The 144179-nt window shown below is 36.8% G+C and overlaps 2 protein-coding genes across 2 annotated transcripts; one reads left to right on the forward strand and one right to left on the reverse strand.

Annotated features, from left to right (window-relative positions):
* The first annotated feature begins 18146 nt into the window (after positions 1 to 18146).
* On the forward strand, positions 18147 to 100129 carry LOC124231256 (multidrug resistance-associated protein 1-like). Its single transcript, XM_046647939.1, has 28 exons — positions 18147 to 18277; positions 23884 to 23945; positions 30222 to 30369; positions 31177 to 31319; positions 37184 to 37361; positions 47725 to 47979; positions 50017 to 50082; positions 53283 to 53420; positions 54806 to 54952; positions 56660 to 56744; positions 56840 to 56906; positions 57278 to 57404; positions 61478 to 61654; positions 64718 to 64885; positions 66335 to 66497; positions 69874 to 69949; positions 77125 to 77185; positions 77644 to 77863; positions 82538 to 82692; positions 84581 to 84736; positions 87835 to 88034; positions 89245 to 89371; positions 90721 to 90822; positions 93335 to 93478; positions 95906 to 96064; positions 97346 to 97512; positions 98487 to 98681; positions 99032 to 100129. Exons 1-28 carry the CDS (start codon positions 18206 to 18208, stop codon positions 99159 to 99161), a joined length of 3888 nt encoding a protein of 1295 aa, XP_046503895.1. The 5' UTR covers positions 18147 to 18205; the 3' UTR covers positions 99162 to 100129.
* A 5259-nt stretch (positions 100130 to 105388) lies between these two features.
* HSPA13 (heat shock protein family A (Hsp70) member 13) lies at positions 105389 to 115710 on the reverse strand. The gene is made up of 5 exons (XM_046648256.1): positions 115647 to 115710; positions 113775 to 114115; positions 111361 to 111574; positions 109610 to 109777; positions 105389 to 108642 (listed from the first exon to the last, which is right to left on the reverse strand). Exons 1-5 carry the CDS (start codon positions 115669 to 115671, stop codon positions 107975 to 107977), a joined length of 1416 nt encoding a protein of 471 aa, XP_046504212.1. The 5' UTR covers positions 115672 to 115710; the 3' UTR covers positions 105389 to 107974.
* Between the last annotated feature and the right edge of the window lie 28469 nt (positions 115711 to 144179).

The following is a 144179-nucleotide window of genomic DNA, read 5'->3' on the forward strand; positions in this document are numbered from 1 at the left end:
TCACCGCTTTTGACTTGGTTGAATGAAGTGACAGGAGATTAAGCTCAACAAAAGAGCAGGCCAAGCCGCGTAACCACAGCTGCCAGCCAGGCCTGGCCACTAGGTGGGGGTCTCGGGTCTTTCACCTTCTCTTTTGTATGTATCAAGAAGGACATTGAAAATGTTTTCTTACTGTACTTTTTCATACTTGGACGAGTGGATTGTCTTTAACAACAAGTAAGACTTAAAATACTAAATTTCATCATACCTTAAGAATAAATAACAGATCTAGAGTTTCTAAAAATTCTTCAGCGTCTGTAGTGACAAGTTTACTTTTTGTCTGAAAAATATAACAGTCAAACCACTAGTTCCTGCTCGCTTAGTTAATGTGTGCAAAGAACTTTTAAGGAGTGTCCTTAATGGTAGGTGACGTTTTCTAGGTCATGTTTATTTTAGATACCGTTTTGTTCAGTATTCCAAAGACTGTAGCCCTGTGTGTGTTTTATTAATCCTGGTGTTTTAGTCAAAGCCACACCCCCCCCCCCAATTGCTGCGATTTTTAAGCACTTGCGTATGTATTAAATTCAAGAGGCAGTGACTTTAAAAACTCAAAAGTCAGTAGCTACCAGACAAATTGATCATCTATTTTGGCTTGTTAGAATAGGGTTAATCATCTGATTGTATGGAATTTGAATGATTCGGTACAAGGAGGAAGGCTGCTCCTTCAGAACTGCACATTGATTTGCATGCTGGAGGAGGAAGCAGAGGAAAAGCTTAGGCCTTTTCTAGGTAAAAGACACATACTTTTCTTCTCTGTGCGCTTCTTTCAGTCCGTTCATCTTCATAGCACTTTCTAACACTTTGCATTTTGACCGTGGCTGTTTCTTAATAACTCGTGAGATCGAAGTTTGGCAGTTGTCTTGGGTTCATATTATTCACCTCTTAATGAAAAAAAGGAACTTAGAAAAAATTTGTAGAAAGTATTTTTCCCCTTCATCCTGAAGGATCCATTTCAATAACGGCTTGATTCCCCCCCCCCCCCCCCCCAGGTAGTAGGGGAGGAAGAGGGAAGAGTGGAGGTTTTGACTTTGCCTTACTTTTAGGGTGGAGGTATATTTGCATTCTCTTTGTAATCCTCCATTTTTGGCAGTGAAACTTCAGGAAGGAATGGCATCTTCTTTTTCTTAAAAAAACAAATAAAAAATAAAGGAGCACATAAAAATTCAAGTCTTAAGAAAACTAGTCCTCTCAAACCTCTTGCAAGATTTTTAGTGCTATTTACCTAGTATGCCTGGAAAAGCTTATCTCATAGAGGGTAAGTCACCTACCCAAGGGACTGCTAATTAGTAGAAGAGCAAGGAATCAAATACAAGTTCATTTGAATACAAACTATATAATTTTCCATTATAATTCTGTATGAAGTACTTGGAATAGTGCTTGCATGTTTTGAACTAGATAAGTTTGTCGTTGTTAGTGGTCTTGTCATGATCATTATTTTTCATATAGCTAGAGGAGAGATCCAGAATTGTGTGAAATAAATAAATCTATGTATAATAAACATCACCCTGGAAACAATGTATTTAATAGTATACTTTTTCAGGATGTTGCAAAAGTTCACCAGAGGCATTAAAGTAGTTAAACCTCTTGAACTAATAATTCTTGGTGATTCATTTGAAGGAAGTAATAAAAAGAAGGAGATAAAAATATTTCTGCACAAAGAGGTTTATGACTGGGTCTTGTGTGATACTAGAAATTTGAAAATAATCTAAAATTTGAAGAATCAGCCTTATTTCTTTAATCAAATTTTGCTACATTAGCACAATAGAATATTAGGTAGTTATTTTTCAATGATAATTATGGAGATAATGTAGGCAAAGAAAACCCTTTGTGAAATATAAAAAGGGAAGAACATAAATGTAATCCTGGTAAAATCATATGTAAATACAATAATGATGCTTAAAGAGAAAACTAGAGCATAGCAAATCACACAGAATTGCCATCATGGGGGAATGGACTTTAGGTGATTTTTTTTTCTTTGCACTTTTTAAAAATATTTTTTATATTTATTCAATTTATAAAACTGGGAGATAATACATTTCGGTAATTTGCTTAATATATTCATGAGCATAATTATTACTTCCAAATATGAACATAAGTATATTCAATATTTAAATTCAAAATAATGTGAGCTTGGAGGCTGGCCTGGTGGCATAGCAGTTGAGTTCACTTACTCCACTTTGGTGGCCTGGGGTTCGCCGGTTCAGATCCCCAGTATGGACCTATGCACCACCTGTCTAGCCATGCTGTGGCAGTGTCCCACATGTAAAGTAGAGGAAGAGGGGCATGGCTGTTAGCTCAGGGCTAATCTTCCTCAAAACAAAACAAAACACAAAAACAAAATAGTGTGAGCTTGAATTAGATTGTTTCAGCTATTATGAAGAGATAAATTTAACATATTAAATAATATATATTTTCACTTTCTCTTTCATTTCTTCCAAATTTGGAAAAAAAAAAATTTTTCTCTTTAATTCTTAAATTAACTTCCAATTAATAATTAATCATTGCTGGGAGACACCATGTCTAAATTTTCATAGGACTCTACTACAATTAAGCCTAGATAATCCCTTTGATAGTCTCTGAAGAATCTAAAGTTTTTCTGATTTTTCTTTGTTCATTAATGTGCCATTTTAAAAGCAAATTAATAAAACTCTTCCTACTATATCTCCTCCTTATCCCATAAATTCATCTTGTTAATGTTAATGGGAAGATAATGACTACATTCTTGTGTCATAACCACTGCCTCTTCTTTAATAGATAAAGATTGATGGTGAATCTAAGTAGGAGACTATTGGTCAAGGAGGGACAGGGAAAGAGGCAGAAATTGTACACAACCTGTTATGGCCTCTTTTTCAAGCTTTAAAATACACGGGATTTTATCATTTCTACTTCCAGGTACTTAAAAGACATTAGCCTTATTTTGAATTTTTTTTTTAATGAGAAATCTCCTTTGCACATCTCTATCCTTGACTGAATTCCACCATGCACTGTTCCCAATACTGTAATTCACTAGATCTAAGACGTCAATGACTGTAGACTTACCATTACTGCGTTGACCTCCAAGAAAAAGAAAAATATTACCAATTGAACTATGGAACGATGTTTTCTTATCCATTAGATATGTTATTTTATACTTATATACAGAACTCTTTTAGACTTTAGACAGAGGTTTTATTGTATTACTGTTGGGCCTACATAAAAATGATAAGTAGAAGCAAAATAAATCAATTAATACATTTCTAAATCTTCTTTACACTCAGATCCAACTTTAATGGATCTCTCTTCAAGTCAGAATTGTCGTGGTCCTCCCTGCCCACATGGTATCTTTCTCTGTGCCATGAAGAACCGTGGTGAGGTGGACGTTCTGAAACGCGCCCCCTGTTGTCCAGGGTTTCTTCCAAACTGCTGACGCCCGTTCTTCAAGTTTTCAAGCCACGTTTTCCTTGAACACTGCTAGATACCACATTCCTTGCTCCCCTTCTTCCTCAGGTATTTGCTTAAAGTCTCTTTTTCAGCAACTCCTTCCCTGACCACTAAATATAAAGTGCAATAACATCACCCATATTCCTTTCCCTCTTCCTCTCGTTATTTTCCCCATAGCACTTATTCCCGTCTGACATCAAAACGTTTCTTTTTTTATGTATTTATTGTCTGTTCCCCAAAACACACTAGACTCCAAGTTTTATGTGGGCAGGATTTTCTTTCCTCCTTTTTTTTTTTTTTTTTACCCAGCACTTCCTACCCCATAATAGACAGTCAATGAATAACCGATGAATGAATAAATGACTATTCACCTAAATTAGGAAAAATTCAGAGAATATTCCTAGTTCATAGGAATCGCCCTCCCTTTGAAGACAGGGTTTGCACACTGAGCAAACATATTTCTCTCTGGACGCTATTCTGTGATAACTCCACCCGTTTGTTGACACCATCTTTCCATGGCTGTGTTACTATTAATGTGCACACAAACTGCCACAGCTCTTGGGCTATGGGTGCACTGTTTCTTCCATTCTGAATCGCCTGATAGTAAAACTGCTTACCAGCCATATGGCTCTTTTCAAGTTATTTATTTTCTCAAGACTTCATGGGTTTGGTTGTGTGGACTCAATTAGATACTGAATGTAAATAACTTAGTACACCACCTGACACAGAATAAATGCACGATAAATATGCGCAATTACTACATTTTGATCGGAAGTCCTCAGGGCTCTGTTCTAGCATTCTACATGAGTGGACTCAAGAATATTCAAATCGATTTGAAATGCATTACGTACAGAACGTACAGAAAGAATCACAAACAGATACGTGGGATGTGGCTCCATAAATGTTCATTTAAATAAAATAAATGTGGACTTTATCCCGTATCGGTCTCCTTGGAAACCAAATAATGATTCAGATGATGGTAGGGAAATATAAGCAGCGAGCTGAAGAATCCAGTCCTACTGCAGGTATAGCAATACCTAGTTGTGTAGATTACGTTTTCAAGTAATTTACATCATAAAAAATATCCCAAAAAAACACAGAGAAATGTTTAGACTTCTGCCCATAGTATTCCTCTACCCGAAATAGTTTGCCTCCAGCTGTTTTCATGGCTGGCTACAGTTCATTCATTGTCTTATAACGTGTGAACCTTCACAAACTAATCTGGAAGGTGGTGCCTGTCTACACAAATTATTCTCTAATACTGCATCTTGTTCAGTTTCTTCATGGCACTGTACATTTTGCAGTTATATATTTTTTTCTGTATACTTGTTTCTTGTTGGTTTTTCCACTAGTGTTTAATTCAATGAGGACAGGAACAATTCATTACATTTCTAGCACCTACCAGAATGCCTAGCACACAGAGGTCATCAATTAATGCTTGTTAAATGCATTTATTAAATAAAGAACAGCATTCAGCAAAATGCAGTGGAGATTTGAAAAAAAAATTCTTTGGAAAATGTTTGACAATTTCTTTTTGCTAAATCATTGCCTACAACGTTGGGAATGCAACAAAAGTGATCACGGATAATTTGGATTACCCTTTGCTGGTGTAAAAATGAGCAGACTTTGTAGCTTCTCTCTCACATTTGCAAATCAGTGGTTATTTGAGGCAAAATGAAAGAGTATCAGATTGGTATAGCAGAAAAACAAACACAAAGAATCTTGGATTCAAGGAAATCTGAAGTTTGCCCTGGTTTTCCTTACAACGGTAATGTGGGGAAAGTCACCGCGCTCTCTCTTGGCCTGGTCTCCTCTGTGACATGGCGGATTTGGAACACATCCTAAGAACCCTGCGATCTCTGGTTTTCCTTTCCCTGGTGTTGCCTTTAACTTTTGTAAAGCCATCTAAAGCAGAACAACTTGCACTCGCTCTTAATAAGTGGCATGAGCAAGTGACTTCGCTACTTCTACCAATGTTCTTCTAACTCTATTTTACCATCTGCTGCCATCTTGGGAGGAGAGGACGGATAAAAAGTTGGCGATTTCCCCAATGCTGTCAGATCCTGAGGTCTGAGCTTCATAGAGAAAGGCCTGTGCATATTTAATAGAAATAAATGAAGACATTCTAACTTAAAACATGTTCGAATCTCTCTGCGGAAAACACCTGCCCTTTTGCTGCTAAATGCCATTATAGTGATTAGCGTGGAAGTTCTGAAGAGATTCAGCTATGCTCACCACTGGGAGAAAAATGGTAGCCACGTTCAATGGAGAATAAAACCATTGACCCCAAATGACAGACCTGCACGTGGATTTCCCATAACATCCTCTTTACGCCCAGTAAAAGAAAGCCGAGTTCACCTTTAACAGGCAGCACTCGGTTGGCAGAGTCAGCAGAATGTTGTTGGGTCTGTCCCTTCACGTGCATATTTGGAATTGCAATCTGGTGACTGATTGTTAAGATACAACTCAGAAAGGTTCATCCTGCTTGAGACATTTCGGTCTCCAGTTCCCCGTCACTTTCCTATCCAATCTAGATGGCCTCAGTGACACCGTCACACACGCTCTCAATTCTTGAGTCTTCTTAATACTTTACAGACCGCTGCGTTGAGGAATTCCAATCATTCCTTTTATTACTCCTGTTCTCAAGTTGACAAGCAGATCTGGGAAGAGAGCCTCATAATTATGCTCACTGGCCATGCTTCACATTTCTGGTGTGCAGGCTCAGCTGGACCCTAGCCTTTAGACTTTTAGCTGTGGCTCTAAATGTAATATGATCGCAGTATTTACTGAGTACCTACAACATGCCAGGTTCTGTGCCCAGCATTTTACATTCAGTTTTTAATTCAGTACCTTTGATGCCCAGTGAGGTAAAAATTAGGCTGAGGAAACGGAGGCTCAGAAACAAGAAGCTAAGTAATTTGCGTAGTTGCACACAGCTCGCTGAGATTCAACCTCTGGTCTCTGGCACTCAAGCCTGCTTTCAGCGCACCCCTCCGTTACCTCCTCCTTCTCCATGCTGGTAAGCCCTTGGCCAAGTGTGAGCCGTGGAGGAGCTGGCAAAGGATTTTTAAAGCATATGTTGAAGAATTACGTATCTATTTAAAAACACATCAGCCTAATGGAGAAACATACCTCAATGAACATTTATTTCTGTCTACTTTTAAAACTAATGCATGTTCACTGTAGAAAACTTTGAAAATACATAAAGAAGAAAATTAAAATTATTCAGAATCTCACTACTCAATGGGGACTATGATTAACATCTGGTTATTTGCAAATAGTAAATAATTTAACATTTTAAACAATTCAACATTTTTTAACAAAAATAATTGAATTACTATATATTTACATGGTTGATATCATATCATATATAAAAGCTATACCCTTTTAAACATTGTAAAATTGTATTGTTAGCATTTATCTTAGGTTTCATCATAAGTATCTTTATCATGACATAATATTTCATCATATATATAACTAACTTAAAGGTTATCCTATTGTTATAATTTAATTTTTCTTTGTTCCCACTATTATAAATAATGACCCAATGAAAATTTTTACTAGTAAAATATTTGACTTCATTGCTGATAATTTCCTTAGGATAGACTATGAAACGATGGTGAATTATGTCATTTTAAATTTGCGTTTAATTTAATGACCCTCTTCAGAACTTTCCTGGTCTTGTTACTCACCAGGAGCAAATTGCTAGTCTTAATATCTAGTCTCTTTTTTTTTTTTTTATTAAGGTTATGAAAGTTAACATCCTTGTGAAATTACAGTTGTACATCATTATTAGTCATGTTGTGGGTACACCACTTCACCCCCAGTGCCCTCCCCCCACCCCCCTTTCCCCTGGCAACCACCTATCAGTTCTCTTTGTCCATATGTTAACTACCACCTATGAGTGGAGTCATACAGAGTTGTCTTTCTCTGTCTGGCTTATTTCACTCAACACAATACCCTCAAGGTCCATCCACGTTGTTGTGAATGGGACGACTTTGTCCTTTTTTATGGCTGAGTAGTATTCCATTGTATATATATACCACATCTTCTTTATCCAATCATCAGTTGCTGGGCACTTAGGTTGGTTCCATGACTTGGCTATTGTGAATAATGCTGCGATGAACATAGGGGTGCATGGTTCTTAGGATAGATACTCAGTAGTGGGATGGCTGGGCCATGAGGTATTTCTATTCTTAACTTTTTGAGGAATCTCCATACTGTTTTCCATAGTGGCTGCACCAGTTTGCATTCCCACCAACAGTGTATGAGGATTCCCTTTTCACCACAGCCTCTCCAACATTTGCCACTCTTGGTTTTGGATATTTTTGCCATTCTAACAGGTGTAACATGATATCTTAGTGTAGTTTTGATTTGCATTTCCCTAATGATTAGTGATGATGAGCATCTTTTCATGTGTCTGTTGGCCATCCGTATATCTTCTTTGGAGAAATGTCTGTTCATGTCCCCTGCCCATTTTTTGATTGGGTTGTTTGATTTTTTATTGTTGAGTTGTATGAGTTCTTTGTATATTATGGAGATTAACCCTTTGTCAGATAAATAACTGTGAATATTTTTTCCCAAGTAGTGGGCTGTTATTTTGTTTCAATCCTGTTTTCTCTTGCCTTGAAGAAGCTCTTTAGTCTGATGAAGTCCCATTTGTTTATTCTTTCTATTGTTTCCCTCATGTGAGGGGTTATGGTGTCCGAAAAGATTCTTTTGAAGCTGATGTCAAAGAGTGTACTGCCGATATTCTCTTCTAGAAGACTTATTGTTTCAGGCCTAATCTTTAGGTCTTTGATCCATTTTGAGTTTATTTTAGTAAATGGTGAAAAATAATGGTCAATTTTCATTCTTTTACATGTGGCTGTCCAGTTTTCCCAGCACCATTTGTTGAAGAGATTTTCTTTCCTCCCTTGTAGGCCCTCAGCTCCTTTGTCAAAGATTAGCTGTCCATAGATGTGTGGTTTTATTTCTGGGCTTTCAATTCTGTTCCATTGATCTGTGCATCTGTTTTTGTACTAGTACCATGCTGTTTTGATTACTGTGGCTTTGTAGTATGTTTTGAAGTCAGGGATTGTGACGCCTGCAGCTTTGTTATTCTTTCTCAGGATTGCTTTAGCAATTTGGGGTCTTTTGTTGCCCCATATGAATTTTAGGATTCTTTGTTCAATTTCTGTAAAGAATGTCATTGGGATTCTGATTGGTATAGCGTTGAATCTATAGATCACTTTAGGTAGTATGGACATTTTAACTATGTTTATTCTTCCAACCCATGTGCATGGAATGTCTTTCCATCTCTTTATGTCGTCATCAATTTCTTTCAAGAAGGTCTTGTAGTTTTCATTGTATAGACCTTTCACTTCCTTGGTTAAATTTTATTCTTTTTGTTGCAATCATGAATGGGATTGAGTTCTTGAGATCTTTTTCTGTTAGTTCATTGTTAGGATATAGAAATGCTACTGATTTATGTATGTTGATTTTATACCCTGCAACTTTGCTGTAGTTGTTGATTGTTTCTAATAGTTTTTCTATGGATTCTTTGGGGTTTTCTATATATAAGATCATGTCATCTGCAAACAGTGAGAGTTTTACTTCTTCGTTGCCTATTTGGATTCCTTTTATTTCTTTTTCCTGCTGAATTGCTCTGGCCAAAAACTCCAGTACTATGTTGAATAAGAGTGGTGAAAGTGGGCACCCTTGTCTTGTTCCTGTTCTGAGAGGGATGAGTTTCAGTTTTTGTCCATTAAGTATGATGTTGGCTGTGGGTTTGTCATATATGGCTTTTATTATGTTGAGGTACTTTCCTTCTATACCTATTTTATTGAGGGTTTTTATCATAAATGGATGTTGGATCTTGTCAAATGCTTTCTCTGCATCTATTGAGATGATCATGTGGTTTTTGTTTCTCGTTTTGTTAATGTAGTGAATCACGTTGATTGACTTGCGGATGTTGAACCATCCCTGTGTCCCTGGTATAAATCCCACTTGATCATGGTGTATAATCTTTTTGATGTATTGCTGTATTCAGTTTGCCAAAATTTTGCTGAGGACTTTTGCATCTATGTTCATCAGTGATGTTGGCCTGTAGTTTTCCTTCTTTGTGTTGTCTTTGTCATGTTTGGGGATCAGGGTGATGTTAGCTTCATAGAATGTATTAGGGAGTGCTCCATGTTCCTCTATTTTCTGGAATAGTTTGAGAAGGATAGGTATTAAATCTTCTTTGAATGTTTGGTAGAATTCTCCAGAGAAGCTGTCTGGCCCTGGACTCTTATTTTTGGGGAGGTTTTTGATTACTGTTTCTATTTCTTTACTTGTGATTGGCCTATTCAGATTCTCTATTTCTTCCTGATTCAGTCTGGGTAGGTTGTATGAGTCTAGGAATTTATCCATTTCTTCTAGGTTGTTCAATTTGTTGGCATATAGTTTTTCGTAGTATTCTCTTATGATCCTTTGTATTTCTTCGGTATCTGTTGTGATTACTCCTCTCTCGTTTCTAATTTTATTTATTTGAGACTTCTCTCTTTTTTGTTTAGTGAGTCTGGCTAAGGGTTTGTCGATTTTGTTAATTTTTTCGAAGAACCAACTCTTTGTTTCATTGATCCTTTCTACTGTCTTTTTTGTTTCAATGTCATTTATTTCTGCTCTAATTTTTATTATTTCCCACCTTCTACTGACTTTCGGCTTTGTTTGTTCTTCTTTTTCTAATTCCGTTAGGTGTCATTTGAGGTTGTTTATGTAAGATTTTTCTTGCTTATTGAGGTGAGACTGTATTGCAATGAATTTCCCTCTTAGGACTGCCTTTGCTGCTTCCCAAATAATTTGGTACGGTGTGTTTTCATTTTCATTTGTCTCCAGATAATATTTGATTTCTTCTTTAATTTCTTCAATAATCCATTGTTTGTTCATTAGCATGTTGTTTAGTCTCCGCATTTTGGGCACTTTCCCAGCCCAATTCTTGTAGCTGATTTCTAGTTTCATAGCATTATGATCAGAAAACATGCTTGATATTATTTCAACCCTCTTGAACTTATTGATGCTTGCTTTGTTTCCCAAGATATGGTCTATCCTTGAGAATGTTCTATGTGCACTTGAGAAGAATGTGTAACCTGCTGTTTTTGGATGAAGTGTCCTCTATATATCTATTAGGTCCAACTGATCTAATTTTTCATTTAATTCTATAATTTCCTTGTTGATTTTCTGTCTGGATGATCTGTCCATTGGTGTTAATGGGGTGTTGAGGTCCCCTACTATTATTGTATTGCTGTTGATGTCTCCTTTTAGTTTTGTTAATAGTTTCTTTACGAATTTTGGTGTTCCTGTGTTAGGTGCGTATATATTTATAAGTGTTATGTCATCTTGGTGTAGAGTCACTTTTATCATTATGTACTGCCCTTCTTTGTCTTTCTTTATCTGTTTTACTTTGAAGTCTACTTTGTCTGATATAAATATGGCAACACCTGCTTTCTTTTGTTCATTATTAGCTTGGAGTATTGTCTTCCATCCCTTCACTTTGAGTTTGTGTTTGTCTTTGGGGCTGAAGTGTGTTTCCTGGAGGCAGCATGTTGTTGGATCTTGTTCTTTGATCCATCCTGCCACTCTGTGCCTTTTGATTGGAGAGTTCAATCCATTCACGTTTAGAGTGATTATTGAAACTTGGGGGGCCTACTGTTGCCATTTTATCACTTGTTTTCCAGTTCTTTTGCATTTTGTCCTGATGGAGAGCTGTTACTTTGTGTTATTGTCCTTCTGCTTATCTCCTTTGTTCTGGATTTTGTAGTCCCTTTCCTTTTTTTTGATTTTTCAGGAATGAAGTTCTTCCTGAGCATTTCTTGAAGAGGAGGTTTTTTAGCGATAAACTCCCTTAACTTTTCTTTATCTGGGAAAGGTTTTATTTCTCCATTATATTTGAAGGATATTTTCGCTGGGTAGAGTATTCTTGGCTGCAGGTTTTTGTCCTTCAGAGTTTTGAATATTTCATTCCAATCTCTTCTAGCCTGTAAGGTCTCTCCTGAGAAATCTGCTAGTTGCCTTATGGGGTTTCCTTTGTAAGTTATTTTCTTCTGCCTGGCTGCCCTTAGTACTTTCTCTTTGTCATTGACTTTTGCTAGTTTCACTACTATATGCCTTGAGGTTGGTCTTCTTGTGTTAATAAAGTTTGGAGATCTATTGGCTTCTGTCACATGAAGTTCCATCTCTCTTCCCAAGTTTGGAAAATTCTCAGCTATTATTTCTTTGAGCAGGCCTTCTGCCCCCTTCTCCTTCTCTTCTCCCTCTGGTATACCTATAATCCTTATGTTGCATCTCCTAATTGAGTTGGATAATTCTCGGAGAGTTTCTTCATTTCTTTTTAGTCTTAGTTCTCTCTCCTCCTCTGTCTCCAGCATTTCTATATTCCTATCCTCCAAATTGCTAATTCTGTCCTCCATATTATCGACCCTACTGTTCAGAGAGTCCAGATTTTTCTTAATCTCCTCTATTGTGTTCTTCATCTCCAGTATTTCTAATTGGTTCTTCTTTATAGTGTCAAGCTCTTTTGTGACATAGCTCCTGAACTCATTGAGTTGTCTATCTGAATTCTCTTTTAACTCATTGAGTTTTATAATAATGGCAGTTTTGAAATCATCGTCATTTAGGTTATAGATTTCATTGTCTTTGGGATTGTTTTCTGGGTGCTTATCATTTTCCTTCTGTGCTGGAGATTTAATATATTTTTTCATACTGCTTAATGGCGTGGATTTGTGCCTCTGCATAGAGATAGAGTTTAGTCGCTGCTTCCACTTGTTGTGACTGGTGTGGGGGGGCAGCTGTTTAGACTGCACCAACCAGGAACCCTGTCAGCTGTTACTGACTGTACCTGGACCCCTCCTTGTAGTCACAGTTGTCCTGTGGGTCCCTCATCGATTGTGGGGGCAATCGCAAAGGGGCCTCAGGCTGCTGGTGCCTACTGTTGCACCTCACTTACATGCGCTCTCGTCTTGTGGTCTGCAGCAGTGTTGTGGGCTTTCCCATCAGCCAGGAGCAGGATCACCTATAATCGCTGCTTTGTCCCTAACAGAGCCCACAAGATCACACTTGTCCACTACAGGTCCCAGCAGAGCTATGGGTATCTTCTGCAGACTGTCGTTAGCTCACCTAGCTGTGCTACTTTTGCCCCAGGGCCTTCCTGCCTTGCGATTGCCAGTCGGGACCTCTCCACTAGTGCTGAGCAGAGGCTTTTGCTGAGGCTGCTGTAGGAATCTGGAGTTCCCCCCTGGCTACATAGCCGTTTCACTGGAGCTCCACTCTGCCCCACTCCACTCTCACGGGATCTCTGGGAGCCCTTTGCCTCCTCTGGGACATGGCCAGAGTCCGTGGGCCTGGCGGTGCTTGTAAGCTGCTGCCTTGTGGGGAATTCTGCTCTAGGGAGCTTCCTGGTGTTCCGAATGCTGGGCAGGGCCTCCCTGCTAATGGCGAGCAGAGGCTTTCCCTGCCGGAGAGGGGCGGGACCCCAGAGCCTCCCCCTGGGCTGCAGAGCTGGGTGCTGGAGCTCCAACCGTGTCCCCAAGCACGTCTATGGGAAGTCTGGGCACCCCCTGCACCGACCAGTGCGCCAGAGACCGTGAGCCCAGTAGCAGCTTGTGGTCTGGTGCCATGCCAGGGAATCCACCTGCCAGGAGCTTCCCTTTCTTCTGGATTCTGAGTGGGGCCTCCCTGCTAATGGCGAGTGGAGGCCTTCCCTGCCAGTGGGTGCAGGACCCTGGGGATTCCCCCTCGGCTTAGGTGTAATCGTGGGGGGCTTGGGTAGGGCTGTTGTCACCTGTTTCCACCGTCGCTCCGCTGGTGAGTGCACACTCCTGCCCTTGGTGTGTGGCAAGTCTATGGGGGAGTCTGCTGGAAGAGAGTCTCCTGCAGGAACTAGGCTGTCCGGGGGTCGGGGGTTGGGGGTCAGAGAGTTTTCACCTATTTCCACCTCCTCCCTGGGGGAAGTCCGTCCACCTTCCATTGAATAGTAGCACGAGACTCTTAGGCGTCTTGAGATGCTATCTGGATATCCTTTGTTAATCAGTGAATGTCCAATTACTTGTGGATTCAACGGGGGAGAGAGAAAGAAGACCGCTCACTCTGCCATCTTGGTCCTGCCCCCAATATCTAGTCTTTTTACTTGTCTTTCTCACTATGTTGCTATTTGCACCATTGGTGCGAAAGCAATGATGGGTAAAGCTATTGGTTCCTTAGAATGAATGAATGCAGTGACACCAAGTACTGATAGTCATGTCACTGTATTCTTTACCATTGTGCATACACAGTAAATTAAAATGTTTCTGTGTGTGTGTGTGTGTGTGTACTGATATTATTAAATCTTGACCCTGAGTATGTCTTTTTAATATTTTGTGTGATGAAATGGGAAGTACACGCAAAACATTTTTGCTTCATGACAAAGTATGATAGTCACCTTGGGGAAAAACACTTGTCTAACTCTTTGAGTTGCAAGCTGAATTATCCACTATTTCATGGAACGCTGCTTTTACACGAAAGAATGACTGAAGACAAACTATCATTATTCAGACTTGGATATCTGTCAGACATTTGCTCAAGAGTAAGTAGAGTGATTTTGTCATTTCAAGGAATACAACTGACAGTGTTTATTGCCAATGAAAGATTCAAGCTTTTTAGAGAAAATTGTATTTTTAGAATACTGGGATCTACCACCATGAGCTTCACAGCTGCTTAACACTTAAAGAATTTTCTGATGAAATTGGTGGCGATATTAATAAATATGTTTTTTATGTTAAATAATGATATGTATCAACATTTGGAAAATACTCATAACTCAGAGAAGGCATACATTCCAAGTAACCAATTCATGAGTTTACAAAATCATTCAACGAAAAAAGATTCATTCAAAATGCAAGGTAGCCCAATGACTTTTAATGCAACAAAGTACAAAAGGTTTACTGATATGGTTTCAGGTTCCACATTGGAACTAACTTTCAAGAAATTAGCAGAACTGTGGGGTTAGGTCAAATACAACTATCTAGAATTACCTGAAAAGTAGCAAATTAATCCACCTTTTCCAACTACATATGTGTGTGAAGCCGATTTTCTTCATCTACCTCAATGAAAACCGTATATTGTAACAGATGGAATGGAGAAGCAGGTTTAAGAATCCAGCTGTGTTCTACTAAGCCAGACATTAAAATGTAAAATAATGCCAATCGTCTCAAAGAAAATTTTGTCCTTTAAGTTTAGCTATTTTTCTTAAATAATCTAGCATTTATGAAAACGTAATGGGTTTATTATTGTTATTTTTCAATAATAAGAATTTTAAAATAAAAATTTTAATTTCTAATGTGGTAAATATCAATAGAGCTACTCGACATAAACAAAAGTTATTTGGGTACTCAGTAACTTTGAAGGACGTAAAGGAATCCTGAGTCCAAAAAAAGGAGAAGGCTTGATCAAAGAGAAATGCACACCTCAGTCCTTGAAGAGAGAGATTTCTCACAGCACTATGTGACCAGGTAAGTAATACGCATCAGCGTAATTTATGCAATATTTACCACATGCCCTTACTGTTCTAAATGTTTTACTTATTACATGATCGAATCATGTAATCCTTACAACAAACCTGTGAGGAAGGCACTACTGTTCTATTTTATAGATGGGAAAGTGAGCTCTGAGATGTTAATGACTGGCTGGTAAATAATGGTGCCAGATTTAAACCCAAAGTGTTACCTTAGGGTCTATGTGCTTAGTCACATTCAAGTTCCTGGAAATTGTGGTCTTTGCATAGAACAAAGCACCGTGCAGCAGTCACCAACAATGGGTGAGTGTTGTGCAACCTTACATGGGTAGATGCTCTACAAATAATGTAAAGTTACAAAACACAGAGGAAGGAAGGGAATTGTGTTGCAATGACTACAGGAAAATACCAATTGTACAAATTTTTAATACACATAAAACAGCACCATATAGTTTTCCAGGATAAAGAAGTATCTTAATAAATGTATACCCACAACCAGAAGGTCCTGCAACTAAGATATACAACTGTGTACGGGGGGGTTGGGGAGATAAAGCAGGAAATAAATAAATAAATAAATGTATAGAAGTTAGATTGAAAAGATACCTATTTGTTACTCTAGATAAGTGACTTATGGTGGGGAAAAATGGACTGGAAAATAAATCAATGGGAAAACATAAATAAAATAAAGTAAGAATGGTCCTTCACAAAATGATGATAGTATGCCATGAATTGAATAGTATTGTTAATTCAATTTTTAATACCAAGGTTAACAAGAACAATGAAAATAGCATCTATTCCATCCCCCACCGCCATAAAGATACAGCCTGAAATCATCTCAAAGAAAAGAATTTTCCCCTCTCTGCCATGGTGACAACCCTACGTCCAGATAACTATGGGAAACAGGCAGCTCGCTCTTTCAGCCTTACTTCTCATCAGACTCATAGAGTCTGACCTCGATCTATGAGGCTCTTCTCAGCAAGAAAGGGTGAGCTGCAGAAGCTGCAGGCTTGTAAAGCAGAACAGAATCCATGGATACATATAAACCCTCACAATGAATCTTTCCAGCAACCTAAAAAATTGAATATTGCAACATAAAATATGCTCCACGCATCACTAAATCCATAAGCCCTTTTATTCTACTTCGCCATGATTTTCTTTTTCCTGGAAAAGGAAATGTTTATTTCATATTTCAGCTAGCATGAGAATTCAGTGAGTCAGAAAGCTAACTTTGTGATAAGGTTTTGCTTATGTCAAGGTCATTTTATTTTATATCTTCCTTTCCCTAGGCAAATCTGAACATTTCACTGAGTTTTCCTCAACTAAGCATTGAAGCAATGAAAACTGTAATTTCTTTCTTTAAAAACCTTCATGCCTTCCCTCCCAGTAGCACAGTCTTATTTTGTACCTCCTTCAGGATGGAGAAACTTCACATTAAAATGTAATTTTGTAGGGCTCCAAGAGATTTTTCCCTCAATCCCTTTGGGTGGGGGCACCATCACTCCAATTTCCCAACACTAGAGAGCCAGCCCTCTCTAACTCATACTCAGTTGCCTTCATGATTCCTCTCTCCTCCCACCAGTCGAGGAGCTGGGTGTCTTTTTAGAACTGAGTATTTGTAGAAATCTGCCTGCTTCCAGTTGCTAGAACCAACCTTTCCTGAGGGGATTGCTTCCAAGAGGAGGAAGGAAGGCAAAGGTTGAGTTTAGAGCCTGAGCTATTTTTAGGCCTTTCTTCTTCCTGGCTTCCTCCTCTATGCCATAGGTTCAAACTTCCTTCTTCCCTTGTAACTATATCCGAAAAACCAAGGACTATGTCTACAAGAAGACCTCGCCTTTTCTTCATGGAATCCAGAGTGGCTAGTTTAAAAGTGCAGATGGGGAGAGGGCCCCTCAGGCTGAGGCTGCTGAATAGGACGTGGTCCCCAAACTTGTATGTGAGCTTGAGGAAAGTTCTAGAAGACATGAGACAGAGTTTCTAACTCCTGAGCTGTGACCTCAATTCTTCAAAGATACATTTTAAAGTGAAATCCACAACTTCCTCTTTGCATAGGGCCAGACAAATATGGTTTAAAGAGAGGAAGCAAGCCAAATAAATTGTGTTCTAAATATTTTCCAGTACTTAAATTCCATGAGGTAACATTTGGTCTAATCCTTATGTAGAAGTTGTCTGATTCCTCAGTTTGACCCTTCCTATGGGCAGGCCAAAACTTCCCCAGGTATCATCTTTCAGTTTCTTTCTCCAGCAAGCTGGCCTTCTCTTGTCCTAAATCCTCAATTCTTCCATCTACCACTAACATTAATTTCAAGAAGCAAACAGAATTTTCCTTGGTCTTGAAACTTAACACCCATCCTTGTAAAATTATCACATTGCCTTATCCTTATTCTTGTTATTCAAAACTCCTAAAATTATTCCCTTTTCTGTTGCTTCAGGTTCTAAGTAGATTGAAACAAAATATTTCATCAGACCAATGACACATCTCATGGATCAGCAGATCTTCAAAGTGACGTTGCACACACCAGTACTTCTTTATACAATGTTCACGAGTCACCAATATTTATTAAAAGTCAAAAGGCCATCCTTAATGTTCATATTCCCCTTTATATGTCATGTATCTTATTTAGTTATTTGCTAATGCTAGTTACTATGAAGTTTTTCATTTATTATATTGCTTTATAGTGAATTTGAAGAGTAAAATTTAGATTCCATATACTGTTAGGGTTTTCTAATACTAAGGGAAGTATTTCATTAGCCTCTGATTTCAAAGCCATTGCAATAAAATTCTGCTCTGTAAAATTATACCGATACCTGTTGTCCTTAGTTTTCTGTAGGAGAGAACTGTAACATTCTGTCCGCAATTATATAAATCTCATCCTAGGGAGCAAAGAGCTTTGTGCGTCTATCATAAAGGGACACAGATTTTCTAACAGAGCAGCCCTGGAAATTGAAGAGTTGAGAACTACTGAGTCAAGCGCAAGCTGCCCCAAAAGGCAGGGATCCTCAGACTCTAAATAAGGTCCCTCCTCTTCTCCTTCCTCCCCTTCCTCCATATCCCTCCTTCCCTCCCCCGCCCGGGGCGCTCGCGGGAAGGGCCAGCTGAGGGCAGGGTGACAGCTGACTCAGCCAGGGCTGAGTGCGCGCGTCGTCCCACCTTCCAGGCGCGGGACAGACAGTTCACTGCTAAGAGAGGTGACAGCCGCGGCACCTCTCTCCGCCTCACTTCTCCTGGCGCCCGCGAGGACCATGTTTTCCATCCTGCGGAGGTGGGGCGCCAGCAGCTCCTATCAGCGGGTCCCCGGGGGGCCCGAGGCGCAGGTAAAGCTCATTGGTCCTGGGGGGAGAGGCGGGGCGGTCTTCTCGCCGCTCTGGGTGGGGAAAGGGAAGCGGGGAGAGCTGACTGTTCGTTCAGACCCTGAACCTTGAACTGATGTCTTAGATCCTTGTTTAATAGTAATCATACACGCACTCGCGCGGGCGCGCGTGCACACACACTAGATCGTGAGAGCTGAGATTAGTCCCCAGGATGGTGTGAAACCTACGCCATCACTCATCGCTGTCTCAGTCAAGGTGGCTCCTGGAGCAGAGAAAGAGGCTTTTTTGTTTGAAGGGATAAGTAACTCCCCCGTAAACAGAAACAAACATTTGAGAAAAGAATGAATGGACCTGACAACCAGTGCTTGAGCCCCTTAAAACCGCAGGAGAGATGCAGGATAAATAATACTCTGTTAACTGACGTGGGATTGGGACACCGAAGTCTGGGGCAAATCCAAAAACTGCAGACACTTAACCGCGCCTTGCTCTGACTCCCTGCTGTATCACATGCTTCTCCCACAATAGGAGTCACGTGCTAAGGCAGTAGGACAGGGAAATGAGCGCTCAGCTGTGGAGTAGGATCATTTCTCTAACAAAAGTTCCATTTGTTTTCCTTCTCATCACTACACAAGACGGGCTTAAAAATAGCTCTGACCATTAGTAGTTCTGTAATTCTAAAAAAGACAAAAAGAAGAATTTCAGAGTCTGGGGACTTTGTTCTAACCATAGGTTTTGTTAGTAACTCCAAGTGTCACATAATACGAAAGCTATTCTTCTGATCACATAAAATGAAACTGTAAATTTCTTTAAAAGTGAGTCAAATTATATGTAATACACTCTTTTAAAAGTCTTTAAAATACAGATGCTGAGTAAGTTCCTGGAAACTGTGAGTGAGCTCCATCAAGACAACACACTTTTTTTACTTTGCAGTAGAGAAGGCAGACGTTGTCATGCAAACTGGTTTAACAAGATTAGTGTAACTGCCGAAGTGGCCAACGGCAGTCAATTACAAGCTTTTGGGGAGAGAAATGATAAAACTTAGACAATTTCCTTACTCAAAATTTCAATCAGCTCTTCCTCTAGGATTCCAACAATGTTTATTACCTTGACTGTTATTCATCCTAGATAGCTTCATGGACCAGGAATCCATTTAGACAGGACTGAAAATATTCTTTTTAACTGCATTTTCTATTTGTTACTTCTATGATGCCAAATTTTAAAAAATTGATGGCTTCAAAGCATATAGAAAAACTTGTATGATGACATTTCATTGCTAAATCTATATTTTTGACATGATAGATCTCAGATAAAAGTCCCCACCTAATTTATAAGCTAAGAGCATGACTTTCAGGTTGAGTTTCTTGGGCTGGTGTGGTGACTGTGAATATAGTGCTTCTAAATATTTTTTGTTGGGAGTGATTATCATCCATCCATTCATTCATTTATTCATCCAAAACATGAGCTAGGCCCTGGCTAAAACTGGAAATACAAAGACAAATCAAATATAGTTTCTGTCCTCCAGAGGAACTAAGTCCTAGTAGGACAGAAGCACCTGTCAGCAAATGATAAGACAGTTGGGTACACAGGGGCCAGCTCTGTGGCCGAGTGGTTAAGTTCACGCGTTCCGCTGTGGGGGCCCAGGGTTCGGATCCTGGGCGCGGACATGGCACTGCTCGTCAGGCCACGTTGAGGCGGCGTCCCACATACCACAACTAAGAAGGACCCGCAACTAAGATATATAAGATATACAACTGTGTACGGGGGGGTTTGGGGAGATAAAGCAGAAAAAAAACAAAAAAGATTGGCAACAGTTGTTAGCCCAGGTGCCAATCTAAAAAAAAAAGACAGTTGGGTACAGAGGAGGGTAAATTCAGTGAGGGCCCACCTGAAGGAGTCCTTAAATCCCCCCTGAGGAATATGTGGAGATTGCTCTGTTAACACAGAACAAGAATCTGAGCCTTGGAGGCTGGGGTGGGAGGAGAGGAATTGCCCAAGGCAGTAAATCCAGAATAGGACTGAAGCAGGAGGAGGAGTTAGCCTGAAGTGGAGTAGAAGGAAGTGGGCAGGGGAAAGATCTCTCTGAGGAGCAGCAGACAGCATGTAGCAGAGTTGAGAGTGTGGAATTATGACTGGAAGATAGAATGAACTAACTGGATTAGATCCAGTCTCTCATACTTTTTTTTCCTGCCCACAGCCCCAGTGCATGATTGTATATCCTAGTTGTAAGTCCTTCTAGTTCTTCTGTGTGAGCTGCCACCACAGCATGGCAACTGACAGATGAGTGGTGTGATTCTGTGGCCAGGAAACGAACCCAGCCTGCCAAAACGGTGAGAGCACCAAACTGTAACCATTAGGCCATTAGGGCTGGCTCTCTCCTATACTTCTTAGCTGGAGGATCTTGGGCAAGTTTCTTAAACTCTAGGTCTTAGTTTCCTCATCTGCAAAATGAAGATGACATGATCGTACTGCAAAGATATGTTATACTTAACGAGGCAATACGCTTCATACAGAATCTGGCAAATAATAAGTGATTAAGAAACATAAGATCTTTTTGATTTCTAAATGTTTTCCCTTCTCCATGACCTTGTACTTTTATTTTCCCATAACTTCCTCCACTATTCTCGGAACTCTCCCTGAATACTCACAAAGGAAGCCCCTGAAGTTAGAGGTTATGAGCTACTGTTAAATGTAGCAGTTACACGAACTGTATCTTCACGAGGCTGCATCTCAAGGTTGATCCCAAGGAAGACTGAGAGCAATACACTTTACTAAATCTTGGCCCCTGGCTATGCTGTAGTCCCATGGTCTAAATACTGCCTGCTCTTCCACCATAATTCAGAAATAACCAGTGAAAATTGCTCTTAAGTTAGCAATGTTAGGATATTTACAGGATGCCTACTATATGCCCAAGATAAGTACAGTAGAGAATAAAATGGCTTAGAAAATAAAGGCCTGTAGTGGGCTTCGGGAGACAAGGGAAGTGAGAAACTCATTTGGAGTCAATTAGGTCTGCAGACTAGTAGTACTGTCAGACTGAGAATAGCTACTTTGGAAGGATTGAGAAATGTTTAATGGAGAAGATGGAAGTAAATTAGAATGCTGAAAGATACTCTCAGAATTATCATGTTCTGTTTGTCTGCGTAGTTGTTGCTTTACAGCAATATATAAATAATGAACTCAGCAAGACCTATGCTATGAATTCAGTAATTACTTATTTGCTGAGAAGTTATTTATACATTCTTGGTGCTTGGTAAGGACAAATTACCTTCTCCAGATTTTTTACCTTCCTGCTATTCCTTCTGGGAGATATGACGCTTGGAATTTGCTGTGATAAATGCATGTAAGATGCTTGGCCCACATCTAAGAAGGCTATTTACCAGAGGACTCAAAGGGCCTCATATGAGATGCTTTCACGTGGAAAATGGACAGAGAGGGAATGTTAAGTCAAATCCTGAGTTCTTAGTCTGCCAAAGTAACCCTCTCTAGCAGCTCTGCAAGACTTAGGCCCTGAAAACACCATTTTTATTTAGCTCTCGATTCTCTGGGTCAGCTGGATCATGTTCTGCTCTGGGTCAGCTTGGCCTATCTCTGTTGAGTTCTCTTAAACATCTACAATCAGCTGGAGAGTTGGCTGGTGGCTGGATAATCTAGGACTGATTTACTCATACGTCTGGCAGTTTTCAAGCTGTTGCCAGGATGATGGACTGTCGGATGAGCACTGTAGTTCTCTTCCTTGTGGTCTGTTATCCTCCAGGAGGCTAGCTCAGGCTCAGACATATCGTGTCCTCAGGGTTCCAAGCATAACAAGCCTCTTGAAGCTTAGAATCCAAGCTCTCTCAAAGTCACTCCTGTTGCATTCTCACTCTCTCCATCAAAACAAGAAACAACACCAGCCCAGTTTCAAGGGGTGGGAAATAGACTCTACTTTCTGATGGAAAAAGCTGCAACGAACTTGTAGCCATTTGCAGTCTGCCACAGAAATATATGTATTTACCATGTAAATAAGATCCTTTCATTGGTGACAAATCATCAGATTGGCAACTTCCTGTGAAATTTGAATGTATGTAATAAAATGTGTCCTCCAAATTAATTAGAGAGTTTTCAGAACATTTTCCCCAATAACTTGTGCACTTGTTTTCCAAATAATATGTTTGGTAACAATGGTGATGATGATATCATAGTTCACATGTTTGAGTGGTTAGTTTGAGCCAATGATGTAATAAATGTGTTACATTTGTGATTGCATTTACTTCCTGCAATAAGCATATAAGGAAAACACCATTTTGGTAAATTATATGTATCTTCAATGATTTATAGTATATCATCTTCTTTAACTCAAAGAACAGATCTGAGGTCATGTTTTCTCCTCTATACTTAGGCCATTTTACTACACAGGATGGAATTTTGTTTCACTCATTCCTTCTAGGATCAGAATTTTTAAAAATGTGGTAAACACTTTTTAAGTTTGAATATGAAATCAGAACTGGGTTAGAGAAGATCAATGCAAAAGTTGTTCCATGTGGGACAATTTCTAAGAATGCAATTTAACATGATGATCAGTTTTCTTTTTCTTTTTTTCTTTTTTTTTAAAGATTGGCACCTGAGCTAACAACTGTTGCCAATTTTCTTTTCCTCTTTCTTTTTTTTTGCTTTCTGATTTTTCTCCCCAAATCCCCCCAGTACATAGTTGTATATTTTAGTTGTGGGTCCTTCTAGTTGTGGCATGTGGGACGCCACCTCAGTGTGGCCTGATGAGCGGTGCCATGTCAGCGCCCGGAATCCGAACCAGTGGAACCCTGGGCCACGGAAGTGTGAACTTAACCACGTGGCCACGGGGCTGGCCCCCATCAGTTTTCTTTGTAAAATGCAAAGAGATTAATACTGATTCTAAAAATGTAAAATGATTGCTTCTGAGGCCTTCCCTTTTTAAACTCCTCTTCTTTTGGTTGAACTGACCAGGTCAATGGGAAGAATTTTATGGAAATGTTATAACCTCCCCAAATAATATGTAATTGTGATAAATATGTAATTTATATATTTATACAAAAATGTGTAATCAAACACTTATACAGAAGTAAGAAAAGCAAATACCTATTGTAGTCTCTTAGTTTTCTATTTTTCAGAAAATAGACAAACTATATTTAATTTAACAACTAAAATATTTATACATATATATAAGTATAAGCTAAATTATGTATGTATAAATACATGCATATATATTGTCATATAATTGTATTAATTTGGTAAACAACCATTATGTGCTAATAAATTCAAGGAACTATACTATATATATAATATATATATTATACATAATATAAAGAGAGAGAGGGGGATTTTACAAATGATTTTCCTTTTCTACATGGTTTTTTGCTATGTAAACAGAGTCAGAATGTTGGGAGAAATCTTAAAATTTCTCTAGTCCAACCACTATCTAAGAATATCTTAACTGTATTCTTTAAGGATTATGATATCCACAGAGCTATAACTTAGTAGAATAATTATTCTAAAAATATGTTTCATGTTTACTTTTCCACCTGCTGACAAAGATATTTCAAATGTAAATTAAAGGCATTTCTTCATACACCACTTGTTATATTTTTTCTTTTCAGAAGTGCAGTCCGGAGAAAAGTGCCTCGTTCTTCAGTAAGATGACATATTCCTGGTTTAGCAGGTAGGAATTTTACTAATTTGTCTGTAGCGGACCAGCCTGAGGAAGATTCCAAGGGAAATGACATTTACATGTTTCATCTTTAATCTAAGTATGAATATTTTTACAAAGGGACTTTGTAAAGATTTTTCTCATATTATTTGTTACAGAAGAGTCAGAAGTAATAGCATACTATATAGTTGCACAGATGAGACTACTAAGCTCCATATCATATGGCTGTCCCTTTAAAGGATTTGTATCCCTGTTAGCACTAGGGAGGGGCAGAGGGATGATTATTTTTTTTTAGCATCAAGTATCTGCTACCCACTTTCTATATATCACTGTATTTCATTCCCCCCCGCCCCAAGCCCTATGAGACAGGCATTATAGGTGAGAAAATTGAGGCTCAGGCAGAGGGAGTAACCTGTCCATTGACACCCAGGTAGGAACACACCAACTTGGGGTTAGAAGTGAGTTTCTTTTGAGTCCACGTTTCTCCCTTTTTTCCCCTTTGTAATTCTACTCTTTACTAGGAATGCTTCCATATATACTTATATACACTGCTATTAAAACACACACAGACACACAAGCATTTTTATAAGATGTATAATGTTGTGTATCTCACAGAATAACTCACACATAAGATGGGCTTTGATACAGGAATTAAATCATATTAAATGAGAAGATTTGATTTTTTCTAATTTTATAAATTCAGAAGCTTTCTTTAAAAATGTGTTTCTTTTCCCCATAACAGAAAGTTTCCAATAATATGAAACTAAATTTATCATTTTAATTTATCATCTTAAATTTATGCCCCTTACTCTATAGTTGGTAGAAACAAAATTGCCCAATTTGATCTATAGATATGTTCTCAAGAGTATATGAATCCTTAAAAAAAAAAAATGGTTGATTACATACGAGGTGCCCTGCGTTATGCTAACCTTTAAAAATATAGAGATAAATGAGCTAGTTCCTACCTTCTAGGAATTCGTGGTAGAATTAGAAAGATTAATACACTATCAATTACCCAAAAAGGCAGAAGGCAATATAAGGATGATAGACAAACACAGTTTTCAGGAGAATCACCTAAACAAGTTTTCTCAAGTAATTAATGTTTTCATGCAACATTTAAAGATGTTCAGGAGTGAGTCAGGTGGCATTCTGAGTTGAGCAAATACCACATGCAAACCACAGAGGCCAGAGAGAACTGACCCTCCCACACGCCGCAGAGTGTTGGTGTGGCAAGAGGTGAAGCCAGAAGGGCAGATCTTGAAGCGTTCTCTAGGATAACCTGAAGGGAAGGAGAAGCCCCTGAAGACTGTTAAATAGAAAGTGACATCATCATTTTTGCACTTCAGAAAATCTCCTTTGCAATTGTGGGGATACGGTATGGATGAGAGGGAAATGGAGACAGAGAAAGTGGGTAGGAGGCTCATTGGGTATTCTGGGAGAGTTATGGCTACACTCTGAACTATGGTAATGATGAAGATGATGAAGAGGAACGAGCATATTCAAGAGCTGTGTAAGAGAGAGAGTCGATTAGATAAGGAAGTTGAGGACCTAGGAAAGGTGTAGAATAAATCTCAGTTTGTGGCTCTGATAACTGTGAGGTTCAGGTGTGGTGAAAAATTATTTGCGTTCACTTTGGGGTAGCTTTAATTGAGATGCCTGTAACTCATCACCGTGAAGAATCATGTGTTTGGATATGTAGATCTCGGGGTTCGGATAAACCTTTGGCCTATGGATATGGATTTGGGAGTCATTGACTGTAGGTCAGAGGTTGAAGACGTGAGTACGAATGAGATCAGCCAGAAAGCAAGTCTTCTGAATAGGACAAATCAGTGGAACATTGGGAAGCCTCAATATTTAAACAGTGAGAAGTGGTGAGTCTGCAAGGGAAGCCAAGTCAAGGCATTCAGAATGTATGAGAAAAACCAAGCAAAGAGTATGATTGAAAGCTAAGGAAATTGTCAGAAAAGGAGAAAAATAAAGTGGTCAACAGGGCCAAATCCTGAAAAGGGGTAAATTAAAATAAGAACTGAGTATTCTCCATTGAATTTGGCAACATAAAGATCATTGGTGATTTTTATGAAAGCAGTTAAGGAGAAAACTGATATACATGGTGAGCAAATAATTAGGCAGAAGAGGTTAATTATGATAAGAATTCCAAGTTACACAAATCTAGGAATCACTTAAAAAGGATAGCAAAAATTTTACACTAATCTGCTACATTAAGTTACACACTAGAAAAAAGAAAGTTTAAATAGATTTTATGTAAATATGGGCTATTTATAGTTAATGATTTTGATTTTTTTAAATTCATGTATGTATAGGTATGTTTTCCAAACCTGAATCCTGTTTCATCTGTGAGCTGAGAGAAAGAGTGATATCTACTCTGACTTTAAAAATTTCACTGTCGTTTCTAAGTCATAGGATATCATAGAATTTAAATAATGCAAATAAAATTAATTTTAAGTAAATTTACTTTTAAAACTTTAATTATCAAACTATAAAAGCTATATGCATTTATATTAAATATTATAAACACCATTTTAGAAGGCCTAAAGTAAGGAGCTGAAATTAAATTCAATAAGCAAGATAAGGCATAGCAAATTTTGAAGTATGGCAGCTCCATATCTTGAAGTCTATATCTTATATCAATCAAACAAACCAATAAGCTATACTTGTTGAATATCACATTTATTTTCTGTTTAACTTTAACATCTCAGAACTAGATAGGAAATATTTTCATAACATGCTAATGTCTGGAGCTGGCATTGACTTGAGTCTAATTTGATTTCTTATCTGGTGGTTAAACAATTGCAGATGCAGCATGGCTATTGTTTAAGAGACTGTCACTGTGGAGACAGTGGTTCATTGTATTCTCAGATCTGTTTTTTCAGTTACAGAATTAAGTCAGAAATTATTTCCTAGGCCAAATTCAAGCTCCCATAATTATATGAATAATTCAATTAAAATGTGCTCAGATGATACAAATAATTAGGAAATTATATGCTTATGAGCCTTAATTCCTAAGGCGGTAGCTGTCTAGATTGTTTTGATGATCGAATAATTACAAAGCCTTTATCAGCAAATATAATCTGTCATCAGTGTGTAATAATCATGGTCATAGAATAATCCCCTTGACATACATGGAAAAATCTAGTTAGAGTTTTTGTAGGTCACAGTTGAACCATTATTTTAACCAGGGATACACTATTCAATCTGCCTTACCTTTTCCTCACATATTAATAAAAATTGTACATTACCTGACTTTGTCCTATCCTATGAGTTTTAGACAGATTGACTTCTTGCCTTTTCTCTTAACACAATCACCCCTGACCAGAAATGTTTAAAAAGGTGATTAATATTAATCAAATTGATAATGCTACTGTATATCCATACTTTCCAAGTATTCAGATATTACTCATCTATAAAACTTCCATTTCATCTCATCTTCCTAGCCAACTGCCAATGTTCTGCTCCTCCTAAATTAGTTAGATGAGATACTTACGCACACTTGTTCGTGTTAAATATACTCAAAATTCTCTCTGAGATGAAATTGAAAACAGAGTGGAAACAGTACACTTAAAGGCATTGTCTGCCTTTGGTTAAGTTAGCACTGGTTTGTGTCCCATTTAAAAGTCTGTGACCAGTCTCCGGAGTTCCGGGCATGTTTAACCACCTGCGAAAATGGGAAATTAATACTGCTCTGCCTCCAGAGAGTTGTGAGGATCAAATTAAGTGAATCTTCTTTGAAAAATAATATCAATCTGAAAAATACAAGATGCGTGTATGAACCTCATTATTGCTTTAGGAATAAAGTCCTCTAATTTATGGGACCTGGTGCGTTCTATATTTCATTGATTGGGAGGGTCAACTGTTGATCCTAATTCCTTCACCAAAAGCTGCCTCAACATTTGTTTTAAAGAAGCTTCCCCTTTTCCTAGACTCTTATATGTGAAAGGGAGACCAGCTCCTGTGATGAGAGTATTTAAATCTACCAGAAGACAGCAAAAGGGGCGGAGAGAGCACACCTGGGAAAAAGGAAGTCACAGTAATTAAACAACCCAGCCGTGTGCATCACTCTCAATTCAGCTTAAGTGTCACTTTCAGATGCCGCATTATTTGGAGACTCAGCAGGAAAGCCAGGGGTCACTTATCCCCATGAACCAAAACCGCTGAGTTTTGCACAGTTCCAACTCAAAATGCTGAGGCAGTAAATGTTATCAAAAATGCTTTTGTGAAAATCAATGCAATCTTATTTTGAAAATGAATATTTATTTTATGGAATGAAATGGAAGGACTTAATATGACATAAAAGTAGTTTATTGCTTAATATGTTTTTAAAAGTGCACTACAGGAAAATGTCCAGCATATTTTAGCCAACAGAAACGGACGGGATTACTGAAGGTCCTTATTGTGTTTAAGCCTTTTTGTTAAATGTGAATTGTAATATGATGCTAGGTTGTATAATAAAAGTAAAATTGAATCCAGTACAGACTCCAGTTACCACAGGATTTAAATCCATCTCAGGGTCAATCAACTGAGATTCTTCAGTAACAGTGACAATGGAAGCGGTCCCAGTTTGGAGTGGTGGAATACTTTGGTTTGGTCTCTTGGACTGATGTACTTGATAATGGAAAGAACTGAAGCTACAGAGTCAGAACGTGGATTTAATTTCTTACTGAACAAGTCATGTCACCAAGCTCATAAACTGAGTGTATGAACTACATCACTTAGGACTATGTTTGACTTCAAGTAACAGAATTGCCAAATAATAATAGCTTAAACAAGTAGGTGTTTATTTTCTTGTTGTTGTGAAGAAGACTGGGAATAGGTCCACAAACTACCTCAGAAATGTTCTAAAGGGTCCAGGCTTTTTCTATCTTTCCACTTCCTATCTTTATTATTTGTCTTTCCACCTATGCTGGCAAAGATGGCTTCTCTCAGAGCATTATGTCTTCAGTACAGGCAGGAAAGAGGAAGGGAAGGAAAAGGGAGGCAAAATGTTTTTTCCTTTTGATGTTTTGTGCCTTCTTTTCTTTCTTTCTTTCTTTTTTTTGCTGAGGAAGATTCACACTGAGCAAACATCTGTTACTAATCCTTCTATTTTCACTTGAGTAAGAGTGGCCCTGAGCTGACATCTGTGCCAGTCTTCCTCTATTTTGTATGTGGGTCACCGCCACAGCATGGCTGCTGACAAGTGGTTTAGGTCCAAGCCTGGGAACCGAACCCATGCCACTGAAACAGAGTGCACCAAACTTAACCATTAGGCCACAAGGCCAGCCCCTGCTTTGTGCCTTCTTTTGAAAAAGAAATTTCTCTTCAGCAGATTTCTTTTAGATATCCTTAGCCGTAACTGAGTTTATTATTAAGGCCAAGCAAAAGATAATGAGATTAGCAGGACTGGGTTTAGGCCAATCATAATTCATAACTCTGTGGCTCCAATAAGGAGTTACCCTGAGTTTAAGAGATTTTCAACTGAATAAATATCAGACTCCTGTTCGGAGGAAGATGATGGGGCAGAGGATGACTATAAGGTAAGTATAATTCATTGTCTGCCACAGATGCCTTTGTGGTATAACTAGACCATGCATCTTAGTTTGCCTGGGACAGTCCCAGTTTGGATGCCTTGTTCTTGCATAACTATTCACAATGTCCCCTGGGGCGAGCTCTTTGAATGGAAGAGAGTAGAAGCACCCACAGACTGGCAGTAACTTGCCATGCTTCTTAAGCCATCAGCTTGGAGATGGCGCTGTCACATCACCTCATATTCTATTGGTCAAAATAGGTGATTTGGCCACGGCCAAAGTTTACAGGGCAGAGACAGTTGGACAATCCACATCTAGTTGGACGGTCTGTAAAGTCAAGTGGCAAAGGGTATATAAAGTTCGAGTGGAATAGGAGAAGTTGCAGATGCAGAGGTTGCATCCGTTTCTCCTCTGAAACAAGCCTAAAAAGCAAATATGGGTTTTGAGGTGAATACTTTACTGTGAAAGCTAGCTATTTAAATTTCAGTAAGGGAGATAGGGTAGGTGGGTGCCTCCAATATGAGATGAGGGTTTCACTACATGATTAGACGTCTAAAGAGCCCTTCTAAAAGCTACAAATGATTATTGCACTTTGTTGAACCCCAGGATAAAGTTGTATGATTTTTCAAAATACAGTCTAGTCATTGTGCCCTAATCAATACAATAATTTATAAATCAAGGAGTGAAATAAATGCAAAAAAAAAAAAAAATTTTTAACCTGATTATTGGTTTTGTTGAATTGTTTATTTTACTCTTTCATTTTTAGAATAATTATCTTAGGCTATAAGAAACCTCTGGAAAGAGAGGATCTTTTTGAACTAAATGAAAGTGATTCCTCCTACGTTATATGTCCCGTCTTTGAAAAACAATGGAGGAAGGAAGTTTTAAGGAATCAAGAGAGGCAAAAAGTAAAGGTAATTATTAAATCCGAAGTACTTAATTACTACCTAAAACTAGATAAACTTGTTCCAAATATGAGATATTATTATCATTAATACATAATATAGAAATATATAAAATATATTTATAATTATATAAATATAAAAATATATTTATAGTATTAATATAATAATGTATAACATGGGAAATGACAACCAATTTTCATAGCACAATTGGTTGTTATTGCAGCTAATTTCTGTCATCAAGTTATTCAACATCGTTTCCCTTTAATATTCAGGAGCAAATGTATTGATATGTATGTATCTTTGGCTTCCTACCAATATCTTTTACTCAACTGTCATGGCAAAGATGGTTTCTATATCTCAGAGCCTCATGTCTGTTGGTGAAAGTAAATCATATGGTGGCCAAGGCCAAAGTTTATGGGGCAGGGAGAGTAGGTGCTCCACATCTAGCGTCATATCTGTACACATATATGTCTTCTTTAGACTTCCCAAAAGAAAATATAATTTGAAAATGAAAACTATATTTATATTAATTAATTATGTTAATAAAACAGTTTCAAAATTCACAAAAGTAATAGAATACAACTCTTTCTTTGCTCATATATACTACATGGTATAAGTAACACCAAGTGATCTGTAGAGATACCATACCAATGATATGGGTCACGTTTTCAAGTTTAACTGAATTTATTCCTCCCTTGTTACATTATTATCTTTGGAGTATATTACTAATTTTATGGTTAGTTTATATATATAGTTCATTTTTACTTGTATTAGTTCTGTCCAATTTTCTCATTTTTATTTTCTTGCATTATATAGGCATCCTTTCATAAAGAGGCACATACCAGGAAACCATCTCTGCTCTGTGCATTGTGGAACACCTTTAAATTTGTCCTCATTCAAGTTGCTTTGTTCAAAGTGCTTGCTGATATTTTATCCTTCACTAGCCCGCTCATAATGAAGTAAGTTGTAGTCTTGGTTTTTTTTCCTCCCCACAGGTAAACGATAAGTAAGTGTTCCATCATAAAACTTGTACTAAAAAAGAGTATGGAAGGTCCTCATTGCACACAAAATTTAGGATATGGACGTTCTATTAGGGTTGCCTGTGATACAAATGCAAATTATGATAATATAGTCACTATTTACTGAAGCCAACCATGTACTAAACACTGCTCTAAAGTTTTTATTTTAATCATCTTGTTTGATCTTTACAGCAATCCTATGAGATAGGAAGTATTGTTACAGCCATTATTACAATGCAGCAACAGACAGGGAGGTTTGGTAGTTTGCATAAGTCCACATAGTCAGAAAATGCCGGAGTCATGATTCAAATCCAGGAAGTCTGGCTTGAATATATATTTAGAAAATGAAATGATACATACCTTTACTATTTTGTTTAGCTATGGTCTTCTGGGAGTTGAACTTTATTGGCCAGGGCGATAATATGTAAATATGAATATAAATATTAAATGTATGTGTATGTAAATATATAGTGTAAATATTTGAAGAACTTTTGTAGTATTTCTTTGATATCCATATGCAAAAGTTTACAGGCAGACAATGATCGGAGCCCTTGACTGTGTGCTTCCCTTTTTAAGGAAGCATTGCCCTACCTCTAACTGTTATATGAAGGAAACATTGGTTTTTTTATTAACCTATGATTATATTTTTTGTACTGAATACATTTTCAAGTTGTTGGAGTTTTTAAGAACCATTTAACTTATGAAAATAGAATTCATTCTAAATTATCTGAACCCCAGATGATATCCAGGCGTATATTTATCCAGTATTTACTGTGTACCTACTACATACTAAACTCTGTCCTAAGTAGACCGTGAGGATAGAGCAAAAGTCACAAAGTCTCTGCTCTGATGACACTTAGATGGGAGAGATAATAGTAAACAAATAAATAAATACAAATGATATTTTGAGATAATCAGTGTTAAGGAAAAATGTATAGCAAGGTAAGGGGGTTGGAAATGCCAGTCTGGGGACATGGAAGTTGATGTTTTCTGTAAGGTGGTTAGGAAAGCCATTGGCGATAAGGTACCATTTGAGCAAAGTCCTGAAGGAAGTTAGGGAGGAAGCCAAGACCATATCTGCTGCAAATAGGAAGAACAGGAAGGGCAAAGCCATGAGGCAGGAGCATGCTTGGTATCTTTCAAGATCCACAGGAGGCAAGTGAGGCTGGAGCAGAGAAGCTGAGAGGAAAAGTAATCAGATTAAGTTTAGAAAGGTTCAGGGGCGAAAAAGATCTTGAAGGGCCTTATGGAATAGGATGGGATATTGACTTTTATTCTGTGTTAGAAAGGAAGCCTTTGGAAGATTTTGAGCAGGAATTGGTATGATGAGACAAATTTTATAGGGATCACTCTGGCTGCTATGCGAAAAACAAGGTAACAAGGAGCAAGAGCGGAAGAAGGGTCACCACTTGGAAGACTGAGGTAATCCAGGCAAAGGCAATGGTGGTTTCAACTAGGTTGTAGCAATGAAGGTGTTAGAAAGTGGTCAGATTCTGGCTGTACTCTAAAGGTAGAGGCAACATAATACACTGATAGATTGAATGTAGGTTGAGAGAGGATGCGAGAAATCAAGGATGCCTTCAGAGTTTTTTGCTTAAGTCGCAAGGTAGATGAGGCACTGTTTGCTGAGATCTGGAAGGCTCAGGAAAGAGTAGAGAGTAGAGTTTGCTTTTGGACTTGCTAAATTTGCCATCGTGCAGAAAAGAATCAACACAGCAGACCTGACTGCTGTGCTTTGAAAGACCTGCTTACAGGGATGACCTTTGGCTGGCAACTGGAACTTGGGTTTCGGGAGGGTTCCCACCACCCTAACTGTTAAGAGTGGCTCATTGTGTCCAAACCGTTTATACAATCACTTTGGTCCATGCTGAATACCTGCTTTCCTTCTGGGAGTTTGGAATTTGGGCGTGTTTTAGGAAGAGGCTGGCCCTGGATGCTGAGTCTCTAATAAGCTTGCCTGGTAGACAACATTTTTCATATGTCACCACAATTAGTTGCTGGAATTAAACATGTTCTGTGTGATTCTACTGGGAGAGGACTTTTGGAAACGAGTACCTGTTTTCCCCTGGACTTCACTTCATGCGCCTTTTCTCTTTGCTGATTTTATTTTGTATCCTATAATAAATTATAGCCATGAGTATGACTATATGCTAAGTCCTGAAAGTCCTTCTAATGAATCCTTTGACTAGGAAGTGGTCCCTGACAGCCATCTAGGTAAAAATGTTGAGTGAGCAATTGTCTAGATAAGTCTGGAGCTAGGAAAGATAAAGGCTGGAGTGATAAATTTGGGAACTGTTCCAAATTAGAGTGGCTATGTCAAGGCATTGTTCTGGATGAGATCACCCTAGTGTGAGTGAAGAGAAATAAAGATATCCACAGACAAAACCATCAGATATTTCAATGTGTAAAGTTGGTGAAGACAAGGAAATCTCTCAAAGGGTGGTGAGAAGGAGTGGCTACTGCAGAGAGGGGAGAACCAAGAGAGAATGCTGTCAGAGAATCCGAGGCAAGAAGGGGTTTCATTGCTCTCAGAAAACTGCTCATTTTTCACCCCCAAGTCTCTATTTGGCTCCCGTGTCTATTGAAGTATAAGCTAAATGTCTCCCGGATTAAAACCTCCCACAGACAAGATAACAGATCTCTTTTTACCCTGCCTCTGCCCCTCACCTCCATATATCACAGTTATTTTTAAGCATATACAATAGGATTATCTCATCTGTGGCCAGAAATCTATCAGAGATGCATCGACCAGCATCCTCCTCTCCTGCCCTGTTCTGGTTATCTGTTGCTGCAAAATTAACCATGTCAAAACTTAGTGGCATAAAACAATGAAACAATGATTTTATTATGTTCTTGGCTTTGTGGATCAGGACTTCAGATAGGAATCATTTTTCTCTGCTCCATAATGATTGGGCCCTTAGCTGAGTAGCTCGAACAGCTGGAGATAGCTATAGCAGCTCAAACGGAGACATACGTCTGGGGCCTTGGTTCCAGCTGTTGGCTGGGTTACCTTGATTCTTCTCCATGTGTGTTGGTGCTGGCACGTCCATCATGTCTTCTTAACTTACAGGCCTGATGTCGGGGCTGTGATGATGCAAAATGGCCAGATATCTATCAATCTGTCTGTCTGTCTGTCTCTCTCCATAGCCTCTCCAAATAGTTAGCTTGAGCACAGAGGTTTCAGAGCAGGTGAACTTCTTTCATAGCAGCTGGATTTCCCCAGAGTAAACATTCCAGGAAGCTCGGAGAAGTCTTTTCATGAACTAGTCTAGGAAATCCCAGAATGTTACTTCAGCCACATTATTTTGGTCAAGCAAATCCCTAAGTCAGCCCACATCCGAGGAATTGGATCCAACTTCTCAAAGAAGGAGTGGCAGGGGATTCCCAGCCATTCTTAGTCATGCTCTGATTCCCATTTGCTTATGACTCCTGCACAAGAAACTCATTAGCGAATCTCACTGTGTCTTGGCAATTCACTGTCTCTGTGTTCTCCAAAATTTGCAGTCTATGGGGTACTAAAAAGAATTGCTAAGTCCTTGGTGTGGGGTAGAGAATGTTCTGCCTAATTTTCTCACACATTTTTATAACACACTAGCTTGACCATACCCACAAAACAGTAATTTCAATATTGCATTGAAATGAGTCAGTTGATATGTCTTTCTCCCTGCCTAGACTATGAGCTCCTCCAGGCAAAGGATCCTGTGTCATTCAATTTTTGTATCCTCAGCTGCTAGAAGAGCCTGGCATGTAGAACTCTAATATATTGCCTGAATGGAATACTGAATAAATAGGCTTATCCAAAGTTATACTTTTCCAGGAGACCCTCATTCTAGAGTAGTTGAACAACCTTAAAATTTCCACTGAGGAACAATTGAGTGATCAGAAAGAATTTTATGAGTTTGTATGATCATAATTTGGGCCTGGCAGAGATAATTTTAAAAGCTCATTCTGAGACATCTATATTTCCTTTTGATAAGGAAAAGTTACTGGGGAAGACTATCTTTAAGAATAAGAATAAATTTCATATTATCATGACTCATATGTGTAGTAATCAAGCATATAAAACTAATACTTTCACTAATTTACTACTAGAAGAGATAATGTTTCTTATTGATTATAGTTCTTACTCTTCTTTCCCCCTTTATATGGATTTTTATTCTAGTGTATTTCAAACAAAAAAATATGAGTGTTCATATCTGATATCATGAATATAGACTTATGTTTTATCCCATGCCTTGATCACAGGTTATTTTTAGTATTTCATGATTAATATGTGTAGAACCCCATGGTACCTGATGATCGTCATTTCATTGATTTTATGAGAAAGGAAATTCTAGTTCATAGGTATATCCACAGAAAGAGGAATGGGGCTCCTCTTTCAGAAAATTTAATTCTGAGACCAAGAAGTCATTTAACGAGTTGTTTTTATAAGAATAATTTGGTATCCCAATGGATGGCATCTCAGAGATCAACTAAGAAATACACAACCTCCTATTGTTATTATGTCTGTGTGGGATGTAGGATCATTTAATAGTGTCATTGAGACACTGTTCCAAATAATTTTCAGTGACTAGAGGTTTTAATAGTAGCATTAGAGATGCTTGTATATATATTTTTCTAAAGTATGATTTTAATAAAGTTAATCTTTTGAAGTACTTGGTTTGTAAAGCAATTTGGGCAACACAAATTGCTTTTAATTGTTCTCCCACTAGCTGTTCAAGCTGCCAATAAAATTGATCAAAGCTTAGGCATTTATTTCTTATTTCCCATTTTAAAAATGTAAACTCACATAAAGAGTGAGTTTTTAAATTCAATATTCTTGGAAACAAACTTAGGTATAGTCTTACCTAATTACGTATGGTTTCCTTCTGGTTCTAATAACCTGTAAGTTCCCTCAAAATAGCTATTTACAATGACAAAGTATATTTTTGCATCTCTAGAGTTCAGAGTAAAAAAGTACATTTCTAAAACATCTACTAGTATATCTTTTGCCTACAAAATAGCAGGAACTATTTAAATAAACCAAGAACTGAGCCTGCAGAATAAATGATGTTAATTTGTCCTCTCAGAGTATGTGCCCAAGATGTTTCCACCATTATGCAGAGTATACGTAGTCTTTTAAAATTATTATTTTTGGTCACATAGATGCAGTTTTAAAAAGGGCGAGACTGTATAATGTTATTAACAGTGGACATCAGTCATTCTGAGTTTTTATCAGCGTTTGTAGTTGAGGGCCAATAAGCAACCAATATAGCTATGATTAGAACCACCCCGTTGTCTAACTGTACTTAAGAGGAAATAAGAAAGGTGGAGGAGAGGAAAATTGGATAAAAATAATTACAAGAAGTGAGATATAATTCAGGTGTTTAAAAAGACCATGTCTGTGTACCACTCTAAGAGGTTCGCTACTTAAGTTCTGATTGTCACATTTCCCTGCATTTGACAAAATGCATGTTTTTGAAAAAAAAAAATTTAAATATCTCTATGTCTCAACTTTTATGATGAAGTTAGACCAGAAGAATTAATTATTTGATGAGATTACCATATGAAAACTAGAAACTAACCTCCTACCCACAAGCCTGTGGAAATAATTGTCGGCTTTATTTACTTTATTATGCAATGCTTGAGTGAAAATAAAGGCAGAAGGTCAAACTGTGCAAGTAGAGAAGAAGAACAAGTACGAATCTGTGTGTATGTGTGTGTGCGTGTCTGTGTAGCATTTGACAACACTGGATTCTCAAGCGTTTAACTACTTCAGATGTTTAACATTTCTTCCTCTTTTACAATTTTTATACGACATTCAGGCAAATGATCATTTTCTGTGAACACCGCCCAGATTTTGGTTGGAGTGGCTATGGTTATGCATTGGCGCTTTTTGTTGTAGTCTTTTTGCAAACTCTGATCCTTCAGCAATATCAACGTTTTAACATCCTTACTTCAGCAAAAATTAAGACAGCTGTAATTGGACTGATCTACAAAAAGGTAAAAAATTTAAGGAATTCCCAATTTCTAAATGGACTGTTCTTTTACATGCTGTAAAATAAGGAGACTAAGGGTCAGCCCAGTGGCGTAGTAGTTAAGTTCACATGTTCTGCTTTTGTGGCCCAGGTTCACGGGTTCAGATCCTAGGCACGGACCAACACACCGCTCATCAAACTGTGCTGTGGCAACGTCCCACATACAAAATAGAGGAAGATTGGCGTAGATGTTAGCTCAGTAACAATCTTCTTCACCAAACAAAAAGAAAGAGGGGCCAGCCTGGTGGCAAAGTGGTTAAGTTCACACGCTCCGCTTCAGCGGCCTGGGGTTTGACAGTTCAGATCCCAGGTGCGGACCTATGCACTCCTTATCAAGCCATGCTGTGGCAGGTGTCCCACATGTGAAGTAGAGGAAGATGGGCACAGATGTTAGCTCAGGGCCAATCTTCCTCAGCAAAAAGAGGAGGATTGGCCATAGATGTTAGCTCAGGGCTATTCTTGCTCAAAAACTAAAAAAAAATAAAGAAAGGAAAAAAAAGAAAAGAGGACTAGGAAAATAGGAGACCATATTAAAAAGTTCTTAGGGTGCCCTTTGAATATACATTTGTTTTGCTTTAAAAGGACTTTGACTCATCAATATTGGTTGCATTAATTTCTCTATAGGGCCCTCTCCCCATAGTCCCTGAAACTTCTAGTCAACACTAATGCATGAATTTAAATGATGTTCTTTGTCTATTGTTGCGTCACAAAATTCCTCCTCAGAAAGTGAATGGAACTGAATATGTTCATGGCTGTCTACATTTATGTATCAAGAAAATTTCTCTTTTCACGATAATTTTCATTCTACAATCTACCTTTTTCTTTCATTCTAAGCCCTATCCTACACCCAACTTTGCTGTTCCTTATACCTGGCATAATCCTAAAGTTTAATTTGTCCTTTTCTGAAAATACAGTTTTAACTACCACCTCTTTACCATCCAGAGCCTTTTCTTGACATCATAATTATAAACAGTTAGAGAGTTTCCATGAAGTGAAGGACCTATACAATGAAAATTACAAGGCCTTTCTGAGAGAATTGGACGACGAAATAAGGAGATGGAAAGACATTCCACGGACATGGATTGGAAGAATAAACAGTTAAAATGTCCGTTCTACCTAAAGCAATCTACAGATTCAATGCTGTCCCAATCAGAATCCCAATGACATTCTTTACAGAATTAGAACAAAGAATCCTAAACTTCATATGGGGCAATAAAAGACCCTCAATTGCTAAAGCAATCCAGAGAAAAAAGAACAAAACGGGAGGCGTCACAATCCCTGACTTCAATACATACTACAAAGCTACAGTAATCAAAACAACATGGTACTGGTACAAAAACAGGTGCACAGATCAATGGAACAGAATTGAAAGCCTGGAAATAAAGTCACACGTCTATGGACAGCTTATCTTCGACAAAGGAGCCGAGGGCATACAATGGAGAAAAGAAAGTCTTTTCAACAAATGGTGCTGGGAAAACTGGAAAGCCATATGTAAAAGAATGAAAATTGACCATTCTTTCTCACCATTCACCGAAATAAACTCAAAATGGATCAAAGACCTAAAGGTGAGACCTGAAACCATAAGGCTTCTAGAAGAAAACGTAGGCAGTACACTTTCTGACATCAGTATTAAAAGGATCTTTTCAGACACCATGTCTTCTCAGAGAAGGGAAACAATAGAAAGAATAAACAAATGGGACTTCATCAGACTAAAGAGCTTCTTCAAGGCAAATGAAAACAGGGTTGAAACAGAAAAACAACCCACTAACTGGGAAAAAATATTTGCAAGTCACATATCAGACAAAGACTTAATATCCATAATATATAAAGAACTCACATAACTCAACAACAAAAAATCAAACAACCCAATCAAAAAATGGGCTGGAGACATGAACAGACATTTCTCCAGAGATATACGGATGGCCAATAGGCACATGAAAAGATGTTCATCATTGCTGATCATCAGGGAAATGCAAATCAAAACTACACTAAGATATCACCTTACACCCGTTAGAATGACAAAAATATCTAAAACTAATAGTAACAAATGTTGGAGAGGTTGTGGAGAAAAAGGAACCCTCATACACTGCTGGTGGGAATGCAAACTGGTGCAGCCACTATGGGAAACAGTATGGAGATTCCTCCAAAAATTAAAAATAGAACTACCATACGACCCAGCTATTCCACTACTGGGTATCTATCCAAAGAGCTTGAAGTCAGCAATTCCAAAAGTCCCATGTACCCCAATGTTCACTGCAGCATTATTTACAATAGCCAAGACATGGAAGCAACCCAAGTGCCCATCAACAGACTAATGGATAAAGAAGATGTGGTACATATATACAATGGAATACTACTCAGCTGTAAAATGGAACAAAATCATCCCATTTGCAATAACATGGATGGACCTTGAGAGAATTATGTTAAGTGAAATAAGCCAGTTAGAGAAGGATAATCTGAGTATGACTCCACTCATATGAGGAATTTAAAAATGTAGACAAAGAGAACAGATTAGTGGATACCAGGGGAAAGGTGGGGTCGGGGGTGGGCACAAAGGGTGAAGTGGTGCCCCTACAACACGAATGACAAACATTAATGTACAACTGAAATTTCACAAGATTGTAACCTATCATTAACTCAATAAAAAAAAAAGAAGTAAAAAAGAGGGATTGAAGTAGACAGGAATTGTATTGCAATAATAAGGACACATGACCGATATCCCAAAATCAATGACAAAAATGTCAATGGTGTGGTCTTAAAATCACGGGTGTTTGTCTAATTTTTCCAGAATCAGAACCAAAGGTGAAATTTGAGTTTTAATAGGCCCTTAATAAATAGTTTTGATGGCTACTGTAAAAAAATAAAATAAAAATAAAGAGTTTCCACGCTCCCATAGTTGTCACCGAGTTATTCAATAAGCAGGTGAATTTACATTCTTACTCTGTACTCCTCTGTAAATTGTGGGCTCTTCAAGATTTGGAATACAAACTTTTTTACCTGTTGTACCTTTATCATCTAAGAGAGTGGCTTTTATACGTTTTTATAAAAGTTGAATGACTGAGTAAATGAATAAATGAGCCATTACCTTCAAGAAATTGGGAGGAATTATTAGCATATATAATCAATGTGTAGAACTAAATGCAGATCTTTTAAAGATTGATGAGCAGAAAATCTACAATGATGGCCTGCCCTTAAGGAAGGTTTCACACAGAAAGGAAGCCTTGAAATGGTCTTTGGGAGAGATGTAGAATTTGTAAAAGTGGGAGGAAGTATTATAATTTGGGCCCAGCTAGATATAAAGCATTAGAGGCTGTTTGGCCCTATTGGGCCCACTTGGGGGCATAGAGTGGTTTTGGAGATCCTGGAATGACCCGGGACCAGTTGAGCCAGGCAATGGGAGTTGAACTTGCAGCAGACCTGGCTCTGTAGAGCACGGCCCAAATACAGGGTCAGAGGGGCTGCCCGAGCTGTAACTCCAGAGGCTGTAAATTCTGAGAAGTCCAAGTATGAAGGAAAGATAGAGTCTAGGAATCAGTTTAATGATTAGATCATTGGAATTTGGGTATAGGATTCGGGTGGATTTACCAGCATAAAAGAGTGGAGTGCAGTAGAAATTAGGGCAAGCTGTCAAAAATAAAAAGGAAAATCAAGTGTGGTAGGTCCAGTCCGTTGCAGGGACAAAGAGACTGGAGATAATGGAAGAGGGAACAGTGAGTACAAGGGTGAGACCATATGGTTCCTTGGAGATTGTTTAACAACAAAGGGCACTCAAGGATCAAAGGAGAACAGCAATCAAGCCAGCTCAGTGGATCCTGCCACCAGGATTATGATTTAATTCCAAGCCCATCAAACAAGCAGCAGAAGGCATTACAACCTGTATTGTTGGGATAGCACGCGCAGCTGGCAATGTTATAAGACAAGTCTTCCTTCTGAGTCTCTTAGCCTGCATCCGCCTTCCAGAGGAAGTTTCCCTCTACAGGACTAATTGGGGTTGTTAAATTTCCCTTCTCCTTGATAGGTTTTAGAATTTGGCTTTCTATCCTATTTAGATAACTTCAAGATCCTAAATGGCTCTCATAGTGGCACCAGATGACCCATGTTAATCTGATGTTGGACCTACTTTGTCAGGGACTTGTTATTAGAGTTGGGTAAAGCTGGCCGTAGACCATTTTCTTGGCAAGGAGGGAAGGTGTTAGGACTTTCTTGTTCTCTGTCCATCCACATAACCGCTACTGGTTTGGAATAAAGTTCAGGGAGTATAGTTTTAAGCTTTGTGGGAAAAACCCTGCTCTCTTTCCACTTGATCACTTTAGGAGTTTGTGGGTCTTAAAACTCAGATTTTGTCACCACTTAGCTCATTGGTGAAGGCACCGTGAGAATTCTTTCTTTTGAAGAAGAAGAAGATTAGCCCTGTGCTAACATCTGCTACCAATCCTCCTCTTTTTGCTGAGGAAGACTGGCCCTGAGCTAACATCTGTGTCCATCTTCCTCTATATGTGGAACACCTGCCACAGCATGGCTTGACAAGCGGTGCATAGGTCCGCACTCAGGATCTGAACCGGCAGAACCCCGGGCCGAAGAAGCAGAACGTGCTAACTTAACCACTGCACCACTGGGCCAGCCCCTCCGTGAGAATTCTTGAGGACTAAGAAATAAAGTATGCTTCAAAAGCAGCATCAGTTAGTCCTGGGCTTAATGTGGGTGGTCTAGGGTCATTCCTTCATCAAACACTGTCTGATAGAATCTTTTGAGATTTTAAAAACAAATGAAGGTGGTCAAAAGGTACAAACTTCTAGTTATAAAATGTCATGGGGATGTAACGTACAGCATGGTGACTATAGTTTACAATACTGTATTGCATATTTGAAAGTTGCTAAGAGAGAAAATCTTAAAAGTTCTCATCAGAGGCTGGCCTGGTGGTGTAGTGGTTAAGTTAGGCGCACTCTGCTTTGGCGGCCCAGGGTTCACAGGTTCAAACCCCAGGGGTGGACCTACACTGCTCATCAAGCCATGCTGTGGCAGCAACCCACATACAAAATGGAGGAAGATTGCCACAGATTTTAGCTCAGGGCCAGTCTTCTTCACCAAAAACGAAAGTTCTCATCATAAGAAAAAAAATTGTAATTATGTATGGTGATGGATGTTAACTAGACTTTTTGTGGTGATCTTTTCACACTGCATGCAAATATTGAATCACTATGTTGTACACCTGAAACTAATATAATGTTATATGTCTGTATACCACAATTTAAAAAAAAAAAAAAAAGAAAGGAAGAAAGAAAAAGAAAAGACGAGAGATTCTGAGCATGGGGTACTGACAGGGAGAACAGGTTTGGGTTAGAGACCAAAGTGCTATTTTCCACTGAAGGAGTAAAGTGAGGCTATAAGGTATCTGAAAAAGATGATAAAAAACTAATAACAAAAAAATAAAATAAAAATAAAAAAGCTTTCTGATTTCTAAAAAAATTTTTAAAAATTTAAAAAATACTGTATATTGCACTGTCCAGCTTGGCAGCCACTAGTCACATATGGCTATTGAGCCCTTTGAATGTGGCTAGTGAGACTAAGGAAGTGAATTTTAACTTTAATTAATTTAAATTTAATAACCACACCTGGCTACTGGCTACTATATTGGATAGTAATTCAGTGTCTAGACTATCTACGTTTGTAATGTAAAAGTTTATTCTTACCTTAATTGTGATAATTATAAGATGCAAAGAAAATTGATAAAATTTAGTTACATTCTTTAAAATAGAGATACTTAAGTGTGGTCAGGAGCTGGAGAGGCAGAATCCAAATCCTACACTTTGGATTTGGAGTCAAAAAGAGAATCCTGGCATACATGTGCATACAAAGGAACTGAAGAAGAATGAATCCTTAGAGATGTTCTGAGGGTCCGCCTGTAGTTCACCAGGTCTCACTGAAAGTATGGTAACCACTGGTGGAGAACCACTGGGATAGGAAGTTTTAGGGCCCTTCCAGCTCTAAATTATATGATGTCTATAACTTATAGCCAGGATGGCCAGGAAAAACAGGATGGTTAATATTGCATAATATTGCATAATATTGCATGATGTGGGTCTGAAAGATGAATTGCATGAGGCAAAGGCTCTATTGTTGGAAATACATGGTGGAGGAAAAGTACGGAAACGAGTACAAGCCCTGCTCAGAAAATTTTGAGTAGATTAATTTAGCTAGAGACAGTGTTTTGTGTACAGGATGATGGGGAGGGGTGGGGTAGTAAGACAGAAAGGAGTGCAGGTTTTTTTTAAGAACCTTGAAAGATACATTGTAAAAATACACTTTAGTTCTATAGGAAATTGGCACTCATTTGAGCCATAGGGTGAATGATCAGGAGAAAAAGACTGAAAATAAATAGGGTTGGAAATAAGGAGTACCTGAGAGCTATTTCAAGAGTTCAGGAAGTGAAGATATGAACTAGGGCCATGGCCATGAGTCTAGAAAGGAAGAAATATATAAGAGGGAGAATGTGAAATTGCAAAACAAATTTCATCGTCAAATGATAAAATGAAATATTAGTGAATTGAGCTCTGTTATGATCAAGATATTTTCAGCCAGTAGAAGGGGTTTTTGAGGCTGGGAGTTATGTCTGGTTCGGCTGGGTTTTCTTAGAGCGTAATTCTGTAAATGAAATGAATGAAGTTTCAAAAAGTGGTAAGTCACAGGGTTGTGCTTGTGTGTGTGTGTGTGTGTGTGTGTGTGTGTGTGTGTGTGTGGACTAGGATTCAAATGAAATGTAAACATTGTAGAAAAGGAATCTAAATTTGGATGGAATCTAAAAATAACAGCATTTCTTAGATGTGATTATGATTACAATATAATTGTTAAATGAAGATTAATTAATTTTCCTTTGGATAGAAGAGTATTTATAAACTCCCAACTTTTTACATTGTTTCAGATTTTACAGAGGGAGTTGTTTCTTTTTACCTTAGTCTTGCTTTCTCTCTTTTATCAGATTAAATCCTTCCTACTAGACAATTCTAGAACATGTTGCACTGTCCACTGTAATTGCAGTGTCATATTACAGTATTCTTTCAAGTTTTCTCATGTAAAAAAAAAGGGGGTTTAGATTGTGTAATTTAGCAATAAGTGCTAGCTAGATTGCCCTTCGCAGCCTGTGAATTTTGTACCTTACAGAAATGTAAAAGTTTATTTGGCAGAAAAAATACTGAAAGAAAAATCAGTGCTCCTAATGTTAAAAATCCCATGCAGAACAAATCCAATTACACAGTGCCCTTTACTCTTTTTCTTAATATTTTGAAAGCAATTAATTTTTAAAGAGAATTTTCTTTTGTATATTGAGTAGAATGTATATGATGCGCAAAATATGAAAGAGAAATGACAACCATCCGTAATTCTAGACTCCAAAGATAAGTATTGGTGTATTATTTTACATGCATACATTCTATTTGACATATACTGTTTTATAATCTATTATTTGCTTAATAATATATCACGAGCAAAAGTATTGAGAAAATACTTTGTAATATGATTTCCTTGAGATTTATTTTTTGTATTTAATTTCTTTGATTTAATTTTTTAAGTGCATTTTTTCTTATACACAAACATAAGTTTAAATAAATGCATAGAAGAGACTTTCATATATATAAACTATACTTTTCCCCTACTAATGTCATTTTGTCTTCTATTTCACTTCCCCCCTTGCTTACGATCTACACTCATAGTACATGTGGTTTCATTTTTTTTGGAGAGGGTTTCTTTGTTTTCTAGAATTTGGGTAACATTGTAAACATATTCTTTTCAAAAATTTCTTTTTTTTTGTTATTCAACAATTGAATGTCTCACTGGCATAACACTAATCATGCATTTTAATGGCTACATAATATTCCATCTTATGTCTATAACCTTAGTTTATTCACACTATGAGCAATGGTGCAAAAAACATCCTTGTGTATACTTACGTTTTGTCACAGGAGCACCATTGCTGGGCTTAAAGATAGATGGACATAATTTTAATTTTAATGGGGATTTCAAATATTTTTCAAAAAGTCTGGAGCAATTTATATTTTCAATGGACACATATCAAAGTACCAATTCCACACATCCTTTGTAGCCATTGCAACATTATCTTCTTTTTTTTTAATCATTGCTTTTGTTTTTTTGAGGAAGATTAGCCCTGAGCAAACTGCTGCCAATCCTCCTCTTTTCGCTGAGGAAGACTGGCCCTAAGTTAACATCCACGCCCATCTTCCTCTACTTTGTATGTGGGATGCCTACCACAGCATGGCTTGCCAAGCGGTGCCATGTCTGCACCCGGGATCCGAACAGGAGAACCTCGGGTCGCTGAGAAGAGGAACATGCAAACTTAACCACTGTGCCACCCGGCCGGCCCCGTTACTATTCTTATTGTTCATTTTTGATGGCTCTCGTGGTCTATCACCGTAAAGATTGCAAAGAGACATTCAAATATTTTCTCATGTTTCTTGTGATATCTTTTTCCAACAGAAGGGCATTTATTTGATTCCTTGCATAATTTAGTTACTTGGAACTGCTCAATCTTTTACTATTTTCATAAATACTAAGTACTATTTATCTTTTCTTTCTAGAAGTGTGGGAGAAATAGTTTATATTTATTTATAATTATAAGTTGGAGATGGATTCTATCAGAGATCAATGGACCTCTCAAAAAAATGTTACAGACTTAATGAAATGCAAATTACATTTCCTGGATTTCTGTTGTTTTTCTTGGCCACATTAGGTGGTCAGTAACTTATTAGGGGGAGATTAAAAAGCTACATTTGACTTACATATTATGTTTGTCATTTATGGTTCGTCTCCCTCTGCTAGAAGGTAAGCCCACCGAGGGCAGGGTTCTTACCTGTTTCATTCACTGCTGTTTCCCCACCTCCTAGAATATTGCCTCGTATGTATGTAGTAGGTGCTCAATAAATATTTATGGAATTGAAAGAAAGCTACATTTGGAGAAGATGTGTCTAGAAGCTTAACTGTTGCTGTGACTGGTGTTTTTTCCTGTTTTTCCTTTTCCGGCAGTAATATTCATTCTCTTTCATCATCAGCACAACTGTCCCCCTTTCTAGTCAGTAGCAGAAATGTTTCCAATTTGCTGTGCAAAAATGTAAACGAGGCTTGAACACTGCGGTAGCCACAGAGCTTAGGGGGATCCTGGCACCTTTTGAACTTCCCAGGGCTGTGCAGTCCCTCCGGTGTGCCCCGTGGCCTTCCCCTTGCACTCAGGCCCCCTGCTTTAAGCTAGGGAACATTAGGAGAGTTCCTCTGAAGGCCTGCCTGCTCGTGTTCTGGATGAGCTTTTCCTTTGGCTGTGTGTTATTCATTTGTTGAGTAAACAGATTGTGAATGCCTAGTGTATCGCATTTGCTCTTGTTAGCCCCAGCTCCCTTTCCTGTCTCTCTTTACATCAATGTAGTGGAAATTCTGTAAAATTTTTGGCCTAGTAATGGACTTTTGCCTGGTTTCCAGCACAAATGCCAATTTTCCACTACTTTTACAGTTATTTATGCATTTCACTGGGAATTTTAAATGGATGGAGAATGAAATAAGTGAATTCTACTGTCAACTTTAGTAAGAAGTTACCAATAATTAAGCGTGGGGATATTGAATTCAATGTACAAATATTACATAACGTTCACAGAGAGAAAGTGAGAATTGAGCCTTAGAAGAAGAGATGTATTTCCATCTGCTCCATGAAGCCTTTCCAAATTCTCATCCCTCTAAATTCCCATGGCCCTTCTTAGCCATTTTTATACTTATGATCATCCTGTGTGTGGAGTGTATGTAGGGGTGGGTTTGGGGGGGAATCTTCACAAACACATTATAATTTCCTTGAGAATTGGGACAGTATTATTTTAAAATTTTTCACAGTTTCAAGCATGATACTATTCATCAGCAATCATTAGATATTCACATCTTCATTTGTGTACTTTGTATTGATAAAGTGTGGATGGTTTAGCATTATAGGGATACCAATGAATAGAGGGGAGCCTCACTGCTAGAAATCTAGAATAGGTTTCTTTTGTAATTTTGCCATCAACACGTTGTAGAGCATTCTTGGTGAACATATTTGCTCGGGAACCCAAATATTACTCTCTACTAATATACAGTGAATTTTAAAACTGTATACATTGAATTGTATTTTCCTGCTCTGGAAACATTAAAAAACATGTCTTAATATTAAGTGATCCAAATAAATAGTCTTGTGTATTTTCCTAAATATATTAGAAATTGATATTAAGAGTTACCATTATTTGACTGTAAAGAAGTCCCATGATCTACAGAACTCTTTAAATATTTTGCCTCTCTTTTTCCAGGCTCTATTTTTATCTAATGTTTCTCGAAAAAAGTTTTCCACTGGGGAAATTATTAACTTGATGTCAGCAGATGCCCAGCAGCTCATGGACTTGACAGCAAACCTCAACCTCCTCTGGTCAGCCCCTTTTCAGATCCTGGTGGCCGTGTCACTGCTTTGGCAAGAGCTGGGGCCAGCAGTGTTAGCAGGGGTGGCAGTTCTTGTGTTAGTTATACCAATAAATGCTTTAGTTGCAACGAGAGTAAAAAAGCTGAAGGTAAGAAAATGATTGCCTCATGTTACGTGTGTCAAACAGAAGCTGAGTTTTCTGACTTGCGAATAACCATCTTGCTAATTCTCTATGTATGGAAAATAGAGATTATACACGGAAATAATCCAGATTTATCCTTCATTTATTCAACCAACATTGATTGGGTCTCTGTCCTGTGCCAGACACAGGAAGTAAAGCAGTGAGAACTGACAAGTTCCAGCTCTCTTTGGGCTGTTGACGGGGAGAGTCATCAAGCAAGCAAGTAAATACATATATAACATAACGCCTGGTGTTAATTTGAGTGTGAAGAAAAATTAATTAGGATAAAGTAGCAGAGTAAGAGAGTGTCATTTCACATACAGGGGCAGAAAAGTCCTTAGGAAGGATATGGTATATCAGCAGGGTAAAGGAGCAATCCATGTGATGTCTGAGAAGAAGGTGTGTCAAGCAAAGGGAACAGTGTGCGCACAGCCTAGAGGTAGGGGTGTGCTTGGGTCGCCTGAATAGTGGCAGCGAGGCTGGTGGGCTAAAGAGAGCAAGGAGTGACTGCGTGCAGCAAGTGGAGATTAAATGCTTGACTGAATTAATTTTACTATTCTTCCTTTACATTCAGTCAATGATTCATCTTACTATCAATATATTTTTTGACATCTGCCATGTGCCAGACAGTGTGTACTGTGCTGTACCGTAGGAATGGAGACACAGGACATAGTTGCCTGTGCTGAAGGAAATCACACTGTAAGGAGAGACAGATGTGTATATTATGCATATATGTATATATAGATCATTAATCCAATCTTTTAAATGTGAATATACCTATGCACATGGGTATGATGGAAATAAATAAATGAAGATATATAGATATAGATGTATTTGTATAAGCGTAGAAATAATCTAGAGATAGAACACCAGTCTTTTAATAATAGTTACCTATAGGGAAGAATTAGATGGAAGGAGGGAGACTTTTCAATTATTACTTTAATATATTTGCAATGAGAATTTACGTCTTCTTTTATATTTTTCTGAATTTTTCAAATAGTTGCCGAAAACATGACTAGTCTTTAAAGATGAGAACTAGAAAATAGCACATAATTATGAATTACTGAACACACTAGTATTTAGAATAAGTTTGTTTATAATTATAATGAATACCATTAAATAAGTTTTTCAAAAAAATATTCTGAATTTTAAATAATTTAAAGTCAAATTTTTAGGAATGGAAATACATTTTGGGGACCTTAATCTAGAGCCCTAAAACCTTCAAAGAGAATGCAATATTATGGTGAAATATACTAAACAGAAAATACACCTTTAATCACACAAACAGTAATGTGGATATTAACTTCTAGACGTGTACTTTGTTAGATATACAAATATTTATTATTATATGTAACATAATTGTGGCATTATTATTGGAAGAAAGTGCTAAGAAGCAATACCCAAAGAATGATAAATATAAAATAATATAAATGTTAAATATTTAAATAAATATACAATAATTACATGATATGTGCACAAAAGAAGAGCCAGTATTTGAAAATATATATTTTAGTCAAATTTCCAGAGTACTGCTAACATACAAGATAGTGTATTTACAATATAGAGACCTTGGTTTTCATTCCTGTGATACTTCTGTTATATATATATATATATATATATATATATATATATGTATGTATACATGTATAATTTAGAGTTTTGGGAATTTTATCCCATTTTACTAGAATATGGATGTTATTATTTCATTATTCAATTTTAAATAAATTATATCAAAATAAATATATTTTCTACTATTTTGGAAAGTACACACCTTGCTTTTGCTCTACTGCTGGCTACTTTTAAGTTTTAAAATATCTATTTGTAGCTATTTTCTAACATTATCAAAAGAATAATATTGTATGAATATTGTAAGATGGTTTTCTTCAACTAAATATTATATGAAATAGAGGGAATAGATTGTGTTTTTAAAATAGCTGTGGCCATGTCAATTAAAGTGTTAGCAACTTTTGTCAAATATGCTTTCATTTTCTTTCCATTAAATAGAAAAGCCAAACGAAGAACAAAGATAAACAGATAAAACTACTCAATGAAATCTTACATGGAATTAAGGTAATATAAAAGGGATTTGCTTTTAATTTAACTATTTAGAATATAGCAATAAGTTAGTCAATAAATGAATTTTTTACCATTCTCAATATCGAAGTAATGATATGTGTGTAATTGTTGGGAGAGTATTTCAGATTCCCAATGTATAAGAATCCTTATTGTTAAAAAGGCATTTAAATAAAACTAAATAAAATTCAGGTGTTTTCTTTTTGTTTCTCACCCAACAACAAAACACAAATATTCCAAAAGGCACAAGATATTATTTGTTTTAAGAGATTAGATGGAAGAGATGGAATGAAGCAGGCAGGAGTGGCAATAACTCAGTCATCAGTGTGAAGGCAGATTTATATGGGGGAAGTGATGAGCTGCCATCCGGGTTCTTTTATGTGGAATAGAAATGATCATACAAACGCTATTCTACAAAAACGTGTTGCAAACTATTTGTTCCCTAGGAAAGCTACTCCCCCCATGCCACTAATATTTTCTCTGTGATAAAATAAGTGAAACTTCATGAACTTTTACATCTATAATTTCAAATCCTATTGCACCTGGATTATGCCTTACCAGATTTTTCTAAAGGGCAAAATTTGCGAAGCCCACATGGAATTTCTTTCTGGCATTGACAACTGCATAGGAAACTCCCTCTGTCTGGTACGTCTGTGGTTACATACACAGGATATACCTATTATGTGTACACATTGATTCACCTTAAAATTAATAAATGCTCTGCTGTATTGTGCTGTGTAGAACTTTCACAAACTTGTAAATTGCCAAAATGAAAGACATTGTTAGATTAAAGATACCTTGAAAAGAGACTGATATCCACTTATTCGTCTGAAATTAACAGTAGCCTTAAGTAGTTCTGAAATCTAACTCAGTTTATTTTATAAGGTCGTACACCCCCAAATTAATATGATCCAAATGCATCTTGCACCACTCCATGGGTTAATTGATAGCCCCTGCATCCATAAAAAGTACAGCCATGTATGTTTATAGGTTTTAAATATTGATATTCATAAAAAGAAATTTGTATTATCAGTAGGACTAGAACAGTGTGGATAAAATAAAAAAATTTCCTCAGCATCCAAGACTTGAAATAGCAGTCACAGCAGTGAATACACACTAGAATGTTGGTAGAGGTCAAAGTGGCAATCAATTAGGATAGTTTAAAAGTGTGGATGGTCAACATCCTTGAGGACTGATAACAGGTGCCATATAGCTTCTTGCTGATAATGATGAGAACTACCATTTAGTGAATATCTTCTGTAAGTCACGCTGTCCTTACCATTTTATGTCTCTTGCCTCATATCATTCTTAGAAACCTCAAGAAAAAAATTTCTCATCCCCATTTTACAAAAGGGAAGGAAATTCTCTGAGCAGTTAAGTATCATGTCTAAGTTCACAGAGCCAGTGAGAGATTTTTAGGGTTCTCCAGAGAAGCAGAATGAATAAGATGTGTGTAAATATATATATATATATATATATATATATATATATACAGTCATATGTCTCATGATGTTTCTGTCAACAATGGACCGCATATATGAGGGTGGTCCTATAAGATTAGTACCATGTAGCCTAGGTGTGTAGTAGGCTATACTATCTACGTTTGTGTGAGTACACTCTATAACGTTCACATGATGATGAAATGAAGCATTTCTCAGAATGTATCCCAGTCCTTAAGTGACACATGGATGTATGGTAGTCCCTCTTTATCCATGGAGGATATGTTCCAAGAGCCCCAGTGGATGCCTGAAACCATGGATAGTACTATATACAATGTTTTTTCCTATACATATATACCTATGATAAAGTTTAACTTATAAATTAGGCACAGTAGGAGATCAACAATGATAACTAATAGTAAAATAGGATAATTATAACAATATACTGTAATAAAAGTTATGTGAATGTAGTCTCTCTTTCTCTCAAAGTATGTTATTGTACTGTACTCACCTTCTTCTTGTGACACTGTGAGATGATACAATGCCTATGTGGTGAGATGAAGTGAGGTGAATGATGTAGGCACTGCGACTTAGCATCCTGGGCAGGACAGCCCAAAGGTGCAAGATTTGATCATGCTATCCAAAACAGAATGCAATTTAAAACATATGAATCATTTATTTCTGGAATTTTCCATTTAATATTTTCTGACTTTGTTTGACTGCAAGTAACTGAAACCGAGGAAAATGAAACCTTGGATAAGCGGGGGCGGGGGTGGGGGGGCTACTGTATATATATATAGAGAGAGAGAAAGAGATTTATTTTAAGGAATTGGCTCATATGATTGTGGGGGGTGGCAGGACTGAAATCTGTAGGGCAGGCTGGAAATTCCAGGAGGAGTTGATGTGGCAATGTTGAGTCCAGAGGGAGAATTGCTTCCTCCTCCAGGAACCTCAGTCTTTTCTCTTAACGCCTTTCACTAATTGGATGATGCCCACCCACATGAGAGAGGGTAATTAGCTTTATCCAAATTACACTGATTTAAATGTCGATCACTTCTAAAAAATACTTTCACAACATCATCTAAACTGGTATTTGATCAAACAACTGGGCACCATAACCTAGCCAAGTTGACACGTAAAATTAACCATGGCAAAGAGATACAGCTAAAATTTGAATATAGGTCTATCTCACTTCAAAATACATGCAGTGAACCATTGTAAGATCCTGCTTCTCAATGTTTACCATCTCATAAAATAGTTTACAATCTCAAAACACCAGGCATTTTTCAGAAAATGGCTTGAAGTCCCAAAACATCAATCTTCAAGAAATTGGGAGGCCAGGGAGAGGAGCTTAGCTATTAAGAAATGGGGAGTGGACAGAAGTGAGAGTTGGACCAGCAGGAAGAGCGACAGGATTGAGCTAGACAGAAACCGCGATGGAGCTCATGCTGAGGGCTGGGATGTTGCCAAAGCTTGGCTCAAGAATAAACTATTGGTGGGTAAGAGGGACCTGAGGCTGGGGAGATGGTGATTTCCTCCTCCCATCTACCCACCGCAATAAAACCATAATTCAAGGAAATATTGTGACTCAGTTGAAAATAGGAGAAATTTACTTTATGAGTGTGTCATCTTTTTTTTACCTTTACAATTATATGAGTGTGTGTGTGTGTGGTATACTGTGCATGTTTGTATGTGTGCATGTTTTTATTTCTTCTATGATATTGATTCTCAAATAGTCATTGTCTGACTCCTTTACAGATCCTCAAACTTTATGCATGGGAACCCTCCTACAAAAAGAAAATTATTGAAATTCGAGAACAGGAATTGGAAATTCAAAAATCAGCTGGGTATCTTGCTGTGTTTTCTATGCTGACATTAACTTGCATTCCCTTCTTGGTGAGTGTGTATATTTCCTCTTTTGATTTTCAAATGTGATCTCAGATTCACCTCCAAATTACCTGTAATTAAGGTGTCCAAAGTGAGATCTTCTATATCTGAATTAAAATTTTCAAGAAACGCAGTCATTAATTTATATAGATTAGAGAATAAAAGTTTTAAAGAAGAGAAAAATATTATGTGCATTCTCATTGGTCTGTATTTTTTGTATATAATAAGATTTACTTTGTAAATTTTTCACACATCCAACATATGCCTTTTTAATTCTTAAAAAATATAACTTACATTTCAGAGTTTCGTTTCAACTTTAAAATATCTTGATCTGTTTGATTAATCCCTGTTAAGCAAGACCCAAACGCATGCTATATGGAGTTGGGAAGGAAAGTAAGATGTATTAAGTGTTTCTGCTGAGTACAGGACAAGTCGTCTACACTCCCTTATTTCATTCTTACGACAATAAGGCGTTACTTTTTCTCATCACAAGAGGAAATGGAAGTCCATAGTAGTTTGCAAACATCCTCAAAGTTATAGAATTAGTATTTTGGGGTGAATTGATATGGACTGAGCTCATTCTCTTTCTGTCACCCCAGGTAAGCCTCGGGAATCCCATGCTAATTAGAGTATAAATTGCCTTGAGGTATGAACCAATGGGTGAAAGCCAAAAGATAACCAAGCCACGTATAACGCAAGCATCAATTTTAATGAAAGTTACCACTCTCGGTGGCAATGGGGTCAGGAGAAGTTCCATACTTCTCCCTTTTTGATAATTTTAAATATTATTATATTCTATTTAAATAAACATCGGTATTATGAAAATAAAAGTAATATTTACATTTGGAATACTTTGGTAAAAATGTCCAAGAACCCTTTGCTTAAGCCAATCCTAGGTACATGATATATAGTCAGTACATTTTCATGCATAAATGAACTTTTCTACCTTTTCTACATGAAACTTATAAAAAGCAAATATAAATCTTATCAGCCATGATTTATTCTTACTTTCTTCAGTTAATTTTATGACACAAGGAAAGTATAATTGTTACGTATTTGTCAGAATGTGTGCACACCCCACTGGAAAGTAAGTTTCCAGAAAACGTCTCCATTTTGAAGAAAATATGAGCTGGTATACATTATAAATGGGAATAATAACTCAAGCGAGAACATAAAATGTCTTAAAGAAGGGAGTTGCATGACATGGTCTCAAGGATGTCATTGTATGATCTGTGCCAAACATTTATTTTATATTCTTCAGTAATAGTACTGAATTTCAGTAAACAACAGCAACAAAAGATTATTAAAATTTTCTTCCCTAAGTTTTGGAACTGTAACTTATAATGTTGTTAGCATTGAATAATCAAAGAAAATAAGATAAGTCTATTTTTTAGGTGTCCTTGGCAACGTTTGGCATCTATTTCTTACTGGATGAAGGAAACGTTTTAACGGCCACTAAAGTGTTCACGTCAATTTCTCTTTTTAACATATTGAGGCTTCCTCTCTTTGATTTACCAACAGTGATCTCAGCTGTGGTCCAGGTACACCCAAAGAATCCTTAAACTAAGAATTCTTCCTCCACTGAAATCTATGGTTTGCACATTGTATTCCTTTGTCTTTTTCTTTATTATATTTCACTTTTTGTGGTTGTTTTGCTCTGCTTTCAAAATTAGTCTTCCTGTATTCATGAGTAATAGACAACATTATAGAATAGAAGGAATCATGTCTTCCTTGCCTCTATATTTTTCTTCTATCAAAATGACTTTTAAGTATTTCAATAGATGATATTGTTTTCTTTGCTAATTGTTAGTTTCTTTTATTTAGCTTGTAAAAACTGCAGTTGGATACTATGCCATCAGAGGGTCCATTTTTTGTTTTCAATTGAAAATTTTTTAACTTAGTGCTTTTTAAGGAGCTGGATCTTAGTGTTTTCCCAGGATTCAGCAGCATTTCATCTGTACTGAATGAATAAAACAGGGAGAAAAGTCCACTGATAATAGAAGTCTATCAACAAACCATGTATGAGGTATATGGTCCAGCCTCCCTTTATTGTAATTTTCAAACACTGGAGGCTCTTTAGATACCTCAACTAGTAGAAGGCTCCCCAAACCACAGGAAATCCAAAGTAAGGTGTTTGATCCCTTTATCCTGAGATTTTCTCAGTTACATGCTTTTTGATGTCAGGTTTGGGTTTTCTGGGCATCCCCCGTCAAATCCTTTTCCTCAAGACTGGGCTCATAACAAAGTGAATCTTTGCTTATTGGGACCAGTTCTTTGATGTAAAAACTTTGCCTTTCATATTTTAAATTATTTGACTAAAGGGTAACGTAATTGTATAGTAAATACCAATTAAGCCAATTTTGTTACATTATACCTTTTTCATATTATTTTACTAATCATGACCAACAGAGGGCATAGAAGTACTATTGATGATGCTTTTCTTTTAACATTGGTTTCATAGCGTGCTTCTCTTAAAGAAAATGTCATTCTTAGAGTAACGGTTCTGTTTTGCTTTTGAAATTAGAATCTAGCTAAAAGTCTGGGATCTTAAAGTGTTCTCCAACTCCTACTGGTACGTTACTGCTTTCACTAAATAAATAGGGAGGACAACTGTCAAAAAAAAAAGAAAGAAAGAAAAAAGAGAAAAAGAACCAGCTCTGCATACTGATGTGACACACTTGATAAAAAAAACCACAGCCCAGTTACATCTTATCCATTAACAATAGACATCTCGTGGCATAGAGTGATTAAAAATGTACTTGAGATTTCATGTAAGTCAGTTTCAGGAAAAAAAAGATTTTATTTATCCTAACTGTAGCTAAACATTTTGTAGCTATTTTACTATAATTAAATGTTATGATTACCAAAAGTATCATTTGATTTATACTCAGAATCAGAATTCATTCAACAATCCTGAAGTTGCTTTTAAAAGTTAATCTCTCTGTAATTATTAATTAATCAGTTATGGCTTTACTAGAACGTCAAAGAGGAATTTTTGTTTCTTGTTCTCATACCTTCCTGAGTATGTAACATTCGGTTTGATCTTTGGTCCTTGAATCTATTTGTTCTTTTCAGGGATGGACTGACTTAGAAACATTAAAACAATTCAAACTATGCTTGCCGAATGTTTATATCAATATCTTCAATTTGCATAAAAAATTTTAGTCATGCTGTAAATCACAATAAATACTTTTTGTTTAAGTTCTGCTTGAACCCCAAATAAATTCCGTCTGTGTTTATTTTGATAGGCAAGAATATCCTTGGGTCGTTTAGAAGACTTCCTCAGCTCTGAGGAGCTTCTTCCTCAAAATATTGAAACAAACTACACAGGAGGTCAGCAGTTCCTCTTTGCATTCAGTATTTATTTGACATCTGGGTTGAAAATAATTGGTTCTAAAATGCATCCTTGTATTCATTTTTCTTCCCAGATCATGCCATTGCTTTTACAAATGCTTCCTTTGCCTGGGATAAAACAGGGATTCCAGTACTAAAAGAGTAAGTCATGGTTTGGGGAAAATTAAAAATAAAAAAAACTTTTTACTGTTGAATTCTACAATGCTCCATATTTTTATTTCTCAGAGTTTTTAAAGCAGAAGATGACTATATTGAAATTTACAAGACTTTTTTTTAACCTCTCACTGTACCTTTCATTTTTATGGGTTTTGTACTCTCTTTTTTATATTCATTTCCTCTACAGCACTTATTGTTTGCCTTTGAGAAGGTTGGGTGTTTGTAGAATAATGGAGAATCGTATGAATAGCAGCAATTTCAGAGATGATGCTCAGTGCTGTAACTTACCTAAGAAAAGTGTTAAAAGTAGTAACTAGAACTTCCTATATCATCTCTTTCCTTTTCTTGTCATGCAGCCTGAACATAAAGATTCCAGAAGGAGCTTTAGTGGCTGTTGTAGGGCAAGTTGGGTCTGGAAAATCATCTGTGCTTTCTGCCATCCTGGGGGAAATGGAGAAACTAACAGGAGTAGTTCAAAGAAAGGTAAAGTCAACAATACATTCTTTCCACATCTCCTAGTGTAATAGGCTACAGCCAACTCATTATTAGCATCAATAAGAATTTATCAAACTGAATTGAAGATGCAAGTATTTAATGGGCATTTATGGTTTGTAACAAACATTTCAATTTCCACAGAAATTGATTAGCTATGGATGGATTAGTAACAGTGCTCTGTGCTCCAAATACTTCAGCAAATCATTTAGGAATGCTTCTGGTAATTGTTTGATGATATTAACTGAATTGCAACTAATAATAGAGAAACAAATGTGATTTATGCTTTAATTTGATTAGGTTTCTAATTATTATTCATTGCAAGTTTCCCTAAGTAATTATAGCCATTCCATTTCTGTCTCGTATTTGCACATGGGGAGGATCTTTGACCTAGAAAGACCTCAGAAAAATAACATTAATAGTTACATTTAAGTTTCAGCCTTTGGACTTTGGAGAGATCTACTCCCAGCCATTTATTCTGTTCTTTTTGTGTGTGTGAGGAAGATTCATCCTGAGCTAACATCCATGCCAATCTTCCTGTGCTTTGTATGTGAGATGCCTCCACAGCACGGCCGATGAATGGGGTAGATCCGTGCCTGGGATATGAACCTGCGAATCTGGCTGCCGAAGTGGAGTGTGTGGAACTTTAACCACTGGGCTACAGGGCTGGCCCCCATTTATTCTATTCTTAAAGGTCAATAGGAATAAGAATTCAACCAGTTCTTAATCAGCTGTTTCTTTTTTGAAATACTAGACTATCTAATGAGTTTTTCCTTAGACCTAACTAACTCTTGGGTAAAATACTAGCCTAGTGCCTCCTCTCATGTGTGACAAGATAGCGAAGCTCTATGGATCTGAGGCCAGTTTCTTCACAGTTTTTCTCTCCAGGAGAAAATCAACTCCACCTCCTTTTATTTTTCTTCATAATATATCTTTCCTCATATCTTTATATCCTTCCTGATTCCAGTCCTTTAATGATTAATTTTGATTTATTCTTTTCTCTCTCAGTGTTACTATTACTTAGTTTAGGATCAAGTATGATTTATAGGACTTTTTCTGATAAGATTACACTTAATGAATACCACTATTCTTTAACCTTAAGTCCACTATCTTTGTAGCTCTCTGCTCTTCATCATGATTGCACTCAGCCATTTGTCTATAGTTCAAGATGACTATAACTTCTCCTAAGCCAGTGAGTGTCCTTTAAAAATACAATGATTGTCAACTTGTCAATTTTATTTTCATTTATTCTTTTCAGCTATTTTCACCAAGCAATTATTGAGTAGGTACTATGTGTCTACTACTCAGTCCCAGGGAAACAAACATGAATATGTTATACCCCTCTTCTTATAGAGTTCATAATCTAGTGAGGGAGATATTAATATCAATTATGACAAATATTTAAAGCAGCTATAAAAAATTGAAGGAGAGTATAAAAATAATAAATTCTGCTTTGAAGAGTCAGAAAAATAATCAGAGAGGAGGTAGCCTTTATTTGATCTTGAAAAATAATTAAAAATTGATCAAGATAAAAACGATATGAATTCTAGGCTTCACCTAATGCGTAAATGGTAATAATAAGCTAAAAAGTCTAAAGCATGGATTGAATAAAATAATGAGTGAAGACAGACTAGTTCTTCGCACAGAGTCAGCTAGCTTCCTAAGAATTTTTATGATTATTATTATCTTCATTATGATTGTCTGGGCTCTCATGGTAAGATTTAAAGATTATTTCTGATACCTTTGAGGGTTTGTAATTAAGAAAATGTTCACAGTGATGAAAGAAACTGTAACAATGCTAATACCAATGCTAAAGCAGAGAAGACACCCTTTGTTTATATCAAGCTAGAGTTGTCGAAGAGGGAAGATATTGTCTGTCTATAACTGGGCACTTTGTCCTTCAGGAAGCCTGTTGGTCTGGATCAGTGGCAGGATTTGAGGTACCACACTCCAAATTATTTCCCAAAACACTTTTAGTCCTAAATTTATGTATCATCCTGATTATCTCTAGTTTAGTAATAATAATCATAATAATGACATGACCAACTTAACACTTAGTGTTTACAAGGTGCTTTTGTGTATATCTTTCTGTTTCTCAAGGTTTTACATGAACAATTTTTTGAGGCATATCATATCACTGTGTTTAAACTCTAAAACTCCATGTGTTTCTCAGTATCAAAGGCTCACAACAGGCACATTTGTTCAGAGTATTCACTATTCAATATTCATTGATGGAACATCAGAGATTTGGAGGCCATTTTGAATTAGCAAAACTTCTGTTGTAGTTTCATTACTTAAGAATGAAATGAAACAAACACACATCTTCATTTGTATGTGAGAGGCAAATAATGATTATAATGATAATAAAAGGAAAAAATTCCATCTCTGTGAAAATCCATCAACTCTTTTTCAGCTCCTGTCATGCCAATACATTGACTCCGTAGCTCTCAATGTAGTATTTGGTTTCTGTTTTATATTGTATTCCATTTTTCCTGTTCTTCAGTCTTTTCTCCTGTGTCCTTCATCCCCTGTTTCCCTTATCTTGCCTAATATGTAGCAAGTGTTCAAAATATATATCACTTGAGGACTGATTTAATATGTTTTTCTAATCAAAGGTTAGTCACTAGGCAAGGCAATTCAAGAACAATTACTTTTGTGTTCAAGATCAAGTCAGATCAGAATTACATTGTTTTGGATCAAAAGCCATTCCATGTCTTACACGCTCAACAAAAAAGAATGAAAAGTTAATCTTTGATCTTTAAAGTTGTTGGTAGTAATCAAAAGACTAATAGTTACATACATGTCTACGTCAGAAACTACTTTAAATGTCTGGTATTGTTATACAGTGCACAGTAGTCAAAATACTCCAAAATCAATGTTTGGATAAAATCGATGGGGCAGATTGAAAGGTAAGTCTCTAGTTCAAATATTGTGGGTCCTTTACAAGAAAAGAAGAGTTAGTTAAAAGGATATTTTATGAAGCAGACTGCCATATATTCGGGAATCATTTCAAGACATAAAATCATCAAAAAATGAATGTAGAAGCAGTGAGTATGTGGTAGATACAGAGATGTGCTGCCCAGATGCCCCTTCTAGGAAGGGCTTGCTACCCACTCACAGCAAGGCAACTACTACTACTACTGAAAGCGGCTTGGCTAGGGTCCCTCTCTTAACAGCCAGGCCAGTTCAGCCTAACACAGAAGAACTGTGATGGACGATACTTCTCCACAGCTCTCTGGAGGGTTAACCAAAGCTTTGTTGGATCTGGATCATGGTGAGACTTCTCACTCTACACGATCATCCTTCTTCTTTTCCTTCCACAAGAATTGATCCCATGAACAACTTGCACCCCAGACTCAGTGTTATGGTTTGAATTATGCCCTCGCCCCCAATTCATATGTTGAGATCCTAACCTCCAGGTACTTCAGGTACTGAGGTACTCCTCAGAATGTGACTGTGCTGGGAGACAGGATCTTTAAAGAGATCATTAAGTCAGAATAAGGTCAATAGGGTGGGCCCTAAGTCAATATGACTGATATCCTTTGAGAAGAGGAAATTAGGACATACACATATAGAGGGAGGGGCATGTAAAGACTCAGGAGAAGACAGACATCTACAAGCGAAGGAGAGAGGCCTCAGGAGAAACCAACCCTGCCGACACCTTGATCTCAGACTTCCAGCCTCCAGAATTCTGAGAAAAAAAATTTCTGTTGTTAGGTACCTTGTTAGGGCAGCCAGAGCTGACTAATACACTCAGCATCTGCTTCCAGAAAAATCCCACCAGAGACAGATAACTGATAGAAGCTACCGTGAAAGTAAATAAGAAGCTAAAGTAACTCATTTGAAGGGGGTCTCTAATAAACACATGTAAGATTAAAATAAGATATAAGACTAAAATGTTAATAGGATATATTTACATCTGAAAAACCGCCTAGATTTTTTAAAAATTCAATTTAAAATTAAAGAAGGCAAACTCAAGGGCTAAATATGTTCCTTTTGTGTGGTATATACAACTTCTCCTTTTCCCTTGTTGAGAATGTTTCTTTTATTTCTTTCTCTTTCAGGGCTCTGTGGCTTATGTTTCCCAGCAGGCCTGGATTCAGAATTGCATTTTGCAAGAAAACATTCTCTTTGGCTCCATCATGCAGAAGCAGTTTTACGAGCGAGTATTGGAAGCCTGTGCCCTCCTTCCTGATTTGGAGCAGTTACCAAACGGAGATCAAACTGAGATTGGAGAAAGAGTAAGGAAAATACAATTTATCATATGCAGGAGTAAAATTCCATTCAGCTGTGCTATAAAAATATTTATAGCCTTTTTACTGAGGTCTTGAAGAGCCGTACGACTATAATTTTAAAAAATCATTATAGAATTCCTATGAAAGATATGGCAATATTAACAACAAATAATTACTTATAATTGACTATTTGGAAAACAGATTAAAAATCAGCAGGAAATTCTATTGGTCGTATCCACGTGAGGGAATGGAGCCCACCAATTGTATCATCAATGCCTTGCTTTAGTTGTGGCATAATGCAGTTTACTGTCTAATGAGTGAGTAATAGTTGTGTTTTTTTCTGCATCTCTTGTGCACAAAGTCAAGCCTAGGACAGTAGCAACAGAACACCAGTCAGTCTCCAGCGGTGGCACCAAGGCCAGATTCTAAAGAGGTTTCGTGACGATGCTGTCATTAGTGTACCTACTCCATGTTTGCTCATTGCTGCCTAAGAGGAGCTCGTTTCCCAGTCATCTTATTCTTTTTTCTATTTTGTTTCGTTGTGTTAATGAATAGGCATTATGCTTCCCAGTGTTTTGGAGATAAACAAAACAAGATATCATGAGCTAAAGCATGAATCCCAAGAGATTATCCCCAACCCATGACTAAAATCTCCATTAATTAAACATGAATACAAAAGCAGCCCCTGCCTATGATTCATGTGCACCATGAAGCTGAGTAAATAATGCTTACGGTGTGCTTTGAATTTCTGAAAAGAGAGTTAGCATAACCTTGTTAGGCAGTTTTACCCCTGGCCTCATGTTGTTTAATAATCTTGTTATATAAATTGATACATAAAATATATTATAGATCAAAATTGTAGAAAGTAGAAATATTTAAAATGCAGGAGGAGGCAAAATTTACCTTTGAACTAAATTTACATTGGCTTCATTCATAGCCTGTTACTTGCAGAAGTATTTTCTCAAAGTATTAAATAGACTTCATTTTTTTCCAACCTCTGTGTTTTTTCTGGTGTTTTCACTGTCCCTACGCAAAATGACACCATAGCTAAAATTATACAGAAATGTGACTTCTTCTTCAAACTTGTTAATCCATATTGAATATTATGCTCATGAAGCCAATCTCTAATAATATGAAATAGATGATAGCATGTAACTAAAAAGAATTTAAAGAGGAAAAAAATTCAAAACATGAAGTATAGATTGAATATGAGTACTAAATATTATTGCCATTTATAATTTCAGTTTTTTATAATTAAACTTCTCCCAATCTGGTGATGTTATTTAAAATAAACATATAATTGAATAGTTCAAAAGGAAATCTGTTTACAGCTGTTTATGAGACAACCAAGATAATGAATGTAGAATTTCCCTCACTTTTATCCATCTTTTCCTTTGATATTCTTCAACTGGCCACAAATATTTATTAATCTATTATATGCCCTTATTTTGCTATGAGGGATATATAATGGTGAGTAAGAGAGGTGTCACCCTGCCTGCAAGGGATTTACAGTCTAATGGATCCCTGCCAATAGTATCATCAATTGTCTTTACCAATATTTATTTATCACCTGGTGTCAGACACTCTCTATGTGCTGGGAATGCAAGGATGAATTAGGGAGGAGCTCCTAGGTTAATGAGAGAGACTGACTTGGGTATTGCCATTTCTCGCAATGGGACGAGTAAACAGCACTTTGGGACAGGAAGGAAGAGAATGAATCACTTTCCTTGGAATCTGGGGAGACAATTGCTTTCAAAGAAGACTTCTTAGAGTGAGTAACTTTTGAGTTGAACAGCCTCTGCCTAGACATGAAAGGGCAGGCTAATCAGGTTAGCAGGCGACAGTCACTTGAGTGCAGCACCGGGAGAGTGGTTGAAGGTAAGTTAATACCGGAATATAAGTATCTTAGATTTATACTAAGAAACTGGCTGTTGCTCATTTTTTAGTATGGGATGATGGGAAGAGGGAGATGTGGGCATCCAAGGATTTTAAGCAAGACAATGACATAAATACAAGATAAATGATGACAAGGCAGAGGAAGGATTGGAGAGAGGAGTTTTTGGGTGATAATAGCTAAGATTGAATTATGTCTGTACTGAATGTTAGATTTGTCCTAAATATTTTACACTCATCCTATTAAATGCTCATGACAAACCCGTGAGTTGAAGGCTGTTATGATCACACATAAATACACACACACACGTGCGTACTCACGTATATATGTATCATATTACTTTATATGTATTTTTTCACACCTATCTCCACTGCTAAACTGTGACCTCCTCGTGTCAGAGGCTCAGTTTTATTTATCTTTGAATCCCAAGTGGGAGCATAGCACCAGAATATAGTTATACCAAGGAGATATTTGTTGAGTGGGAGGAGGATGAGAAAGGCAAAGAAGCGATGGCATTTTACAATTATAGGTCACTGGCTAAGTTCTGTGCTGCACAGAGAGCTTTTAAACCAGATCTGTAAACACTAAATATAAAATAAATCAAGTAAATTGAGCCTGGCCCCATAATTCTCCATATATGGCTGTACATGTCAACTTTAATTCTCACATAGAGTGATGTATGTTCCTCATTCTTGCTTCTTAGAGTGGTACTTTTGCCAACAAGACTTGTACTAATCTTTCTACAGAAGAAAATAGGACATGTTGATTACTGCTTTGGTAATTTAGCTATTATTCTCAATTTCCTATGTGTCAGTTTAAAAATTATTCTTGGGGTCAGTCTATGGTTGGCAGCCAAAAGTCTTGTTTAATATTCCACAGGCACAATTTTTCAGAGTTAGGGAACTGGAAATTCATTTCTCCTTCATTGTTAGTATCTACTGTTGAGAGCAAGCAATTAAGAGAAAGTAGATGGATCTGCTAATTTTCTCAAGTTAGTAGCACTAGGAAATAGAGGGATGGGATAGGCCTTTGGAATTCTAGGATAAAGAAAGGTTTGAATGTTAATCTTGAGTTATCTATCCATGCTACAGAAGAGAATTTGGATGGACTCTACATGCTTCAAGATTTACACATTTTTCCCCTGGTCTTGGTTTTTTCTCCTGCTCTGTTTTCAGGGTGTGAATATAAGTGGGGGCCAGAAGCATCGAGTAAGTCTAGCCAGAGCTGTCTATAGCGGGGCCGACATCTATCTCCTGGATGATCCCTTGTCTGCAGTCGATGTTCATGTTGGAAAGCAACTTTTTGAAAAAGTGATTGGGTCCTCGGGCATTTTGAAAAACAAGGTAGCCATAGCATCACTTATGCTTTTTGAGGGGAAGGGGAGAATAATCTGCATAGCATTGTGCCAAAAATTCCAAGATTCTGTTTATTTGTTGAAGCAAAGTGGTCAAATTTCACATGAAAATGGGATATTATATTGCTCTTTTACAAATTTTAATGAATGTTTTTTAAAGTTTTACTTAAAAGTTTACTCTGGTGACAATCTATGTGATTGTTACCTCATTGACGAATACAATATTGTAAGGGCGTTTCTGTGTCAGAAAGACTTGTTTTTGGTTTAGCTGATTGTTTTTTGAAAAATAGTATTTTGATGCATAGCACTTTTATAAAAATTAGTATTATTTTGTTGATTATTTGCATTTAAAGTTTGACATTATTAACATAGCAATAATAACAATTCAATTGTTTTGTGAAGGGGCCAAGAAGAAGGAAATTAATATTTACCAAGTGTATACCATGTTTGATACTAAATAAGTTCATTTGGTTCTTATAGCAAGTCTCTGAAAGATATTATTATTATTCCTGTTTTACTATTATTCACGTGCTTTACATGTGAAGGAACTTGGGCTTTAAAATGACTTGATTGTTTGCTCAACTTTACAACAGCAGAGATTTTTAAAAGTCTGTCTGACCACAAAACCATACTCATTCCTTCATAATATGCATTTCTAGATTTATTAATATAAAGCACTCTGAAAAAAATTACATAAATGTATAAAATAGTAAAATATATATCTAAGTAAATAATAGACAAATGTCTTTATTTCTTGAAATTCACTCAAGATAAAAACTTCTCATTTAATTCTATGTGTATATATACAGGAATAGGAAATACTTAAAAATAAAGACCATGAATTATGACCTGAATCAAACACTTTTTTGTAATGCTATAGGACCTTAAAAAAAATAAGCAAGAATAACAGATATGAAATTGTTTTTAATTTGTTGTGAAATTGATTGGTTTTTTTTTTTGAGGAAGATTAGCCCTAAGCTAACATCTGCTGCCAATCCTCTTTTTGCTGAGGAAGATTGGCCCTGAGCTAATATCTGTGCCCATGATCCCCTATTTTATATCTGGGATGCCACCTCAGCATGGCATGATAAGCGGTACATAGGTCCATGCCCATAATTCAAGCTGGCGAACCCCGGTCCACCTAACTGGAGCACGCGAACTTAACCACTATGCCACTGGACCAGCCCTGAAATGGATTCATTTTCAATGAATGAAGACTACCTGAATTGAGGCTTAAAAGCATTTGCAACCTAATTTTTATGTCTAGCAATATGTCGTCATTCACTGTGAAATGTATATATGCTGCCTCAAACTGGTACCTCCCAAGAATTACACTCTGAAATAGTAAAGACAAAAACAAAAAAGTGCAGCTTTCTTTAAAATAAATTATTTTTGCCGTTTTTTGGTAACTCAAGGAATAAAACGTTCTGTTTTTCAGACTCGTATTTTAGTGACCCACAACCTCACACTTCTGCCACAGATGGATCTTATCATTGTGATGGGGAGTGGCAGAGTAGCACAAATGGGGACGTACCAGGAACTGCTGTCTAAAACCAAAAACCTCGCGAATTTGCTTCAGGTCTTCAGTGAACAAGAGAAAGGTGAGGACACAATGAAAAATAAACAATGTATCTTTTGAAAGTTATGGAATTTGCTCTTGTTTGAATCCCCAGTTTTGGAAACAAACATCCTGCCTTCTCTGCCTTTATATCCCTTGTTATGTGCACAAGTCCTCCAGGTAACAGGTGGAAAGCAACATTCCCAGACTTGGTCTGAGATTAGCAGATGTCACTACCTCACCAGCAGAAGTATGCCAGAGTTGGAAAAATATAAATTGAACTGTTTTTCTAATTACTTCAATATTGTGTCTTTTCTGTTAAAATTCAGGAAGATGTGAGTAGAGATCATTTTTATACTAGAAATGGAATGTTTTTGAAAATGAATATTTCTGGGATTTGATTTTTTGAATGCTGAATAAAAAATATAAAGGCTTTTTTTTAAAAGCCATAAAATTACTTTATTCTATTTATCTAATACTAGATAAATAGATATTTGTAAAAGATCAGCCATATATGGTGTAATTTTATTAGTGACCACACAGAGCAAGGCAAAAATAGATTTTGATGACATAAAACTCACCAAAGAACAGCTTCAAACCCGGTCACGTTCATTGTCGTGTTCCTGCGCTTCTGCCCTTAGACCTGGGCAACGTGACCCATCCCCCACTTCTTGACCACTCCAGGTACTCGGGGTCCCAGAATTCTCTGCCCAAATGACATAAGTTTGCTCCAGGGACCTGGGCTGTCCTTCCTCAGTTCTGCCCTCCCAAGGGCAGGCTGCTTTACTGGGCATTCAGCACTCTTTGGCGTGAGGATGGTTATTTCTTGGAGTAGGGTAGGGTGGACAGAACCTGGACACGTGGGCTGAGGTGTCCACAGACATGGTACAGGATGGGGATGAGATGGGAGACATGGGGCCAGGGCCTTGACTAGAACCACCTCACCTGGGATTGCCATGTTCCCCAGAGGAACTCCCAGGGATCTCTCCCCTGGACCTTGCCTTCCAGGTGGCTGGGAAAGCATATTTGTCAGACTAAGTGATAGAACTTATTTACCAGTCTGTTAGCTCCATCTATAACTATTAAATAATTAGAAATATGGCATGTGGGACTTCCTTGATACTCTTGCCCCGGTTCCCACAGATGTTAGGTGCAGGCCTCTCCCTGCGGGGAATTTCTTTTTCTTTTTGCATAGATAGTAAGGAAAAATCAAATTATATCAGAAAGCATTTTTTTTAATAGGATTTAGGTAAAAGAGTTTTCCTGGAAAGGGAGTGCGATTTGAGAAGTATGATCCACTGTTCTAAAATCGGTCCGTGATCTATCATTTGTTTATTATAATTTATCCTTTTGGATCTTGACTTTCAAGAATTCCTTTACAAGGTACACAATCCTTACATTTTAAAATTCTTGTTAACTTATGTGACACTACAGTGGGAGTAAAGGTCAGCACAATATTGTGGAAACAAACAGTGACCGATTTCAGGAGCCCTGGGTTCTAGTTCTCAGTGAATAGCTATGTGAGTCTTCATGGAAATGTCTCAACTCCTCTGGTTCTTCCCATTTCTGAAACATAGGGCTTGATCCAGATCTGTTTTTGCTAGTGGCTGATATGGAACTGAACAATGCACATTTTTATCACTCCCTTGTCCCCAAACTGCTTATGACCCGGCCATGTTTTCTTTTCCTATCATTCTCATCCTCACTACTGGAGTTGATAACGGATAACTTGTAAAAAGTAGTGTTTACATGTAATTTGAGTTTGAATATATCAGATCTCTAAGAATCCATCTAGCCCTGAAAAATCTGCAAGTGTCACCTCGTGGGAATATTATGTAAGGAATCCATCAGAGGTGAGAAAAGGGTTCGTGAAGAAAGATATGAGGACTAAAAGATAAATTTACATATTTATAGGTTTCATCTAGATTAATTCTCACCACACTAATGATACTGATGATAGCTAGGATGTCTTGGGTATTAATTATGTCAACATATTCACAAGTTTGGCATTTATTTAATCTTCCCTGAAAACTCCTGAGACTACATGGTCCTAATTTTACAAATGGTTAGATATCTTGCACAAGTTAAGATAGATTGTAAGTGGCAGAATTTGAATCTGATGCTGCCTCTGTTTCATGCCAGAGGCCAACTATACTCTTACACGTCATATCAAATGTGTAGCACAAGTACATTGACTTAGTGTGAAAAGACAGGAAGGAGTGTGTGGGTTGGCTCACTCTCACCAGCTCTGGGTCTCTCTGTCTCTGTCTCTCTCTGTGTCTCTCTTTCTCTTTCTCTTTGACAACTTTGAGTTTCAGACAAGTCACTTATTTGAGTTTTCTTTTTCTCCTGCAAAATATGTGTAACCTTACCTATTCTCTTTATCTTGTCAGCTCATTTTTGTTGCTCAGATTACATAAAGTATGTGAAAGCACTCTATAAATTGTAAATATGTAAATTAAAACCTTATTGTTATAAGCTCTAAAGATGAGAATGAGCCGTAGGCAGGAGACGCTGAAACATCTCCAAGTGGAATTTTCATGCTGTGAGACCTGGCATCCCATGTTTCATAGAGGAAGTTGATGTCAATCAGATTCTTCCATTAAGGGTTCAATGTTTACTTCTAGAGATAAGAAAGCATGGAATTCCCATAACAGACCTTAGAAATCTCCAAGTCCAGTTCCTTCCTTTTAAAGATAAGAAGTCTGAAATTAAAAAGAGTTTAATTATCATACTGTGGAAAAAGACAAAAATCTACCCAGCTCTCATATGTTTCCCAAATTCACTAAGAGTAACTTGAATCACAGTCTTGTTGTTCTAGATGTGTGACCTTGGTTTGTGTGACCTGCTTAACTTCTCTGTGCTTCAGTCTTTTTATCCCTAAAATAAGGATAATTATAGTGTCTTCCTCATAAGGGTAGTTTTGAGAATTAAGAGTTAATATATAGAGAGCATTTAGAACAGTGCCTGCCACATAGGAAGCTATTATTAGTATTAGCGACATTAGTAAGAACATGACAGAGACTTGGAGAGTTTATCATTGTTTCCTTAATAATCTTCACGATAATCACGTTTGTCTACAAGCCTTGATGACCTTCCATTTTTCTGCTAAAGACTAGAGTCATGTTCCTCCTGGCAAATAGCTGGCCCTTCTGTGGAGGATCTGAAACAAGTTAGCACCCCTTTGTAATGTCCGAAAAGGAATTTCTCTGTAGGCTTTTCCATGATGGAATCTTAGTTTTATTAAGGCATGGTAGGTGAAGGGGAAATTATGAGCACAATGAAAGGGCTCTCAGTATTCCTGTGGATCCAGAATACAAAAATTTCTGCAATTTGTGTAATCTTTCACCATGTTTCTCTCTATTTTGTGCATTGCTTGCTTATATGGATATAAAAGCACTCATCATCTTCCTCCCCAGCTCATGCTTTAGAGCAAGTCAGTGTAATCAACTCCAGAACTATACTGAAAGACCAAATCTTGGAGCAAAATGATAGGTGAGTATTAGGATAATACCAAGCTCACTGGGATTATGGACTAGTTAATGACATGTTTTTAGCATTAAAATTCATCTTATAAAAAGAATCTATATATTATAATGGATATAAAATGTACTTAGTGGTTTCCGAATTTTAAACTATAAGTTAGATGGATGTGTCTAAGATTTTAAGTGAGATGGATGTGACTCAGTTTGAGAAACATATGCTCATTAGATCTCAGTAATTTCTAGCCAAATTCTAGTAGTAGAATCTACCTGAATTTTTTTGTGTGTGCTAAAAATATCCCCAACCCACAGCATTCATACACACTGCAGATGTGAATGCGAAAATTAGGCTTCAAACTTGAAAATTCTACAATGGACTGGAATGATTATCAAGCCAAGATATGTGACCTAGAAATATAGACTTGGTGTGGGAGTTGAAGAATCTGTTTAGAAAAACTTGAAGCAGAAAGGAGGGAAGAAAGTGCGGAAGAGAGGGAGGAAGGGAGGGAGGGAGGAAAGGCGAGAGGGATGGCAGAAAGTGAGAGAGAAATAAAAATAATAAAACTTTGACCCTGATTTGATTTTGTTATACTTCTTTTTTGTTAGTAAGTGACTAAAATGAGCATTGATTGAAGCAAATTAGTCTAAGCAGTTATTTTCCCCAATACTCCCCCCAGCAATTGCAAACAGGAGACTGAAAAAGAAAGAAAAAGGGTAATAACGGGAATAAGTAGATTAAAAAGTAAGTGGCCAGAATTGTAGGGAGGAGTACTGGCCAAAATTGCTAAAATAGAGAATTGGAATGAATTACAGAGAAGCAAGCACTTTAGGATTCAATAGCTCAGACTTTTGTAGATTTGACCTTGAATAAAAGAACGGACCTTGAATTTATTTTTTTGAAAGAATTGGCTATTCCTAATGGTGTGTGGATAATGTGGATGTTGCAGGTTGGAGCCCTGTGTGCATGCCAGATTTAGCTGTCTCAATAGGTCAACTAAATCGTTCCTCTTTCATCATAAAGAACTTGGACTGCTTCTCTTCTTTATTGTCGTGGTGTTGTCATCCAGTCTCATGACTTTAAATACTTTGTATACACTAATGCCTTCAAGTTTATATCTCCAACCCGACCTGTCTTTTGAACTCCAGAGTTGGACAGCCAGCTGACCGTCCTTTTTGATGTCTAGATGACACTTCTAACTTACACGTCCAAAGCAGAACCCTTGATTTTTCCACATCACACACAGACCTGCCCCTCGGGCAATCTTCTTGGCTAATGGCAACACCATTCTTTCAGTTGCTTAGATAAAAATATCTTGCCATCACCCTTGACCTCTCTGTTACTCCATGTCCAATCCATCATCAAATTCCATGGGCGCTCTTCAAAATTCAGCCACAACCCATCACTTTCACAGCTGTCCAAATCACTATCGTGTCTCACCTAGATTACTGTAATTGTATTCTTACAGTTCTTCCTGCTGCCATCTTTGCCCTGCACGGTCTGTTTGCAACATAGTATCCAGAGTGGTTTTCTTTACAATTATAAGTCAGATCATGTCACTCTTCTGCCCAAAATCTCCAAAGGATTCACATCTCAGAGTTATAACCCAAGCCCTTACAATGACCTGTAAAGCCGTTTAGGACCTGGACCTGTTTAACCTTTCTGATCTCAGAACCTCCTAAAGCTCACCCCTCACTACTCTGCTCCAGCAATGCTGACTCCTTGCTGTTCCTGGAACAACCAGGCGTGTACCTACCCCAGGGCCTTTGCACTTTCTGATCTCACTCCTTAGAGCATACTTCTTCCAGATATCCATATGATTGCTGACCCACCTTCTGTAGGTCCTTGCTCAAATGTCACTTCATCAATGAAGACTTGTTTAGCTAGCCTAGATCACAGTACTTCCTACCAGCTTCCTGGCTTTATTTTTCTTCCTATAATTCTTATTAATTTTCAGCATACTGGAAAATTAACTTATTTACTTTCATTTTGTCTTTCTCTCACATCTAGGTTATAAGATTTATAAAAGCAAGAATTTTTGTCTATTTGTTCACTCCTCTATTGCCATCTAAACAGCAAGTTTCAACTAAACACTAAATAGCGTATAAGCTGGTGTTCAATAAATATTTGTTGAATGGATGAATTAATAACTACAGACTGAATGAACACTCAAGAATCCTTTAATCCACCATTTTTTTTTACCATTACAATACCTTTCATTTAAATGAGTGTCTCCAGGAAAAGCAAATCCAGAAACACTAAAATAGACTTTGAAATTCACGTGCTGTAAGATCTACACACGTCTAAATCATAAAGAGAGTTTTCACCTGTGTATAGTCTCACCAGGTACTCCATAAGTAGCTTGCTTAAAATCTTGAAACTTAAAAATCGCTAAGTATTGTTGTAAGCTTAATTATCCCCTTCCCTCTATAATAAATCAATTTTCCTTATTTATAAAGTCACTGTTAGACATAGTATCTAAATTGAACCCCTTGAAGTATCTTGAACTTCTTTGGGGAAATTTATCCTTGAAAAATGAACCCCAATCCCTATAAAGATTTGTTTACAGAATTGGTTTCTAAACATTTCTCAAGTTGCGGAGGAGTAGACTGGAGCCAGCATTCTGAAACTTTCTTCTTCAGTGACGAGTACGTTGGGAAAACTGCCTCAATCCCAGTCATATTCTTGTCAATGCAACCAAACAGCAAGACTGCTTTTTTGATGACTGTGATAAAACATGTTGGATATCCATGAATCCCACCATGCCAGTCTTTTCTTATTTTTAATTATAGTAATTAAATCATTTTTATCTTGTGTTGAGAGACCAGATACCTATTGTTTTAATTTTTCCAAACTATATGCATGTTTGACTACTTCCTGTATATTTCCCAGCTCATTACTTTTTATGCTATTTCCTATTCTAGCTTTCATTTTTTATCTGCTTTACTATCTGGTAAGGTAGCATAACACGGAGAAAATTTTCCTGACTTTTCAATCTAGTTTTCTATTTTTTAGAATTACTCAATCATTTCCAATTAGTGCAGAATTAAGATAGACTAGGGATTGGCAGATAAAAGCAGGCAGGAACTTTACAACAGTTAGAGTCTCTGCAATGGGATGCACTGAGATAGAACACAACGCGTCTTCCTCATGGGATGGTTCAGGGGGAAACAGGCTAACTGCCCATCAGGAGGGAGATGGAAAGGAAGGGTGTTGGACCAAATGACGTCTGAGAATGCCTCCCTCTGAAATTTAAGAATTAGAATTATTTTATGACATTAGCTCAGTTTTCTAATAGGGACTAAAATAATTTGAACTGTGTCCACATTTTATTTTTTGTTCTAAATGTATATTTATATATTAATTATTTTGTTTCCTTAAATATTTATTCCTATCTTCCTTGAATAAAATAAGCTGAGAATGTTATTTTAGTATCTAGACTGCCCCCTTCTGGCTTTCATGTCAGACTCTATCAATCACTTTAATCCTCCCATCCATACTCCCTACTTTGCAGCTGTATGCTCAGTCCAGGGATAATGGTTTCAGTATGTTAATTTTATATCTTTTATACAAAAATATGCAGGTGGGTGTTGTGCCAACTTTCCTAAGGCTTGCTGAAGGACAGAACAAGACTCATTATGAAACTTTTCCACCAGCATAAAATAATTTGCTCTTTTAAAATTCAAATAAAATCTGTTATTCACAACAAAGTGCTCAGAACCAAATGCAGTATTTTTGTGGAAAAAGAATAAATAACATTATAGTTTGGAAAAGCAATACCCTCCTGTATAGTGTCCACTAAATTATTGGTCTTTGTTAGTTATGTCTAATTAGAATGTTTTAATTCCCTTTTAACAGTTGGGTTTCATAGTATTTTATATCCAGCTACATTAAGAATTAATTTTTTGGCTTGACATCAATGCTAAATTTGCTTATTCAAACAGAAGCCATGCCAAAGTCTTGAAGGATGATGACAGTAATTAACCCAAATCATATACCAGGAGCTTTTCCAGTGAAAGAGTCTGTTAAGTAGTGCATCTTTTTTTGATGGCGAAGCTGGTACTACAAAAGGCAGGTACGCCAGCCTCCCACAGAATGTTTCTTGACACCAGTGCCAGAGACAGGAAGGGACAAACTATGGGACTGATCAAATGAGGCATTTCTGATTCTGAGAAATAAAATGGGACACATGGAAAGATGAGGGTGTGTATCTTAGTTCAGTATTTCTAGAGGTCAGTTTGATGTTAGATATATGGAACAACTTAGAATTTAGCATACCTCATGCTTCTATGTCCCTACAGGGACAATGAGAGATGTGTAAAAAGAATGATTATTATAGCAATAATTAAAGCAGGAAAAACTGCAACTAATAGAACTATTGGTTTTCTTAAATAAATCTTAATGTAGTAAAATGATGAACTATGTTGCCATATGGTAAAATATAATGCTGCTCTAGAATAATATTTGATGTTTATCATATATTTGAGTTACAAAGACCATGTATAAAATTTTTTAAAAATTAAAGACTGGTTGCCGAGCAGAATTTGTACTTTGATACCACACACATATAGGGAAGAGACTATGGCAATATTCACAAGCGTGTTAGCACGCAATGTGTCTGGAACGTAGGATTATGAATCTGTTCTTCCTCTCTCCTGCTTCTCTTCCTCTTCTGTTTTCCCTCCTTGTCTGTACTTACTCTTCTTCGTGCTATTTGGGTATTTTCCAAATATTTCTCCAATAATACAGCTCCAGAGGAATGGTATTCCCTACTTGGTGATTGGTTGAAAATGTGCCAGGATTGAGTCAGAGGAAGTGTTTTGGCCCTTTTCAAAGCCAGAGAAAGCTTTAGAGAAGGTAGGAAAATAACTGGTTCCGTTTAGGGTGTGTATGAGACAAAGAAATGAGGTAGATGGAACGTAGACATTTGACTCTACGGATCTGGAGCTCAAGGAAGAGATGTGGATTAGAGACACCAATTTGAGAGTCATCCACAAAGAAGAAGGTTCTTGAAACTGTGGGGTATGGATGAGATTGCTCAGGAGAGTGTGGAGCATACAAAGGAAAGAATGACTAGACCTGAGCCTAAGGACACGTAAACATCAAAGGAAACAGAGACAGGAGCTCAAAGAGAAACCAATAGAAGGCCAGAGAGGTGGGAGAAAATACAAACGTGTGGTGGGAGGGAAGTAAAAGGAAGAGGCCCTTGAACAGGGGGTGGTCCATGATGTTAAATGTCATGGACACTTAAGTGAAATGATTTTCAAACATCCTATGCATTCAGCACTAAGTATTTTACTTATTTCAGCAAAGCACCATTGATGAAAATAGTTTCTGCCAGGTGCCAGAAAGTTTGAGGAGGAAAAGGTGGTTTGGCATAAAAATGTTTGTCTACAAAAGGAAGACAAGAAGTAGGATGGTAACTGAAGGGGGACATAGAATTGAGAATGGGATCATTTTGTGGTGAGGGTATTGGTTTTAAGATGAGAAGAATGTGTTGTTCTCTGCAGGCTGATGGGAAGAAGTTGATAGAAAGGAAGAAGGTGGAGATTAGAAAAAAGAGGGAATAATTCAGGATTTTCTACATTTGCCTTATGATAAGAATCCCTTGGATCATTTGTTTAAAAAGACAGATTTCAAGGGGGGAAATTTCATAATCTGTTTTTTTTTTTTTTTTTTTTTGGTGACGGAGATTGTCACTGAGCTAACATCTGTCGCCAATCTTCCTCTATTTTGTATATGGGATGCCACCACAGTATGGTTTGATGAGTGACATGTAGGTCCACACCTGGGATCCAAACCCATGAACCCCAGGCCGCCAAAGCAGAGCACACAAACTTAACCACTATGCCACCAAACCGGCCCCTTCATAATCTCTATTTTTAGCAAGCACTGTCAAATGACTCTTTTTGACAGGAAAGTGTAGAAACACTATAATAAATAAATATATTTTGAAAAAATGGGATTTGGGTCATAAGTTTATCCTTAGATCTGAGGAGAGAACTACCTTTGTTACAGGAGAGAATTAAAAAAGGCTGGGTGGAGATGGAGATAAATATAGAGGTTTGGTGACTGACTTCCCTGTCTGCTTCTACTTTCTCATCAAGTAGGATGGGAGGCCCCCTTCTGAGAGTGAGGCAATAATTTCTAGGCACTAATAAAAGCCCAGGTGGAAGGAAGATATTAATTTATAGTGGAACCGGTTTGCAAGGCTGTATGATTTTTTGAAGCAGCACTCCACAGGTGGGGAGCAATTGTGACGAAGCCTGACATGTGAGCTCTAACATGGAAGTTTAATGGAAGGAAAGCAGGGCCTGAGAGTTCAACCTATTACCACAGATTGGATGAAATGGTAATCACAGAATATAGGCTGGGTAATGAAGGGAATAGAGACAGGGTATGGGTTTGTCTGGGACTGAGAGTTTCCTGGAGTGTGGGACAGTCAATGCTAAAACCAGGAACATCCTAGGTAAACCAGGATCGTTGATCATCCTGGAGGGCAAGGATGATAGAAAGTTGGATTTGGGAACTGGGAAGTTAGAAGGAATAAAAACCAAGTGTAGGAAGAGTAATTGAATGTACAACTTAGAAATAGAAGAGGTTATGGCCAGAGACTGAAGTGTTTAGAGTTGGGTCTTCAGAGAGGGTTAGTTCCACGTAATGAGATTGATGGTTTAAGGTCATGAAAATTGATTGTGAAAGTAGAATGCAGATAAAGGACCCTGGAAGTATTAAGCCCATGAAGTTGAGAAGAGATTGAGTTTAATACAGTTGTCCATGTAAGCTATGACATCACCTAGGATGGTGGCAGAACGAAGTAGGACCAGTGAGCCTGATGCTAAGTCTTCTGATAAGCCAGAGGCAAGTAGATGTGAAGGCACAGATTATGGTACAGCCAGATGGCATTAGCTTAAACCATCTAGGGACTGGGCTCAAGTTTAAAGGATAATTATCTAGAAGAAGCAGTGAAAAATCAGACAATATGCCCCGGCCCTAAAATATGTGGGTTATGGGAGAATAAACAATCTCCCTTTGAGACGATTAAAGGAACAATTTTATCATCAGGGAAAGTCAGGGTGCTGATAAGGAAGGAGGGGAATAAGCAGCAAAAAGGCTGAGAATATATAACTTTAAAAAAAATGTTTAGTTGATCTAAAGCCTAAAAAATGTATGTTGTCTTGCTTCATCAGGCCCTCATTGGATCAAGGAAAACAGTTCTCCATGAAAAAAGAAAAGATCCCTATTGGTGGGGTAAGCACCGGAATAACTAGTGTTATTTGTTATTAACCACTCAAACATAAAAGATAACACTGCATTTTTAATAAATATCATACATTTTTCCTCGAATCTTAGGAGAGTCACTATATAATAGTTTGAAGAAGTTAAATTTAATGGAACTGTTGGATGTTATAGTGGTGTTTAATCAGGATTGCATGTTTTTTAGCTGTGTGTATTCTTATTTACTAATATAGTAACTAACATTATTTGGGCATTTATTTTTAAGTGCTAAGGACTGTGCTGGCGCTTTACATGTACTCATAAGGTGGCTACTGTTAATATTCCGATTTCCAGTTGGGTAATCTGAGGGTTAGAGGAGTTAGTGACCTGACCAAGATCACAAAGCTTAGGAAATGTCAGAGGAGGATTTAAATCTAGCCTGTCTGAATTTTAAGTGCAGTAACCTAATTTTATATCAATTTTGCCATTAGGTGAAGTTCTCAATCATTCTGAAGTACCTCCGAGCCTTCGGCTGGCTCTGGGTGTGGCTGAGCATGGCCACTTACCTAGGGCAGAATTTGGTGGGCATTGGGCAGAATCTATGGCTTAGCGCCTGGGCGAAGGAAGCCAAGCATGTGAGTGAGTTCACAGAATGGAAGCAAATAAGAAGCAATAACCTCAACATCTATGGATTATTGGGATTAATGCAAGGTAAAGAAAAAAAGAATCCACCTGCTTCTCTTTTCTCTTTCTGACCTAATTGATTCAAACGCAAGCATATGGCATCATTTTATTTCAAGTAAATCTATGCCATAGTTTTCAATTATTTTAGGAGGATTCAAATGGATATGTTTTTAATTCACCCTATTTGAGAGAGTAAATCATAACTTGTATGTGTCAGCTACATGGTCCACACTAAATAATTTATTCTTCTCCTTTAATTTGGACTATAATTAACTAGGAAGGTGTTATGATCCCCATGCTATAGCTGAGGAAAATGAGGCTAATTGGTTAAGTCATTTAGGACTCAAAAGTGTTGACTACATGGCTACTCACTGTATGCATGAGGCTTGTGATTGACGGGAAGATCAATAAGTGAGTCTGTTAAAAACTACATTGTAAGTGAAGTTTAAAACTACATGGCAAGCAATAAGTGCTGTAAAAGTAGTAAAAGAAAGCACTGAGAGGATTCAGAGCAGGGGAAAGCCATATTTGGTTGCCAGATTAAGGTAATTTCCACGGCATAGTTGGTATTTGAGGTGACACTAAAATGATGGATTGAATTTTGTCAGATTGAGAACAAAGAGAAGGAGAGAAGGTGATAGATGGAAAGAGAAAGCATGAGTAAAGACAGGGATGGGGAGGGTCGGGGGATATTGGTGTGACTGGGGGTGCCAGTTTGAGTGGTCTGCAGGTTACTGCGAGGGCAGTAGGGGGACTAGTTGTGGGAAAGTCTTTTGGAGATCTGTTGGAGATGATAGTTGGAAAGGCAAATGGAAAACTCTGAGAATTTGAGGAAAAAGAAGTAACATAATTGGAGTTAGTTTTCAGACTAAGAATAAATTCGCAGTGATGAAAAAAGCTGTATTTTTATTGAAGGGATTAAAGTCAGAGAGCAGCGAGGAGTTGAGCTTGGTAGGGAAAGAATAATCAATCTGGGGAGCTCCTGTTACAGCTTTAAGGGAGATTCCGTAGCCCTTGAAGAATATTTTAAGTGAGCAAATACCATTTCCTATACTGGACAAGGTATGTGAGCTTAGTGTTCACAATTTTACTTGTGTAAAGTCTTATTTTTGATTAACTATCAGTAGGAAGTACTTTTTAACAAAGGCAACAGGTCATGCACAGTTTAATTAAAAAGGTTTTTTCCTGATTGTATTTTTGTTTAGAGTGGTCTTCAGTCATTAGCAGATAAATCTTCTCTAATGTTTTCATTTTTAATTTTTTACATTTTAAAAAATTTAAACTTCTCCCAAGACTTATTATTAAATGCAACAATAAGGTATCCATAAGTAACGTGAGTCTAAGAAATGAAAATGTATAATTTCTGATTTTTTCAGTAGATCCGAGCTATGCCTTATGGAATTGGGTCCAATCAAGAGCAGGCTGTGTCCACTGACATCATCATAGCTCTTTATTTTTTTTCTGAGCCTAAAAGCATAAATGGCACTTTCACATGTTAATACCAGAGGCCTGCTATGAATAACATAGAAGGCTAACATTCAAACAAAACTAGAATACTGAAGCAGAAAATGTTAGATTTGTATTCTAAAACAATAATAATGGTCTTACCTCCTTTTCTAAAAATGAAATAGCCGTGAACATTTTTTCCTGGATCCCAGCTGTTTGCTTTAGAATCTCTAGGACACTCTGACTATTCTTAATCTGTTGTGTTTTATCCCTCATTATTAGTAATTTCCATTCTCTAATCCAGTGTGTAAAATATAGGCACTTTATTTTCAAAGTACAATGTTTGAAGAGTACACTGCTGCTTCTAGTTTAAAATGAATGAGTGGATCATTTACTTACCTTGCAAAATTCCACTGAAATGACAGTGAGTAAATATAAAAGGAAAGGCCTCAGGGGCTTTCATAGTGATAAATTCCTACATAAGCCATTATACTGATAGATAATCAAGGGTAGAAGAGCCTGTAGCCAGGAAAAGATACTGGAGAAGCTATAACAGAAGAGAGAGATGTTCAGTTGAGCCGTGGAAAAACACTAAACTCATGGTTACAGGTACAGAGAGTAGGATTGAGCTGCATGGAAATGATCAAGGTGATTCACGAGAGCATTGTTCTCCTGGCCCATCAGCTCTCCTGCAACACCCACCACCTCAACCGCCAATGTATACAGCAACTGGCATAGTAGCAGTGCAATGGACAGTAGAAAGCTGATGTCTAAAGAGGAAATTAGGGTTTCTAGTGTGTGTGACATACATAGAAGAAAGCTTCCTTAAGTTTCTTTTGGAGAAGCTCCAGCCTATGTGTCTGGATCCCCATACGAAGATTCCCAGTGTCACACCTTCCCGCTTAGGTGGAACTTGAAATAAACCCTTCCATTCAGAGGAGAGAAACGTTGGGGGACATTAATGTAGGCAATGCAGAAGGAAGCCACAACAAGGACCTCTATTAATTAACCATGTCTTTATCTCGAGATATATGCTTAAACTGATAATGATAGGTGGTCATGCATTTTAATCAAGCCAACAGTATAAGTAAGAGCCAAAAAATAGAGCAGCAGAGGCCAAAACTAAAATATTCATATTTGGAATGGAAGAAAAGCTTTAAAAATGTCTAATTAGTATTTCCGGCTATTCAAAATATTGTATCCACAAAGCAAGTGCAGAATGTGATGAAATAAGTTTAACCTTAGGACAAGAAAGTTCCTGAAAAATGTAAAGAACTTTAAAAGATTGTGCAAGCATGAGAGGATAAATTAGAAGAAATTATCCCAGATGTACAACATCAAAAACAGAGGAGGGAAAAGATAGATCAAAAATTAAAGGGATCATCCAGGAAATTCAACATTCACATGAAAAGACTTCCAGTAAATGGAAGGGAAAATTATCAAGTACGTAATATTTAAGAACATTTCCATGACTGAAGGATACAGATGCCTCTTCCTGCAACCATTCCAGTTTAGAGCAGAACAACAGAGGGTTTCAAGAGAGTAGTCTGTGTTGCAGGGAGAAAGGAACTAAATAAGATGAAAGAAATAATAAAATAGCTGATGAGTCTGAATATATTCAGAAAAGATTTGCTGACTGTTGAAGTGTTTGGGAATAAATTAGTATTTGTTGTGTAGAAAACTAAGCATATGGAAAAATAGTGGTATAAGCTTTATAAATTTAATAAACTTCTTGAATAATATCTGATTACTAGTAACGTAAACACTGAATACTTGTTTGAGAAAAAAGGTAACAACCTATTTTTAGAAGAGGAGGAGAGACATATAGGGGAGTGAGATGGGAAAATAGTAGAAAATATTTAAGACTGAGAAATCATATAACAGCAGTATGAGATATTATTTAAAATATAAAAGAACTACCTAAAAGAATTTAAGGTGGTCATGGTCTACTATTTGGATTTGTTTTATTTTAAGCATTATGCCTACAAAGGAAAAAGAATCATATTGGTAACACACTTTGGTTCGCAATTTTGTATATTAGAATGCAATGGAGCAATTGTGCATCCCCTAAGACACAGGAATAGACTGGCTGAAGAAACACGGAAATTTGACTCCCCAAACTGAGGAGTCTACACATAAGTCTTTAAACACACTTGATCCCAGGGCTCAAATGAAGTGTCCACTACTCTGTCTTTATCAGGTCTACTTGTTGGCTTAATTCTCAGGCTTCACGTGGTGGTGGAAATGTTCTTTTTCAAAGAACTTCCTTCCATAGAAATCCGTGAAACTACTTTCCTTGAAACAATTTGAGTCACACATCCATCCTTGAACCAATCATTGTGTTGAAACATTTCTTCTTCCTGCCTTCCCAGTTCCCCAGTTTGGGATCTCTTTGTCCTTTTATTTCTTCTTACACACCTGGACAGCTCTTTTAGGAGTCTCTCTCTTGTCATATTTTGTCAAATGCAGCTAACAGTCAACAGATGCTAATAACTGTTTTCCAACCTCTTCCGCCAAAACTCCATGTTTACTATTTATATTTTCTGCCTTTGCAAGAAAAACCCTCCCACCAACCAAATCTCAGCAGCTGAACAAACCAAAAAATGTTTACTCCTCACTCATACCATGTGCCCACTGTGGGTCAGGAAAGGGACTTTACTTATTCTAGCGACCCAAGCTGAAGAAGCAATCCAATCACCATTTTCAATGTTGGTAGGCACTGCACAACGGGAATGGGAGCTTGAGCAGGTCTGACGCCAGCAACTAAACGCTTTAACCTGGAAGTATCGTGTACTGTTTCTGCCTCAACTTATGGTTCAGAACTGTTCATGTGGTTCCATCAGTCACAAGGAGGCCAGAAAGTGCAACTCTCCCATGGACCTGGGAGCTGGGAGAAGTGAAATCATTTGGCTTGCAGCTTCAGTGACTACCACATTGATTCACAGGACATCATAAAGTTAATAGGTTGCTAAAATTCTGTGAACCTGAGTGATCTCTTCTGTGCATTCTCTAGAACCTATGGCCATGAATGAGGATAGCCCTGCTCTGGTAGCATGGCCACCCATCAGAGTGTTCTATTTATTTTCAGCATACCGTATACATTTATACTTAGTTTGGTCCACAATCACACAATTTTAAGTTTGATATTTGAGTTTTCCATTACAAACTGGATGCGATTATAAGCAACCTTTTGAGAGTTAAAATATAAAATTCCTTTAAGATGTTGATGTGTTGCTGATATCAATTTGTGTTTAGGTCTCTTTGTCTGCTCTGGGGCCTATGTACTCACCAGGGGGTCCCTGGCTGCCTCTCGAACTTTGCACACTCAGCTGTTGGATAATGTACTGCACCTCCCACTTCAGTTTTTTGAAACCAATCCCATAGGCCAGATCATCAATCGGTTCACCAAGGTAAGTAAAGACGTACCTTGTTAAATAACATGCCTTAAAGATGATGATCCATGTTTAGTACCTTATAATCTCATTGTAAAAATGATCATCTTAAAAAGATGGGATCGTGTTTAGTATAGATTGCATTGTTAAATTTATGTCTAATTCTTGGGACATTTATAATTGACGTATAACAGAGTCACATCTTACACATATAATTAAAATAGCTCTTGCAAATGGCTGAAAGAACCCAAAAAGTATGTATGCTTTGATGTCTACAACTCTAATTCCTATACACATTGAGTTTGAGAATCAGTGATTTACGCTGAGAGGAGGAATAAAATGTAAGTCTATTTGGAGATATCTGAATTTTTAAGCATTTTATTAAGATAGCTATCAACTTGTTTATGGTGAATGGGGGATGGTTGCATATTTCCAGAGTGTCTCTGCTTATCTATATGGTTTTCTCCAGTGTGTTCACTATTAAGCAATTATAATTGCACTGTCTAATAGAAATATAATGCAGGCCACATAGGTAACGTTAAATTTTTTAGTAACCACAATAGAAAAGTAAAAAGAAACAGTTGAAATAATTAGAATCTTTATTTTATTTAATACAGAATGTCTGAAACATTATTTCAAACTCTAATCAATGCAAAATTATTAACTAAATATTTTACATTCTTTTTTTACTGACTTGTATTGCATACTTACAGTGCATCTCAGTTTGCAGTAGCCACATTTTAAGTGCTCAATAGCCACGTATTTCTAGTGGTTCCTGTGTTAGACAGTGCAGGTCCATAACCTTAAAATATGGCAATGTATTTATGTGCATATGTAAAAAAAACTGGTGTGTCTATGGGGGGAAATGAGGATAAAACATGAAAATATAAATGAAAGTACCTAGCATAATAAATGCTTGATAGAATATTAAATCTCACTTAATCATACCAGTGTACACACTGTTCTTTGAAAATTTACAGAAGAGCTTAATCACCAGAATTCTATCCCTCTCAGTGGACATTTCTCTATGACCCTACCGAATAACTGTGATTTTTATACAGGAATATATGTCAGATGATTGGGTCTTAAACAGATAAGAATATGGGAAAGTATGTTCTAAAGACAGGAAGTTACATATGAATATGATTTTCTTACATTATTTGGTATATGAGATAATCAGCGAAATCCCAAAGCAAGACAGAATTAATAAAATTCCATCTCTACTCTATGTATCAGTTTTGTCCTAAACAGAGTAGTTCATCCCTTTAAGATTCAGTCTTCCTGTTCTCTGATATCTCTTAGGTCATAACTTATACCACAAACATAGATTTGATTAAGTTAGATGCAACGAAGTGTGAACTGATGCATGACCTTCCCATTGTCTTTCTCTCATTCCCTTCATCCACTTCCATCTTTCAGCTTTTAATTTTGTAAATGAAGATTCTTTTGTTTTAGGATCCCCCTACCCAAGAAGGCTGTTGGAAATGTTCTCAAAGGATAAGAATGCCCCAGGAGTGTTTTACAATTTTTAAGTAGTAAATAATGGTAGCCCAATGCCCCTGAACACACAACTACTGGGTTTGGAACTCTTTTTTCTTTTAGGAGAGTCAGACTTTGATCATATAAATTAAGTGCCGTGTAGTTGTCATTGGGAAATGTGAATTTCTTGATCATAGGCATCTTGTTACTAGAACACCCTCTTAACTATTACAGTTCAATGCAGGAGAAAAATATATGGATGTGGGTTGGTGTGGGCAAAGATCATGTAGTTAGACTTATTTAATCATCAGATTGTTACATCTAGGTAAGTGTTTTCTATTTTTACATTGAATGATCTATTTCTCCTTCCCCTCATTTTAAATAATGAAATGTTAAAAATAAAGTGACCTGATATCAAATTTTTCAGGACATGTTTATCATTGATATGCGTTTCCATTACTACTTACGGACCTGGGTGAACTGTACGTTGGATGTTATCGGAACGGTTTTGGTCATTGTGGGAGCTTTACCACTCTTCATTCTGGGGGTTATTCCTTTGGTTTTCCTCTATTTCGCTATACAAGTAAGTACATGGGTTTTTGTGTGTATTAATAACTTATAAGTTCACAGTCAAATGTAGTTTCAGACCCACTTAACCCACCTGTTAGTCCAGGTTCTCCAAGAAGCAGACTCCAAGAAAGGATTAGATGTACTAGAGAATTATGAGGGGAAATGCCTGTAAAAGATAAAGGAGAGGGAGCAGGAGAAAGTTGAGTGAGGCACAGACAGTGATGCAAGCTTGATCCCCGTGAGGGAGAAGAAGAAAGAAGAAGAATCGGGTAAGAAGAGTCTTGGAGCACAAAACAGTTCCATAAAAGGTTCAGTTGAACGAATGGGAAGTCCACAACCAATGATGCCCATTGGATGCTCCCATGTGTCCCCAGAATGGGGCTACTTTAGTATCCCCTGCCATGCCCAGTCAATGGGTGGGAGCAACCTGTGGGAAAAGTGGCCTCCATGCTAATATCGTAGTGGATCCAGAGGGGCATCAGCTGGGCTGTCAGTCAACTATGCTCCCTGCAGCAGGAGGACTAAGTCATGCATTTTTATGGCCACCGCAAAACCTGCATATTGTTTACATTTTGGCAGAAAGTTACTTGGAAACAGATACTGCCTTTTCGTCCTGCTATCCCAGACATCAGCAAACTACTGCTGGAAGAAATGAACAAATCTTTCATGATACTTATATATCTTTACATTCCAGTGAAAATGTGGTCGACCAATTTTAATTCCACACTTATGTCACTATGAGGCTACAGTGTAAAATGAAATTTCTTAGTACATGTTTTAAATGTAAAAATATTTTGAGGCTCTTTACACAAAGGGATGCAGTTCTTATAATTTAATGCTTTCCGAAAAACCTAAGTTTTTATATTCATGTTGGAGTGTAGTCTACTCAAACCAGAATGTTAAACAGTTTCTCATTTCTACATCTGTGCTATCATTATTCCTCCTATTTCGTGTGTCTTCCCTATGCTCTCTGCCTGTCTAGATCTTACTTTCCTTTCATGGCCTAGGTCATATTCCATTTTCTGTGTGAAGCATTCTCAAGCAAAATAGCTCAGAGATCTTACTCATCCAGGTATTATGGAATTATTATACTGCTAAGTTTCTAGGCTATTTTTTCTAGGAGACCACTAATTGTCTTCTCAATGAGATTGTAAATCCTCTGGGACAGACACTATGTCTTATAGCAAAAGAAAAATAAATCTAGAAAATGAGGGATGGTATTGAGAATCAATTGTATCTGCTAAAACAAGACCCAAAAAACACTTCATGTCATAAATGAAATTTTATGTGATAGTCTTGTGTTTGTTAAACTGTAACAGGATGACCAGGAGTGGAGAAGAGTCTAGAAAACATCTCTTGTTCGGGGAACTGATTGGGTGGGCCCTAAGTATGGATTCAAGAACCTTGAATTCTAGTCACTTTTCTGACTCCTGTGTTTGGCACATCACTTCCCTTTCTAGGCTTCATTTTTTCCCCCTGTAAAAGGAGAGGTTTGCTTTAGATCAGTGCTACTCAAAGAGCGGTCCCTGAACCATGGGCCACACCCCAGACCTGTTGGATCAGAATCTCTGGTTGTACCTCTTAAAGAAAGTAATGTTTTACAAACTGAATACATGCAATTTTTACTTGTTAGTCATACCTTAATAAAGCTGGGGGAAATAAAGCATCTCTCTCAGGGTGGGGTCCAGAAGTCGGTGTTTTAACAAATCCTCCAGCTGCTTTTCACTAAAGTATGAGAAGCATTGATCTAGATCAACGGTTTTTAAACTAAACTCTCTGGACAGTTTCATGGAAGGACTCCAGGGCTTCTGCAATGCATTTAAATGTTACAAAAAGTTCTCAGTGTGTATGCATATGTATGTTTTTCTAGGGGAAGTTGTCTTACCCTTAATCAGCTACTCAGATGGGTCCATGACCCCAAAACTGTAATCCCTGATTTACACAGTCTCTTAAATCCCCTTGCAACCCAAGAATGCCATAGTCCTTTGTATTCTCCAGAGCAATTAGCATAGAGCAGAGCTTGCAAACTGCAAGCTGACAGGCCATGTGTAGCTTCAGATATGTTTTTGCTTAGATTGCTCAGTGCTTTTACCAAAATGAAGACATATTAAAATCAGAGATTTTACATAAAATTTCAGACCCAAATATTTTCCTGAAAAAAATCGCAAGATTGTGGCAAATGTTGATTTTCATTTCCGGTTTGATTTTCATTTCCAGCAATTATCTGGGGCTAATTCATGATGGTCCAGTTAACTCAGGGCATGCTCCCTCCAGTTCTCCATAGTCTCCACCCATCCCAATTGTCCTCAACCCAAGTCAGAGGGGAAGTAGCCAATTATAATGTGACTGTACTGGTGTTTTTCATAGAGAAAAAAATAAAGAAATTTTTTTCTGTAATTATATTTAGTTACAATAATATTATTGTTTATATAGTTGGTCTGCTTCCTTCGTTTAATGGGTTAGCTTCCTGATCATATTTTTAACATATGACAAAGCTTTTTCCATGTTAGGTGCTCAAAAACAGACATTTGAGAGCATTATCAAAGTGAAATTTTGTCCAATTATGTTCTAGTTGTGCTCTCTAGAATATAAGGGTATATTCATTTCCTAGGGCTCCTGTAACAAACTGGGTGGCTTGAAACAACAGAAATCTATTCTCTCACAGTTCTCGAGACCAGAAGTCCAAAATCAAGGTGTCAGCAGTATCAGTTTGTTCTGGACACGCTGAGGGAGAATCTATTCCATACTTCTCTCCTAGCTTCTGGTGGCTGTTGGCAATCCCTGGCATTTTCCTTGACTTGTAGACACATCACTCCAGTCTCGTCTTCACATGGCTTTCTCCTTGTGTCTGTGTTTTCTCTTTTTCTATCTCTTATAGGGACACTCAGCATTGGATTTAGGGTCCACTCTAAATCCAGGATGATCTCATCTTGAGATCCTTAATGACATCTGCAAAGATCCAATTTCCAAGTAAGGCCACATTCACAGGTACTGGGAGCTAGGACTTGGACTTAACTTTTGGGACCACTCTTTAACCCACTGCCTTTTTTCAAACCATTGAAGCAATTTCTGCTACATCCATCAAACTGCCTCTTTCTGTCTTCTGATTAGAGGTACTACGTGGCAAGCTCTCGGCAGATCCGACGGTTGGCAGGAGCATCTCGCTCTCCCATCATTTCACACTTTAGTGAGACTTTATTGGGGGTGTCCACCATCAGAGCATTTGCACATGAACGGAGGTTCATCCAGCAGAACAAAGAGGTGGTGAATGAGAATTTGGTCTGTTTCTACAATAATGTAATTTCAAACAGGTGAGTCATATCAATACATCTAGTTCAGGACCAGTCTCTTCTTTTTTTTCCTCCCCAAAGCTCCCCTAGTACATAGTTGTATATCCTAGTTGTAGGTTCTTCTAGGTCTTCTTTATGGGGCACCACCTCAGCATGCCTCGATGAGCGGTGCTAGGTCCACACCCAAGATCCAAACCAGTGAACCCGGGCTGCCAAAGCAGAGCACACAAACTTAACCACTCGGCCATGGGGCCAGGGCCAGGACCAGTCTCTTCTTACGTATCTTATTCACTGACTTCTGAACAGAAATATTGTTTTGTAATGGCATTTCATCAAATTAAAAAAGAAAAAGATTAGGGGCTGGCCCCACAGCTTAGTGGTTAAGTTCAGCGCACTCCATTTTGGCAACCTGGGTTCGGTTCCCAGGTGGGGACCTACGGCACCACTCTTCCATGGCCATGCTGAGGCCCAGCAGCCCACATACAAAATAGAGGAAGATTGGCACAGATGTTAACTCAGGGCAAATCTTCCTCGAGCAAAAGGATGAAGATTGGCAGAGATATTAGCTCAGGGTAAAACTTTCTCAGCAAAAAGAAAAAAAAGAAAGATTAAAGCTTTAAATATTTCTAGTATTTAAAATATATTTAAGTTAAATTACATCTATTTATATTCATATAAAAAGTATGAATATAAGGTCCCAAGTTTTTCAAAAGTTATATAGGATGCTATTAGAATTACTAATGATAAGACTCTATGTTGTATTTTATGTTTGTGGAATATATTTTATTGGCATAGATTATTTATAATATTTTGAATTTGAAGTTATTATTTCACATAAAGGAGAAAAAATGAAATATTAAGTTGTAGTGGAGCACATTTTAACTTTTAGAGACTAATTTTATCATATAACAAAGCACGTAATTGGAGAGGTAATTGATTTTCCAATAGGATTTTAAAACAGTGCATCATTTTAGCTGGTCTTCTTTCCTTTTGATTTTTAATTCTGATTAAGTTCTAAAGCACAGTTCTGCAAAGTAAAGCGTATTTTCATGCCGAGGAATCCTTTAATCTATCATCATTGCAATGATCCTGTGTTTGATTGAGTTCTAAGTAAGTGAGGAAAAAATAAAGCAGCTCTTGATGTTTACTTCTCCATTTCCCAGAGGAGAGTTCATGCTAAGTGCACCAAAACTTTTGCATCTCAGTTCAGAAATACATCCCATTGTTCCAGGTGGCTGTCTGTGAGACTTGAATTTCTTGGCAACTTAATGGTGTTCTTCGCTGCACTGCTTGCTGTGCTGGCTGGCGATTCTATAGATTCAGCAATAGTTGGTTTGTCCATATCCTATGCCCTAAATGTAAGTAATAATGATTTTGTGGTATGTGATACGCTTACAATCTAATTAATTAAACTCTTCTCCTTTGCCTGTCTGAATTATAGGTTGTATTAACTAAGTCATGAGAGACAAATCTGGATGACCCTGGAGGCTCGTTTCTTCCTCTCTTTTCCTACTAGCAGGAAGCTGGCTCAGCAGTTCTAAGTTAGCTCACAGAAAGAACAGACTGTTAGCCAAGTCTGAGTGCTAGCAGACCAGGAAGCTCCTGCTGATGCTAAGTAACCCACAAGTGTCCTGTAGCTTTATAGAGGGTAACAGGAGTAGGGCCCCTCTCCACTGTGGCCTGTCCATCCAGCTTGCCCAGCCTAAGCAAGGAGATAATGCAAGCTCTGGGGAGAGTGTGTGCTCTGCTTCTTCTTTGCTTGCAGGTTTTTCCCTATAAGCCCTATTTTATATTACACGGCAAAGTACTAGTGATATGAGTGTGTTCATGCCCCCTATGTAAAACAGAAAATCCCTTAAACTGATTAATGTAATTCCACATTATTCAAAAGAAAAGTCTAGATGATTTGGGTACATGCCCTTAATCCCTTATCCAAAACCCTTGAGGCCTGTTGCATTTCAGATTTCAGAATTTAGGCTTCTAGAAAGGAAATATGGTACACAGACACATTCAGGGCCTGGGGCAGAACCCCATAATGGAACTACTCGTTCTGCAGTGAACTATGTGAAAGTACACCTAAGAGAGTTAAATAAGCACTTTAAAGAGCCCCACGTCGGCTGAAGTCAGGTTGACCATCAAATGGTTTAGTACCAAACTCAAGAAAAAACTGAATTGTCTGCCAGGGTTTTTTTGACTTTCAGAATTAGGTTTGAATCACAACCTTGGAGAACTTATATTTGGGGATAGGGTGAGAAGAGAGTAGCGTTTAAAAAAAAAAAGGAGACAAGGGTAGTCAGAAAGTTAGGAGAATCCTCCTTCTGATGGAAGATAGTGACGAATGCCAAAGGCAACATTTTGCACAATTTTTTTTCTCATTTAGGATGTACATTTCTTGACGCGTATCCCATCAATCTTAATATTCATCATTCCTTACACCAAGTATGGACTCCTTTAATATGTGTCAAACTGTATTCATTCTATCTTCTGCCGATTAACCATTATTTATGATATTCATGAGTTTAGTATACTTAAAGAAACATATATGCGTGTATATGTATAAATGTGCTTACTTCTAAAGTTGTTAAATAATCAGAAGAGATAAAATATATGAAAACTCAGAAAAATGAAACCTTATGAAGTATTATGCGTATTACGTAAAAAAACTGAAGAACATTCATTAAACTCTTAGGGATTTTTTTCCCTCCAGATTACTCAATCACTGAATTTTTGGGTAAGGAAAGCATGTGAAATTGAAACCAATGCAGTTTCCATTGAAAGAGTTTGTGAATATGAAAATATGGATAAAGAGGTAAGCATTCCTAAATAATCAATAAATGGATGCAGGATTAAGATATGGTAATGCACCATGATTTGACATTAAAAAAAAAGATAAATTTTAAGTAAAACCTGCACTTCCAAATTCATGTTGTAATAGTCAGCATTTCAATGAAATCAAAACGCAACCTAGGGGCCGGCCCCATGGCCGAGTGGTTAAGTTTGCGTGCTCCGCTGTGGTGGCCCAGGGTTTTGCTGGTTTGGATCCTGGGCGCGGACATGGCACCACTCATCAGGCCACGTTCAGGCGGCGTCCCACATGCCACAACAGAAGGACCTGCAACTAAGGTATACAACTGTGTACCCGGGGGTTGGGGGGGATAAAGCAGGAAAAAAAAAAAACCCAATCTATTGTAAAATACACCGTTATTCTATATATCACTAAAGTAGAAAAAAAACCCTCACTGCTAATTAAATTAGGACAGTCCATAAATTATAAGATACATCCCTGTTTCAGTTATGTCATAAAAATGAAATATGATCACCTGTTTTTAAAAGGTACAGTGGTTTTTCCTCTATCAATGTTGAGTAAAATATGCAACCTAAGATTATAACTTTGGGAGGATTTTACATTGAGAAAAGTGTCCTATTATAGTCATCTCATAATTATTTAAATCTGATTATGCAATTTTTAAATTAGCTACATTGTTATTGCTTATACCTTCTGTTCCAACTACTCATCATTAGCATCTCTGTGGATGGGAAGGAGGAGAATAAATCAGTCTGTTTTGTTCCCTTTAATTAACTATAATTTGGGAGGGAGAAGAATTCGGCTACTGACAGAGTATAATATTTGAGTTATCTGCATATTTTACTAATCTGGGCCACTTCTGCCTCTCAGTTTCATGAATTAACAGAGCAGATGTTAAAGGTGACTTGAATTTCTGTAATCTTCAATCCACCTATAAAGGTATCTAAATATTCGTGAAACATTCCTCTTTTGCTCATAACTTTGAGGAAGACGTGCCCCTCATCCAAATAAAAGCCTAAATGTTTGTATTTTGGTAATAGCCCTTTATGTCTTCTCTCAGACCTTGCTCCATTAACCACGCCCTCTAATTCCTACATCTCCGCACCCCGACCCCCGATCCTCTCAGCCTGTAAATATGCCAAAATGTTTTCTGCATCCTCCAACTCCTACCTGAACTGCGAATCTCCCTCTAGATTCTTCCCTAGGTCTTACTTCCTTTTTCATACAAATTTCATGAAAGAATAGTGTATCTTCACAACTTCCGGTTACCAATATTCAGCTTGCTCAGCCCATTGCCATGTGATGACTGATATAAAATTGTATTGTTTTCTCTATTTTCTAAATTTTTTGCTATTACTATATATTCTTTTCATATTGAAAAAAGATAATAAAGTATGTGTGTACACTCACACACACACGTTTTAAAAAAAAATCACCTTTGTGTAATTTGAAGCAAGTTGTGACAGATACTATTGCAAAAACTCTTTATGTAGAAGAAATAAATTTGTCCAGTTAACCCTATTCACCCCTTTATAGCCCCATTTCTCTGCTCCTCTTTACAGCAGAATTCTTTGGAATAGTTGCCTGTACTTGCTGTCTCTAGTTCCTCTTTTCTCATTCTTTTTTGGACCCTCTCCAAATAGGCTTTAAATCCCACCACGTCATTGAACCTGCCCTTGTCAAGATCATCAGTGGTCCCCAGTGAGTCCTCACTCTACCTGACCTATCCTTTGACACTAGTGATCACTCTCTCTCGTGAAAACTCTTCGCTTCACTGTCCAGGCACTGTACTCTTGTGTGCGTTCTCCCTCCTACTGTTCCTCCAGTGTTCCAGCTGGGCCCCGTCTCCGGTCCTCAGCATATATAGCTAGTTCCCTTTGCCTGTAAAGCTCTTCCCCTGATATCCACAGGGCTTGTTTCTTCATCAGGTCCAATCAAACCTTTCCTAACCACCCTACTTAAAATGACACCACGTCTGCTAATCTTGTGTATTTCCTGTCTTCCAAAGCTTTGTAATCATCTAACATTCTCCATATGCTATGTGGTTCTTTCTGTCTCTCCTCACCAGCATGCATGCTTCCTAAGGGCAAGAATTTTTATTGTTATTTTTTTTGCTTACTGCTGAGTCTCCAGCAAGTAAAGCACTGACTGGCACAGTAAATACTCAGTATTTGGGGAATGAATGAATGACAAACTGTCCTCACCTCAGCTAAAATTTCAGGCAGGTTGCTCTCAGCTCCTTTATAGGGTTTTAGAAGATTTTTCTTAAAAACTTGGTGGGAGATGGGCAGCCTTTTATTCTAATTTTATTTCTAAATTTATTTCTAATATTTTCTTCTAAATAGATGAGAAGTTTTATGTTAGTAATATTTCAAACTATTTTCAGAAAATCATAATATCTATAAAGGTTGTTTTTTATCGCTTTTGTTTGAGAATTTGCGTGAGAATTATTTTTTCAGAGGGAAAGATATGTTGTTATTGTAATTAGAGTTTAAAGAATTTTTTTTGTTTTAAGGCGCCCTGGATAATGTCTAAAAGGCCTCCATCACAATGGCCCCATAAAGGAGTAGTGGAATTTATTAATTATCAGGCTCGATACCGAGATGACCTTGGTTTAGCATTACAAGATATCACTTTCCAGACTCACGGGGAAGAGAAGGTACCATATATATTTCATAAGTTTCACTTTCCCTTTTATATGAATGCATTCATTGTTAAGGCCAAAGATAATATGGTATTGAGTATAAGTTGGTCTTTGGTCAAATTTTATATAAAAGTAATAAAGATATGTGCAGAATAAGTTTTACCTCTATAACTAAAAAATGTATTTTTTAAATCTCTCACAATCTATTGTGGAACATTATTTTAGTATTTTTTCAGCTTTATTGAGGTACAATTAATAAAAATTGTCTATATTTAAGGTTTACAAAACAATGGTTTGATATACATATGTATTGTGAAATGATTACACGATCCAGCTAGTTAGATACCAGGAACCAAATAGTTACCAGGAATTTTTTTGGGTGTGGTAGGAACACTTAAGATCTACTTTCTAGGGGCTGGCCTGGTGGATCCTAGGTGCAGACATGGCACCGCTTGGCAAGCCATGCTGTGATAAGAGTCCCACATATAAAGTAGAGGTAGATGGGCACAGCTGTTAGCTCAGGGCCAGTCTTTCTCAGCAAAAAGAGGAGATTTGGCAGTAGTTAGCTCAGGGCTAATCTTCCTCAAAAAAAAAAAATCTACTTTCTTAGCAAATTTCAAGTATACACTATTATTAACTATAATCACCATGCTATTGTTTATATCCTCAGAATTTATTCATCTTATAACAGAAAGCTTGTACCCTTTGACCAATATCTCCCCATTTTCCCCACCCCTCAGCCCCTAGTAACCACTGTCTACTCTCTGGTACTATGAGTTTGACTTTTTGAGATTCCCCATTTAAGTGAATTATACAGTATTTGTCTTTCTCTGGCTTATTTCATTTGACATGATGTCCTCTAGCTTCATCCATGTTGCCACAAATGGCAGAATTTCTTTCCTTTTTATGGCTGAATAATATTCCATTATATATATATATTTTTCTTTATTCATTTGTACCGAAGCAAACACTTAGGTTGTTTCCATATCTTGGCTATCATGAATAATGCTGTAATGAACATGGGAGCACCGATTTCTCCTCGAGATACTAATTTCATTTCCTTTGGGTATACACCCAGTAGTAGTATACTTTATTCTTAGTTCCTCTATTCAGTGAAGTACAACAATAAGACAATAAGCTAATAGTTACCTAAAATACAATGAATCCATAGGAAAGAATATTTGTACAGTCAACAACATCATCTTTTCCAAGAATGTTAGTGAGATGGAAAAATACTTGAGATGTCATTTAGTTAATAAAAGCTATGTGCAAAACTGTTGAAAGTATATCAGTTTTGTGTTTTAAAAAGCAAGCAGATATACATATTAGCAAAAATACTAGAGGAATAGTTATAAAATATAAATAGTGATTCTCTCCAGGTGATGGGATTTGGGATAATTTTTACTTTCTTCAATATTTTTTACCACACTTTTCAAAATGTTTTATAAAAACACATTATTTCCCTAATAAGAAATTTACAAATACATAAAAGTAAAAAATAAATTAACAACAATGTCCTACTTTCCCTTTTTCAGACACCTGTCTTTTTTAACCCCAAACATTTGTTTTTCTAACCCCCTAGACCAGGTCCACTGCAGCGACATCAAGGATGGCAATATGTTTGGAACAAATGAAATCATTGTGGGATTTTGATTACCCCAATTAATTCAACAGATTCCTGGTTTTTCTGATGTAGTTTCTCAGATTTAAAATTTGAGATCTTTTATTAGGACAAACCAGCCGCCTTCATGTTCTCTCTGTCTAACGTTCCTATTAACACGAGGACACGAATCAGCACCCAGAAGAGACTGCTGTTGTTCTCACGGCCAGAGGAACATGTTCCGTCACTGGGATGTTTATGACAAGCTGATTATTCTGCCCAGGAATCCAAGATCCTCAGACATCATCCATGGCCACCCTCCATAGTTTTAATGCAGAAGTTGTTTTAATACCAAGGAAATTTGGAGGCATTCCTTTAGACTTTTTAGCTTATCTGGCAAAGGGTTCTAAGCCCCTTTGTTTGTTTCTTGTTTGTTTGTTTGGGGAGAGGAGGTGGGAGAAAGAAGCCTCCTTTTGAAAGGAGAAAAACCACCCCATTATCAGTGTCTCCTTTCCCGGAACCCTCGCTGACTAGTCCAGGGATGGTTCCGGGATGACCTGCTCCTCCTGGGGCTGCTGGTGTGTTCTTGTTAGGTGGTAACTAAATTACCAAAAACTAGGGGAAAACACACACATTAGCCCAGACCTTTCCAGTGAGTAAGGAGTGTCTAGATAAAGACTGATCCTTAGAAGTCACATTACATCTTCCATGCCAGTCAAAGTTATTCTAGTTGGCAAAATTAGATCATAGCTGACCTGACACCTAATGTATTTTGTCATTGCAAAGGCCCTGTTCCCTTTCAAAAAGTACTGTGGGAACCGTTTATGATCATTTCGTTACAGATTGGAATTGTGGGAAGGACTGGAGCAGGCAAATCAACACTATCAAATTGCTTATTTAGAATTTTGGAGAGATCAGGAGGCAAAATTATTATCGATGGAATTGACATATCAACTATTGGACTTCATGACCTTCGAGGCAAACTCAATATTATTCCACAGGTAAAGACTTTTTGCCAGTAGTCTTTCTCAACTTTCTCCAGGTGAACTTTTTTTTTTTTGATGTGTTCCTTCCAAGCATATAAATTCATTTTTGGAAGCCAAATCATTTAAAATGTATTATGAAAAATTGCTTTGTAATTGAATCCCATTAAATGCTCTTACTCTAAAGCCTTTTCATGAGTGCACTTATCTATTTGAAAAACTGGCATATCACTTTGCAAGTTTCCTTCATAATAGTAAACGCAAGTAAAATTCAAATGAAGAAGTCAGACTGAAACACATTGGTATTTTTCAAAAGGAAAAAAAAATACTGAGGGTTTTGCTTAGTTGGTAGTTTGAGTGTAGGATTTTGACTCTTGACTTGAAGTTTAAAAACATTTTAAAAAAACTGAAAAGAACGATAATTCAGTTACATCTTTTTTCTCAAGTCCTTTGATTTTTCAATCTGTGGCATCAAAAGAACTTGATCGTTAACAAGTATGCAAATTGGCTCAAGAACATGCCTCTACAGTCAAAGATGACTCATTCAGTTGAGTTTCAGAGATTTAGGCTGAGCATTTTTGAGGTATCTTTTGTATTATCTTCTAAAAGTCTCTTAAGATACCATCATCTCTTTGTCATATTCTTTAAACATATACTTGTATTTGTGATTTTCCTTCAAAACAAATTTGAGTAAAATCTAGAATTCTGGCAGGGAAGAAATGTAGTGGAGAAAAGAGACATTTGTCATTCCTTTCTTATAAGTAAATACAGGCGCAGTAAAATGTAGTTTCACCAAGCATATTGGCATATTGGAAAGAGCGTGGATTTGTTCTGTTTGAATTCCACTCAACCACTTGCCTCTGGGTGACCTTGGACAAGAGCTCTTTGGAACCTCCAGTTCACTGTCTGTAACATGGGGATATTGACTTCCATTCTCCTGGGCTGGTGTGCTGATTGACAATATTATATACATATTATATTTTATATTTATTTTATTCTATTGTATAATACATCCTTGACTGAATGGCAGCTATATTATCATCATTGTTATTGTGGTTGTTGTTGACATTGTTAATAAGAGGAGGATAAAGAGAATCAGGAAGCTTTTAATGATTTAATCTGAATTCCAGTTTATTCGGATTCTCTTCTGCTTTTGTTTTAAATATAAAATGAATTTGATAACTATTTAGGTTTGACCATTTGCTTTTTCCTTATTTATTTTCTGAGTCTGATTTTTTAACAACATGCATTTATGCCTCATGTGACAGTAGGATTACCGGTGACTATTTTATTCTCTAGGATCCTGTTTTATTTTCTGGAACCCTGCAAATGAACCTGGATCCCCTAGACAAGTATTCTGATAGCGAGCTGTGGGAGGTGCTGGAACTGTGTCACTTAAAAGAATTTGTTCAGTCCCTTCCCCGGAAGCTGCTGCATGAGATTTCAGAGGGTGGGGAAAACCTCAGGTAAGCTGCTAAGAACCGAGCACATTATTCATTCCAGGCTCTTTAGAAACTTGACTTGGCCTCAAGGGGAAATGGCTCCCGAGCCCAAAGGACCTTGTTTGGTCTGTTCAAAGCACACCCTTGCTGATGCCCTCTAGCGAAGAAGAACAAGGAATAAAATGGTAACCACTGGCTGGGAAACCGCTGGTGAAGGGAAAGAAAAGGAAGAATGCAGTATGAAAACTCACTATTTAATTGAATCTTCTTTTGTAAAGACTCCTACTCTAATGGCCTTCTTCCTAAAAAAAATGTGGTAAGGGCTCCTTTTTCCTCCTGGCTGTTTGAGGTCTTAGGACAGTCCCTTTGTGTGATCAGAGACTTAAGGAAAGTGAGCTGGATGCCCTCAAACCTGCACTGCACACCTCATCCTTGATTACTCTCCCCGTCCCTTTCTCTTTCTGTGACATTGGCCTCCTTGCTATTTCATGAATATGCCAGGCCAGCTGCCTGACCGCCTTAGGGATTTCGAATATGCTGTTCACTTTGCCAGGAATGTTTCCACCAAAAATGTGCCTGGCTCACTCTCCACATCCTTCAGGCCTTGAAGGAAAAGGCAAGTTCTCAGCGAGGATTTCTTTGGCACACCTATCTAAAATGTCCACCCCACACTCACGCTTTACACCCTCCCTTTCTGTGTGTTTGAATTCTTTTTACTATGCATTTTGCTCATTTATCTTGTTTATTTTTTCTGTCTCCCTCATGAGAATGTAAATTCCACACAGACAAAGGCTTTTGTCTGTTTTGTTCCTTGCTCTATTCCCAGAACTTGGACAAGTGTCTGGCATATGGCAATTACTCAATAAATGTTTCTTGAATAAAAGAACGAGTGAGTGTGTGGGTTAGAAATTGAATAACAATATAAGCCAAATTTTAGAACAGGAAATGTGTGACTATGAAGTCCGTTGTCGAAATTATTTTACTACTGTTTTCAACAGCGTTGGACAACGACAGCTCATTTGTCTTGCTCGCGCTTTGCTTCGAAAAACAAAAATTCTCGTCTTGGATGAGGCAACGGCCTCCATTGATTTTGAGACCGATAACTTGGTGCAGACCACAATCAGGAAAGAGTTTTCCGATTGCACCATCCTGACGATTGCTCACAGACTGCACTCTGTCATTGATTCAGACAGGTAGGCTTTATTTGTTTTCAGAAAGAAAACAAATCTATGTATCTCTACAGAGACAGCTATCGAACATCCTAAACACACTAATTACTTGTCGCTAACAAAGAATGGTATCTGTGCCAAGAGATAGAAAATTGTCCCTAATAGTATGGAAGATATTTCCCAAAATAATTAGAGGAATATGCTAGTGCTAAAAGAATATTAGAAAACTTGATATATTTCCTGAGTTCAGCAGTACCTGTGTTTCGTAGTGGCGTAACTCACACAGTAATTTAAAGCTGACATTGGCAAGAACAAAAAGGGTGAACTGGAAAACTGATTCTAGGTTACCTGACTGGATTCTTTTCACATTGCAGGGTGCTCGTTCTAGACTCCGGAAGGATTATAGAATTTGAAACACCTCGGAATTTGATATGCCAGAAAGGGCTCTTCTTTGCAATGCTAACAGAAGCTGGAATAACACAGGACTCAGGGACAAAAAAATAATTTTAGCTGTATGTTGATTACACTGAATAAAAAAATAGACTAGTATTTAATAAAATAATGACAGGGAGAAATGCATACAGGCAGGCCCCTGGCTACACGCTGGCACGAATACCAATAAGCACCATTGTTCTAACCATCCTGGGCTGGACCCAGCCTTCTCTCTTCCAGCCATGCCCTCTGGAATATCTACCTTCTCCACATTGCCCAAAGTGCTCAATGCCACTTATCCTTAAGTCTTTTCCTTTGTTCAGGAGTCACCTGCTCCAGGAAGCCTTCCCTGGTTTCCCCCTCTCCTTTCCAGTCTGGCCTCCCTACTCTTTTTCTGTGCTCTCACAGGCCCCGTGTGCATACATTTATCTCGGCAGTGACCATAAGCTATTTTCATTCTTTTAGTCTGTCTCCTCATTAAAGCTACGTGAAGGCAAGTGCCCAGTTTTAGTCTTCTTTGCATGTTAGGTTCCTAGCATAGAGATTTTCATATAGTTGATACCCAGCAAATGTTTGTAGAGTGAATGACTAGGCATTTTAGAGTAATATGATACAGGTACTTATACATATATATCATATGTGTCGAGCAGTATAATTTAATACAGTATGTTAAATTATGAAGGAATCACAGCAAAAATATTGAGTTATTCAGCTGCCTTTTGGAAATAGTAATTATATACTAACTGAATGTTATAGTGTGCCTTATTGGAAAATAATATTTGAAAACATTTTTACTATTTACTTTGAGTCAAAACCAATATTTTCTATGGAACATCATTTTTTGGCTGGGTTAACCTCAATGGGTTATGTATCAAATGGTATATATTCACAAGAAGATGGTTGTAGTACTAATTATATTTTGAAGGGCTTTTCATTTAGTAGTTTTATGTATAAAAGCAACATTATTTCTCTGAATTGCCCTTCAAATTCGAAGTATTCAAATTTCAACGGTATTTTCCTTTCAAGATGATTTTAATAAAATATTTTAACATGTTCTTTAAGATCCATGAACCGTTTCTTTCATCCTTCTTTCCTCCTTCCTATGCAATAACCTTGCTTTATCCCCCAAGGGTATTTACGAAAAGTTGCCTTAAATTAAAAAACACTGTATTATCTAAAGCTTCCTCCCATTCGAATGGAAGCTACTTGAAGTATTGTCCTGTCTTTACATCCCTGAAGTGCCTACTACTCTTTTACTCATTACTCATTTTAAACATTGGGTAAATGTCTGTTGAATTCCATTAAGAAAAGGATCTACATATTTTATTAATATCAGTTAAAAGATTTTAGTCTTGTTATGCCTATAGTTTTAGTAAATCAATCAGAGAAGCTGCTGGAACTTAAAAATCTAATGGGAAATCAACAGTAGTCTGGATAAATTGTGGTATATTCAACAACGGAATTCTAGACAGCTAAGAGAATGAATGTACAACAGATACCGGCAACATCAGGGATGAATTTCACAAACATAACGTTGAATGAAAGAAGCCAACCACAAAAGAATGCTATTATATGATTCCATGATTCTATTTGTACATACCCTTGGTAGGGGGAGGGGTATTGATTAAAAGGGTGAAAAGGGTGAACAGGTGGACTTGTGGGATAATGGTTATGATCTATTTCTTGATCTAGGTCTGAGTATTGGTTCAGTTTGTGAAAATTCATCAAACTGTATACTTAGGATATGTACAATTTTGTATATATGTGTATAAATATATATACCCACACATATATATAACATATACTTAAAGAGTAAAAAGAAAGCAAAAATAAAATAAGCAAAAAATGACTAAGCCCAAATTACTGGAAGATAATTTTATTGTGCTTTAAGAAATTAATATTTCATTCTCATTTCAATTATGTATATTAAGCTTGTTCAATCGCTGTGCAGGATACTCAAAATGACTGCATTACAGAGTAGTATATTTGAATTTATAAAAACACATTTATTCAAGGGTTCATTTGTTTAAAGATTGTAACTTCAAGGGGGCCACCCTGGGGGCATAGTGGTTAAGATCACTCCCTCCACTTCTGTGGCCTGCGGTTCAGAGGTTCATATCCTTGGTGCAGACCTAGCACTGTTTGTCAGGCCATGCAGTGGAGGCATCCCACATAAAATAGAGGAAGATTGGCACAGGTGTTAGCTCAGTGACAATCTTCCTCAAGCAAAAAGAGAAAGATTGGCAACAGATGTTGGCTTACGGCCAATCTTCCTCACACACACACACACACACAAAAGATTGTAACTTCAAAACAGATTAAAAAATAATGATTATAATTTCACTTTGCAGAAATATTTACCTCAGCTGAGAGAAGGAAAATTCTAAGCATCGTTAAGTTGAATTCTTTTAGGATAATGAGAATATTTGTTGAAAGCTCACCATATGCCAAGTAAAGTGCAAAGCATTTGAGTCATTTATTACTTTCAATTCTCACTAAAGAATATAAGCAAGGCATTATTATCCACTCCATTTTACCGAAAATGATTGATAAGATTCCGAGAGGATCTTGGCCAATAAAATGCAAAATCCAGGTTCACATAACTAGAAAACTGATGATGCTCTTTCCAGTTCTCTACCAAGGTGTCTCATTCTTAGAAAAGCACCTTGGGCACTGGCCCTGTGGTCGAGTGGTTAAATTTGCACACTCCACCTCGGCGGCCCAGGGTTTTGCGAGTTCAAATTCTGGGCACGGACATGGCACCACTCATCAAGCCATGCTGAGGCAGCATCCCACATGCCACAGCTGGAAGGACCCACAACTAAAAATATACAACTATGTCCCGGGGGGCTTTGGGGAGAAAAAGGAAAAGTAAAAATTTTTTTTTTAAAAAAAAGAAGAGCGCCTTAAAAGGAGTCTGTACTTCAAGAACGAGTGAGAAGAATTTTAAAGCAATAGCTTTGTAGGCATAGTAAATGGAATTAAAGCTTGAGGATGGGGTGCTTCTTCAGATATAGTATTAGTTTGAATCATACGAAACAGCCATTTTTGTAGGTCAAAAAATGGTTGAATAGTGGCAATTTCATATACTTTTAAATACAGCTTCGATATCAAACTTGAAATAAAGAAGATGTTAAGAAGATGTAATGCTGTATTTTAACACACACACAAATAATAAATAGTTCCACCTGAGCTAGAGGGCCTTTCTTTAGAAAAAATAACCCAGAAAACTAGAAGAAGAAAATATTATAGTACTTCAAAGAGTTGAGGATCTCGAGAAAATTTTCCTATGTTAAAATCTCAACTCCACCACTCTCTAGTTGTGGAAATTCAGGCAAGTTAACTTACTTCTCTGGGCTTATTTGGGAGTAATAATTCTATCTACCTCCTAGGGGTTTTTTAAAAATTAAATGATGTAACACAACACTTAGGAGAGTATCTGGCATATAGAAAGCATTCAATAATATGTTTTCTATTATTTAAATACCAACAGTCATAACTCCTTGTAATTGTAGTCTCATATTTATAATGAGAATCACGTCATGGGATATGCTATTAATTAAGCAAAAAGGACAAAATGTTTATGAAAGTCTGTTCTACACACAGCAACTTTGGGATAACTGGAGATTAAAATAAGACATGGTCTCCGGTGGCGCACGATATGATCTAAGTGGGATTAAGTGAATTTGAGAAGGCAGCAGTCAAGGCAGATCTCCTAGCTCCTTCGAGTTGCCCTAGGTCCCACTTTTCGAGCTGTCATTTCCCAAGCAAGTGGACCGCCTGTAGATACAGCAATCAGGACTTCCAGCTATACTGTGAGCCATATTTCTCTAAATCTTGTTATGAAAATGAAGACTATCTCAGTAGTTCATGCGACTGCTATGCCGCTGGGTTAATGAGGCTGATCTAATAGGCATGAACTGAGGAAAGGCTGACTGGCTTCTCTTGTTGATGATTGCTAACCAGGTAACCAGAGATTTTCACTTGTTATTTACAGACAGACCAGTCAGAGCACATGATTAGTTATCACAATTGATCAAAGATAGGAAGCTTTTGTTTATCTCACGAATGTAGCACAAAGAGCAAAATAAAAATGAATAGGCATAGGCGTAAAATGTAAAAATATATCATAAATTGAAAAATATTTGTGGTATTTATAAAAATACTTGTGAGAAATTTGAAAAATATTTGCTCCAAAATGTATAGAAGGAAAATGATGCATATGCATTTTTTGTGTGCCAAGGGAAGTGATACAGGATCAATTTTTGAATTCGTGTTTATAAAACTCAGCTCATCATTAATACACTTGTGAATGATTATAGGTTTACAGCTATTTTTCAACTCTGATAAACATAGTACAAAATGTAGCATGACTGACCAAAGAGTAAGACTAAAATGACTGATTTGTTGGAGTGCAATGGGAACTAGGGATACATTAATACAACTTCAGTCACCACCAATCCCCTCTGAACATCTTGCTTCTGGCTTTCTATTCTGAGCTTTTGTGCAACAATTTCCAGGTATTACTGGGCAACCTTCTGCTTTCCCTGTATTGCCACATCTGATTTTACAGAGGTAATGGATGAGAATGGATGTTGGCCCATGATGTGTAAGGTCTTGAAAACTGTTGTTTCTTATATTTTGTCCAATTTTTTAGTTGGATCAGTTCCTTTCTATTCCATCTTGGCCAGAAGCAGATGTCCAACAAATGGTAATTTGACAAAATGTTTAACCACACAGTAAAGGTCATAAGTTTGAAAGGACAATAAAGAAAAGAAGGAAAAAAAAGAAGTGTTAACTGAGGGGCTTAATTTTCTCAGGTAGAAAGAAATCCCAAGGTACAGAGGACAGCCAGGTAGAGGCACCAGAAACCACTGGGCTGCTTCTATCTGTTGCTCAACTCTCCATGTTGTTTGGAAGTTGCAAATCCACTGCTTTATCTCCAGCATCATGTCTGTATTCCAAGAAAGGAATGGTGAGGAGCAAGACGTGTATAATCCAAATGTGTAAACTTAAACAAAAAATCTGTGGTTTCTACCAAGTTTTTATGCTTACATTTCAGTGGTCAGAATTATATCATGTAGCCATCCCTAGCTGCAAAGGAAGCTGGGAAATAGTTTGTAAAGTAGGGGATGTTGCTGCTCCAAAAACACTGGGGTCTGGAAGTAAGAATGAATAGAAAAGATATTGGATTAGCATTTAGCAGGCGCTACCACAACTACTTTTAGCCACAATCATTTTCAACCATGACAAAATTATCCTAGTTAAGCAACTTGGGAGACAGAGGAAGGGTAGTAATTACAACTAGTAATTGAGACCTAATTTTCAGTTTCCAATACTGTATAGGCCATGTTAGACAATTTAAGGTGAATGGATGAACTCTTAGGAGAAATATGTGTGTGTTTATGTTATATAAAAAAGAATCCAGTTTTTTTTGAAGCGGCAACATCCTCTACTTTAAATATATTTATAAAGTTACCAGTGTTATACTATTCAATATTTTAGGTCTTTTAGGTAAGCCAAATAAGTTAACAGTTAAGTCAATAATATGGCACTTCTGCCACGTGCCGCTCATTAGCAGTGAGTCATCAAATCTTGCCCAAATTCAAGGGAAGAGCACGACACAAGGAGGTGAATACCAGGTCAGGATCACTGGAAGCTATGCTAGAGGCTGCCTATCTCAGTGGGGCACTGCATGTGTTTGTTAAATGAAATAAATATGGAAGTGTCACTATATTCCCTCATATGTTTGAGTACCTCAACAATGGTAGTTACAATAACTATGAATCACAGGAACTAGTATTGGAGAGAGTCAAGTCTACTGTCTTTATTTAAGGGCTCATTTGAAGACTACGTTAATTTAAGGGCTTATTTGAAATAGACTACATTAATCAAATGAATCTTTTAAAAAGTTAATGTTGAGTTTTTGTCCAAAGAATATGACAAACTATTAGAAAATTATAAAGTATTAACCATCAACCAAAGGATTACGGGAGTCTATTATGCAGGATCACTTACTAACTAGATTAGTTTAGGTCTTGGCTCCATTATAGTCAAAAACCATGAGCTGGAATTCAGAATTCTGGAGATACTGTTCATGTGATAAAGGAACTGTCACTTCTAGTTTAGGGAAACAAGTAGAAAAGTACAGAAGCAATCCCAGAGAGTCAGGGTGCAGGGAACTAGGCAACAGCTGCTGAGGTCATGCACCATGAGCATCAGATCAGCATTGTCCTCACTTTCTTGCTTATATACCTCAAAAATGTACTCCAGTCTAGTCCTGAATGGAAAATAAACAGTTTAAAAAACAAACTGCAAAGTAGTATTTATTTACATTAAAATGTGAATTACTTGTGTACACAAATTTGAGAGGCACAATCTGTTATGCACAATAACCATAGTCTTCAGAACATATTATACACACAGCAGGATCTGTTGATAAGTCAGTGGTTTGAGCGAAAACACAGTACCAAAACATTCCTAATATAAAATAAATTACTCATTCACATATTCTAATCATACAAGACAGTTAATATTTTAGAAGTTAAGCGCTTCAAAAAACACTAGCTAGATGACCAAAATGAATTTTGTTTTATGAAAAATGTCTTCAGATTATTATGCATAAATGATCCCTTTCAGGATGCATTTTTATCTTTTAAATAAATAAACTACATTAATTTCAAGACTATTTATATATAGCCCCCTAAAATATGATTGAAGATAGACATCACTTTATGTTTTTAAAGGTGTAACTATACTAGAGAATATGCTAAACTTTTACCCCCAAATTCCAACACTGCCATTCGATTTTTCAGACACAATCAAATTACTTAAATTCCAATTTTAATGTATGAGAATAGCTGCCCTGTTTTGCAAATTGTTTCCTCTAAAACGTGTTAACAGATTGTCCTGGACTATCTCACATATTTGAGAAATTCAAGCTTTTTAAAAAAATCCTAAAATGCTTTAGGTTAAAGCTGATACTGTATGTAGAGATTCCGATAAATTGAACACTTTTTTAAAGACCTTCACAAAGAGATCTTTTTCAATTCTAAAATCTGTTAAAGATTTATTAAAGTCCAAGAGAACACTTGAGTATTTCCATAATGCAGTGAAGGATTCCTCTTTGGCATTTCTCTGTTAGTTCTAAAATAAAATATGTCAACATTTCATATTATTCTACCTACCTACTATTGACATTTTCTGTACACAAAAATATTTGATTGAAATTGTGTTTTAACAGCAATTTCATTGCTAAGAAACATTTGTTAGATCTGCAAAAAAATATTAACATTCAGCTTTTTACTATGAGAAGCTGAAATGTTTTGATGTTGCTAAAATGCGTTTGCTTAGTTCTCTTTTTCAGTGATTGGAAATTCAACATCATTTCAAATTTAACAATGGATAAAGCAGACATGCTTTACAGTAACAAAAATGCTGACCAGAGTATAATTTTTGAATATTGATATGAAGCATGCCTATATTAAGGGAAAAGAAAATATATCTTCAAATACTATAGGCATCACAGAAACAGAACTGCTATATTTTCTTTCTTGGTCCCTGTAGCTTTTCTAAAAGGAAAGAAACAAAAACAAAAACAGAACTGCTACAAATGTGGATTTATGGGAATTCTTCGATACTGCCTCCTTCCAGATTAGATATCCACGTTACTTCCAATATTAACAAACTTTTTGTTCTCATCACACACTAACCTTAAGGCTGAAAACAGTCCCAGTGTGACTATTTTAAAACGATAGTAGGAAACAATAACAAGGTTTTACAATTGAGCACATTTTCCTTGCTCAAAATTAATATGGGGAAAAAATCTCAGTAAAACTGAATCAAGCACAATTCAGTTAATTATTATGGGGATTAATTATTAAGGGGATTAATATGGGGGAAAATCTCAGTAAAAGTGAATCAAGTACGATTTGATAGTTCAAATGCAAACTACATTCTCCAGGGCTTGCTGAAAATAACAAAACAAAACAAATATTGTAGCTAATTACTGCTATTTACTAAAGTCTGCAAAGAGTTTGGATAACAAAAAAGTGATAGTAATGATGGCTTTATTGTGACATTAACACATATTTAAAATGCAATTAATAATTCCCTATTGTTTTCTAACCAGGCAGAATTATGGAAATCCAAGCAGAGAATGATGGACAGCAGATCAAAGAACTGAAATGTAAATTGGCTATTTCTACTATCTGATATTGAAACATTTGAATAAATCAGTAGCTATTTTAGAAATAAAATAAACTGAGCCAATAAATATATTTTAAAAAGCTGGAGAATGCAGATTACATGAACAAGACACATAATGGGATACTGAATTTGCGAAAGTAAATTTATTTAATATGGCAGTTATTGAATACTATCTATCAGCTTATATTAATAATACTGCTATCTCCTAACCAATGTATATAACTGACATCAACACTGTCCTTCAAGTAGAGGTAAATTAATAGTCATATGTAATAACCAAGTAAATAAATTACCAGCTCCTGCTAATACAATTTAGTAAGAACTGGGAATCCTATAATTGGCACTAGGCAATGTTTACAGAATGTAATTTTAAGTGCATATGGTTATCTACTTCCAGAATCCAGAAAATATAGCCACCCATGCTCCTCTAAGGTTTTACCTCAATTCTATCATTTTAGAAGTATTTGTTGGAATGGGATCTCTCCAAAATCAAAGAGGATCAATCTGGTCACATTTAATCCTAAAACAAAATGTTATGTAAAATTGTTGTGTATCTAAATGCTGCCTTTTAGGTAAATTTGTGAGATATTTTAGAGACTTTCTTTATTGGAGGAGGCAGTCTGATAAACAGGAAGAGATCATCACACAATCACGAGTAAGAATGATTCCTCCATAATTCAGTTGAAGTTGGTCTTCTGTAAATGCTTATTGGGAATTTCCAAAGCACTGACTTGGAGAGGCCAAGAGCCTCCATCAATCCCCGCTTGGATAGCCACTCCTGTCACCACTGCCAGGTCAGGGTCTACAGACGTGTTGGGATCCTTTCCAAAGAACTCCTGAATGACCTGGCGGATTCGAGGAATGCGAGTAGAGCCTCCAACCAAAACCACCTCGTCAATCTCAGTCTTTTCCAGGTGGCCTTCTTTTAATACTTGCTGAATGGGGACGAGTATTTTCTGGAAGAGATCTTCATTAATGGAGTCAAAAAGCTTCCGTGATATTTCTGTTTCAAATAAAACTTGACTTTCTCCACTCTTCTTTTCAGAAAGGCCAGCTTCAAACACATTGTTCATAGGGTGGCCATCTGATGGGGAAAGCCTGTCCTTTGGCAGTTCAGTGTCAGTACTCTGAGGTTCCTTCCTGTCCTTTTCCTCCACGGTTAGTAATACTGACAACTGAGCAGACTGATGAAGCGTCAGATTTAATTTGACCATTTCCACGGCTTGTCGTAATCTGTGAATTTCCTCTTTCCTAGAAGGTAGGAAGCCATAGGTTTCATAGATCTGTTTATATAAGTACTGAAGCAATCTCTGATTGAAGTCCTGTCCTCCAAGTTTATTGTTTCCTAAGTTAAAAATAAAAAAGTTCACGTTATATTTATGCATGTGTGTATACATGTCTGTGTAGTATGTATGTATAAAAATGATACTCAATAACGCATCTCTTGCTTAATGTATTATTAAGTTTTATTCATACCAGACTAATCAAAAATAACAGGGTTAAAATGATTTTAACTCATACGTGCACTATTAAAGAAACAGTGCATGTTTGGGTTAAAATTTTTAAATGATGTAAAAGGAAGTATCTCTTACTGATAGCAAATACTTTTTCAGAAAATAGAGATTTGAGAACACAGACTGGCTTTTAAATAGCAATTTAAAAACATTAAGTGTCATTCTTAACAGAAGAAAGTTCTTCTCATGATCAAAAAGTATCAGTAGGCATTTTATCTTTTTTTTAATCCTTTCGCTTGCACGATTAAGAGCTGAAAAGTAGAAAAAATAATTGAAAAGTTAAAGAGTAATGTAATATAAATTCCCAGCACTGAACCTGGTTCACAAGAGAGCCCAGTCAGAAGAGAGAAAAATGCAGAAGTCAGACCACCCATAACTTACAGCTTGACTTTCCCAACAGGCTTAATTCTTTAAATGAAATTAAAAACAAAAACAGTTTTAAAAGATTTAGAATGCAAAATCCTACCATTTCCCAGAGAATACTATTATTAGATTTTTTAAAGATATCTATTTTATAAAACCTAAGTGAAAGAAACTGATCTTCTTAATTTTGAAAGCATTTTTCTTTCTTTCTGTTCTCCCCTATGGCCATGAAAAGTCCTGTGACAACTACAGCTGGCGGCTGCAATGGGCAGTGCTTTTATTTGACTCACAGGATGCCCAGTCATTTTGTTTAGACTTCACTTTTGCTGTAAATATACATCAATGGTGGCATAAAATTTACATTTACAAAAGATTACCAAAATGAAGCCAAAGTATACTGAAAAAAAAATTTAACTCTCCCTATATTTTTCTTACCAGACATTGCTCGGGTTAGAAACATTCCTCCTTGTTTATTCAGCAATGACACATCTAGAGTTCCTCCGCCCAAATCTATCACCAAGACATGAAAGACATCAGCCTTGTGGAGACCATAGGCCATAGCTGCCGCTGTGGGTTCATTTATTACCCTCAAGATCTTCAGTCCTGTAAGATTGGTTGGAGGGAAGAACAACTCATGAGAGGACACTATTAAAAAATTCCTTCCTACTCAACTGCACGACGTTCGTGTTTTCTATGACACGAAGTCCACTGAGCAACGAGAACAGTCACAAACCCAATAAAAATAAGGAATGGGAAGGGTAAATAGAAGTTCTTCTAAAAGGGTGTCATTAAAGAGTATAATCTAAAAAAATAGAGGCCCAGCCAGATTCAGTGGAACATATCATTCTATTCTTTATTAATTCTTAAATTTTAGAAGAAATCTCTCACCCTCTTCTAATTTTCGTATTTTACTTGTGAACATATGAGCAATAAAACGTTAATCATTATATACCAAAACAAACTACGTAAGTAGAAATGAGATAAGCTTACTATGCTCTTCAGAAGTACTTAAAATGCAAGACCCTCAAATGCAAATCCGAAACACACAGCACATCTGATTTTGCAGGTAATGTTAAACAGGAAGCATGCAGGCTGAAGATCAGATTTCCTTGAGCAAAATTCCTGCTTTAAGCTAACTGCCACACATAATGAGTGGCCTGGAAAGTAAAATGGCTTTCTGTTTCAGGAGCCGTAAAAATTATTCAAACTCTGAAGAATTTATTCCAAGACCATAATACTCTTCCCCTTAGCTGTCTTACTTCCTGAATAACTCTGCTCTGGCCACAGTGTCCCACTTCTTACGTATCAGCAAATTCCCATTTTATGGTGGCTACACTGGCCGTTCTCCCTTCTGAAATGTATTTCCTCTATATATCTGCTTGGCTAACTACTTTGCTTCCTTCAAATCTGCTTAAATGTCCTTTCTCAGTGAGCCCTCTCTGACCACCCAGCGATCCTGTCCCCTTACTTTGATTTTTTCTTCCATAGCATGTTACTTTCTGTTAGACATTGTGTCAAGGTTCTCAACCAGAGGCCACTTTGCCCCTCGGGGGACATTTGGCAATGTCTGGAGACATAAGATTGTCACCACTTGGTAGAAAGGGTACTGCTAGCATCTAGTGAGTAGAGGTTAGGGATGCTGTGAAATATCCTATAACACACAGTCCCTAACAAAGAATTAACTGGCCCAAAATATCAGTAAAACTAAGGGTGAGAAACCCCACGATATATTTGTCTTTAATGTTGATTTTCTGTTTCCTTCCAGTAGAATGTAAGTCCCATGAGAATAAGGATTGATCTGTTTTGTTCACCTAGGCACTCAATATTTGTTAAATCGTGTTAAATGAATCCTCTCTACCTCAGATTTTTTTAAAACATTATATTCACGTTACTATTAAAGAAAGTTTAGAAGAAAAAATTCCTCATTGCTAACATGAGTCCATGTTCTCTCTCAGCCTTTGTCATGTGCCTATCTGACTGGCTGTGGTTGTAATATACATATTTACTTTATGCTATGGAGCTTTCTTGATTATTGTTCATAAACCTATATCCTTCTGATTTACCTACCATATAGTTTATTTATCAGCCTAGTTAGGTGATTTGCAAAGAGATACACTTTACTACAGAAGATTTTCAACCTAAGAAAATTTTGAGAAAAATGCAAACTCACACAAGGGTGATACTACCTGCTAGGTTAGCAGCTTCAATTGTTGAATTTCTCTGTTTTAGATCAAATTCTGCTGGTACAGAAATAACAGCATTGGCGACTGGCATTCCAAGGTATTCCTCTGCCATTTCCTTCAATTTCAACAACAGTCTAGAGCCAACATATTCTGGGGAAACTGTGATGGTCTCATTACTTGTCACAGAAAACTCAACCATTCCATTTTTGTTTAAAACCTGTGACCAAGATTAAAAAAAAAAGTGTAAGAGAGTGTGTGTATCTATATATACTTATACACATACATGTGTACTGGACTTAATCAATCAAAACTTACTTTTACCTTTACAAGTTCATAAAATTCATCTGTAATCTATCAAGTACATTTACTAAGATTAGAGGTTATTCAAAGTTATACTTTAAAATCTATAAAATGAATCCACACCATGTAACAGCAGAGTAATAAAATTCATCATCAAGCATATAATTATAACAGAAGATTCTCAATCTATATCTGTTAAATGAATGAAAGAAAAAAATGAATGATGAAATTAAGGAATGACAATTGCTGAATCATGTATGTGATGCAGGATCTTCTTTTTTAAAAAAATTAATTTGTTTTTAATTAGTTTGTTTTAATATAAAAAACTAGATTAATTCTAAAACATACTATCCTAGTTTCACCAATAGATTATACTAACATCAACAGTAAAGAGAATTAGTCTGTTCTAAGAAATTATCAGAACTTTACCCCATTAGGTTTCAATCAAGAAAACCTGACCTTCCTGAAAGTATTTCACCTGTCTGGGGAAAACAAAACCACGCTTCAGAAAGTATTAAAATAAGGTGGAGAGACACCAGTACCATCAGAGCTCACACAAAACAGAAACTTAGATTTTCTAGATCACAAAGAAACTTAAGGAAAAAAACCCATAAAATAACTCCCAGATCAATAAGTAATGTACCCAAAGCTGTAATATAATTTGGAGAAAATGTATAGCTTTATATGAATGTATCATTATATAAGAAAGATTATAAATTAATAAAGGATCCTAAGAAAGAGGCTAAAAAGGAACAAAGAAAAACCTAAGAAACTCATGGAGAAATTTTTTTCTCCTTTGAAAGTAGATGAAAAATTTGAGAATTTTTATAGACAGGTTAATCAAGAAGTGGCACTGATACAACTAACTATTTTAAAATCTATTCGTTTAGAATCCCACTTCATAATTTACAAGAAAAACTCGACATGGAACAAAGATTTAAATGTTTAAAAGAAAAAACTCAGCAAAAGTCAAACCTACAAACACTCATATAAAAGCATTAGAAAAAAAATACAACGGGAAATGCCACTGTCAGCACAGTAACAGTCCAAAACCACTGTTAAAAATTATTGAGATGATTGTACCACACAAAAATTTAACACTCTTGATAGCACAAAAACAAAATTATTTATCATCAATAAAAGGAAAAAATAAATAAAAGGAAAACATACTGAAAACATCACAAATGTACTTTTACAGTCATTAAGGAAAAGTTAAAAACCCCAAGAGGAAACATGACAAAGGACAAGGGATCACTAAAGAAAATAAAATTGCCAACAAATTTTTTAACATCTGATCTCACTAGAAATCAAAGGAATGCAAATTAATCCAACATACTGTTTTTCACTTACCTGTTGGCAAAGACTGAAAAATAATAACTAGTGAAGATACAGGCACTCTAAAAGATAGTCAAGAGCACATAACCTTTCTGGTGCACAATTTGGCAACATAAATCAAAAGCCTTAAAAACGAGCACACATTTGATCTAAAATTCTACTTCTAGAATTCAAGCTTAGGAAATCATCAGAGAAGTGTACAAAGATATATGTATGAGAATATTCAATGAAGCTCCAACATTAGTGGAAAACCAGGGATAAAATAAAATGTACCCTGATAGAGACCAAACAATTAAATAATAGAGCAGTCGTCCCACGAAACCATGAAAGACAATGATGTGCATCTATTAACTAATTGTCCATGACGTATTGTTGAGTTTCAAATAAGTCATAAAACAGCATACCTAGTATGATCTTTTTATGTATACAAATATGTATACTCTCACACACAAACAGAGTATCTGTCTATCCATCCATCTTCCTATCTGTCTACACTGGGCTTTATTAGTTCTCTTGCTACAATACAAGAGCTAAGCAGACACTCTGAGGATGGCAGAACAAGAATATGGTAAGGCCCTAAGTCCTTGATAGCCTTGTGGAGCTACTGAATTAACTCATAACTCCACTGGAGCTGCTGTGGGATTGCTTGTTATGGGAGATAATATAACTTCCATGAAGATTAAATCAGTTGAAACAGAAATGTTTTGTAACTTGAAGCCAAAGCATTAATTGAAACAGTATGCTCAACTAAAATTAAAACGGATTTTAGCTTAATCACTTACCTTAAATGGGTATCTGCCAATTTCAGCCTCCAGCTCTTCTGGGGTAAAAATCTTGCCTATGAATCTTTTGGCATCATATATTGTATTCTGAGGATTTGAATCTGCCAGCTCTAAGCTTTCATACCCCACAAACACATCACGGTCAGTAAAGGACACCATGCTGGGTATGCTGATATGCCCATTTTCATCTGGGATGACCTTTACTTTCCCACTGCCAGGAAAGAACACCCCAACCGAACAGTAGGTGGTGCCAAGGTCAATGCCAATCACTTTAGGAGTAGGCAGTGGTAAATACTGTTGTGCCAAATAGCCAGCCAACAGGAGAGTCAAAACAGCTGATCCTGAAAATATAGGGAAATTCAAAGATATGTCTTACCAAATCAGTTACAATATGCTAAATTACTATAGCAAAGTCCCTTTGATACCACTTTGAAACGACTAAAAATACACTCTCAAAATATTTTCTTTTATAGTACTAATGGCAACTCTTCTCTCAGACATCAAGTTTTCCATAATGTAACCTGTTACACAACTAAAATGAAGTAACAACAAAAACAAAAAACCCCCGTAGATGCAGGTATGTGTAGTTCATTTATGAGTGAATTAAGGAATAAAAAATAAAAACATTTGGCTAATAATTGTGCTGATGCTGACGGGAAAAGCCACTCATCTGGAGAAAAAGCTAGATAGAATCCAATTTCTTGATCAACTGATACTTAGATTTCATAGTCTTATAAATATTTTAGTTGGCAGTATTAAAAAGAAACTCCATTATTAAAATTCCCACAGCAAAAACTGTTATTGTAAGGCTAAAACTCTTTATCCACTAATCTCCATTTTCGTTCCGAAAGGATGCAATGGATAAATTGGATAAAATGCTTCTGAAAGTTGCTTAGATATTAAACGATCACTTCACAACATAATATAGTTAACTTCTGTATTTAAATATGAATTAAAGTATTTCTTGCAGAGGTAATATTTAGGGAAGGAGAAGCATAAAAGTGTATAACCCTGACGACGACATAAATGGAAGCTCCTTGAAGGCAGGTTTTGTTCACTGTTCTGTCCCCTGCACCAGGATCGGTTCCTAGCAAACAGCAGATGCTCGATAAATATTAAGTGATGAAACAAGAATATGAACAAATGCCATGCAGATTGTACACATAACTGACGAAGAAAGATGCCACTTCAAATTTACAATCAATCTATTATCTGGTTTCAGGAGGCTGTGCTACACACCTGCGTGCCACCCATGTTACATACGACCCCAAACGTCCATCTGTTAGTAATTGTTAGCTCATCCTCAACACACAATTCAGAGAAATGAAATTCAGTGCCAACGGCACTTTCCTTTTACTCCTACGAGCAACAAAATTTCAGCATCATTTCATCACCTTCTGGTCTGGGAAGGGTAATTCCTCACCCGGTTTGATGGAAAGAGCAATGGACTATACGCTAAAGAGGCCTGGATATCTCAAAATCCAGCATCCATCCAGACGCTGCTGCTGCTCCTCCCCCTTCTCCCACAAAGGGGACCTGAAGATTCAGATTTTTGCAGCCTCCCAAAGACCCCAATTCAACTAACGATTCAAAATCGACGTTCTGTTGGAAAGAACCCTTCCCGAGGCCCGATGTCCCTGGGTTGCTGGCGAAGGGTCGCCGCGGGCCTACCTGGGCCTATTCGCTCTGGGCCATATATACGACCCCCCACCCGGCGCCTCGAACAGACGAAAACGGCCTCGAAGTCACCTTTCCGCGCCCTTCCCGTTGCGCCAGCTGGCTACAGGAGCTGCGACAACCACCCCCGCCCATCCCGGCCTTCCCGAACCGCTCTGGGGCCCGCAACAGCGACAGGAACCCCCAGTCACTGACCTAAGATCGTCATCTCTCCGGCCATCACAGTCCCGCCGAAGAGGCTTGGGATGACTGTACCAGACGTGGGGCACCGCCCCCATGCCGCCGGCAGACCCGTGGCTCCCTGGGAAATGTAGTCCTCTTGCTCTGTCGCAGCCGGAGAAACTACACCTCCGACCAGAGAAAGGACTTCATTGACCGTGAGGAACCTGGGCGAGAGCCTTCATTCAACCGCTGCCAGTGACGACTGAGCCGCCCTCCCACGCACGGACTACCGAGCCAATTAGGCTGAGGTGGAGGAGAGCCAAGAAGAGGGAGTGGCTTTTATAACCAAACCTGAGCCGCCTCGAGCCAACTTGAGGTAAAAACAGTGTCTTTAGCAACGCCCCAGCGCTTTGTATTGTGGGAGGTGTAGTTCCCGTCTCCCCCGTTCGCCGGAGAGACAGTGAGGTCTATTAGTTTATTCATTTTTTTGGCCATGTCCCTAACCAGGCCCAATTTCGAGCTTTTGTTCTTTCGTTCTTCCTACCTTTTAAAGCGTGCTCCTTTGCCGGGGATCTAGATTCTAGATAGGGTTCCTCTAGGCATCCCCCCTCCCCCCCCCCCCCCACGGTCCCAGCCTCCTTGGAAGAGCCCCTGCTGCAGTGCAGGCACAGAGGGAGGCCGAAACTCCAGTAAGATCATCAGTCCTCTGCTTTTGTTTTGGGATAAATGAAGTCAAGTAATCTTAAATCAATGCGCTTTATCCAGGAGAGGAGGGACACGTTTTCTCTATTGCTAACGCTGAGTAGACCAGTAAAACAAAAACGGAAACAAAACACCTTAGCTTTCTCTTGCATTGTCATAAGTGGCAGGAATTGCTTTCATGGACAAATCCTGTAAGATGTAATGGCCAGTTAGGACATTGTGAAGTTTTTCACAGGTTCTAGTCCGTAATAGACCTGATTTTAATTCCTTCTTGGTCACTGGTAGTACGTAATGGCTACTTCTGAGAGAATTTTGTCCTTTATTGCTCTTAAAGTTCGCAAGAACTATGATTCTGGAGGACTGAAATCTCTTTCCTCACTTTAGATATAAATCAAACGATCCCTGTTGACAACAGATTAGGCTGTTGGGTAATAAACTGCCACTGGCTTTTTAAAAATATATACAGTAGTCCTCCCTTATCTCACTTTCAGTTACCTGTGGTCAACTTGGGTCTGAAAGTGGTAAATGGAAAATTCCAGAAATAAACAATTCATAAGTTTTAAATTGCACGCTGCTGCTGTTCTGAGCAGCATGATGAAATCTCATACTCTTCGGTTCTGTCCTGCCCAGGATGTGAATTATCCCTTTGTGTGTTGTATCTATGCTGTATACCTGCTTGTTGGTCACTGTCTCAGTCATCACATTGACTATGGTGGTGTCACAGTACTTGTGTTTAAGTAACCCTTATTTTAGTTAATACTGGCCCTAAAGTGCAAGAATAGTGATACTGGCAATTAAGGTATGCCAAAGAGAAGCCATAAAGTGCTTCCTTTAAGAGAAAAGGTGAAAGTTCTTGACTTAATAAGGAAAGAAAAAAAATTGTGTGCTGAGGTTGTAAGATCTACAGTAACTTTTATTACAGTATATTGTTATAATTATTCTATTTTATTATTAGTATTGTTACTACTTTCTTACCATGCCTCATTTATAAATTAAACTTTATCATAGGTATGTATGTATAGGAAAAAACACAGTATACAGGGTCTGATACTGTCTGAGGTTTCAGGCATCCCCTGGGGGTCTTGGAACGTTTCCCCTGTGGATATGTGGGCTACTGTATGAAAATGTTGATGGTTATTGAGCTGAATTATAGTTAATGAGAATTCATTATAACATTCTCTCCACTTTTGTGTATTTTTTAAATCTTTTATAATGTAAAGTATAAAAAGTATTATGTGTGTCTATGGTGAGTACTATCGAGTACTATTTCCTTATGAAGAATGCATAAATGAAACAGTCAATTCATGAATATTATTAGGTATAGTTATCGTTTTAACAAACACTTACTGAGCATAGTGATAGCCACTGGTAACAACCAGAAGGAGAGAGAGAAGATAAACACATAAATGTTATTTATTATGGTAATACCATTCTTGCAGTATGAACAGAGTGGAAACTGAGGACGGGTGTTCCCTCAGTCTGGACAGAGGGCAGAAAATAAAGATTGCACAGCTTTCTCTTGAAGAGAAGGCTTAGTGGAAGAGAATGTCTAAGCAGTGTTTTGAAGAGTGAAAGGCAGCCAGTGATTTGGGTTAATGGGATAACATGAAGCATGGCCTGGAGGTCTTCCAGGAAGAGGGAGCTGAATGACCACGAGCGCAGAAGCAGAAGACAGTCTCATTGATTAGCACTGCTAGATCATATAGCATGAGGTAGAGCGTGAGAATGGGGCTAGAGATGTAAACCAAATCAGGAGGATTAGTCATTTGTCGCAGGCACTGGTCATTGCCATTCTCCCTCCCACCCACCCCTTCTCCTTTCTGATAGGATCCTGATTTGTTCAAGAAGTTGGTAGAGATTACATGACCTCAGACTGGAAGGCCCTTAACCTAGGGGAGGAATTAAAATGGAACTAAACTGCTTATGCTAGTTTTCTATTGCTGCCTTAACAAATTACCACAAATGTACTGTATTAAAACAACACAAATTTATTAGTTTACAATTCTCTAGATCACAAATCTGGTATGAATCTCCTTGGACTAAATCAAGTCAGCAGAGTTGCATTCCCTTCTAGAGTTCTAGGGGAGAATTGTTTCTTGCTTGTGTGAATTACTAGCAGAATTCGTTTTCTTGAGACTACAGGATCAGGGGCCCCATTTTCTTCCTGGCTATAAACTGAGGGCCATGCCAAGCTTCTAGAGGCCACCCATTCCTTAGCTCAGCAATTCCTCTGTCTTCAAAGTGGGTCAGTTCCTTCTCAGAAGACATCTTTTTGCATCCCTAAGAGGTCATCTGATTGAATTGGACCCACCCAGATGATCCAAAGCAATTCCCCTATCCCAAGCTCTGAAAGTTTAAAAATATTTGCAAATTCTCTTTGCCATGTAAGGTAACACATTCACAAGTTCCAGGAACTGGAATGTGAACTTCTTTGGGAGGCTGTTATTCTACCTTTCCCAGTTTGCTCTTATGGCTCCCAAAGATTGACATCCATCCACATGCAAAATGCAACGTCCCTCAAAGTCTCATCCCATTATAGCATCAATTCAGAGTCCAAAAAGCTCATCTAAACCTCATCAGCTCGAAAGTCCTAAATATCATCATCTAAATCATATAAACTGGATATTAGCTATTATCACCTCTCCCTTCTTATTTGCTTACAATAAGAGGAACAATGAAATACTTTGATAAGAATGATGGCTGTTTTAGTTTTTTCTCAGGATTATCGTAATGTTATAAAGAATGAAAAACACCAGAGTTGGGAAATAAGGATGAGGGCAGGAATATGTAGATGTACTCATTTCTTCATTTTTCTTAGCAGGGAGTTAATACGTATTATATAGAATGGAGAATTTAAAAAATCAAAGCTGAAATATATCATTCAAGGTTATGAAGGCAATTTTCTGAAGGACCAAAAAATGATAAAACTTATAGAAAAAGGATTTGGTTATAGAGAAGAATAAGTAGGATGAAATAAAAATATGTACATTATTTTTTCACTTTTCCATAGAGGAGCATCAGTACATAGCACTTAAATTTTAAAAATCTTATATAGCAAAATGTATCAACAAAGGAAGCAGTAAAACCAAAAAATATATCAGATGATAGACTTAGAATTAATTTTTATTATATCTATAAATATAAATGGAATAGAGTAAAAACTGCCAGGTTGCCTTTTTTTTTTTTTTTGCACAGTTGTAACTATTTATTAGAGACTGTTAAGTAGATACCTAAATGAAGTTCATAACTGGGCATGAACTTAGAGGGCATCTGGACCTACCCCCTTATGTATAGAGAGAAAAATAGAGGCCAAAAGAAGTCAAGAAAATGATGATCTCAATTAGTGTTCATTCTCTTAATAAATTATACCTCACCTTCAGTTGAGTGATTAGAGGTAATCTTTAAAAATAGAAAGTAGAATGAAAAGTAGTCTAATTATATAGCCCAATAATTCTCATTATTATTTCAGAAATGTGCTTCATTAGGAAAATCATGCCAAATAATAAAAATCTTACTATGTATCACTGTAATTCAGGGAACAAATTGTCCTTGTTGTTCAATCCACCCTTATTTTTCTTCCCTTATCTATATAATAAAAGTTCATTGAATGGAAAATTGATCCAGTTCTCTGCAAATTAATTAAAAGAGTAATTGTATTGAAATTACAACTTAGTTTGAATTACATTGTTATATTCTATTAAATGCTGTAATATTTAAATGTAAAAGGTTACTCCTACGTTAAAATTATGCCATAACAGGACAAATCTCATTTAATGAACCAGAATATTTATAAATTTTTTATCTTGTGCTAGGCTGTTACAGTTCCATATATTTCTGTATTCTGGGGATTAAAAATTTATCACATGAAGATTTTTCATGTAAAGGTATTGGTAGGAAATAAATTTGATTTGTAACTAAAAAGCTTGTGCCAATGTGGTGGTGTTTTTTCCAAAGAATGTTATTATACTAAAGAACTTTTAAAGGATGAGTGTGTTTGCCCTTTATTTTTAAAAATAGCTTATATTCTGGATATTGTCTGTAAGTTTCAAATGAATTTAAGTGGAAATATATATTACATAGGTCTCCATTAAGAAACAGATTGTCTTTTAAGAATTCATTTCTGATTAATATAACAAAAACTTAAAGGCATATGAACACATGGATGCTTCTTGCATGATCAAAAATATATATCCCAAACAACAAACCAGCACCAAACTTAGGATTGTTACCAGTAAAATGGAGAATGGGTTAAGAATACCCATAATTTACAATTTGTAAATTGTAATTTACAATTATTATATAACGTTGTTCTGGATTTACAGCCAGTGCAAGAGAATAAAATAGAAGGTATCAATTTAGGGAAAGAATAGAGGCAAATTTATCATCATTTTCTAGTTATGTGACTATTGTCTTACTACTATAACAAAATGCCATAGAGTAAGTGGCTTATAAACAACAGAAATTTATTTCTCACAGTTCTGGAGGCTGGAAAGACCAAGATTAAGGCACTGGCAGAGCTGGTGTCTGGTGAGAGCCTGTTTTCTGGTTCACAGACAGCTATCTTCTCTCTGTATCTTCTCATGGCCCAAGAGACAAGAGGACTCTCTGAGGTCTCACTTATAAGGGCATTAGTCCCATTCATGAGGGTTCCATTCTCATGATCTAATCACCTCCTAAAGTTTACGTCTTCTAATACCATCATGTTGGGGATTAGGTTGGGGATTTGGGGGTAATGGGCACGAACATTCAGTTGATAGCAATTATATGCATAGAAAAATCAATACACTAAAAATATCTGAGACACAACAAGAATTGAATAGGAGGCTCCTTTAGTAATATTTTACAAAGATAACCAAACCATTTCCTGGGGCAGACCCCATAGCCTAGTGGTAAATTTCAGCATGCTCTGCTTCGGGAGCCCGGGTTTAGATTCCGGCGTGAACCTACACCACTTGTCAGTGGCAGGCAACCCACGTACAAAATATATGTTAGCTCAGGGTGAACCGTCCTCAAGCCAGAGAGAAAAAAGAGGAAGATTGACAGCAGGTGTTAGCTCAGGGTGAATCTTCCTCAGCAAAATAAAAACAAAAACAAAGACCCTTTCCTATTTACAAACAATAACCAGTTAGAATAAAATATGGCAGGAAATATCCCATTGACAGTAGCAAACAAAAAGATAAAACCTATAGAAGTAAATTGAAGAATAAAAGAAGAAAGCTTTCAAACTCTCTTTGAAGACTAGAGCAATACATTTGAGTAAATGGAAAGACAATACCTTCTTGGATAAGAAAATTCAATAAATGTTTTATTAGAAAATTTTAAATATACACAGAGTAGAGAGGATTAATTACCATGTCCCTCATTCAGATTCAGTGATTATCAACTAATGACTAGTCATGTTGTAAATCTGTCTCTACCCATCCTCCATCTCAAATTACATTGAAACAAATAGGAATTCTATCATTTTATCCTTAAATATTTCAATAAGTATTTCTAAAAATAATTTTTAAATACACTCACAATAACATTAGCAAATGCAAACATTAAAAATAATTCTCTACTACTAAGAATGAGTCAGTGCTCAAATTTCAAATTGCTTCATAAATGTTATATTGTTTTCCAGTTTGCTCTTTTGAATTAGAATCCAAAGAAAGTCCACAGCTTACAGTGTTTAAAAAATAAATCATCAGTAGGCTGGCCCAGTGGTATATGGTTGAGTTCACGTGCTCCACTTCAGCATCCCGGGTTTTGCAGGTTTGGATCCCAGGCATAGACCTAGCACTGCTCATCAAACCATGATGTGGCAACATCCCACGTAAAATAGAGGAAGATTGGCACAGATGTTATCTCAGGGCCAATCTTCCTCACACACACAAAAAATAAATAAGTAAACATAAGAAATAAATAAATCATTTGTGGACCAACCCCAATGGCCTGGTGGTTAAGTTTGGCATGTTCCACTTCAGTGGCCCAGTGTTCAGTTCCTTGGCGCAGACCTGCACCACTCGTCTGTCAGTAGCCATGCTGTGTCAGCAGCTCACATACAAAACAAGGAAGCTTGGCAGTGGATGCTAGTTCAGGGCAAATCTTCCTCAGCAAAAAAAAATAATCATTTGCCCTTCAAGGTTTCCCAGAGTCTGGGTTTTGCTGGTTGTATCGTTAACGTATTTGTTTAACATATTTGTCTCTTTTGCATTTTTAGTATAAATTGCTAGTTGGATATGGAGTTTTGATATAATTTAGGCTCTTTTATTTTCCTTACAAAACTATTTTGTCTTTGGTCATATGTTTTTCCATTAGAAGGCAAATAATGTGTGGCTCCATCTCTTTTCATTGATTATAAGTGCCCAAGCTCATTAATTTATTAAGCATGCAAAACAATGATATTCTTATTCTGTTTTTCCTTCTTTGTTTGTTAGTAAAATATACTTATAAAGAGAAACTTCTCTCATTTTCTATTTGATTACATAGTGGTATAGTTTATGTAGAAAGGCAAGATTTATTCTTGATTCATTCTCTTTACTTCCTATTTTTAAAAATAACCATTTGGGTCACTAGCATTCTCCACTGGTGACCAATTAATGTGTTGTTGTTATAGCTGTTGTGTGGTGTTATATGTTTCAATCCATTGCAATTATTATTCTTTTGATACTTAGATTGTCCCAACTTTGGCCAGTGGCAGCCTCTTCAAAATTCTGTCTTGAATGCTTTAGACACAACCCTCATATGCTTTACTTACTTTCTTGCTACTTTCTCTGAAAAGATGCATCAGGATCCTCTTCATTTTTTTTTTTTTTTTTTTTGCCTCACACTTTATAAGCAGTGATACCTCCAAGGAGCCTGACCCTTGGTAAGTAAGGCATGGTGTTGGGAGAACATAATTTGTGTGCTAGGGGGTTGTTGCTTCAAAGATACCAGTTCTCATTATATCTTTAAATTTAATGAAGTATCAGATAAAATGCCAACAGAGTATTCTATAATTTGACAAAAATTTCATTTGGAATATTCAGGAATAAGAATTTAATGAAAGAATAGCCATTAAACAAATTAAGAAACTACAAAAATCAAAAAACTTTATATTACAGAGGAAATAGAAAATGAACCAAAGAAGAAAGTGGTGTTCCCTTCAAATAGAGAGGAAAGGGAGATGAATTATTCAGTAAACGGTATTGATATAATACCCAGTAAAGGTTATTTATACCATAAAATGTAGAAAGTTATGTTACACGTTAACACCAAAATAAATTCCAGATGGATGAAAGTTTTAATTCAGAAAGTATGGGTGGCTTTATTCATTAATTTGGGGTTGGAAGAGACATTTCAAATTAAGACTTAAAACCCAGAAACAACAAAGTGAAAGTAAACCAAACAAAAAAATATAAATTTGATTATATTGAATTTAAAATTATTCATATTTGAATATTCATATTTATATGAATAAAAATATTCATATAAGTGAAGTCAAAAGACAAATGACAAACTGAAGGAATATTAAATATACGAGAAGTACAAGAGAGATTATAAAGCCAAACACACACTTACCACATGACTTAGCAATTCCTCTTGGTATTTAACCAAGAGAAATAAAAACATATCCACAAAAACATTGTACAAGAATGTATGTAGCCGCTTTTCTTATAATAGTCCCAAACTAGAAACAACCAAATGTCCATCAACACTTGAGTGAATACTTTATTGTACAATTGTGTACAGTTGTGTACAAGGTGCACAGAAAGATTTGTACATCAATGATTTTGACAGCTTTTTTCATAGTAGCCTCAAAATAGAAGCAATGCAAATATCCATCAGCAGGTGAATGGATATGCAAATTGTTGTATATCCATATAATGGAATACTACTCAGCTATGGAAGGTTGCAAGTATATGTATATATTATATATATATATACATATTGTGTGTATATATATATATATATATATTTGTCAAACTCATCAGACTGTACACTTAAAATAGATGCTTTTTATTGTATGTAAGTTATAATAAAGTTGATTTGAAAACAAAACAAAATCTGACATACACGAGAGCTATGCAGAACTCCCCCAGAAATTCTAAACATTCTAATGGTAACAATCTACAGATAAGCTTGAAAAGTACACATCTTAATTGCTCATGGTAGGACCTTTCCCAAAAAATAACAGTAAATTACCTCATCCACCATTGATGCTCTGTCCAACAGTAGAGTACTTTGCAGCTATGAAAAAAGTGGTCTTTTCAAAGTATTTATTTAGTTTTCCATACTGCAAAGTTTTAGCCTCCATTTTTGCCCAACATGAAGAAGAAATTCAGTAGAGACATAAAATAAAATAGCTGTCTAGCCTTAGCTGTATGCAGGCTGGAGACAAAGGAGAGAAGGGAGGGAATGTAAAAATGCTTATAATTCATTCGTCCTATTCCAATGGTCTCACCCAAATATTTTAATAATCTATGAAATTTTAGGTATAAGTGTTGAAGGGTTTGGCTAATTTTTACCAAATTTGCTGTACTAAGTATATCAAGATACTCCTTTTGGTTTTTTCAAATTGGGGCAAAATCCACTTAGTTGAAATAGAGTAGCATCTGTTGCCTGGTAAAGTAGAAGGAATTCTGGGCCAGCCTGGTGGCGTAACAGTCAGGTTTGCATGCTCTGCTTGGACAGGCCAGAGTTTGCGGGTTTGGATCCCGGGTGCAGACCTAGCACTGCTTGTCAAGCCATGCTGTGACAGCATCCTGTATAAAACAGAAGAAGACTGGCACGGATGTTAGCTCAGGGCCAATCTTCCTCACAAAAAAGAAGAAGAAGTGAGTTCCAGGGCCAGCTCTGTGACATTGATTACATCTCTTTAGCAGAGATGGCCTTGGAGATGCCTTTTTCTTCTAGAATACTGTTAACAGTCTTCCTCTCTCCCTACCACCCTTCTTTCCTTCCTTCCACAAGTATTTATTTTACACCTACATCTGCTAGGCGCTGTGCATACAGTAAGGAGCCAGAATGAGAAACTTCCTGAGCTCAGGGAGCGTGTAGCCTAGTTGGAGGAGCCCAGACATTTAACAACTACATGCTGAAATAGCCATGCAATGTTAAGCGTGATAACTGCTTCAAAGAAAGATTTACAGTGGTGGAGAGGGGGCTTTTTTGATATTATTTTGTGTTTGTATTTATATACACGTCCTTCCATGTGTTAAAGGGAAGTATTCAGGCTTTTTAAACTGTAATGAAAGAGATTTAATTGACAATGGGCCAAAATTTCTGTAAAGAAAATATTTGTAATGCAGTCGACTTAGGACATTTTTAGGCTAACTTTAGGATTCTTTAAAAAATATATTTTTAGGAAAATTAGCTATCCATTTTCCCCAAAATTTTCTTTTGCACTATTCTAGAAAATAGGTTTAACCTTGTTTCAGTGCCATCTACTTTAAGAACTCAAATGTCGGCAATGAGTTGTTTTATTCATGAAGATGATGAGCTCAGAGGACTAGGTGAAATATACTGGTGCCCTAGATTTCTTTTTTTATGTGAAATTTTTTTCTAAATTTTAGGTCAGCTGAAAATATTTTCTTTATATAGCTTGTGTAAAACATTTAAACAATGCAGTAGTATGTAAAATTAGAAGGAAAACTTTTTCATTTCAAACAATCCAACTTCCCCACAGGGTATGTTTTCTTAAATTTTCTTTTCCTGCATAGACATGCATAACATACTTCTAAGTTGTGTTTTTTAAAACAGATTTTATTTTTTTTCCTTTTTCTCCCCAAAGCCCCCCGGTTCATAGTTGTATATTCTTCGTTGTGGGTCCTTCTAGTTGTGGCATGTGGGATGCTGCCTCAGCGTGGTTTGATGAGCAGTGCCATGTCCATGCCCAGGATTCGAACCAACGAAACACTGGGCCGCCTGCAGCGGAGCGGGCGAACTTAACCACTCGGCCACGGGGCCAGCCCCTACTTATAAGTTTTTATTAACAGGAATGTGCTCATATGATATATATTGTCCTTTAATTTGCATATCTCCCTTAACAATATATAGTGGATATCTTTCCATGTTGTCATGTATAATTCTGTTTTAGTCTAATAGCTGTGTAATTTTCCGCTACACTAACATACTGTAATTTATTTAAGCAGTCGGATATTTGGTTACTGTTTGATACTGGTGTTATTTCGAGCTTTTTGCTATTATAATTCTGTGATGAAATCCTTCTGCATCTGTCTTTCCTTTTTCTTCGTATCACTTATTAGAAGTTAAAAACTATACATATTCATAATTTTGATAGATATTGCTAATTTGCTCTCCAAAAAGTTGTACTAACTTATGCTTCTGTATGTAAATGTGTGTGCGTCCTTGCTCCTCCCTGCTTTCTGGCCGGTGCTTTGTATTATTAATATTTGCTAGTATTGCTAAATTAATATTTGCTAATGAGGGGAGTTACATTACAGTTGCTTTCTTTTTTATGTATATGTTTATTAGTAGTGTTAAAAATCTTTGTTAGTGCTTATAATTCATTTATACTTATTTGTTCATATCCTTTATTCATTAGTTGCTCATTTTTAATTATTTTGTAGATACTTATTGTCAACATTCACATCAATACTCTCAATTATGTGTTATAGTAGTTTTTCCTGGTATGTCATTTGTTTTTTATTTTGTCTATGCCATCTTTTGTCATGTTGAAGTTTTAAATTTTTATATAGTTAAATCTTTTATGGCTTCTAAGGTTGGTGTCATGCATTGAAAGAATTTCCCAAATTAAGATTTAAACAGTGTCCCTAGATTTTATTCTTACATATTTATTTTTTTAATATTCAAATCTTAAAGTTAACAGAACTTATTATAATGTATGTTCTGAGATTAATTTCCAACTCTATTCCTAAATATACAGCGATTGTTAAAATAATATTTATCAAGTAAGCTGTTCTTTCCTTACTTGTTGGAAATGCTTTGTTTGCCTTATACAAAATTTCCGTACACACATCAGTCTTTTGCTTGACCGTCGTGTTTCATTAATCTGATTATCGACATCAGTAACATATCGAAGCTTTATCATAAATATATCTGGTTGGATAAATGTACAGTTATTCTTCATTTTGGTAATTTCTTGTCTCTCTTCATTGACTTACTTTTTTACGTAGACTTAAGAATCAACGTAGTTCCCTTTCTTCTAAAAAATCCTATTAGGACTTTCATTAAAATTTAATCTTATGTATTCGTTTGAGGAGAATTGACATCTTTACAACAACAAGATTTTCTCATAGGAACAAGATATATCTGCACATTTAATGAGGACTTCTACGTCCAGTGGTACAGTTTTGTTTTTTCTCAAATAGGTCTTACACATTCCCTGGTAAGTTTATTCCAAGGCCTTCTGTAGCTTTTGTTGTTATTGTCATGCAATCTTTGTTAGAAATATATTGTCAATGAAAAACTCTTAAACGACTGATTTTTTTTTAAAGATTTTATTTTTTCCTTTTTCTCCCCAAAGCCTTTCCGTACATAGTTGCATATTCTTCGTTGTGGGTCCTTCTAGTTGTGACATGTGGGATGCTTCCTCAGCGTGGTCTGATGAGCAGTGCCATGTCCGCGCCCAGGATTCGAACCAACGAAACACTGGGCCGCCTGCAGCGGAGTGCGCGAACTTAACCACTCGGCCGCGGGGCCAGCCCCTTAAACTACTGATTTTTGATATGTTTAATTTATTTAATTGAGTCTCACCCGATTTAGTTTTGATTTTTTAAGTAGCTGTCATCTCCAAATAATGATAATTGATTTCTTTTGTGGAGCAAGAAAATGGTGAAAGAGTTCCCTGCAAATGTATGGAAGCATTTTTCTTTTCATCTCTTCTGTGTGGAACAGTGTTACGTGGGGACACTAACCCATTGCTTCTCTGGCTGTGAGAACCATGTTAGGAACCTGCTGCAACTTTGTCCAAAATAGAGTCCTCACTGCTTGCAACCTTAGTTCCTTAGACAGACAAGCAGAGCACTATACAGCCATACTTTACTCCTAAACTATTCCAGTTACCCTGTGGCTTATCCCCAGGCCTGCTCATGGTTCCAGCCTCTGCTCTCTCTAGGATGGGTTTTTTCTACAGTTGGCCCAGAAAATTGGTGCACTTTCTGCTCTGGATGCTATATTCTTTTCCTGTCAAAGTTTTGATTTCTTAATTCCTATTTTGTTTTCCTGCCTTTCTTATCTCAGTGCTTTATTTTTTATTATTCTTACATAATATTTGATACACACAAAATTACTTATATAAGCTATGTGTAAATTGTGAAACAAAATAATAAAATGACACCAGTGAATCCCCATCCCACCCATCCCCCAACCCAGGAGGCATCTCTGCCCCCTGAGGATTCTTTTTTGGCCTTCTCTTTGAGTTTCAGAAAACTTTTTTTTAATATTTTAGTCCCTTATAGATTTTCCTCGAATTTTCAGGAGCCCAGCATGCAATAAAAACAATGTTTTATGGAAACTCTTTTTTTCCCCCCAGTGAGAGGACTCTTTAGTGTATCTAATATACAATTTTTCCAGAAGCACAAGTCCTCCAGATTTCTTATGTTGCAACCTTAAAACTCTGAGCCAAAAACGTCATATTTTGAGTTGACTGATGACCTCTGAAATGACATTTTTACTTGTGAGTTAGGGTCAGTAAAAGTGACCAAACACTTTAACTTCTGCCATTAAAATCGATTGACCCAGACCCATTTCCTCCTTTTTGTTGTATGTTATTACTGAAGTTGGAAAGAACTGTGCATCTAGATAGCTCAAAACCCTTAACCTTCTTTCTCTCTTATTTAAAAACTATAAACCAGAGATTATTTGCTCTCTAAAGAGGGATATGCCAATCAATAATTCTGAAAAGCCATGCCAAAATGAAAATGAGACGGGCAGTCAAGAAAATCTCATTGTCAATAATTTATTTTAAGAACCTTAAATAACAGGCCAGAATGTAGATAAGCCTGAGTGGTAGCCTCAAAACTAACAAGTACCTGAAACAAACAAAACCAGAAGATTATTATGTTACCTGTTATTCAATATCAAGCTTCATTATGTCTTTAGGATACATCAAATTAATTTTAAAATTATGATTTGGAAGTCTGCCACTTGAGTTCTCAGCCAGACCTTGCTATCAATACTCGTGCTTTCCTTGATCACTGCAGTAGTAGTCCACTAACGTTTTGGCATGCTATAATTTGGATGTAGTTTGCAGTGGCCTTTAACTTTGACATTTAGCTTTATGAGGTTGAAGCAGGGGCAGGAATCATTTCAATGTTTCCAGCAGTGTCCTCACAGAAGAGTCTGGGTAAGATCAGGCTGAGAGCACAGGCTTTGGGGCCAGACAGACCTGACTTCACATCTCAATAAACAATCTGAGAGAAGTTCTTCCAGACTCTGTGTGTCTCAGACAACCCGGCTAGAAAAAGGGAGATCACAATTCCTTCTTTGCAGGGCTGATATGAGAATGAAGTGAGATAAAGTTTTTTATGCTTGACAAATAATAAGCATTCATTAATATTAGCATATGTTCACTATTATAATTATTAGTATACACTTACTAGAGTCTTACATAATTCAGGTCAAAGCTTTTTTCCTAAAGAGGATTAGATAACAAGAGGAGAATGATAATTATTCCTTTCTCTTAAGCGATGTTTATCCTTCATTCAGGCCGTGCAGCAAGGGAGGTAGAAGGTGGGCATAGGGATCTCATTTACTAGGTCGGTCATCAATATGAATTAAATTTATTGCTTAACTTTCTTCCTCATTTATTATTGGCATAGACAGCAAGTAAATAATTTAATCATCATATAGAATGTATGAAGTTATATATGAACTGCTTTCCCTGTAGCCGAAGTTTGAATCCAAATATTATTAGCAAAATAACTCAAGTGGAGCCAATCTATTTTAGACCACTTATGATGAAGTTTGCTGCCAAACTAATCTTCCCTAAATAGTGAATTTATCAAGTCACTCTGTTTGAATTTATCAAAACTCATCTTTCTTATGTCCCGATGCATCAAATCTAAACTTTCTGCCAAGCTTTCAAGAATCTCCCTACACTGGCTGCACACTTTCAAGCCAAATACTTCTTGCTATTCTCTCACTCCGCTCTGCTTTAGGGAGACATACTCTGCCCATGAACAAATTCTTACCAAGTTTTGCTCCCTTCCCATTGTTCCCATCTAAGACTTCCATTTGCTCAAATCCAGCCCAGTATTCAATATGCCCATTCAATGCACACTTCCACCAGGAACATCTCCCCAACTAGTCTCTAACTATCCCAACACTCATGCAGGAACTTTTACACAATTTTGGGTCATCATGACTTAATTTGACTCATAATTAAATGCTGCTTTTGTTGTACAATATTATCTCCTGTGAAATAAAGTGGTCTATACAATTACGATATGGGGTCTTTGAAAATAGGTTGTCTTAGAGTTCTATATCTCTTACAATCCTAAGTGTAGTATTGAACACAGAGGGCTAATAAATGTTAATTGATTATAATTAGCAGTTTTATATTTGCCCACACTGTGAATTTAGCCATGAACAATAATTTACTGAGTTAGTTTATGCTATGTGAAATTTTTGATTATGATTGTAATTCTTGGTTTTTGTTTTATGTTTTTTGCCGAGGAAGAATAGCCCCGAGCTAACATCCATGCCAGTCTACCTCCATTTTATATGTGGGTCATCACCACAGCATGGCTGACAAGTAGTGTAGGTCCACACCCAGGATCCAAACCCATGAACCTGGGCTGCCGAAATGGAGCGCGCCAAACTTAACCACTGTGCCATGGGGCCAGCCCTGAAATATTTTTTAAATCTTTGTTTTCGAAGAGTGAAATTTGAAGGTACTAAAGAAAATGCAAATTATATTTTGTTTGCCAAAAATATTTTTATTCATGTACAGTCATATGCTGCATAACAACGTTTCAGTCAATGATGGACGATATATACGACAGTGGTCCCATAAGATTAGTACCATAGAGCCTAGGCGTGTAGTACATTGTGCCATCTAGGTTTGCGTAAGTACACTCTATGATGTTTGCACAATGATGAAATAACCTGACAATTTTATCAGAATGTATCCCCATCATTAAGCAACACGACTGTATCTTAATTAATCTGAATTATTTAAGAAAAAAGGAAATCTTCTCACTGAGTGAAAGTTCTGTTAGGGAAAGGAGTGCCAATTTGTCAGTCACAATCAGTTGATTAATGTCTGTCTGACAACTTCTAAGGACTGCTGTAGTTGATATGGGCACATCTATCTTGAGAATTTTATAGCAGTAGAGAAAATAAATCAGTTTCTTTTACTGGTTTATAATGTTATAAGATAAATTTTTAGTATTTCTACAAAATCATGGCTTTCATTCCTTTTGTAAGGTAAAATCCTAACCTGGTGTCTTAGATATATTTGTTTCATAATTTTTTATCTGTCATTAACCATACTATTATTATACACTTTCAAAAAGCAAACACTAGTTATTTTTCTGGTAAAGGAGAATTGTGTGATATACTTGAACTTTTAGCAGCATGTTACATTACACAAACGTTACACAAAGCAGGTTTAATGTAGTTAAATTAAAATTGCATTAGCAAAGTTGTCCTGCTGGCACAGATTTTTCCCCAGATTCAAAGTGAAAAATACACTCCATTGATTTAATTACTATCTTTTTGATGTGAATGTCTCTCCCTGTTTGTGCTGTGAATTTTCAATGGTTTAAAGACTATCTGGGGGAACAAGATAGAGAGTTAAAGACCAAATGTGTTTTGAGAGTTGGAACAGTGAAATATATAATGACCAGCAGGTGTCTCTGTTACACAATTTAGTTGAGATTTGAAAGCTTTTCTATCATTGACCCTATTTTACATCTAACTAAATGGTCTTCAACTTTTACATTGAAATTTTCTTTCTTCTTCCTCACCATGTGAAGAAATCCTTATTCCTCTTTATATTGTTAATCATGGCTCTGCTTTTTATTTTCCTTAAAATGCTGCATCCAAAATTATTTTTTAGTGCCTGACTTCTCCCTTCTTTCTCTGTTTCTCTTGTACCATTTTTTAGAATGAAGACTGGATTGAGATCTTTAGAAGCCCTTAGCGTTGAAAATGTTATAATATCACATCTCTACGTATAAAATTAAATAAAAATATAGTAAACTGAAAAATAATGGTAGCGAAATTTAACAAAGGTTTTACTTTTTAAATTTTTGGGGTTTTTTTTTGAGGAAGATGGCTCCAAGCTAACATCTATTGCCAATTTTCTTTTTTTTACCTGAGGAAGATAATCGCTGAGCTAACATCCATGTCAATCTTCCTCTATTTTATGTAGGATTCTGCCACAGGATGGCTTGATAAGCAGTGCTAGGTCCATGCCCAGGATCCGAAACTGTGAACCCTGGGCTGCTAAAGCAGAGCATGTGAACTCAACCCCTGTGGCACTGGGCTGGCCCCAAAGTTTTTATTTTTTAGTTTAACTAAAAGTTAAATAGTAACTATGGCAATGTGGCATGTTTTGTTAAAAGATCAAATGTATTTTTTTCTTAAAATTTTATGGAAAAAACATCTGATGGTTTATATTGAGGGATTTCTAAATTTAGTCTGCCTTTTGTATAATCTATAACTGTGTAAAAGAGAGGGCCAAGATGAAACCCAGAATGACGCAAAATGCCTCTGCCAAGAATTTAAATCACAGACCAGACATACAGGAGTGGATAAAGGGGACCAAGGGAGATCCGAATGAAAGCAGGGGAGGAGTGAATGAGTATACCTAGACATTGCCAACGGGGGCGGTGGGGGAGGATGTAATTTGTACATTCTTTCCAATAAAAATCTAACGTTTATTGATAGTTTATTATGTGCTAAACTTTGTATGTATTCTCTCATTTTCCTCACAGTAGCCCTAATTAGTGCTGTGATTAATCTCATACTAAAATGTATAAAATGAGGCTCGGTGAGAAGTTACAAATGGTTACCCAGTGAGAGATCAGATAGCATTCTTAACTTCTATGCTATGTTTTTAGGAGGCAGTTTGACACTATATATATTTTTTAATTAAAATTTTGCATACTCTTTGGCTTAGCACTTCTAATATTTAAAGAAATAATGATAGATAAATGCAAAACATATCTATAAGGTTTTTATTAGAGACTTTTGTAACATTGAAATTCTTAGTTAATGCTACAGAATCAGACTCCCACAAAAGTTTATTTACCACAAAAATCCTTAAGAGTCTCCAGAAGAATGGGAAGCTGATCTAACAAGGATTAAATTATCAAGAAGGATCAGGAAAGCAGCACAGTAGCTAGAAGATGTGGTCCAGATGCCCTCACAACTCTAGCTGACGCTCCCCCTGTTGGGATGATCAACCTTTAACGTTTTCCTTCTGGACTTAATTCAAAACTCCAGCTTCTGAGTCCCAGGAGAGGGCCTCCAACTGGCCAAATTTAGGTCACATGCCAAGACCTGGCTATTGAACCAGGGAAGGTGGTTTCTTTTCTTTGGCTTCTGTAATAGAAGGCAGTCTCCCAGAAATTTTTTCCCCCAAGACTTCAAACAGTGGAAAAGAGTTTCTTCCCTAGTTGGAAATTAGGATGCTATTGGAGAGAGGAAATGAAACTGGGAAGACCAAAAATAAAAAAGGGACAAATGACCACTAGGCTACTTTAAAATTGAAATATCTAGTAATGGAGGATTAATGGATTAATTATATTATGCCACATCAATCTAATAGAGGACAAATGAACAATTAAAAATAAAGTTGTAGAGGACTATTTCTTGGCATTGAAAGATGATCATGATATACTGATAAATTAAAATTAAAGTAAAAACAGTATGTAAAGTATGAATCCTTTCTTGTAAATACACACATGGTCACGAATATGCATTCCTTTATGTGGAGTTAGGAAACACTAATTCTTAGCCAGTGGAACTAAGTACACTCCTAAAATTGCCTGACAGCTTTTTCTTCTTCTTAACAGTTTGCTGTTCCTTTTCTCGTGACTTCTTTACTAAGTCTCCCCTCACTTATCAGTTCCAGTTAATCTTTGCGCAAGAGACGAGTAGTGTGTGTGTGTGTCTGTGAGATCTTCTAGAATTATAACTCTTGCCGTCTCTTTATATGGATGTGTGCCTGTGTAAATAGGTGCAGAGGCTGATTTAGCTCGTGACTGTGCTATGAAATCGTTTGAGAAGCATTGAATAAGAATGATCATCATTTGATTTGAAATAATTGCAAAATTTGGGTGGTTCTATTCTCTGTGCTTACTTCATGAATTTACATTACTTTATGAGAGAGACACAATCATACTGTTTCTTGAACTGATAGGAGCACTGAAAAAAATGAATAAGAAGATTTATGAAATGTGTTAAGTGTTTTAGGCAAATTTTATTATAAAAGCATTAGATAGTAGTGAGAAATTTCCATTTATAAAGTTTGGTAATTTTCCAGCATCTAATTTATAGCCAATTTTAAAAAAATATTATCTGGTCTTGAAAACACATCTGAAAAGCGCTTGAGACACAATCTGACAGTACATGTGGGATCATGCTGATGTTTGTTGAAAGGTTTTTCCAAGACAGTCCAAACTATTAACCACTGCAATTCCTCATCATCTAAACATCACCCCCACCTGTGCTGCATGTGACTTGTAGTTGTCTAGGTGTCTGATTAGTGTAAAGAATTATTCGTTTGGAGCAAATGTAATTTTGAGCTTTCCTGCTCTTCCTGGTCTGCTGAGAATGACCTAATTCACACAAACTTCCTTACTGCACTATAAGTTGTTCCTGAAGTCACAGATTAGTATATTTTGAAGTTAGAGTACAAGGTTAATGAGGTCAGAGAGATGGGCTTTAGAGGCCGGTTAGCTTTTTTGTGTTCCTAGCCCCAGTGCCTTAACTCCATATAATCGGTTGTCAGATACAGGCTGAAGGACAACTGAGGCTAAGTTGGCGTATGGATTAGTGGAAATCTAGTACCTGGAATCAGAAAAGGAATCAAGATTCACATAATCTTCTTTATATGAAGCTCAAAGCATTTTATGAAACAAACTGTTCAATAATTTTGATAATAATAATCCTTTTCTTGCAAAATGCAGCATGAGCTAAAATATGGCAATTTAAATGATCTAGTAAGTTCTTAGAGCATATTAGAAAAGATTTAAGAATCAAAATGTAGGTATGTCTGGGATCTCATTTGTGCCATATATTTCTTTGCCTGCCTGGAAGCAAGACAGAAAGTCAACCATGCCGGAAAAACTGTTCTCTCTTCCTTTATAATTCTGATTTGACGTCCTAATCAAACATTGCAGGACAATAAAATCATGTTAATGTTTTGAAATATTATAATTAAAATAATTAAAAGAAAATGAGATTGATTTTCACTCCTTTTTGCATGTATATTTCCTATAGGGTTTTCATTTTATTTAAAAAAGTAGCATGTTCTAGGAACATGGTAATATGAAATCACAGAACACATATCATGTTATATATTGAAAGCAATTAAATAGATTAAGCAGGGCACTGAACCAATAATGTGTAACTGTACGCTTCTATCCTATGCATATAAATTAATATGTATGTGAATGTATTAAAAAAATGTTTAGTGTTTGTACCACTTTTTTCTTCTTCTTTTTTTTCTTTTTGAGGAAGATTAGCCATGAGCTAACTGCTGCCAATCCTCCTCTTTTTGCTGAGGAAGGCTGGCCCAGAGCTAACATCCATTCCCATCTTCCTCTACTTTACATGTGGGACGCCTACCACAGCATGGCATGCCAAGCAGTGCCACGTCCGCATCCGGGATCTGAACTGGTGAAACCTGGGCCAGCGAGAAGCGGAATGTGTGCACTTAACTGCTGTGTCACCAGGCCGGCCCAGTATTTGTACCCCATTAAGTGTGAAGGCAATACACATTTTGAACACTTTTCTATTTTACATCATTTGCAAAATATTTTGTAAATGATTTCCCCAAGTTCCAATTCTTTGTGTCCATGTGAAACCCCTTCTCAAAGTTATAATGGTCTGTATTTCAATGTGGAAATAGGGAATTAGTAGGTATACCACTTAAATTTCCATATGCAACAGTTCAGTAAGATGCTTCCAGCAGGATGCCTGATGAAAACAAGCATGTGATTATCTTCCTGCTGCAAACAAGGATAAAATATAACAAGTTTTAAATGACAGATGAGTTCAAAAGAAGAAAGGAAAATGCCAAGGTGCTGAAAATGAAGAGACAACTGATCCCGGAAGTGCTAAGTGCATTAATTTACCACGCGGTTTACGGAGGTCTCAGTCCTGGTAGCCAAGGAGTTGCATTTTAAGACTCCAGCGGGGGTTGGATATGAGGCCTGGGATCTGACCTTTGGAGCCCAGATCAATACAAAAGCCGAGATCCTTGAAGAGCTACGCTGTGGAGAGAAATAATAGACTCAGGAAAAGAACCTACCTCCAGCAACAAGGGAGCTTTCTCTAACGGGGACCCAAGTGGAAATAAAAGTGAAACAACAATAGTGGCCTTTTCTGAGAAATCAAAATCCCTAATTCTACATTTTACAAGTTAGGGAGCCAGATTTACACTTCATTGCTGACCCTAAAACTCCAAACTGAGAGATTAACATAAAAATTGGTCCCAGGCTAGGCATACTCTTGAACTCTTGCAGAAGCCTTTGCAACATCACACTGGAATTAGATTACATAATCCAGGTCACATAGGATCCACACAAAAATGACAAAACACAGGAAGAGATAACAAACAGGGGGAGTTGAGTCTCTAGAACTTTGTCTAATAGGACAATCTAAAAAGACTGACAATAGTTTTTTTTTTTTTTTTTTGAATACATAAAAGAAGAAATTGAAACAATAAGGAGGAAATACTGTTTTTAAAAGAACCAAATAGAACTTCTAGGGAAAAAAATGCTTCACTTGTTTCTAAGAACAACAGATAGGTAAAAAAAATAAATTCACCAGAAGGATATAACAGTCTTGAACTTGTGTGTGCTAAAAATATAGACTCAAAATACTTGTATTTATGTCTATTTTTGTTTCACATGTAATTAGAATTTTAAACCCCCTTCCGTTAATAATAGATTAAGCTGATGAAATGTTAATGAGACTGTAGAAGACTTGAACATTTCAATTAACCTTCTTAACCCATGGACTTTTCTAGACCCTGTACTCAATATTAATAAAATGCATATTCTTTTTAAGAACACATGGAGTGTACCAAAATTACTTATGTTGCCAGCTTGAAAAACATCTCAAAAATGCAAATGAATCAATAGTATGCAGACGACATTCCCTGATTAAGAAACAAATAAAAATAATGAAATAAAAATTACTATCTACAATAGAAAAATGTAATCCAGATTCTGTATACATTAGAAAATTAACACAAGACATTTCTAAATAATTCATGGGCCAAAGCAGATATCAAAATGTAAATTAGAAAATATTTAATACTGGATAACAAAGGAACACGTTTTGTAACAAAATTTACCAGATGCTGCTCAAGCAGTAGTTAAAGGATATGAATGGCCTTAAATTCATTTGAAGAGAAGTCAGAGTGATAATGATTGAGGTATTCAACTAAAGAAGTTACACAAAGAATAAAAATAGAAAGTGGAGGGAAAGATATAATAAAGATCAGAAAATTAGTGAAGTGAAATAAAAACAAAGGAATAATAAAGATTATCAAAAGTCGTATACCCAGTTCTCAAATGCATACAGGTCTGTTTCTATGTCTCTCACCAGAGGGGCTAAAATTAGAAAGACGGATATTCCAAGTGTTGACATTGGTGTGGAGCATTTGGAACATTTATACACTGCTGGTGGGAGTGTGAACAGAGATAACTACTTTGTAAAACTTTTTGTTAGTTTCTACCAATTCTAACAAACGCCTACCCTATGACCAAGCCAATCCACACCTTCAATAAAATTTATGGCACTTTTATTCACAGTTCTAGTGTTCCCGTCACTGAAAACAACCCAAATGGCCACCAGCTTGAGAATGAATGAATTGTGGTAAAGAATGAACCCCTGCTACTCACAACATGGATGAATCTCCCAAACCAAATGCTGAGCAAAAAAACCCAGACACAGAAGTAGATATTGTATATTTCTGTTCTTATGACATTTAAGAGCAGGCAAAACTGATCTTTCATGGTAGAGGTCAGAGTACTGGTTACTTTTGAGAAAGTATTGACAGGGAGAGGACACAGGAAGACTTTCTGCAGTGCTGGAAATGTTCTATATCTTGATTAGTATGGTGGGTACACAGGTACATAGATATGTAAAAATGTATTGATCTGTACACTTAAGAATTGTACACTTTAATGTTAATTTACACCTCAAGAAAAAATTAAAAACATAACCACTTACAATTGGATCCACTAAAAAAGTGAAAATGCAAATGACAAAAAGAGTGATAATATTTGCAACCGTATAACTAACAAAGGATTAGTATCCAAACTCTATAAAGAACTTCTAAAAATTAGTAAAAGAAAAAAAAAAGCACAAGCAATTCAGGAACAAATAGACAAAGTACACAAATGGGTAATTATTAGCCAATGGCCAGTAAGCTGAAAAGCTGTTCAAGCTAACCAACAATTAGGGAAGTGTAAATTAAATCAAAGTGAAATATTGTCTCACACCCATCAGATGGGTCAAAATTAATTGGTCAGATACAAATCTTGGCAAGATATTGGTTGCTAGGAGCTCTGAGGGATTTCTGGTGGGTGTACATACTGATATACTTGGGAGAGCCATTTGGCAATTCTAGGAAGATTGAAGATGTGCATAGCATTCAACTAGTGATTTTATATCTATGTCGACAGCCTAGAAACATTTCCCCAGATATCCACAAGAAAACAAATTCAAATATAGACCATTCAGAACACAGAAAAGTTGAAGAACCTGTCACCCAATAGAGATATAAATACACTTTGTGTTCTATTTATACAATGTAATACAATTTCTTGATTAAAATAAATGAATATGTAAACCTATACAACATGTACATTTGTTGCAAATATGAGTAAAAAGTAAGATATAGTGTGACACCACTTATGTAAAATTTAAACGTACAAGCAATAGCATATATTGTTGATGTACATATATATATATAGTACAATTACAGAAAATATTCATGAGACTAATATATACCAAGGTCAGGATAGTACATGATGAATGGAAAGGAGGGGGATTTTTACTTCATCTATAATTTTTTTATTTAAAAGATTGACCTAAAATAAATATGCCATATATTCCAATCTGTTATATTTGTATGAAGGATATTAAATTATTTTCTACACTTCGGAGTTATTCTATACTTAAAAATTTTAATTAATCAAAAAGAAATGAGACTAGATTGTGTCTTGAATTTTCTGTGAATTAACTTCTCTTGGATTTGATCACATATTCCAGCAGTTTCAGAAAACATTGGAGAATATTACTATAAGGAATTTTCCATACTTTGCGATGTTGTTTGTTTTTAGACCTTTTAATCCTAGAATAGATTCTTCTAGAGACCATACAGCAGGGAAAAAGCTGTGGCTTGGGAGAAGGAATTGGCTTCTAATCTCAAATTTTTGTGATCCTAGATGACTCCATTTACTTCACTGGATCTTAGTTTTCTCATCTGTGAAATAATGAGTTTGGATTATGTTGTGGGCTGTTTTATTTTACCCCAAAACTCACATGTTGAAACTTTAATCCCTAGTACCTCAGAATGTGACTATATTTGGAGATAGGCCTTTAAAGAGACAGTTAAGCTAAAATGAGGCCATTCAGGTGGGCCGTAATTCAGTCTGGTTAGTGTCCTTACAAGAAGAGGAAATCTGGAGACTCAGAGACACCAGGGATGCATGAGCATTGAAAAAAGACCACGTGAAGGAGACAGCAAGAAGGTGGCCATCTGCAAACCAAGGGGAGAGGTCTCAGAAGAAACCAACCAGGCAACACCTTGATCTTGAACTTTTAGCCTCCAGAACAGAAAGAAGTTAAATTTCTGTTGTTTAAGCAACCTAGTCTGTGGTATTTTGCTATGGCAGCACAAGCAAACTAACACAAACTAGATGACTGCTAATGTTCTTTCCAGACCACAAATTCTACTGTCGGTTTTAAAAGATGGCTTTTTTCTTGATAGTCTAAAGTGGATGTGGATAATGCTACTAATCCTGGAGAGGTCTTAAGGAACTTTTTATGTCCCGCTTGTTTATCTTTCTTCCTCTCCTCTAGATATTTGCTACAAATTGGTGGAATCCCACTAACTGACAGTATAGAACTCTAATATCATACATCATAAAACTTCACTCACTCAGTTTTTATGCGTACTTCTTCATTAGTGTATTTGGTGTTTCAACTCAGAAGCAGTGCCTGAAGATTAAAGTATGGATTTTTCTGACCTTTATCTTTTCTATAATTATTATCAGTAAAATATTGATAAAGTCTGTATGATTAAACTCTTAAACTGTCACCATTTTGTTTCTACAATTACAATCTCTTTATATCTCCAGCACCTTTATTATCAGATCTTCCCCATTTTACCCTTTTAATCTAATTATGATAAATATTAAAAATCTTTGCATTTGCAGGTTAAACGATATTTTCAGGGTGTATAGGGTAATATATATTACATATTTCCATGATGGCACAAAAAGCTTATGATAACCAGGACTACTTGAAGAAATGGTTGATTCTATAAGTGGAGTAGGAAATATACCAGATGAGCCTGGACCAAAAAATAAGACTCACAAACAAACAAACAAACAAAACCCATATTAATGGGAATGTGTCAAAGGGACACAGGAGCCAACTGAAACAACTCTCTATGGCCCAAACTGGAACAATTTAAGCAAGAAAATAAAGTAGTATTGGATTATAACCCAAAGTATAAAATAAATATCCATGAGTCCATAATGATATCATAATGTCAGTATAATAAATGATTGAATAAATAAATAGGAAATCTCCTATGTAGAAAAACTCCAAATAGTTTTTGTAGATACTCACTAAGAAGGAGCATAACTCCGATGCTTTAAGTGTGGGCTGCACCTTGTGAGTTCCTTCCAAAGAGGACAGTATGGAAAGAGAGGGGAAAAAGAATATCTTTACAGAGGAGAAGCCTGATAAACGCTAACTTAGTCAGGTCATCAAGGTCAACACCAATGGTTGTAAATCATGTTGATAGTATGTACCCTTCATATGCTGTGATGAAAATGGTGCTTTACCTCTATGATAGTCTTCCTCCAAAACCCCTAACCCCGGTATAATCATGAGAAGAACATCAGGCAAATTCCAGGACACGGGGATCCTACAAAATTCCTGACCAGTACTTCTTAAAGCTGTCCAGGTTGTTAAACAAAAGCAAAAAACGTCTAAGAAACTGTCACAGGCAACAGGAGCCTAAAGAGGCATAACAGCTAAGTGTAATGTGACATTCTAGATGGGGTCCTGGAACTGAAAAAGGATTTTAGGAATTGATCCATGAATTGTGATGAATGTACCATACTAAACGAAGATATTAATAAAAGGAGAAACTGGGTCCAGGAACTCTGTGTACTATCTTCTTAATTTGTCTGTAAATCTAAATCTATTTTGAAAAAGAACGTTTATTTTTTAAAAAACCAAAATCAGACTTCAAACCTAAGGCTTATATAGACAACATTTTGAGCTGAGTGCCGATGATAATATTAGAGAAAGGGTTAAAGTACCTCTAAAATTTTATGAGGGATGATATGGGCATATATTTATGTATTTTAATTAGCTTTCCAGAATAAAATTAATTTGAGTTTTGCCTTAAAAAAATAAATAAAGCTTATGATGATGCCTACCTTAGTTCCCAAGATGTCACATAGATTTTTCCTAAAACAGTAAAATTTGGGGAAATGCAATTTAGTAAGACATTTTATTCTTCTATTGCTTTTCAATTTTGAAAATTGCCTTTACAAATGTGATGTAGTTATCATTAATTCTCACTTGCAGATGGGGAATCTAGTACAGAGATGTACTCAGTGTCACAAGCTAGCAGGACAGAATGGAGACCTGAACCCAATCTTCAGGCTCTTAGCTAAAGGTCTGGTCCACCACACCAGTGGTTTACAAACATATTTTTATGGCACATACTTATCAGTGAAATATTTTGAGAAGCACCCTCAGGTATATGTTTATTTGTATGTTTATAAATCAAATGCATGTAGTGCTAAATTAATTTTGGGTGAAGTATAAAGAATATACCAAACTAAATATTAAGAGATTCAGTAACAAGTATGTATACATTGAATTTCTATAATTTTTTCTACATACAGGTGACTATTTGTCCAGCCTTGCTTGTAAAGTACTGCTGAATACCAGTGTTCCAAATATTTACTATTTAACAAACCATCTCAAAACAACATTTTGTGGCTTAAAAACACTCTTCATTATTTTTCATGTTTCTACGGTGGATTGGGCTGAGCTGGGCGGTTCTCACTCAGGGCCTCTCTCCCGGTTGCAGGCAGATAGTGACTGGGGCCGGAATCATCTGCCAGCTTGCTTATTCACCTCTTGCACCACGGCTGGGAAGAGTTGAACATCTGAGGCTCTACATGCATCTCTGTCTATGTTCTTTCTTTATTTCTCTCCAGAAGAGTGGCTTCAGAATAGTTGGAATTCTTACATGGCGTCAGAGCTCCAAGGCCACATTCCAAGAGAGAGCCAGGTGGACGTTGTCTCTCTTTTTAAGACCTAGATTCAAAATTTATGCAGAATCACTGTTGATTCTGTTATTTAAAGAGTCACCAAGATCAGTGTATATCCAAGAGGAGGGGATATCTCTTGATGAGATATCTTAAACATGGTCAAAAAACTTGCTGAAATGTTTTAAAATCACCAGAACTGGAGTCTGAATTCTGTTAAATTTATTTTATAAAGTAAAATCTTTACTTAGGAATCCATTGGTTTGGAGAAAGAAACCAAGCAACACCCCTGCTTCTGTCAGCCACCTTGTTGTGGCCATTCTCACCAATAATTCTACTGATGCTCTCCTCTTCTGTAATTCATTAAAGAAGAAAGATGCTCATTCTAAGACTCCTCAAAACTCTTTCTGTCTCCTCATCTAAGCCTAGAGCAGCTCCCCGGGGACTTTTCCCCATCAGCTCAAAGTTATCTTCACCCTGGACTGGGGACAAGATTTTTACAATAAAGGTTGCTGATACTGTTTTTTGTATTTTGCTCTTTCATCAAGTTTTAACATAAATTATTGGTATCACTAATTATTGTACTGAACCCTTTTTGACTCCTTGTTATTCAGTATACCTGACACATTAGTCTCTGGATTGGATTTGCTTTCTCCAAAAACAATGACAAATTAAAGAACATAAATATCAGTGCCATTGTCATCTTAGTTCATAGACAGTTCTGCCTCAAATATAGCTCCTCCTAAATGAAAACCAACTAAGTACAGTCTATGTCAAAGTATGGTGGTATGCACCTGTCCTTAGGACGCATACTGAAGACACTATTTCTGTTTCTCCTACTGTCCCTTTAAAGTGCTCAATGAAGTGTTTCTATTTTTTACCCTGTCTGATATCTCGGACTTATCCCATAACTTTTTTATTCTTTCTTTTTTTTTTAATTTATTTTTTATTGTGGTCACATTGGTTTATAACATTATATAAATATCAGATGTACATCATTATATTTTGTGTTCACTACCAAAAGTCTAGTTGCTATCTGTCACTGCACACGTGTCCCTTTAGTCCTTTTGCCCCCCCCCCCTACCCCCCGGTAACCGCTAATCTGGTCTTTGTATCTATATGTTTGTTTGTTTGTTTGTCTTGCACATATGAGTGAAGTCATACAGAAATTGTCTTTCTCGGTCTGATAGTTCACTTAGTGTAA

Source organism: Equus quagga, chromosome 21 (genome assembly GCF_021613505.1).
Source record: "Equus quagga isolate Etosha38 chromosome 21, UCLA_HA_Equagga_1.0, whole genome shotgun sequence".
Lineage (NCBI taxonomy): Eukaryota > Metazoa > Chordata > Mammalia > Perissodactyla > Equidae > Equus > Equus quagga.

What these genes read in the sequence shown, in the direction of transcription:
- LOC124231256 (XM_046647939.1), top strand. Translation starts at nt 18,206, where the DNA reads ATGTTTTCCATCCTGCGGAGGTGGGGCGCCAGCAGCTCCTATCAGCGG. An exon ending in TGATCTCAGCTGTGGTCCAG is followed by an intron (nt 54,953 to 56,659) that starts GTACACCCAAAG and finishes TTATTTTGATAG; the next exon opens with GCAAGAATATCCTTGGGTCG. An exon ending in ATCTTGGAGCAAAATGATAG is followed by an intron (nt 69,950 to 77,124) that starts GTGAGTATTAGG and finishes TTGCTTCATCAG; the next exon opens with GCCCTCATTGGATCAAGGAA.
- HSPA13 (XM_046648256.1), bottom strand. Translation starts at nt 115,671, where the DNA reads ATGGCCGGAGAGATGACGATCTTAG. An exon ending in CGGAGAGATGACGATCTTAG is followed by an intron (nt 114,116 to 115,646) that starts GTCAGTGACTGG and finishes CTATATTTTCAG; the next exon opens with GATCAGCTGTTTTGACTCTC. An exon ending in TGAAGCTGCTAACCTAGCAG is followed by an intron (nt 109,778 to 111,360) that starts GTAGTATCACCC and finishes CCAATCTTACAG; the next exon opens with GACTGAAGATCTTGAGGGTA.